The sequence below is a fragment of the Leuciscus leuciscus genome (genome assembly GCF_965113295.1).
Source record: "Leuciscus leuciscus genome assembly, chromosome: 9".
Classification (NCBI taxonomy): Eukaryota; Metazoa; Chordata; class Actinopteri; order Cypriniformes; family Leuciscidae; genus Leuciscus; species Leuciscus leuciscus.
The window spans coordinates 5,391,781-5,535,959 of NC_138733.1; the positions used below are offsets into that span (position 1 = coordinate 5,391,781).

The 144,179-nt window shown below is 37.8% G+C and overlaps 1 protein-coding gene and 2 long non-coding RNA genes across 3 annotated transcripts; 1 reads left to right on the forward strand and 2 right to left on the reverse strand.

Moving 5' to 3' along the window:
• The first annotated feature begins 3,766 nt into the window (after positions 1-3,766).
• On the forward strand, positions 3,767-109,619 carry LOC309505872 (uncharacterized protein). The gene is given in 36 exon segments (XM_082179335.1): positions 3,767-3,954; positions 4,282-4,378; positions 4,651-4,764; positions 5,573-5,686; positions 5,928-6,023; positions 6,211-7,938; positions 12,237-12,326; positions 28,196-28,369; positions 31,330-31,503; positions 33,100-33,273; positions 34,724-34,897; positions 39,112-39,288; positions 60,045-60,101; positions 60,371-60,460; positions 62,242-62,331; positions 62,526-62,691; positions 62,695-64,253; positions 64,941-65,030; positions 65,601-65,774; positions 66,289-66,462; positions 67,682-67,855; positions 74,251-74,353; positions 74,466-74,721; positions 75,492-75,582; positions 76,443-76,556; positions 78,058-78,171; positions 83,387-83,500; positions 84,258-84,371; positions 85,282-85,377; positions 85,568-87,295; positions 88,492-88,572; positions 94,423-94,596; positions 103,365-103,538; positions 104,591-104,764; positions 108,712-108,885; positions 109,368-109,619. Coding segments are annotated over 35 exon segments (9,153 nt in total). The 5' UTR covers positions 3,767-3,954; positions 4,282-4,328; the 3' UTR covers positions 109,375-109,619.
• Positions 78,180-83,379, reverse strand: LOC309506463. The gene is made up of 3 exons (XR_014208767.1): positions 82,462-83,379; positions 79,111-79,499; positions 78,180-78,668 (listed from the first exon to the last, which is right to left on the reverse strand). It is a non-coding gene; the product is annotated as an uncharacterized lncRNA (long non-coding RNA).
• Positions 95,640-103,354, reverse strand: LOC309506472. Its single transcript, XR_014208780.1, has 2 exons — positions 100,490-103,354; positions 95,640-96,632 (listed from the first exon to the last, which is right to left on the reverse strand). It is a non-coding gene; the product is annotated as an uncharacterized lncRNA (long non-coding RNA).
• Positions 109,620-144,179: the final 34,560 nt, after the last annotated feature.

Here is a 144,179-nt window from a genome sequence, read left to right on the forward strand (position 1 = left end):
AGAGACTGAAGATACAGTGACTTCATTTAATATGAGTTCATTAGTGACTTCATTAGTCATATTAAATTAAATTAAGACTGTTTAGATTTCAACGAAACCCCTTTTATTTCACAGCAGCAAATTACAGTTTCTCATTCATAGATTAACCATGTTATCTGTATAAACACACAGTATAAATTCAAAAAGTTTTGTTAGAGAGTAAATTCAAGCTCTCACATAATGGAAACTTGAGGTTTCACACATTGTGTTTTTAATAGGGCTGTCAAAATTAACACATTAACGCATGAATTTTGTTCAGTTTAATGCGTTACAAATATTTATAATTTTTTATTTATTTATTTATAATATTATAATTTATAATTTATCATGCTCTTATTCATGATAATGAACTTTGAACTTTTTTTTTTTGTAGCTTTAATAAGTATTCATCTATATTTAATTTCTAATTTATGCTGTGCAGACTTTTTGATAACTTCCAAAAACTATTCAATTTTGGTATATTTCCTACCTGTTAGACAGGTATGAAGGGTAGCGGTAAATATTACATTTATTATAATGGGTTTATGGGAGAATTGTTTTAAGTTCACTTACATTAAAAGTTGTTATTTTTAAAGCCTAATAGAATGTATAGCTTTCAAATATACTATAATGTTGATTGGCTATAAATAATGTTTAAATCGAAAAAAATTATAATCAAAGATGCTATTAAATAAATATTTTAAATATACTTTCTTTATGTTGATTCTACATTAATTTGGAGATTAACTGTGAAATTATTACATTATAAAATATAATGTTTTTAATCGTGATAGTTTTTAATGATAGCTGAATAAAGCTTGTTTCATGTGTTGTTGATTTGTATATTCATTCATTTATTGTGATGGTTACTTTTATTCATTCTTTTACTCGTGTATTCATGTTTCCTATTGTTGTCAGTCAATAAAATATAATTATTTCATTAATGTATGCATTCATTCATTGTTTGAATGAAAATTTAGATGTATTCACATCAGCTGTATTTGTCTTCTGTGTATTCATGCCTATCTATGTCATATGACAAAACATTACATTTAGCTTGTTTTACTCAAATATGTAATTTTCAGTAAAAAAAAAAGAGTAAAATAATTAAGTATTGGTCAGCATTTATCATTATTATTGTGTGTAAGTTTTCGGGTGGGCTAGCAATGCAATTCATTCTCTTTTGTGCAGACATTACAAACATTGCAAACGCTGGGGAAAACTGTAGGGTTTTGGAGTTACTGGTGTTATGAGGTGTTAGTGCACCTATCGCTCATATCATTTTTTTATTGCAGAACTTATAGTTACATACAAGATCAGGGAACGATACCATGGTTGTATCTTGAACAAAAAACAAAACCGAAAACATAAATATCATGGGTTTGTGTTTAACATAGCATAAGATTATATACACAGGGAAAAAAACAACACAATGACAAGGTTAAATATCTTTGAATAATTCATCATAACACATACATTTTTTTTTTTTTGTTATTTATACGCCTGAGGGATGAAACAAGAGTTAAATTCAACATGAAAAAGAGGAAAACATAAAGGAGATTTAAGCCACTTTTGAAAAAATAATTTTCTTGTAATTCACCAAAAGTTTTTTTTATTATTTATTAAATTATTATATTAAATTATATGTTTTAACCACTTGGTGAAATTGACAGACGTTCCCTTAGAACCGCCGTGGAAGCGCATCAAAGCATTCTAGAGTATAAATACGCAGCTATAATGCACGTAGGGGATTTTGAATTAATATTTCATTTCGTTATACAATGGCTACATACTGTTAAAACTAATCGTGGTGTTGATATCTTTGAAACACTGCCGACTCTATAGAACAGTGGCAAGAAAAACTATCTTTACCACGCTCCGAGAGCCCTCTAGGGGTCTGGAGCATTTCCGTTGTGTTGTGACTTGATTTCGTTGTGTTGTGGCTTGATTTCTTTGTGTTGTGAACTTATGTTTGCTTTTACTTTCGTTGTGTTGTGCACTACTGGGCCACCGTACAATGGGGACCAGAAATGGTTTGGTTACTTTAAAATATCTTCTTTTATGTTCAACAGAACAAAGAAACTCATACAGGTTTAGGGTGATTGAATGATGACAGAATTTTCAGTTTTGGGTGAACTATCCCTTTAATAAAGGCTTTCAGAAGTGAAGCGATGCATTTGTGTAAGAAAAATATCCATGTTTAAAACTTTATCGACTAAAATAACTAGCTTCCGACAGACAGCCGTACGCAAGTCGACAGCAGATCTACAGTGGAGGCTTATTCACGGGGCGATAGCTGACAGACATGAGGCACACTTGAATCCAGCAGTGGGTGGGGTTTTGTGGAAACCAAGAAGACAGAGCATTTATTTTTAAAATGTGGAAGATAACAAGGTCTTTTTAATTTTTTTGATTTGTTTAAAGATTTTGATGAGGAATTTTCAGATAAAATATTTATTGGAGGTGTTAAGTATAGGTATTTTATGAGAAGGATGACATGCTTATTAAAGGGATAGTTCACTTTGAAATTCATTTTTGGTATGTTTTAGCTTACCTCAAGGGCATCCAAGATGTAGGTGTCTTTTTTTCCGCAGTAGTTTCAATTTTGATATTTTTAGGTCAAACCGTTCTTGTCTGTCAGTCATATAATGCAGGTCTATGGTCACTATCTCAAAGAGCATGCACAGAGTCCAAATTAAAACAATTCCCCGTCGTCCAAATTAAACAATTCCCCATCGTAAGTACACATTGATGGCCTAAGACACGAAACGAGCGGTTTGTGTGAGAAAACGAACAGTATTTATATAGTTTTTAGCTCTTATACACAGCCACGTCCAAGTGATCTGAGGGCGCTCGCGCATCCTGGTGTGTGACGTGTACGCAGACTGGTGCATAGATATATATACACTAGATGTCGCTTTGTCTACGGCAGTTCATTGGAACGAATGTCTTTAAGGTGACATCTAGTGTATATATCTATGCACCAGTCTGCGTACACGTCAGATCAGATCACTCGGACATGTCTGCGTATAAGAGGTAAAAACGATATAAATACTGTTCGTTTTCTCACACAAACCGCTCGTTTCGTGTCTTAGGCCATCAATGTGTACTTACGATGGGGAATTGTTTAATTTGGACGACGGGGAATTGTTTTAATTTGGACTCTGTGCTTGTGTTTTGAGACCGTGACCATAGACCTGCATTATATGACTGACAGACAAGAACGGTTTGACCTAAAAATATCAAAATTGAAACTACTGCGGAAAAAAAGACACCTACATCTTGGATGCCCTTGAGGTAAGCTAAAACATACCAAAAATGAATTTCAAAGTGAACTATCCCTTTAAATTATTTGTCGGGAACAGCAAAATTAGCAATCTGGAAAACGAGAAAGAATAAAGTGAAACAACTTGGGACTACTGAGGTGGAAATGATGTTTAGAAAACTAGTGGGTAGAAGAATCAAGATTGAATTTGCGTACTACAAACTTGTGAAAAATTAAATGTTTTTTTTGTTGTTGTAATATTTGATGTTTTATAGATATCTTATGTGTGGTTTTTGAGGGTCAGATGGTTTTGAATATTTAATATTTTTTTATGTTTTTTATTTTATTATTTTTATTATATTATTATTGTGAATGTGTATGAGATATAAATGGTGACTAAATAAAAGTTGTTTAATCCTCTCTCTCTCTCTCTCTCTCTCTTACACACACACACACACACACACACACACACACAAATAGAAAGTGAAAGTAAGTTAGAGTTCCCGTCACCATTTTAAACAGTTACAATAGGAATACAATACGGAAAAACAGAGCATCAAAGTGTTAAATAAAAACGTTTGTCAAAGTTTATTCAGGAATTTCCACGTAGCTGTTATGTATGATGTTAAAGCTTGAGGATTTGAGATGTATCTTGTAAAAGTTTGACCGAGGTGAGTGTTCATGTTTGGTGACTTGCTCATATTAATATGAATCTCTGGAGGACATTTTAAGTGATTGTTTTTTTTATATCAAATCTTTAATAAAGGGGTTCTTTCACGTCAATGTTTTTTTTTCTTTCTATGTCCTTTTTTTCTATGTTTGGTGATATCTGTGATTTTTCAGGAGTTTAACAGCATGTGTGTAAACATGTATGACTGAGATTGAGTTAACGCAGTCACATGATCCTTTTTCTTCCACACTCCAGATATGTTCAGCTAAATTATGAAGGTTGTTTAATTTGATCATTTAATTTAGTGTGTGAATGTTTCTTCATTCAGAGTCAGTGGAGGAGATCAAACTCATCAGATTCTCCTGTATCTTCATCATGGCTGATTCACAAGGATCCAGAGATGGAGAGTTTTCTCCAGGGTGCAGGTACTTTCAACAAACACTGTTAAATATTATATTTCATCACAACAAAAAGATAACAGATTTTTTCTTTCCCCTATTAGAGCACAGGAATTGTTTACATACAAATATGTAGCCTATGTTTTTCTGTGTTTATGTTTATTTTAATACTTACAGTACATACTTATACTTAAGTGCTTTTTGATGAAATATGAATGTGTTTATATTAATATGGTTCCTCTCATGAAGAATGAACACAGTAATCTAAAGGATTAAACTGAATCTGTTCTCTGTTCCAGTTCAGTCCAGCAGAAGAGCTCAAACCCAGAGTCCAGCTGTGTGTCTATGAAGAGTAACCAGTCTATGGATCAGCCAATAAAGTTTAAGAGTGGAAACACACAGTCTGATCTCAGGTACTAAGAATAACAGTTCTATAAAAGATGTGCTTTTAATAATATTAGAATATACTGTAGGGAAAGTTTAGCTCAAAGGGTTAAAATTATTATTTAGTATTAAAGGATAATTAATTGATTCTTTTGGGAATATTTATAAATTCAACGAACCTTGAAGGAATCAAATTCAGATAATTAATCAATGTATTCATCCACCGAATCTCTCATACAAATATCTGTCAGTTCTATTAAATTATCACTGGTCCTTAAACAATAACTATTTAATATTGATCAGATTGATATTCTGGGCACGGTAGGAATCTGCCCAAACCAGTGACCTCTCTTTGTGAACATAAAGCCAACAAACATCATCATGTGAATACAAACAAAACTTTACTGAATACTCTAAGACACACTAACACTAAAAGGAAATACAACACATTAGTCTTTTAATGACAGATTATTCAAGTAATTTTACAGAGAAAAAAAACAAACAAACAAACAAAACATGAATCAAACCTAAAACCATTATCAAGAGTTACACCCACACATTTCATAGATTATAACAAGGGATTACATTTTTCTCTTTCGTCTACTTGATACATTGTGTATTTGCGGAGCATGGTGTTCAGATCCTGACACTTCTATCTAGTTTGGTTTCATATCTGTGTCTGGGTTCAGACATTCATGCTCCATGTTTTGTCTCTTGTTGTGAGCACACGGGCTGAGTGTTCATTCACTCGCCGTGTGCTCTTGTCTCGTGTGTTTTTGTCAAGTATTAAACATATAGACTAGGCGTTCTCATTGACCAATCTTTTCCCTGTTCCAGTTCAGTCCAGCAGAAGAGCTCAAACCCAGAGTCCAGCTGTCTGTCTATGAAAAGTAACCACTGTATGGATCTACGAGTAAAGTTTAAGAGTGGAAACACACGGCCTGATCTCAGGTATACTATTTCTATAAAAGTTATGCTTATAGGATTTGATTTTTATGAAATTGTTGTTAACATCAGTTTAATGAGTTCCAATCCTGCAAGTTTTAGTCTATTAATGATTACCATTGTGGTCTTGTGCAAAGCTCTATGTTGCTAATACATTCACACACTGTAAAAGCTGTTGGGATGTTAATGACACAATTACATCAATATCAGTGTGTCTGATTCTTTACCCTCTTCATTCTGATTTAAGGTCAGATCTTCTATTCACACCGGTTAAAAACAAATCTGTGAACAAGCCTTTGATTCAAACACAAGACTTTAATGAAAGCATGTATCCTGGTTTCAGGTAAAATATAGGACTTTTGTTGTTGTTGATTAATTTTAGATGCTGCAATGCACATCACACAAACACATGATTAGTGATTAAAACATTTCAGAAACCTAATGATCTGTGTCCCATAATACAGCTTTTTGTAATTTATGAATATTTACTTCTCTAAATTGTGTAATAATCTAGAATTTTAATCTTACAGCCGTGACTCTAAACCTGCTGAAGTCCTCAACACATTGAGATCAAATCTGAGAAAGAAGTTTGAGTGTTTGTATGAGGGAATATCAAAGCAGAGAAACCCAACACTCCTGAATGAGATCTACACAGAGCTCTACATCACAGAGAGTGGAAGTGGAGAGATCAATAATGAGCATGAGGTGAGACAGATTGAGACACAGTCAAGGAGAGCAGAAACAGAGGACACACCGATCAAATGCAGTGACATCTTTAGACCTTTACCTGGACAAGACAAACCCATCAGAACTGTGCTGACAAAGGGAGTCGCTGGCATTGGAAAAACAGTCTCTGTGCAGAAGTTCATCCTGGACTGGGCTGAAGGGAAAGAGAATCAGGACGTCCAGCTCATATTTCCACTTCCTTTCAGAGAGCTCAACTTGATGAAGGACAAAACAGATCTTCCAGATCTTCTTCATCTCCTTTTCCCTGAATCAAAAGAAATGGACATATCCAGTGATGAGTATAAAGTGTTGTTCATCTTTGATGGTCTGGATGAGTGTCGTCTGTCTCTGGATTTTCAGAGCGATGTGAGGTTGTGTGATGTGACTGAATCAGCCTCAGTGGACGAGCTGCTGATGAACCTCATTGTGGGGAATCTGCTTCCTTATGCTCTAATCTGGATCACCTCCAGACCAGCAGCAGCGGATCTCGTCCCCTCTGAGTGTGTCCATCGAGTGACAGAGGTGCGAGGCTTCAGTGACACACAGAAGGAGGAATACTTCAGGAAGAAAATCAGAGATCAGAGTCTGGCTAATACAATCATCAAACACCTGAAGTCATCAAGTAGTCTATTTATTATGTGCCACATCCCAGTGTTCTGCTGGATCTCACCCACTGTTCTAGAGGAGATGTTGAGTGAAGCAGAGAGAGGAGAGATTCCCAAGACTCTCACTCAAATGTACACACACTTCCTGCTCATTCAGACCAACATCAAACATGAGAAGGACTATGAGAAGAAAGTGAAAGATGAAGACATGATTGTCAAACTGGGGAAACTGGCTTATCAGCAGCTTGTGAAAGGCAACCTGATCTTCTATGAGGAAGACCTGATCGAGTGTGGCATTGATGAGACCGAAGCATCGGTTTACTCAGGATTGTGCACTCAGATCTTCAGAGAGGAGTTGGGCTTGTCTCAGGGGAAAGTCTTCAGCTTTGTTCATCTGAGCATTCAGGAACATCTAGCAGCTCTATATGTGCATCTCTCCTTTATCAACAATAACATCAATGTGTTTGACCAGATTACCAAACCAACTAATGAAGACACAGTTTCACTATCAGATCTCCATCAGAGAGCTGTGGATGAGGCTTTAGACAGCAGAAATGGGCATCTGGACCTTTTCCTTCGTTTCCTTCTGGGTCTGTCAGTGAAGTCTAATCAGAGTCTCTTACAAGAACTAAAGACACAGACAGTAAACAGCTCTCACAACAAGAAGAGAACAGTTGACTATATTAAAGGAAAGATCAGTGAGAATCTCTCTCCAGATAAATACATCAATCTGTTTCACTGTCTGAATGAACTGGGTGATCTTTCTCTAGTGAACGAAGCTAAACCTCATATGGATACATATGGAGGATTACGTGATGTGAAACTCTCCTCGTCTCAGTGGTCAGCTTTAGTGTTTGTGTTGTTGTCCTCAGAGGAGACACTGCAGAAGTTTAACCTGAACGACTTCATTGGAGCAGAAAATGGTTGGTAAGTAACACTGAGTACAATCATTACAGTCTAAAACATTATGAACAAAGAGAAACAAAGACTTTACATGTTTTTGAATCACAGGGCAAAGATCGATTTTGCTGGGATATTGTACATAATGTGCGGGTGCTTCTCAAATGGAGGCTGTGTCCTATTAAGGCTGCAAATCTCAGCTGCCACGTCATCAAGCGCCTCTGAAGGCCGTCTCAGTTTGAAGGCAGCTTTGGTTTTATGTCCTTAATTCAGCTCACTTTGAAGGATGCATCAAGTGTATCCTTCGTGTCCTTCAATCTCCCACAATCCTTTGCACACATTCCAATTCACAAAATAGAACTGATGGAAAACAAGATGGCACTGAGATTATCTGAGTGCATTATGAAATGTAAGACAAACATAATTTTTTTGGAGATCAGAATCAGAATCAGAATCAGAAAGAGCTTTATTGCCAAGTATGCTTGCGCATACGAGGAATTTGTCTTGGTGACAGTAGCTTCCAGTACACATACAATACAAAGTGACAAGACAAGTGACAAGTAACAGGTATAAATAAATAAAAATAAAAAAAATAAAAAAAATAAAAAAAAATTTTTTTTTTAAAAAAATAGAAAAAATAAAATAAAAAGATTATAAATTATAAATATATATAAAGTTATAAGGTGCTATAATGAAATGTCTGAGGGAAGTATTGCACATGTTTGTTCCACAGTAGGGGAACATTTAAGTGTTCATGAGGTAGATGGCCTGGGGAAAGAAACTTTTCCTGTGTCTGGTTGTTTTTGTGCTCGGTGCTCTGTAGCGTCGACCAGACGGTAACAGTTCAAACAGAGAGTGTGCTGGGTGTGACGGGTCCAGAGTGATTTTGCGAGCCCTTTTACTCACTCTGGATGAGTGCAGTACTTTGAGTGTGGGAAGGGTAGTGCCAGTGATTCGCTCAGCAGTCCGAACTATCCGCTGTAGTCTACGGAGGTCGGTTTTGGTAGCAGAGCCGAACCAGACGGTGATGGAAGTGCAGAGGATGGACTGGATGACAGCTGAGTAGAACTGTACGAGCAGCTCCTGTGGCAGGTTGAATTTCCTCAGCTGACGCAGGAAGTACAGTCTCTGTTGGGCTTTCTTCACAATAGAGTCTATGTGAGTGTCCCACTTCAGATCCTGAGAGATGGTGGTGCCCAGGAACCTGAATGACTCTACTGCAGTCACAGTGCTGTCCATGATGGTGAGTGAAGGGAGTGCAGGGGGGTTTCTCCTGAAGTCCACGATCATCTCCACTGTTTTGAGCGTGTTCAGCTCCAGGTTGTTATAACTGCACCAAAGAGCCAGCTGCTCCACCTCCTGTCTGTACGCAGACTCGTCACCGTTCCGGATGAGTCCGATAACAGTAGTGTCGTCTGCAAACTTCAGGAGCTTGACAGAGGTGTCTTTAGAGGTGCAGTCATTTGTGTACAGGGAGAAGAGCAGTGGTGAGAGAACACATCCCTGTGGAGCACCGGTGCTGATGGTGCGGCTGTCGGACGTGATTTTGCCCATTCTGACTAGCTGTTGTCTGTCTGTCAGAAAGCTGGTGATCCATTGACAGACGGAGCTAGGGACAGAGAGCTGGGTCAGTTTGGTCTGGAGCAGTGATGGGACGATGGTGTTGAAGGCAGAACTAAAGTCCACGAACAGAATCCTTGCATAGGTCCCTGGTTTGTCCAGATGTTGTAGGGTGTAATGCAGTCCCATATTGACCACATCATCCACAGACCGGTTTGCTCTGTAGGCAAACTGCAGGGGGTCCAGCAAGGGTCCAGTGATGTCCTTCAGATATGCTAACACCAGTCTTTCGAATGACTTCATGGCCACAGATGTTAAGGCAACAGGTCTGTAGTCATTGAGTCCTGTGATCTTTGGTTTCTTCGGGATTGGGATGATGGTGGAGCGTTTAAAGCAGAAAGGGACTTTGCACTGCTCCAGTGATCTGTTGAAGATCAGTGAGAAGATAGAGGCCAGCTGGTCAGCGCAGGTTTTCAGACAGGCTGGTGAAACACCGTCTGGGCCTGGTGCTTTCCTTCTCTTCTGTTTCCTGAAGATCTGACGCACATTATCCTCACTGATCTGAAGTGCAGGGAGGGAGGGGAGGGGGATGGCTGGAGGTGTTGATGGCTGTGTAGAGAGATGGTCAGGGCGGGTATGGGGTGTCTGATCGGGGGTCTCAAATCTACAGTAAAAGACATTCAGCTCGTTCGCAAGATGCTTGTTGCTGTCGATGCTGGGGGATGGTGTCTTGTAGTTGGTAATGTCTTTCAGGCCTTTCCACACTGATGCAGGGTCGTTGGAGGAAAACTGGTTTTCCAGCTTTTTGGCATAGCTCTTCTTAGCCACTTCAATCTCCTTTGTCAATGTGTTCCTGGCCTGATTATACAAGATCCTATCCCCACTCCTGTAGGCATCTTCTTTGACCTGACGAAGCTGTCTGAGTTTTGGTGTGAACCATGGTTTATCATTGTTGAATGATAAGTAAGTCCTGGTAGGGATGCATAAATCCTCACAGAAACTGATGTATGATGTTACAGTCTCTGTGAGCTCGTCCAGATCGCTGGCAGCAGCTTCAAAAACACTCCAGTCAGTGCATTCAAAACAGGCTTGTAAGACCTGCTCTGTGTCGTTGGTCCATCTCTTTACAGTCCTTATTACTGGCTTAGCAGTTTTAAGTTTTTGCCTGTAAGTTGGTAGAAGATGAACCAGGCAGTGATCGGAAAGTCCTAGAGCTGCTCTGGCGACGGAGCGATATGCATCCTTTGTTGTGGTGTAGCAATGGTCCAAAATATTATTGTCTCTGGTGGGGCATGTAATGTGCTGTTTGAATTTAGGCAGCTCACGTGTGAGTTTTGCCTGATTAAAGTCTCCGAGAATGATAAGAACAGAGTCCGGGTGTTGTTGTTCTGTTTCTGTGATCAGATCAGCCAGCTGTTGCAGCGCCGTACTCACGTGTGCTTGCGGTGGAATGTAAACACTGATGAGAACGAGCGAGGAAAACTCCCGCGGCGAGTAGAACGGCTTACAGTTAAGGAAAAGCACTTCCACATCAGGACAGCACATCTTCCTTAACACAGTTACATCAGTACACCACCTTCTGTTGATGTAAAAGCATGTCCCACCACCGCGCGTTTTACCCGTTGACTCCATATCGATGAAGATGAAGGTATACATGTTATCTTTTGTTTTGGTGTAAATTAATCACTTAAAGGGATAGTTCACCCAAAAATGAAAATGCTGTCCTCATTTACTCACCCTCATGTTGTTCCAAACCTGTATGACTTTCTTTCTTCTGCTGAACACAAAAGAAGATATTTTGAAGAAATTCGGTAACCAAACGACTGATGGACCCCATTGACTTCCATAGTAGGAAAAAAAAAATACTATGGAAGTCAATGGGGACCAGCAACTGTTTAATTACCAACCTTCTTTAAAATATCTTCTTTTGTGTTCAGCAGAAGAAAGAAAGTCATACAGGTTTGGAACAACTTGAGGAAGAGTAAATGATGACAGCATTTTCATTTTTTGGGTGAACTATCCCTTTAACACTAAACTTCCAATAATGTAAGACACTGGGAGACACTGCATTGCATTAATAAAAAAGCCAGTTAATATACAATTTTTTAATACAAAATATTTTTCCAAAATGAATTTTAAATAGTATTTCAGTGCCGTGGAGGGCAGGAACATGTGTGACGTAGCCATGCACACTTACTAGACTGTCTCATTCAAGTGTTTAATGCTGAGGACTCGAGCCTACAAACCTCAGAAGGACTGGAGAAGACACAACCTCACTAGGATGCAGCCTTCCGTTTGAGGAGCACCCAATATCAATATATGGGAGACACAGAACTTCCGGGAGAGGTGGGATGTCTGATTGTGGGAGTGAATCTGCAAAATTATTGTTCTGTGAGTCACTCCTGCAATTGCGATGGTTGGAGACATGGCTAGGAGACATAGTGATAACCACAGCAAATGACGGGACAAAAAATTCTGATATGTCAAAATAGACCTGTGTGTTTTACTGTAAATGCAGACTAATAGACATGCCACAGCACCATTGACAAGAAAAAGAAAAACATATCTGTGTTGTCTGAATATGTTTAGTATATTCTACAGTTAGATACACATTTTTTTTAAATGTCATTTTTAAAGGAGTGTTTATTTAATTCAAAAAAATATTTGAAGGGTATTTAGGAAAGTTTTTAATGTATTATTTACTTATTAATTATGATTATTATTTTTTAGCATTAATAGTTAACATATTTTTTATTTTCAAATAGTAACACATCTATCAACCTGAAAGCACAAAATACAGCAGATGAAGTTCTTCAGAAGCTGCTGCCTGTGGTTACAGAAAGTAGATCAGCTTGGTAAGTAACACTGAGAACAATCATCACTTTTAAAACATTATCAAGCATAGCGTTAGTTCTGGCAGGTCACGTTAGTCAAGCTCGCATCAGCTGACCCTCAGCTGATCCACATCTACCTATAGGAATATGATGCCTATCACTGTATACATATATAAGCTCCTTCAGTATTATCAGCAGCTATCGCGTTTCTCAGGAGCTAATTACCCTCCTCCATCCCCAGCTCCTCCTCTCGCCCTGTCAGGATTTGGCATTCTGATATAGTAAATTCTCAAATTATGTTGTACTTTAAAATCTTGAATTAAATATATTTGCAAACATTCATGTTGGTTCTGTTCTGTTTACCCTAAGGGGGGTTATTGCTGCTCTCCATGCTCTTATCCATGCTAGGCTGCATGGATGCGCAGGGAGTTCTCGGCCAGAATCAGTGGCGGAGCCAGAGGGGGGTGAAAAAATTATTATATATTTTTTTAAATCAGCATCAGCAACTGCCAGTAGCAAATAAAATGTTGGGGTGGCAACCGGGGTGGCTAATCGCATGTCCAAAATTTTATTTGCTACTGGCAGTTGCTGATGCTGATTTAAAAAAATTATAATTACGTTCGTCGGCAGCGCGCACAGTTTTCAAACGGACGAGCAGAGGACGAGAGATGGTTGCAAGATAAGTTTTTAAGGTTTAGCATCAGGGTTGTTTGCTCCGAATACATTAATACACGCATTTACAGTAACATTACCATGCCGTGTGTACATTACAGTAGGCTATACAAATGTCTCTCATTTACTCTCTCCCTGCCATTGACGAGTTTACGGTAGGGCGCTATTACGCATCTCCTAAATGAGTAGGCTAACGTTACCACCAGATCAAAACGCAGGCAAAGAAGAACAGAAACAAGCGATATCATAATGCGATCACTACAGGACTGTGAAGCTTAGGGTGTTGATGGACTCGATCTACTGTGTTTTGATCATCATTCTGAATCTGATCTAGATGTAGTCTTTGATAAAAATGCGATATTCTCAGCTTTTTGCTCATGTTGCTTTTTATGAAACTTGCTAACATTCAAGTGTTGATAAAAAAAGATGTTGTGTTATATGTTGTATATTGTTGTATGATATGTTCAGATATTCATACAACAAAATATTCTGGGGTGCCATGAAATTGTGAAAATTACCAAAAACGCTGCCCAACTCTCTCAATTATTCGATTTACCCATGTCTCACTTCTTTAGATTTCTCCAAATTAAACACTTTGTCCAGAAAAGTATAACCTCCTTTCCAGATTTTCCAGCGAGCAATACAGTTGACTATATCCTTTCACTATCCCCATCACACAAAGGTTTAATCTCAAATCTCTATAATAGTATAGGCAATGTCTCCCCGCATTCTTTGCAGGAGGTCAGGAGACTTTGGGAGCATGATCTTGGGGAGGAATTTACAGATGATCATTGGAAGGCTGTACTTGAATCAGTTTATAAATCTTCTCCGTGTGCCAGACATAATGTGATACAACTTAAAATAGTTCTAAGAGCACACTTGACCAAGACAAAGCTGGTGAAAATCTTCCCTGATACAGACCCTACGTGCCCTCGCTGTAAAGGCCAACCAGCGGATTATATACACATGTTCTGGTCCTGCCCTAAACTTTATACATTCTGGGCCAACATCTTTAGCGCTTACTCTAAGATACTTCAAAAAAAACATTACCCCCAACCCAGTATGTGCCCTATTTGGATTTACCTCTGAAAATCGCCCCCAAACATGCCCCATTACAGCATTCACTTCTCTGATTGCCAGACGTCTCATTCTGCTCTCCTGGAAGGAGCAAACACCCCCCAGCTTCACTAGATGGGTTAAGGATGTAATGCATTTCCTGAAGCTGGAGAAGATCAGATAATGGTGACTGACATTTTTTTAAAAAAAAATTTTTATGCTGGCGAGAAAGAGTTAAGATAAAAATGTTGGTAATTGGATGATGATTAGAATATGAATATGATTGGAATCATTTTTTCAATTTGTCATATTTTTGAACAGGGTCAATTAAACATGAAAAGATAGGGAGAGATATCAGAGTTCTTTTTAAAGAAGCACAAACAGGCAGATCAGGTGCAAACAGACCCCAGCCCTTGCATCACCACTGGCTAGTCAGAGTCAGTGTGGTCAGACTTCAGGACCAGGAACAGGTCAGAGCATCTACCAGACACAGGCAGTCAATCACATACCCAATTCAGGAATTTAAGTTGAGATGATTTTGTCAGATTAAAAGGATAGTTCACCCAAAAATGAACACACAAAAAAATTATGAATTAAATAATTATAATTAGAAAGAATTATTATAAGTTATTATAAAGAAAGAATTATGTTGTATTAAATCTTCCTAGGATAAGATTTTATATTGATGGGCACTAAAATTGTTAAAATTTTTCAAGTACATGTCTGCTTGATGCCTACTATATCTAATTAAATTTTTTTTAACAAATTTAAAATGTGAGTTTTTTTGGTAAATAAACGCAGCAGTTCATGCTACTGTATCTTATCTCCTTGGTGCTTCAGCTTTGTCTTCTGCAAATATTTTGGATGTTCATACAAATATAATAGTATAGGCAATACTGATTATGTTTCGTTAAGTTTACATACAAATAATGTTTCATTAAGTTTTGTTTACGCACAAACTGAAAACAGCACAGACTGAAAGATTGAGTCTATGGATTTATGGATTGAGATCATTTCATTAATAGGGATGGGAATTGAAAACCGGTTCCACTCGAGAACCGGTTCTAAGTTTTATGAACCATCGATATTGTATGCCTTCGACGTTAACGATTCCTCTTATCGATGCTCCTGCTATATTTTCCTGCATTTCCTGCAAAGCGATTTTTTTTGTCCCGCCTAAGTCTTATTTGATCGGTGAGTAATGTAGATGAACTGCTGCTCTTGTGACAGGGCGCATATTTAACTGAAAGAACGAGCAGAGAGAGAGAGAGAGAGAGAGAGAGAGAGAGAGAGAGAGAGAGAGAGAGAGAGAGAGAGCCCCGGTCACGCGCGCGCACTCTCTCTCTTCGGAGCCAGGTGAAAGTGTAAACAAGACTTCACCGTCTCCAAACTAAGCGCTGTCTTGCTCTCTCTCCCTCGCACATATTAATCAAAATAAATCGACATGATGGTAAAAGGTCGGAAGACCAAAAATCTACCTTCGGGTACAAATAAAGTAACTTGAACCTGAACTTGAACTTGAAGACCAAAGTTTCATGTGTAGCATTCAGAGATTTTTATTTTTTTCCTGAATTACCGCTGGGTGTGAATTGTGCTAAAATACGTTGCCTTATCTTCTCTGAAATGCATTCCACACATTCAGCTGCCATAAAATCACACTCTAAATAAACGAAAAAACCTATCCAGTGATGTAATGTTTTCTGTGTTGACACAAACCTTGTCGGATGTCCATATCCTAACTGCTGGGATAATCACACAACCGTATGACACGTCCAATTCGCGAACTAATGACTCCTTTGAACCGATTAATTTTAATGAATAGTTAAAACAACTGATCTTTCCAACACTGAATTCACGAGACGTCTGAATCGATGTATAACTAATCGGTAACACTTTACAATAAGGTTCCATTTATTACATAAATTACATAAAACGTACAGTTTGCTTACTGTAAGTGTAAGCTTTAAAACAAATAAAAAAATGTTTTTTTTTTGCCGAAAAAGTATATGAATACTTTTTTCCACACAGTGCTATCAGGAATCGATAAGAGAATCGTTAAAGAATCGGATCGATAAGCAGAATCGTCAGTGGCATTGGTATTGATAAAATCTTATCAATTCCCATCCCTATTCATTAAAATAAATACAGTATCTGTTAAAATTAGGAAATCAATATTTTCAATCCAGCCCTATTTATCATGTCTCTGCTCTGGTTAAATTATACATTTCTATTCTAATACATTTCATATGGTTACAAGCATATATATACGGTTTGAGCAGTTGAGCATCACCTCTCTCTCTTATCAGAGGTCACGGTTGCACACAGGCAGCACAACAGCTGCACCTTTTCTCTCTGTGTTATTCAGAAAGTACATGCTGAACAGTACATGGAAAAAGTATACGCTGCATAAGTGTAAGCATCATAACATCAAATGTAATAAATTCAGGTGTAATTATGCGGTTGTCCTGCAGGTGACTGCTTGAGTCTGTCTCCAACACAAACAAGCAGATTACGATTACTGCAGAACACTCAAGATTTACAACCATTACACACATATATGTATCTTATTCATATATCTTTATTTTACTATCTGTATACTGTTGTCGTCTCTGTGTAGTGGAAGCTTCTGAATGAATGAATGAATGAATGAGGCATTTATATAGCGCTTTCATATGTACTGTACACCCAAAGCGCTTTACAATCATGTTGGGGTCTCTCCTCATCCATCACCAGTGTGCAGCATCCACTTGGATGATGCGATGGCAGCCACTGTACACTGGCGCCAGTGCGCTCACCACTGTGATAGAGCCAATTCAATGGATGGGGATTATTAGGAGGCCATGATTTGCAAGGGCCAATTAATGTAATTTGGCCAGGACACCGGGGTTATACCCTTACTCTTTACGAGAAGTGCCATGGGATTTTTAATGACCACAGAGAGTCAGGACCTCAGTTTAATGTCTCATCTGAAGGACAGTGCTTTTTGACAGTATAGTGTCCCCGTCACTACACTGGGGCATTAGGACCCACACAGACCACAGGGTGAGCGCCCCCTGCTGGCCTCACTAACACCTCTTCCAGCAGCAACCCAGTTTTCCCAGGAGGTCTCCCATCCAGGTACTGACCAGGATCAACCCTGCTTAGATTCAGTGGGCAACTAGTCTTGGGCTACAGGGTGATATGCTGCTGGCTTCTGTCACCGAAACAAATTCCTTGTCTGTGTAAACATACTTGGCAATAAAGCTCTTTCTGATTAAGATTATTTCAGAGCACTCAAGATCTACAACCATTTTAAATGCTACTTAAAGGTGCATTGTGTAATATTTAGGAGGATCTGTTGACAGAAATGCAATATAGTATACATAACTATTGTTTTCAGTGGTGTATAAAGACCTTACATAATGAACCGTTATGTTTTTATTACCTTAGAATGAGCCACTTCTATCTACATACACCACGCGTACCCTTACACTGAAATGGCCATTTTGCTATGTTTTTCTTCATGCAAAGAAGCTAGCTAACGTCAGTGAATAAAACACTGACACAATGATGAACAAGTAACAATAATATTCGCAATAACATATCGTTTTACAGAATAATTAGGAATCAGAAAAAAGGTCCGCACACGAATACAGGCCAAAAAAGTTCACAGGATTTTATTGTCCAGAGGCCACAAATAAAGTGAAAAAGTGAAAAAAAGTGCAAGGTGCACACAACGTTTTCGGGTTCAACCCTTCATCAGTGCCATGTGTTACCAAGCATACACCTGCGGTAATTTACATATTTATTACCGTAATCCATGTAACATACCGGAATCTGATTTTATCCCATATAAAAATATTTACATAAATAGTCTACATAATTATACATACATATCACAACAATCCTTTATTCAAAACTTTACTATATATATTAAATCTGACCATAAATATTCTCATTCCCATAACTGAATATCACAAAAAATGATTATCATCATACCTTCCCGTCACACGATTAGACATTGAAATGCATAATGAAACAACATTTATAGAAAACAATTGAGAGTATATTACCATACGCGACTGTGGCACATGTTCTATAATTACAAAATTTTATTCCAAGATCGAATGGGTCTCGAATTCCGAGTCTTAATTTGTCTATTTGTCTTGCCTACTTATTGTTTGTGACATGGACAAGAATAGATAAATCACATTGGTAGAAGCGCATGTAACAAATTGTTTAATCTTATATGTACGGTTCGTTATGCTACTATGAAAGGAAAAACCCCTTCTACGGATGTGTCTACATGCCACGCACTTAAGACAGGAAAAGAAACCAGTGTCCTTGTTTATACGTCCATCAGGACTAGCCTTTATGAAGGTGTCGGATTTGACCAAATAGTCTCTAATGTTTCTCGCTCTAATAATGTGAAAAAAGAGGCTGATCTACAAAAAGACTCTCGCCCACTGGATCACACTTATGTATATACCAATGTTTTTTAATCACATTCTTGATCGCTTGACTGTGTGCAGAATAAGTAGTGGTACAAACTACAGAATGGGACTTCTTTTGTTTGCCCAATATATAGGACGATTCTCGTACTTTCTCCAGACATTTTTTTGGATAACCCCTAAGAATAAAATGCTTAAACATTATCACCAATTGTTGTTCAAAATCTGATTCTACACTGCATATACACTTCAGTCGAAGGAATTGGGTATAGGGCAGGGGCGGTTTCTTCATTAGGGCGATTGGGCGACGCACCACCAAAGTGTGAAAGGGAATTTTAAGATATAAAAGATTGGATGATGCATAATTTTCTTTTATTAAATCCAGACAAGACAGAGGTAATACTTATCGGTTCAAAAAACCACCCACAAAACCTCGCACAATACAACTTTAACATCATAGGATGTCCTGTTACTTTATCCTCTACAGTAAAAGACCTGGGTGTTATACTCGATTGCAACCTGTCTTTTGAAAATCATATTTCATATGTTACAAAAACAGCCTTTTTCCACCTTAGAAACATTGCTAAGCTACGTAATATGCTATCAGTTTCTGATGCAGAAAAGTTAGTTCATGCATTCATGACCTCGAGACTGGATTACTGTAACGCTTTATTAGCTGGTTGTCCTGCATCCTCAATAAACAAGCTACAGTTAGTCCAAAATGCCGCCGCTGGAGTTCTTACTAGATCAAGAAAATATGATCATATAACACCGATTTTATCATCACTGCATTGGTTACCTATAAAGTTCCGTATTTATTACAAGGTATTGCTACTGACTTATAAAGCCCTAAACGGCTTAGCTCCAGTCTATTTAACGGATCTTCTATCGCCCTATAATCCATCGTGCTCTTTAAGATCACTAAATTCAAGGCTTTTGGTCATACCTAGGATATCCAGAACCACCAAAGGAGGGAAAGCATTTTCACATTTGGCTCCAAAACTCTGGAATAGTCTTCCTGATACTGTTCGTTGCTCAGATTCGCTCTCCCAGTTTAAAACTAGATTAAAGTCGCATCTCTTCAGCCAGGCATTTATATAATATTTTTAATCTTACAGTTCAAACTACAATCCGGCCTCTAGCTCATAAATGCCAGAGGAGAACTGGCCCCCGACTGAGCCTGGGTTCTCCCAAGGTTTTTTTTCTCCATTGGGTCACCTGATGGAGTTTTAGGACACCATTAGGTCACTTGATGGAGTTTTTCGGTTCCTTGCCACTGTTGCCTTTGGCTTGCTCAGTTGGGGATATTTTGGGGATATTTAATTTAATTTAATTTTATCAATCAATGAATTCCACTAGAAACAAACCTTGTTGTATTATTTTAATTTAATACTGTGAAGCTGCTTTGATACAATCTGTATTGTGAAAAGCGCTATACAAATATACTTGACTTGACTTGACTTTTTCAATCACATTCACAATCTCATTCAACCACAGAGTTACGCTAGCCGTCACTCTCTGCCTCTGGATATAGTCCAATCAGCGTCATGTCACGTTCTGTGGAGTTCCGCCTCTTTTTGGGCAATTTCACTCTGGCTGAGAATCGCCCATAGACTTACATTCAAAGATGTTTTTTTTCTTTTCGAACTGCAGGCACTGCAATGCATTCTCTATGGGTTCCGGGAGGGCTCGCACTAACGTGCTTACGTCATCATACGTATCCTTAACTTGTGCAGCGATTGGTGGGAACAAACATACACTATTAAAAATCTTTAAGATTAAGTGACAAATAATATTTGAAAACCATTTAAAAAAAAAAAAAAAAAAAAAAATTAAACACTACTTTAATATCTTTATCAAATGTGATTAAAAAATAAAAATAAAAAAGAGAGCGAGAGAGACTGTTGGGAAATCGCGCGAGTTGAGGCCAGTTGAACTTGAACAACGTCATGGCGAACGCAGTTAATTCTATCGTGTCATTAAATTTTTGATCACTTTGCTACTTTGAAAGAGAGAAGAGCAACATTTCAGTATAAGTAAGCAGTGTATTAAGCGAGTAATGTGATGTAAGCAGTGTAATAATAGTGAGTAGTGTAAATAGTGAGTAATGTGCAGGGTTCGTACGGGTGCTTGAAATCCTTGAAAGTGTTTTAATTTTGATGTGTTTAAGGTTTGAAAAGTGCTTAAATTTTGGATAAAATGCTTGAAAATGTAACTAATGTAACTATATTTCTTTCACAACAAATATTTATCTGACGGAATAGTTTGTTTATTAAATGGAGAAATAAAATGTAGCCCTTCAGATTCAGAGCGATTTGCGCTACTCTGGCCAGAGCAAGTAGCGTAAATAGTGAGTTATGTGATTTCAGTTGTTTCTTATTAAATTGAAATTGGAGTAAACGTTTTTGGAAATTCACATCCTGGCTGGGCTTTGTTTGAATTGATTTTGACTTGCTGCTGAATTGCTAACACACAGACAAGGAGATTTATTGTAAGAGTCACTTTATTTTTCATTAATATTAAAGTAGTGAAGTTGCCTTTACATGCTTAAGCTGTTAATTTATCCATTGCATGGGTGGACCTAAGGCCGGGTTCACACCGGACGCAGAAGCGGCGCGGAACGGAGGCCGCTTCCTTTCGGCGCCCATGTTAACCTATGGTGTCGTTCACATCAGACGCGGAGCGCCGCGGCCGGCCCGCGCCATGAAGCGCCAGTTTCGGCGTCTGGTCTATTTTTTGCGCGACCGCGAGTGATCCGCGTCCATTCCGGCAGGAAGTCACACCAAGAAACACGAGACATCCGCTCAATTGTAAAAATAAAAGCAATTTTCAAATTAAAATACCGCGAGTGACAAATGCGATCATATTTGTTTATCTAAACAGACTAGAAAGATGAAAACAAACAAAGAAAAAAACTGTCTACCATATTCTCTCTCTGGCTGCGTGTGTGTCTCGACAACGGATGAATAAAAGAAGTGTACAAACTTCTTGGTTACAGAAACATGGTGTATTCATTTTATGAGGTTAATTACTTACCCATGATGTAAAAAATAGCTCTGAATAAACAACAACTGAGCAGAAGCGCTTGTCGACCGCCGCGGAGAATACGCGTCTGGTGTGAACAGGCAGGCGCCGGACCGCGCGTGATTTTCCATTCCGCGCCGCTTCGGCGTCCGGTGTGAACCAGGCATTATCCTTATCAATCATCCAAACATTTGCCCCCCCTGAGAGATTTTGCTGGAGCCGTCACTGGAATAGGGTAGCCCTTTTTTTACATAAGATGGATGAGTGCTTGCTGCATGGAGACTACTATTTTTATCCGTTGGTTTGGAATATAAAGAGGTCGATAACGTACCGGATTCAAATATAACCCTAGTATCAAGGAAAACGACAGAATGGGAATCAATTTCCACACTGAACTTAAAGGGATACTTCAGGGTTTAGCATTAAGCTTTGTGTCAGTAGAAAACCTGTAGTATTTTCGAATTACCATGCTTTCCTCCCTCATATCCCCCTGAGACGAGAGATTTATGTATTTTTTGTCTGAAAAAAAATCCTCCGATGACGCAAAAATAAATTTTTTGGCCAGAGGCTAAAAACTACAGCCAGTAGAAGGAGCTGTTCTGCATGTTTTCAACCTGCCCATAGAGGATGCGAATGCGATCTCACTCACAGAATGTACAAATAGTGTAAGCCATCTTTTATTTGGAAGCTAAGCTAACGGGTTCTTATTCTGTGGAGAAAGCTGAGTAGTAGGGGTTACTATACATCCTCTTTTTCCCGGACATGTCCGGCCATCGAGATCGTCCAAAATGTCCGGGATTCAGCTTTTGCTTTCTGCAGTCGCCATTCATTGTTTACATGCACACCTTTTGTTTCAATCGAACTGAATTCATTCTGATTGGTGAATCTGAATGTAGTGTTTACATCAACGCTAAACAAGTGATCGGTTGCTGTGCGTTTTACCATTGCTAAGAAAATTCCCGCTCCTCCGTGAGAGATACGAGACTGGTGCGTCTCACAGGTGTGCTCATCAGTAATCACGCCACCGGCATCGCGCCGTTCTCCCGCGGCCCTCAGCCTCGTCCTGCTCGCCACAGTAAACATAATGAATGGCGATTGTAGAACGCAAAAGCCGAATCCTGGACATTTTGGGCGATCGCAAAATCCCGGGCAGACTCGTCACGGAGACTCACTAGTAGCCTAGCCTTGTTGTTTAACTGCGCTCTCTTACCGGTAGGCGTGGCTTGGGAGTGGCCTCCTAGGGCAGCGAAGCAAGTGCATTCTGGGAGTTGTTGTCTTTCATCCACATGAGCCAAAAATACATTTTCTGGCTTTTCTCAGTCTAGAAGGCTCCAAATTCAAAAATAATTTCACATTTCTATGACATAATTGACACATTTTAAATACACATTCATCTTTCCAGAGGTGAAGTATCTCTTTAATAGAATCCACTATATTATTCAAATACTCAACAAATTCATCGAAAAGATGTCTGGAGCCCCAAAAGATACAAAATACATCATCCACATATCTCTTCCACATAACAATATTATGATGTAATATATGTATCTCTCAGATGTATCTCTCTTCTAAATATCCCATAAATAGGCAAGCATAATCCGGAGAAAATTTAGAACCCATGGCTGCACCCTGTTTTTGTAAATAGTATTTATCCTCAAAGAGGATTTTTTTTTTTTTTTTATAAAAGTAAAATGACAATGATAAATTCAAAAGGAGGGGGGTATCTCAGTTCTTTGATTTAAGAAATATTTAATCGGCAATAAACCTTTCCTATGAGGAATGTTAGTGTATAATGAGACCACATCCATAGTTGTTAGAAATAATTATTGGGTCAATAATGGGAATGAGAATATTTATGGTCAGATTTAAAAAATATATATATTGCAAAGTTTTGAATACAGGATTGTTGTGATATGTATGTATAATTATGTAGACTATTTATGTAAATATTTTTTTTTTACATAAAGGGGGGGGGACCGGGACTGGCGGATTAATGCGAGCAAAGAAAACAGGCTTAATTTTAGACACATGAAAGATGGGATGAATCCTCCTGTACACTGGAGGAAGATTGAGGCGGACTGTCACCGGACTAACGATTTTAGTGACAGAGAACGGGCCAATGAATTTAGGTGCAAGCTTATTAGAAACGGAGCGGAGAGGAATGTCCTTGGTAGAAAGCAACACTTTGGAACCGACGACGTATACGGGAGGCCTACGACGGTGGCGATCGAGTCTAGTCTAGTCTCACGGGCTCTAGTCCAAGTGCGGCGACACCTCTGGACGAAGGCGTGGGCGGAGGGGACCACGACTTCGGATTCCAGACTAGGAAAAATTGGTGGCTGGTACCCTACACTACACTCAAACGGTGATAGGCCCGTGGATGACACTGGCAACGTGTTGTGGGCGTACTCCACCATAGACAGTTGCTGACTCCAAGAGGAAGGATTCTTGGACACTAAACATTGCAACGTTCTCTCCAAATCCTGGTTGGCTCGCTCAGTTTGACCATTGCTCTGGGGATGGAACCCAGAGGACAGACTGACAGTCGCACCCAGGAATTTGCAAAATTCTAGCCAAAATTTGGACACAAATTGGGGTCCTCTGTCAGAAACCACGTCTGTCGGGAGGCCATGTAGCCGAAACACGTGGTTAACGACAATCAACGCTGTCTCCTTGGCTGAGGGTAATTTGGGCAAGGGAATGAAATGGGCTGTCTTCGAGAACCGGTCCACCACGGTCAAAACTACCGTGTGACCCTGGGAGGGTGGGAGGGCGGTGATAAAATCTAGAGCGATATGGGACCAGGGTCTCGAAGGCACCGGCAGCGGTTGAAGTAACCCATCTGGAGGTCGATTAGAAGTCTTACCCGTGGCGCAAACTGAGCAAGCCAAGACAAAACTGTGAACGTCACGAGCCATGAGAGGCCACCAGAATCATTGCTTGACAAAAAATTTAGTGCGATTAACTCCTGGATGGCAAGCCACATTGGAACAAAGTCCCCACTGAATAACGCTGGACCGTAAACCCTCAGGCACAAATAAACGATTCGGTGGACAACGGGTCGGAGGCGTTACCCCTTCTAAGGCCTTCTTGACCTTCGATTCGATCTCCCATGTGAGTGTAGAGATGAATAGAGTCTCTGGTAAAATGCACTCGGGAGTAGACGGGCGTTCGGAACGGTCAAAAATACGCGATAAAGAGTCGGGTTTGATGTTTTTGGAACCCGGGCGGTACAAGAGAGTAAAATCAAAACGACCGAAAAAAAGAGCCCACCGAGCCTGCCTGGAGTTTAGTCTTTTAGCAGTCCGAATGTATTCCAAGTTCTTGTGATCGGTCCAGATGATAAAAGGTACCCCCGACCCTTCTAACCAGTCTCTCCGCCACTCCTCCAATGCTAACTTGACCGCCAACAACTCTCCGTTGCCAATGTCATAATTGCGCTCGGCAGGGGATAAACGATGAGACAAAAAGCAAGGATGCATCTTGTCGTCTGAAGGAGAACGCTGGGATAGCACTGCACCTACCCCCACCTCTGACGCATCGACCTCCACCACGAACTGACGTGATGGATCAGGGGTTATCAGGATGGGGGCTGAAACAAAGCAACCCTTCAGTTTGGCAAACGCAGCCTCGGCTGTGTCTGACCACCTGAACGTCGTTCTGGGGGAGGTCAAGGCGGTCAGAGGTTGGCTGAAATTGCGAATGAAACGCCGGTAGAAATTGGCGAACCCCAGAAACCTCAGTAGGGCCTTACGGGAATCTGGACTTGGCCAATCCACCACAGCCTTGATCTTCTCAGGATCCATGCGCATTCCCTCATCCGAGATGATGTAGCCTAGAAAAGGAACAGACTGTGCATGAAAAGCGCATTTCTCCGCCTTGACAAATATGTTTGGACTTGTGAACCGTGACAGTTACATGGATTATGGTAAATTACCGCAGGTGTATGCTTGGTAACACACTTTTTCACTTTATTTGTGGCCTCTGGACAATAAAATCCTGTATTCGTGGGCAGATCTTTTTTCTTATTTTTGAGTTCCTTTTGTATATACGTATATACGTTCCATTTTGTATTATTATTCATTAGTTTGGGACTAATGTTTGGTGCTACGCCTTTCCATCCCCTTGACTGAATAATTAAGTAAACATAATTTCTTAATTTATCTTTGAAAAGAAAACTCATTGCTTAACTGGCAACTCTCTGCTGTCTCAGATGACAACATCTTTTCTTGTTGGCCGCCGTAACTTCTGTTGGTTGCAATTCGCAACCTCACAGCTAGATGCCGCTAAAATTTTCTGCACCTTTAGGAAACAAACTGTAATTTTAGGATGATAAATAAAATTGTTTCTACATTCTACTTAGGTGTATGATGCTTTTGGGAAATGTGGCCCTGTACGCACATGCCTATTGACTGAACTTGTAATACGCATGTGCACCCCATCGGCGTTCTCAATGGTTCGCGTTTTTGAAGTTTGCACAGAAAGAACATAAGAGTTTTCTGTTAAAACGGTGTCGTGTTAGCTGCCCCTAAGTTAATAACTAATGATCGTTGCGACGGAAGTGAATCAATCAAACTAACTTTAGCTGGACAATAACTTTATTCTAGAGCTGCTATAAAGCCAAAACACTTTACTTTAATTTCCTATTATCAATGTAAAGCTGCTTTGGAACAATCTACATTGTTAAAAGCGCTATATAAATGAAGATGACTTGACTTGACTGGACTTTTGATCTGAGAGAGTGAAGAGTGTTGTGACACTGCTATATTAAGGATAAGAGAAATCTGCATAATTATTTTACAAGAATGAAGGAATATAAAATACTGTAAAAAAAAGTATATGTATGATTCAATTAGTTTTAGGCCCTAATTGAAGTTCTCTGACTTTTGTATATGAGACCTTTATGTTTGGTGCAGAAACTTCCTGTAGAAAAAAAAAGAAAAAAAAAGAAGACTTTTATTTTGACAGCAGAGCATATTGGAACAGGAAGGCCTACTAGACTTGATAATGCGAAGTCAGGAATTAACACCACAGCATGCATGTTAGAAAAAACTGTTTGAACCAAACAGAACATTTGGTGAATTAAATGTTTTTGAGGACTGTTTACTAGTGATGGCAAAATGAGGCTTCCTGAACCATTGAGACCTTTCATCGCAGCCCATTGCTTCAGCCAAAGGTTCATTACTCGAAGCTTCATTCGGCATTGCTCACTAGTGACACCTAGCTACTGTGCAAAGAAATAGCAGACAAATTCATTCATTCTGAACCAGTGTGTGTGTGTGTGTGTGTGTGTGTGTGTGTGTGTGTATTTATTTATTTATTTTCTTCTCACTGTTAATGTCTGTAACCTTTCATTTGCAATAATAAAAAGACCTAAGCAGACATTTGTCCATTGCCTGGGTATAATATAAAATATGTATCTTTCGCTGTCTGAATTTACTTGTGCAGAGACAACTGTCACACACACAGTTAATTAATTATTCATAAATTGTTTGGATAGTGACAGTATGAACAACAAAAGTGACACTGTGTTGAGTGCAGTGCTTTTGGTGGAGGGAGTGTAATAAAGTAAACTGCAACAGAATAATCTGGGGTGGTAAAAATTGTTTCTGGGGGTTATTGTGCAGTGAACTGCTACTAGTTTTAGTGCAGTGTTTTGCTTATTGGACTGGGGATATAGAGGAGCAAACTGCAACACTGCAGTTTGGGGTGGGTGAAGGAAGGATTACAATAGATTTTTATTGAGAAACAGAATTATTTCAAGTGTGTTGGGGTTTAGACGATTCCTCTTCTCGGACAGAATCTCTCCAGCCTTGGAAAAGATCTTTTCACAAGTAACAGAGGATGCAGGGGAACATAAAAATGCCAGTGCCAGCTGGTATAAATGAGGACACTGATGCTTCTGTTGAGCCCAGACAGGGGAGGATTCCCTCTTTCTTGCTGGTCCATTACCAGGAAAAAGGAAGAGGTCACAAAAAGCTAACAAATCCAAAAGGGTAATCCAAATCAAAAAGCAGTCCAGTCCAGATCCAAAAATCCAAAGCAATCCAAATAATCTTATCTAATTAATATAACAAGACTATAATATAGCTACTATAATTAATAATAACAATATACTATAACTATTCTAACCTGATAATGTAATAATATACAGCCCTAAAACATATATGACACAATAACGACAATGACAATGATAGTTATCTAACTCTCTGACTCTCTGACACTACTACAACTCCTGACAACACTCACGAGGTGGCGCGAGTTTCGAACTGCCTTTTTCCAAAAGAGACACTCAGACCGAACCGATGACATATCCACACAAACCTTGGCCTCGTTTGTCATTAGTCACGTGATTTTCACGTTAACAACACAAGCCTCGAATCGCGGCTTCATCAGGCATGCCCATTTTTTCTCGACACAAGCTTCGACGCCTCGGTTCAAATGTCACATAACTACTGTTTACAGATTGGTGTTTTTAGTCTTTAAGTCGTTTATGGATTAATTGCCCATTGAGGTTCAAGAGAAGATGAAGATGACGTATTTCATCACATTTGATATGTTTGTTATGCCTGTTTTTGTTTTCTTTCAAGAATTGATAGTTTTCCTCTATTCATGCATGCTCTGTGAGTTGCCTGAACTTTTTAAGTAACTACTGGTTCATTAAAGTTGCAAACCAAGTTTGTTATAGTGTGTCATTGTTCTCTACAGGTTGAGTGATTGTGGTGTCACAGATGAAGGTTGTCCTGCTCTGGCTTCAGCTCTGAGATCAAACCCCTCACACCTGAGAGAACTGAATCTGAATTATAATAAACTAGGAGACACAGGAGTGAAGCTGCTATCTGGTGTCCTGGAGAATCCTCACTGTAAACTAGAGTTTTTGAGGTAAGATCATCTCTCTGATAGTCACATGATCGGGGCCTCAGAGAGACATATTTTAGATAGTTCATATTGAGACCAAATCAGAGTGTTTTGGAATGTAATTAACATATAATGTTTTTTTCATGAATGACATTCAACATTATCACAGTTAATGTGTTTGATAGCTGAAGCTTAAGCTGATTACTTTCATCTCCACTCTCATCACATCACATTTGTGGCAAAAGCTACATTAGTGCAGGGTTGCACTGGCCCACTTAGATTGACATTTGGTCCACCCAATCAAATGAGACACAAAATAATACAATTTATTGAACAATTATTTGAATTTGAAAGGTGTGCTTTAAGTTTATTAACATTTATAATTTATTGTCAAGGCATTTGATTTAGTTGATTATAGCTAATATGATGATGGTGAATGAGATGTTAAATGTTAGTTTAAATAATACCTTTGTTTCTATTAATGCATATTTGTTTTGTTTCAATCTACCTTTTATGATTATCAACCTACTGCAACTACTGTACTACTGCTTCTACTATTACTTCTGCCAATACCTCTGCAAACAGAAGTAAATGAAAACAGTAAAGCTCAATGAGTTGTACTCTTGCGTCCTTCAAATTTTAAATGCCATTTGAAGTTTGGGCAGAGCTGAAACAAAAATCTGGAAAACTTGACAGTTGCCGATGGCATAGTTCTGCTCCGCTGGGGGAAACTTTCTTGAAAAGAAGGCACATGGATGGAGCTTGAGTAGATTTCCCTGCTGCTGAGACAACACAGCCCCCACACCTGATGTGGAGGCATCTACCTTGACCATGAAGGGCAATTTGTTTCAGTGTGGGGGTGGTAGTGAAAGCTTCCTTGAGTTGATGGAATGCGGATGTGGCAGTGGGTGGATGTGTCAGGACAGAGACTTGGGCTTATTGCGGAGCAAGGTGGTGAGTGGTGGGAAAATCTTACTAAAATCTTCAATGAATTGATAGTAAAAGTTAACAAATCCAAATAATCTCTGTTGCACTCTCAAGGAAGATGGAAGTTGCCAATTTTGGACTGTTTTTACCTTCCCCTGGTCCATCTTTACTCCCAACGTGCCAATGGTGTAGCCTAGAAATCAGGAATAGATGATTGATGAAACTCACACATCTCTATATTTAAATAGAGATGGTTTTCTCTCAGCTGTTGGAGGACCTGCGCAATGTGGTCTGCCTTGTTCCAGGAATAGATCAGGATGTCATCGATGTACAGTAGTCAACATTTGAAGTGGATCAAAAAAGTTGTTCAATTTTGTCTTAAGACAAGAACGGGCACTGTTAAAAATTCATGTATAACCTTGATAAAAAGTTTTGATCCACTTCAAATGTTGACTACTGTAGATGATCACAAAGCAATCTAGATAATCCCGGAACACCTCATTCATGAATCCTTGGAAAATGGAAGGTGACTCAAATATAAAATAGTAGAACCAACCTTAGAGAAGAAATCAATATACTAAAGAAAACAGGTAGGATTTTTACAGAGACTTGAAGACAGACAGGGTAGGTGCCGTTCTAATCTCTAGAGGCAGATGCTCCAGAGTCGTGGCCCTGCCACCGCAAATGCACGCTCCCCTCTACGCTTGAGTCTAACGCGAGGGACAATCAGCAGAGCCTGGTCGTTGAATCTTAGGCTTCTGGAAGGAGGGTAGGAATGAACAAGTTCGTTTTTGTGTTCTTGTTAAGGGCACGATAGTCAATACAAGGCCTCAAGCCTCTGTACTTTTTTGCCATGAAGAAGAAACTGGAAGCGGCAGGGGATGTAGAATGGTTGATGTATGCCTCACACAGTGCCTTTTCTACATACTCCTCCATGGCATTCTGCCCAGGAATGGATAGCAGGTAAATCCTACCCTTTGGTAACTTGGCCCCAGGCAGCAGCTCAATAGTACAGTCCCATGGCTGATGAGGTGGTGATTTGCTAAACACATCCTGGAACACCCGGCATTCAGTTGGAATCTCCACCTTACAGTCTTGAACAGGGCTCTTGATGGTCGCCAGCACTGATGGAGAGTTGATCAATACAAGAGTAAGATTTTTTGGGTAGATGAAGACATGATTTAAAACATTCCATTCCCCAGGTAAGGATCTCTCCAGTATTTCAGTATATGTTTGGGTCATTCACTTGAGCCCCTTTCACACAGCGCTTTGAACCCGGCAAATTGCCGGCAAATTGCCAGAGCGCCTTCTGTGTGAACGCAAACTCGACCCGGGATTTATGCCGGGATCGATGCCGGGTCGGGACCTAGTAACATTGCCGTGTTCAGTCCCGGAACGCGCGCTGTGTGAACAAAAGCCGTAATAATGCCGTGTCGTAGTGATGACGCTGAAGCCGGGCTCGTTCTCCAGCTGTGAAACGGTACGTAATGCGCAAGTTTATGATCGAATCAGAGAAACAAATGCACAGGCGTGGTTTCTCGAGAGAGAGAGATCGCAGCTCATAAGCAAACTTAAGACGCTGCTGAGATTACAAGTCACATCGATGTCACGTGTCTTTACGGCATTTTTACGGGTTGTGTGTGAACGCACTCTCTGATTCCGGAAAATCACTGGCAGTGTGAATGACCAAAATCAAACGAACCCGGGTCAAATCCCGGGTCACTTTATCCGTGTATTTTCCGGAATCTCTGTGTGAAAGGGGCTTTGAAGACACAGGCGTCCCAGGATGATGTCGGCGATAGATCGTTCCAGCACCAATGTGAAGAGTGATGGTTCCTTTTCCCAGCGGCTTACCCATGATAGAGTGGTGAATGTTTGGGGCATCTTGAAAAGAAGGGAGCACTAAAATAGGAAGCCAAAGTGAGAAAGCACATTTGACATTTAGCAGCTGATCATGTGATGCACTGAATGTTCTAATCACACTGGTGTGATAATATGCATCAAAGGTTTAAAACGTATATGGGCTACTGAGTGAAGAGTGTCATTGTTCTCTACAGGTTGTGTGAGTGTGGTGTCACAGATGAAGGTTGCGCTGCTCTGGCTTCAGCTCTGAGATCAAACCCCTCACACCTGAGACAACTGAATCTGTCTGAGAATAAACTAGGAGACACAGGAGTGAAGCTGATCTCTGCTGTACTGGTGAATCATCACTGTAAACTGGAGATACTGGGGTAAGATCATACGTGACACTGAAACTGTGAAGTCACTGTGAATTTTGCAATTACTTTAAAACATCAAAATGGTATAAAATGCATGGAAACGAACTATTATTACATTAATTACAAGCAAAACTATTGAAACAACAATCAAATTTACCAATTTAATTAAATTTAATTACATTTTCATCAATTTAATATCATGTCTGTTCATATGATGTAAGAAAATTAATATTTTCCTGTTTGAAGCGTTAACTGTCTTTCTTCCTATTGCTGTGAATTCATGTGATTGATCTGCAAATGATTGAATACAGTGCTGCTCCTCATTAAGGTGATACTGCAGTACTGATAGTCACACTGAAATACACTTTTAATCACAATCAACATTTAACACTCTTTACTTTAAACACACTAAATCTCAGCACAGTGAGGAATAACACATTCATATAATTTTATTTTGTAAATTTTATTTTTCCTGCCTTGCCCTGCCCTGCCCTTTATATGTGATATAAAGTTTTAATTTGTTATCAGTTTTTAAATAATCTTTCTCTTTCACATAGAGACATAGGGCCCTATTTTAACGATCTGAAATGCAAGTGTCAAGCGCAAAGCGCAAAGCGCAAAGAGCAAGTAACTTTGTGGGCGGATCTCCGGCGCTGTTGCTATTTTCCCGGCGGGATAAATGCCTCTTGCGCCCGGCACAAATCTAAAAGGGGTTGGTCTGAAGTAGCTTCATTATTCATAGGTGTGGTTTGGGCGTAACATGAAATAAACCAATCAGAGCGACATCTCTCATTCCCTTTAAGAGGAGGCGCGCTTGTTCTAAAGCGGATTCCTATTATAACGGCGGATTTGCCAGGCGCGCGCCAGGAGCGGTTCACAGCCGAGGAGACTGACGTTCTCGTCAGGGACATGGGGATGGAGAAACCCACCCAAATTAACTTCGGTTAAACAGGCGTATGATAATTTGGGTAAATGTGTAAGTTAGATGTATGCTTTTATAATAAATTGTCTATCTATCTATCTATCTATCTATCTATCTATCTATCGTAATAATGTATGATTTGCAAAAATGAAAACTGCTGCTTCTGTGTAGATGAGAGAATCAAAGTGCACGTTGTGCACACGCTACATTGATTATGGCCAAGCATGCACCCTTAAAATAGCATATGAATAACATGCGCAACGCGCCACTGACTTTAAACAATTTTTTCCTGGTTAGTGGCGCAATTGTTTTCCAAACCTGCAAAATAGCATGAAGGAACGTTTGCGCCGGAACACGCCTCCTCTTTGCGCTGAACCGCCCCCGGGAGCGCAAGTGTATTTCTTAGTTAACAGACGTGCTTCTGTGGAGGGAAAAGTCCGCTTTGCGCGGGTGCAAAATAGGAATGATACATGCGTCGTTGTACAAAGTCAATTGCGCTGGGTGCAAGATAGGGCCCATAATCTCTTAGAATAACAGTCAAACTCACTGACATATTGAAACAATTGTTTAAAATAATGTTTAAAACAATCTACCATGGTGATTTGAGCTTTTGTTATTGGTTTCTCTTTGATAATAAAGTCTCTGTCGATCTGAGAGTGTGAAGACTGTGTCATTGTTCTCTACAGGTTGAGGGATTGTGGTGTCACAGATGAAGGTTGTGCTTCTCTGGCATCAACTCTGAGATCAAACCTCTCACACCTGAGAGAACTGGATCTCAATTGGAATAAAATAGGAGACCAAGGAGTGAAGCTGCTCTCTTCTGGACTGGAGAATCCTGAATGTAAACTGGAGAGTCTAGAGTAAGATCATACGTGACACATTCACATTCATTTATTCATAAAGTAACATCACGATGGAATAGGGCAATCAAACTATTATTACATTCTTTACAATAAAACAATTGGTAGTTGACAAGATTACAATTTGTTAATTTAGTTCACCTCTGTTTAAAAGTTAAAGTGTAACCGGGTGGTAAATACCCTTATAGTTTGTTTCTCTCCTTGCACTGTTAAACATTAAGCGTAGCTTCAGTTCGAGCAGGTCACGTTAGTCAGGCTCGCATCAGTGACTCTCAGCTGATACACGTCTACCTATAGGAATATGAGGCCTATCACTGTATACATATATAAGCTCCTTCAGTATTATCAGCAGCTATCACGTTTTGTACTGTGAGATTTTAGTATTTTAGTTAGTGCTGTCAATCGATTAAAAAAATTTACTTGATTAATCACAATTTGTTTCTGTGATTAATCGCGAAGAGGAGGTTTAATTGTATCACCAGCTCTGTAAATGTTATGTTTATCCAAAATTTGTTTTACTTTAATTTCTTTTTTAAACGTTGTAAGTCCCGGCGAGAATACATTTTTATATTTGAAACTAGTAAATTAATAAACTTAAAGTAATTAGAACCTCCTAATGTGTTCCTGGTGGGAAATCTAAATCTAAATAGTATTTATCAGTATTCAAGTGTTCAATCTCTCTTGAGTGGAGTTGATTGAGTGATTGATCTGTAAATGATTAAACACATGAGCTGCTCCTCGGTAAGGTGATACTATCAACATTTAACACTCTTTACTTTAAACACTTACAGCATTCTCAGCACAGTCAGGACTTTGATACATGAAGAACAAGATGAATTTATCCTTAATGACCATCACATCCATCTTTTTATTTTTATTTTTTACTTCAAATGAAATTGAAGAACTAACTGGTGTGATGTCATTTAGATCAAAATCAGGCCAACAAAAATTTTTCGGGAGTTTGAAACAGCTTGCCAAAGTGAATTTTCCGGAAAAGCTGCTGCTTTTAAACAATATATTGTATAAAGTGGTATATAAATAAACATGACTTTACTGGAGTGCTGAATTTCAGAGCTTGTTCAAACATATCCACATCGCTATGATCAGATACTTTCTTAACTGCTGTTTTCTCGCCAATATAATTTTTGTTATTGAGAGGAAAGCGTGCAGCACGTAATAACATATTCATCTAAATGTTGCTCTCATCAGTGTGGCGGTGTTGGAATATTCACTAACAGCACATCGCTGCTCTCGTATTTTGAACTTTTTTTTTTTTGAACGAAAAGAACTTAATTAACTTAATTATTAAAATAAAAGTGTTACCAAACTCACTTACATCGAACATGGTTATTGGTGCTTATGTTTTTGGTTTCTATTAATGAAGTCTCTGTTGATCTGATTCTGTGTGACTGATCTGAGAGAGTGAAGAGTGTGTAATTGTTTTCTACAGTTTGACTGAGTGTGGTGTCACAAATGAAGGTTGTGCTGCTCTGGCTTCAGCTCTGAGATCAAACCCCTCACACCTGAGACAACTGAATCTGTCTGACAATAAACTAGGAGACTCAGGAGTGAAGCTGTTCTCTGCTGGACTGGGGAATCCTCACTGTAAACTTGACGAACTGTGGTAAGATCATCTCTACCATAAAGACTCTAAAGGGGATCGCACACCAGAAGAGAAGCACAGCATCGTGCCGCGTCTAGGACAACTCGAGGTATCGCACACTGACTTGCACATTGTCAGTTTATGGCCAGCAATTTTGTTATGTTTAAGGACATTATGAAATTAAGATAATGTCTGTACTATAATATGATTGTACTCTACAATTAAATACTATTGTTGCTGAGTCTGCAGTCTGAACTCAATAGCTCAGGGCGTCCGTTAACTGAATTAATTGAGAGTTTCACCTGAAAATTAGATAAAATCAGCAATTTTCATCCAAGCAGCTGATTTCTGTAAATTAATGTAAAACTAAACGTATCTTGCAGCACAGGGGAAAGTCAGTATGTTCTTTTATGATGAAAACGTAATATAAAACGATGTAAATGGCTCTCTGTGTAGCGTGGGATCATGGGAGTTGTCATCTTCACTTCTACAGATGATGTTAAGCAATCCAATGGGACTCGGGCAGAAATCATGTTCATGGATGAGCTAATGTATTAAAAGTCCCATATTGTACACCTTTCTGGAGTTTTATTTTAGGTTTTGATGTCCTTAAGAATATATATTTGCGGTATAAGTACCAAAAATCATCTCAATATATTTTTACAGCTCCTTTCTCAGGAGCTCTGCTAAGAACAGGTCGATTTTGGCCTGTCTAATTAATATTCATGAGCCTCTCTTCTGATTGGCCTGTTGTTTTATGAGTGACGCACGGCCAGGCCAACCACAGGTAACAAGGGTCATGTATGCTGTAGCCCGCTGTGGCTTGGTGATGCTCACAGATAAGGTAAATAAAACACCTGTAATGATGGACATTACTGAGGGAAATGTTATCCGGCCTTATATGTTCGAGCCGGACGCAGTCCCCGAATCGGCGACAACAGGAGACAACCAACCACCACCTCAAACGCGCTTACAAAAGGATGTTTCAGAATGGTAATAAAGTTTTTTTTTAAAGTTTCGGCGTTATTGTAAGAGTATTATAATTACCATTACATCAATGCTGCACCATTACATCAATGCTGCAGATTTAACTTTAACGTTAATTTAAACGGTCTGTAAACAAACTCAGTTTCCAACAGATATTCTATCAAAGTTTGTGGCATTCATAGACTGTACAAAACAACACGCCAGCATCAACTTAGCAATACGTTAGTATTGCATATCCGTTTACAAACTACAATTTCAGATTATGCTGGCTCCATAATGTAACATAAAATGTATTAGAAGTTTACTTACGGGTTGCGAATTTGAGGTTGGACCCAACAATGTAGGGACTGCAGCATCTTTGAGTAGCTTCTTTGAAAAACCGGCATTGAACTGTGCCTGAGGAGCTGTATACACCTGGCCACTGGTTTTATGTGATTGGAAAGCTATCCGATCATGAAAAGACCAGGTGTAAATGCCCTTCGAAACACATGTGAAATGGATTTAAATCTGATCGCTCAAACCACTTCAGGAGGTGGTTTGGGCCGCATTCCAGACGAAACTGGACAAGTGTAAATGCATCCGGTTGTGAAACCACATATGTAAATTTTACTCGTCCCAAAAATAAATGTGTGAGATTGTGTTATAGGCTATATGACATGTTATAGCCAGTCACATGTTATGACAGCGCTACTGCAGAAAGTATCACCGCAGATGAGCAGCTGAGCATCTATTCGTCAAGCCAATGAGCAAAATATCGCAAATCAAAGTGAAAGTAAGTCGCAGACGCTTAACACACAATCATCTTCATTAAAAGTAAAGAAGCAAAATGATCTTACAAGTGCTGTTGCCGTGCACTCTCCTATTGTGGTCTTTGATTTTGAAATTAGCTGATGATCAATAAAATGCAGCTCATATCTGTTGCTTTCGGTGACGTGAACTCCATTAAATCTGCATATAGCGCGGGAATAGAAGATCGGATTTAAATCCGTTTTGCAAAAACACATTTATGTGACCATGTGTAAATGGAATCGTTTTGATAAATCAGATAAATCTGATCAGTAAAAACGCATTAAGTGACCAGGTGTAAACAGGCCTTGACGAAGCAGTCACCTGTGAAATGTGCAGAACAGACGGTTAAGGTCGAACAAAATATTGCTGTGGTATTTCGGAATAAATACCACATTCCGGGCGGCAGTGGCTCAGTGATTCATGTAGGTTGTCTACAAACCGGAAGGTTGGTGGTTCAATCCCCGGTTCCACCTAACCAAGTGTCGAGGTGTCCATGAGCAAGACACCTAACCCCAGCTGCTCCCGACGAGCTGGATGGCGCCTTGCATGGCTGACACCGCCGTCGGTGTGTGAATGTGAGGCTATGTAAAGCGCTTTGGTGACCATAGGTCTGTGAAAGCGCTATATAAATGCAGTCCATTTACCATTTACCATTTAAATGAAGATTAGCCACTGGTCTCTAAAAATAATGTTGTTTGGAAGCCTGTGCAATGATGTAGTTTTCTGACATCCATCGACTGAAGAGCGTTTTCTCTACATGTTTCCGTGTTGTTGTTGCTCAGCAATGGCATGGACGCGATGTTGTCTGGGGTTGGGCAAAAGGAGTGAGGGACGGTGTGCAGTGCTTGGGGTGGTGACTGAAGGCGGTGACTGAGTAGTTCTGACGCCGAAGTCACAACGGCTTGTGAAAAGGCACAGCTACTTTATGCAGGCTGTGTGCATTTGTCTGTGGATTGACTGTTTTGAAACTTATATGGTAGTTACATAGCCCTTAGACCTCTGTTATCACGAAAAAAGCCAGGAAATTTCGGTTTTGACAATATGGGACCTTTAAAGTTTTATTAATGTTACTGTGGTATGGAGTAGGGTGCAAACGAGAGCCGTGGGAGTGGAACGTGGCCGGTGGAGAAAATGCTAATGATATACACCTGCGCGACACACTGGTCTCGAGTCCCATAGAAGGACAACAGTGAAGGGCAAGAGAATAATATAATATTTAAAATTATATTTTTTATCAAAAAACCTTACTCACTGTGCCTTTAATTAACATAGAATGAACTCTCAACAAAATAACACGACCACCTCAGAATGCTGGTGTAACAGCACAATTAATCACTGGTGTGCAGACACCACTGTCATAATATAATGTGTAAATATAATTACAGAGAAAAATTCACATATTAGAGATTTATTAAATGAATGCTGAGTGAAAATAAACTAAATATAAATTCACACTATAATCACAGAATCTAAGGCCCCTTACGACCTCATACATTTAGTGAAGCTATGAATCTGATCAACAGAACTGCATGCTCTTCAGTGACCTTAAATATGCATTGAATTAGAAGGAGCATTTGAAACATGAGAAGACAGCGATAACTGAATCTTAATTGTGTTTTGGCAGGAAAGACATGATCAAGGGCTAGCTAGACTTGAGCTCCGCTCGCCACATTAATGCTCTGCTACTAATGAGTCTGGACGAAACCCTAAAGCCTTCCTTGAGCTCATTTGAAGTATCGCCTTGTAAATATATTGGCGCAAACCGTAACTTTGCAAAAGGAAATGCAATGTTTGTGCAATGTGTTGGAGCAAACCGACTACCAGATAAAGTAAGAAAATCATATATAACAGAAATCTCGAAAAGCAAACCCCAGAGCGCCACCAGCTAAATGCATGAACACAAGTCACAATTCCCTGAAAGAAACATTGAGAATTCGCATTCCTACTGTTGAAGGACTCTCTCCGCCTAAGAGTGGGAACATCAGGATGAATCAGTAGAGAAGAGTCAAATAATGCTTATAGATATCATTCAGCGTATAAAGATATCACTTATCTAATATCACTCTCTAAGAGTCACATGATCTGGTCATAAGACCATAAGCCTATACTTTATTGATGGAATAATGGAGGGAGTATAGTAAATGTATGTAGAAAAATGTATTTAGGGTCATATCGATGTGTTGTTAGGAGAGCTATAGATGTAATATCAATAATTCTTAATCACTAATATAAATCTGTACTAGAATTTGATGTCAGAGTTTCAGTATCTGAATATTGTGTTCAGGGAGCAAAAAGAATAATAATATGATTTCAGATGATTCTGAATTGATTCATCTTTATTTATTTTTTCTCATTGTCTCTCTCTCATCATCATTATACTGTTAGTTTAAATGTGATGATGAGAAAGTCCTTGTTGATCTGATCTGAGAGAGTGAAGAGTGTGTCATTGTTCTCTACAGGTTGTGGAGTTGTGGTGTCACAGATGAAGGTTGTGATGCTCTGGCTTCAGCTCTGAGATCAAACCCCTCACACCTGAGAGAACTGGATCTGAACTGGAATAAAATAGGAGACCAAGGAGTGAAGCTACTCTCTGATCTGAAGGATGATCCACATTATAAACTGGAGATACTGACGTGGTAAGATACTGATGGCATTTTTTTATTGTAAATTCAAATGGCTGTTTTACTCCCTAGAAAAAAAATTAAAGAAAATTGTACCTGATTCAGTAACACCATGTGTGTGTGTGAATATTTTCTCAGGGCTCTGCCCTGGAAGCTTTGTCTGTTGTGTCTTTGTTTAATGTTTCTATGTTTTTTTGGTGATTGAGGATATGGCTGTGTCTTTATTTATGTTGGCCATGTGCTTGCCTTGACTTGCCTCCAAGTTACCCCTAGTTTTGTCTTTGTCTAGTCCTTGATTCACTAATTGTGATCACCAGGTTCTCATGTGCTTTCCTCCATTTATATTGTGCTTCCTTGCTTCATGTCTTTGCTTGTTGTGTTATGTGTCATATACTATACATATACTGTGTCTGAAGTATTGCCTTCTTATCTGAGTGTTATTGTCCAGAGTTTGTTCTGTAGTTATTTTTATCCTTGCTTTGTTATTTTAGCCTTTTAATTGATTTGTTATTTAGCCTGTGCCTATACCTATTTACACCTTCTTTTGCTGTACTCCTGTTTTGCTAGAGCGATTTTATTTTCCTTTCCCTTAGAGCTATATGTTTAGTTTTTCAGCCACATAACTTTGGTGTTTGCCCTGCCTTGTACTTGTTTAATGTTTGAGTGGTTTTGTTTTTGTGTCTTGTTTCTCCCCTGTTGATTTGTGTGTCTCTGTGTGTTTGAGTTTTGTCCTGCCCAGCCTGAGACACTGACTGCTGGTTCCTGGGCTGCTCAATCCTGTGCCATAGGGCCAGATTTACTAACAGCTTGCGCCAGCGCAAACTCAATTTTGGCATTAAAAAACTACTTTCAGGATTTATTAAAGACACATAGTGAAAAATTAGTGCTGAATAGGCGTGGACACAGTTATTTTTGAAACTGACTTTATTGCAAATGCATTTGTAGGAGTTTCCCTTTCAGGCGCAAAATTTATGGGAGAAGAGTATTTAAATGAAACGCAAGGTGATTTACAAAGGTTTGCGTTCGTCAATGGGCTGGTGTTTGTGCTATTATTTACCGCCCCAAAAAAGCACGTCTTAAACCAGACGCTACCTGGTAGATTGCGTTGGGCATTATGGAAATTATCTGATTGCGTCTGTGTTCTTCAATTTGCGTGTCGTCAGTAGATCACGCGCAGAAATAACATTAATGTTATTTTCAGCTTTTACTCTTTAACTGTCTCTATGTGTGTGATAATCTGAGATTTGGGTTGTTTGTTATTAACTGATATTATATTTGCATTTAAGTGTAATGATCATTTCTGCTGTTTCTGTATCAGTCCGTTGTGTGAAAGTGACCTTTCATGTCATTTTGATTTTGTAAAGTGACTTTGAGCATCAGATAAAAGCTATATTATCATGTTTGAGAATGAATTAATATATTTTATCTAGTTAGTGCAAAGTTTTCTTATGAAAAGATGTGACAGACTTGATGTCTCATACTGCATCTGACTGTTTGTGTGTTTTTATTTTAGGACTTTTGATGACCTGATCTTCTCGTGATCATCTGATGGTGAATAAGGATCCACTACAGAGACTCACAGTCAACAGAATCAACAGAGACTGAAAATACAGTGACTTCACTCTTATAAATTAAGACTTAATTTAGATTTCAACAATACTTTGACAGACCTGATAAGGTGGCAGTAAAACACCTTTTATTTCAGAGCAGAAAAATACAGTTTCTCATTCATAGATTAACCATTTTATTTGTATAAATGCACAGTATAAATTCAAAAATGTTGGAGTTTTGTTACAGAGAAAATATAAAGCCTGAATATGTGTGTTTGCGTTGTACCAGCAGAGGGAGACAAAGACTAATAAAAGGTTAAAAGAAGAAAGTCATACACCTATGATGGCTTGAGAGTGAGTAACACTCTCAAGCCACCATAGGTGTATGACTTTCTTCTTTTAGTCACTATATCCGCACTTAGTACTGCACTGTGCATATTCACATCATTGTGCTTTAGATTTTGATTTACTGTATCCTATTATAATGAATGTGTCATTTTTAATTGCCAAATCTAAGAATAACTATCAGCACATCTTCGTGTAACACTACAGTAAAACTGTCACCATTAAATTTTGAGGAAATTTATTACAAAACTATACAGGAAACTGAAAGTGCAGCACCTTTAACTTGTACTGGCTGGATTGATAAACAATTAATAAAATTTCATTTTATATGTCTGGTTCATTCATGTTTATTTTTTACTTATTTTAAAACACTTTAAACTAACATTGTACATAAAATACATACAGGTTTAATTTTTTCAGTATCAGAATTATCCTTGATGATCATATCGGATCTGTGCGGAAATAAACGCACTGCATCTGTCCTGTTAAACACATTCCTTTATAATCCAGTCATAATATTTTTCACATCACATATTTAAATAATATTATTTAAATTTAGTTAATTTTGAACACACACATGCAAAAAAAAAATTATATAAGTTACATAATGCACCTTTAAATTATTATTATTTGCAGACTTTTTACAACTTTGTTATATCTTAGGTGGCACTGTGTGTTCGTATGAGTGATGGGGTTTGCAGAGCTGTGGAGCTGCTGCATGGATCTCAATACACAAACCTTCTAAGAGTAACTCAGCGTTCAGAATATTTCTGTCTGATGCTGCAGTGGCCCACATTCATCTGCAGTGTGTTGAGTTTAGTGCTCGTGACTTGAAATCTGAATTTAATATGAGCTGTTTAAGATGGTACAGATATACTGCTAGTATAGAATACTGCATTTGTTGCTAATTTCCATTATTACTTTCCCCTTATTTTCAGAAGGCCTCGTTTACACTGCAGGTCTTGATGCCCAATTTACCGTCCGTTTACATATTCTTTCAACTGTATCCGATGTGTTTACACTTGCCATACTATCTGAAACATCGTGCATGCTTAAAGGGTTAAATTATCTTGCACAGACATACGAACGCGAAATATTCTTGATGCTAGCTCTGTGATATAGGCCTATGCAAAGTTCGCCAAACATCACCATGATTTTGAGGCGGAGGAGGACGAAAAGGGCCATCATTGCAGCCTGCACATATGCTTTAGTTATTGTGTGCGAGAGAGATCTCAGGACTAGTGGGAGCATATTTTGTTTAAACATTGGCTTTAACGAGGAGCAGTGGGTCCTAAATTTTAGGATGAGTAAGCCAACCTTTGATATGTTGTGTCAACGTTTGTCCACATTCCTCTCCTACGACGATACAACGTTTCGATGGGCCATCCGTCCCTTTGCAGATGCGCATCGGGGTTGCTCTCACTGACAGTGTAAACAAGGCCTTAACTGCACTTTTCAGCACTTTTCATGTTAACACAAACAATGATAAAAGTGAGGAGTTAAGAGTCTCACATTGCTGTGTGTGTGTATGTGTGTGTGTGTTTGTGTGTGTGAGTATGTGTGTGTTTTGGGTTGGGGTGGGGTGGGGTGGGGTGGGGTGGGTAGGGAGGTGCGCCATTGGGTAAGTTGTGTCAAAAGGGAGGCCCACTATCTTAGACTTTGAAAATCCCTGGAGTAAGACATCAATCACGTCTGAGTTCTAGAGCATTTTACTACAAACACTTAAGGACTCAGAAAGGTCAAAGTCTGGCAAAAAAAGCTGCTTGTACCTTGTACAACATGATGGAATTCCTTCTATGATGCCCTGGCTCGAATCTGTGAAATAGACCTTAACACCATCTCCTCCAAATTAGGACTGACAGCGATAACAGAAAGGGAACACCAGTTTTTAAAGGAGTACTGTACTGCGATGAAGGATACATACATTTAATGTGATTATTCTTATCATTTCAAGCTATCAAAACCAGATTTGCTGATGTCCTGGGAAATAAAGAGGCAATACTTGCTACCGTAACTCTTCCAAAATTCAAACTTCGCTGGCTGCGGTCACAGGAGTTAAAGGATAAGGCTAAGGCAAGTTTGCATCTTCACATCACACAGATTCAGCCAAAGAGAACGATTTCTTTTCCTTTGAGGAGGTTGAGGAGAACACCTCCTCTTCAGCAGAAAACCAGGTGGCAGACTATATTAGATCTTCAGCACAAAACTTCAACTCTATGTGTGGATTTTCTCTCATCAAGAAAACTTCACTACGTTACAATGCTGCAACTCCATCTAGTGCTCCATCTGAGAGACTGTTCAGCCTGGGCAAGCTTGTCTTCTCTCCGAAGAGGAACAGACTGTCAGAAAAAAGATTCGAAAAGATTATCCTCCTATGTTACAACCACTGGTTTAGTCGTTAGATGAAATGAGTATTTTAGTATAAATTAATGTATTGTTCATTTTCACTGAGAACGAACAACATGTTAATCTACATAGAGAGTTGGTTAGTGCTCTGTTTATTGTGCAATAATATACAGGTACAGAGATTTGCACTACTTAATGGCCAAATCTTCCTTTGTTTCTTTTTACCCAAGTTTACATTTGTGTGTCTTAGTTTTGCACTTGATTGCAAAGTGTGTGAATAACTGAATATTATTTATTTTCAATATTTAATTTTTATTACTTTACTGAATATTTAAGAGTTGGATAGTGCTCTGTTTATTGTGCAGTTTTATACAGATACAGATAATTGCACAAATTAAAGGCCAGATTTTCCTTTGTTTCTTATTACCCAAGTTTATAGTTGTGTGTCTTAGTTTTGCACTTGAATGCAAAGTGTGTGAACATTATTTATTTTCAATATTTAATTTTGTTACTGTACTGAATATTTAAGAGTTGGATAGTTTTCTGTTTATTGTGCAGTAGGCCTAATATACAGTTACAGAGATTTGCACTACTTAATGGCCAGATTTTCCTTTGTTTCTTTTTACCCAAGTTTACATTTGTGTGTCTTAATTTTGCACTTGAATTTTATTTTCAATATTAATTTTTTATTTGTTTTTATTTCTATGCATATCATATGGCAGGCTGCAATCCATTGAGTTCAAATAAATACAACATTTTCTAAAATACTGTATATAGTGTTTTTATTCTTCAATCAGTTAATATAAGCATATTTGACGTTAAAGATGTTATAGAACGTAATATTATAAAAATAACATCACAGTTACTTTGCTGAGTAACTAATTACTTTTACAATGTGGTAACTGAGTTACTAACTCAATTGCTTTTTGGGAGAAGTAATTTGTAACTGTAACTAATTACTTTTTTTAAAGTAAGATGACCAACACTGCATATAAAATACAAATAGGACTACCAAATAGTCACAGTTTTTGGCTAGATGCAAGCAAATCACGTAACACATCCTATTGACCCTTATCATATTTCTGGGTTTTTCAGAAGTGGAAGTCGTCACCCCTCCTTGAACTGCCACCTTACCGTGGTGGAGGGGTTTGAGTACCCGAATGAACCTAGGAGCTATGTTGTCTGGGGCTATATGCCCCTGGTAGGGTCTCCCAAGGCAAACAGGTCCTAGGCGACGGGTCAGACTAAGAGCGGTTCAAAACCCCTTATGATGCCCAAAAAAAGGAGGACCGTGACGTCGCCCGGTATGGCGCAGCCGGGGCCCAGCTCGTATGCGAGCGCCTGGTGGTCGGGCCTCCCCCCATGGGGTCCGGCCGGGCTCAGCCCGAAGGAGTGACGTGGGGCCACCCTCCCGTGGACCCACCACCTGCAGGAGGGACCGTAAGGGGCCGGTGCTAAGTGGATCGGGCGGCAGTCGAAGGCGGGAGCCTAGACAATCCGATCCCTGGACGCGGAATCTAGCTCTAGGGACATGGAATGTCACCTCTCTGGCGGGGAAGGAGCCTGAGCTTGTGCGTGAGGTTCAGAGATTCCGACTAGAGATAGTTGGGATCACCTCTACGCACGGCTTGGGCTCTGGAACCACACTCCTCGAGAGAGGATGGACTCTTCACCACTCTGGAGTTGCCCATGGTGAGAGGCGGCGGGCTGGTGTGGGTTTGCTTATAGCCCCCCAGCTCAGCCGCCATGTGTTGGAGTTCACCCCGGTGAACGAGAGGGTCGCTTCCCTACGCCTTCGGGTCGGGGATAGGTCTCTCACTGTCGTTTGTGCTTACGGGCCGAACGGCAGTGCAGAGTACCCGGCCTTCTTGGAGCTTCTGGGAGGGGTGCTGGAAAGTGCTCCGACTGGGGACTCCATCGTTTTACTGGGGGACTTCAACGCCCACGTGGGCAGCGACAGTGACACCTGGAGGGGAGTGATTGGGAGGAACGGCCCCCCTGATCTGAACCCGAGTGGTGTTCTGTTATTGGACTTCTGTGCTAGTTACAGCTTGTCCATAACGAACACCATGTTCAAGCATAAGGGTGTCCATCAGTGCACATGGCACCAGGACACCCTAGGCCGGAGGTCGATGATCGACTTTGTGGTTGTTTCATCCGACCTCCGGCCGTATGTCTTGGACACTCGGGCGAAGAGAGGGGCGGAGCTGTCAACTGATCACCACCTGGTGGTGAGTTGGATCCGATGGCGGGGGAGGAAGCTGGACAGACTCGGCAGACCCAAACGTACTGTGAGGGTCTGTTGGGAACGTTTGGCCGAATCTCCTGTCAGAGAGATCTTCAACTCCCACCTCCGGCAGAGCTTCGACCAGATCCCGAGGGAGTCTGGAGATATTGAGTCCGAGTGGACCATGTTCTCCACCTCCATTGTCAACGCGGCCACTCGGAGCTGTGGCCGTAAGGTCTCCGGTGCCTGTCGAGGCGGCAATCCCCGAACCCGGTGGTGGACACCGGAAGTAAGGGATGCCGTCAAGCTGAAGAAGGAGTCCTATCGGGCCTGGTTGGCTTGTGGGACTCCTGAGGCAGCTGATGGGTACCGACGGGCCAAGCGGACTGCAGCCCGGGTGGTTCCGGAGGCAAAAACTCGGGCCTGGGAGGAGTTCGGTGAGGCCATGGAGAAGGACTATCGGTCGGCCTCGAAGAGATTCTGGCAAACCGTCCGGCGCCTCAGGAGGGGGAAGCAGTGCCCTACCAACGCTGTTTACAGTGGAGGTGGGCAGCTGTTGACCTCGACTGGGGATATCACCGGACGGTGGAAGGAATACTTCGAGGATCTCCTCAATCCCGCCGTCACGTCTTCCATTGAGGAAGCAGAGGCTGAGGGCTCGGAGGCGGACTCGTCCATCACCCAAGCTGAAGTCACAGAGGTAGTCAAGAAACTCCTCGGTGGCAAGGCACCGGGGGTGGATGAGATCCGCCCTGAGTACCTCAAGTCTCTGGATGTTGTGGGGCTGTCTTGGCTGACACGCCTCTGCAACATCGCGTGGCGGTTGGGGACAGTACCTTTGGACTGGCAGACCGGGGTGGTGGTCCCTCTTTTCAAGAAAGGGGATCGGAGGGTGTGCTCCAACTATAGGGGGATCACACTTCTCAGCCTCCCTGGGAAAGTCTATGCCAGGGTACTGGAGAGGAGAATCCGGCCGATGGTAGAACCTCGGATTCAGGAGGAACAGTGTGGTTTTCGTCCCGGTCGTGGAACACTGGACCAGCTCTATACCCTCTACAGGGTGCTGGAGGGCTCATGGGAGTTTGCCCAACCAATCTACATGTGCTTTGTGGATTTGGAGAAGGCATTCGACTGTGTCCCTCGCGGCGGCCTGTGGAGGGTGCTCCGGGAGTATGGGGTCCGGGGCCCTTTGCTAAGGGCTATCCGGTCCCTGTACGACCGGAGCAGGAGCTTGGTTCGTATTGCCAGCAGTAAGTCAGACTTGTTCCCGGTGCGTGTTGGACTCCGGCAGGGCTGCCCTTTGTCGCCGGTTCTGTTCATAATTTTTATGGACAGAATTTCTAGGCGCAGCCAGGGGCCGGAGGGGGTCGGGTTTGGGGACCACACGATTTCATCTCTGCTCTTTGCGGATGATATTGTCGTGTTGGCCTCATCAGACCAGGACCTCCAGCATGCACTGGGACGGTTTGCAGCCGAGTGTGAAGCGGCTGGGATGAAAATCAGCACCTCCAAGTCCGAGGCCATGGTTCTCAGTCGGAAAAGGGTGGCTTGCTCGCTTCAGGTTGGTGGAGAGTTCCTGCCTCAAGTGGAGGAGTTCAAGTATCTTGGGGTCTTGTTCACGAGTGAGGGAAGGATGGAACGGGAGATTGACAGGCGGATCGGTGCAGCTTCTGCAGTAATGCGGTCCCTGTACCGGTCTGTCGTGGTAAAGAAGGAGCTGAGCCGCAAGGCGAAGCTCTCGATTTACCAGTCAATCTACGTTCCTACTCTCACCTATGGTCATGAGCTGTGGGTCATGACCGAAAGGACAAGATCCCGGATACAAGCGGCCGAAATGAGCTTTCTCCGTAGGGTGGCTGGGCGATCCCTTAGAGATAGGGTGAGAAGCTCGGTCACTCGGGAGGAGCTCAGAGTAGAGCCGCTGCTCCTCCACATCGAGAGGGGTCAGTTGAGGTGGCTCGGGCATCTTTTCCGGATGCCTCCTGGACGCCTTCCCGGGAAGGTGTTCCGGGCATGTCCCACCGGGAGGAGACCCCGGGGAAGACCTAGGACACGCTGGAGAGACTATGTCTCCCGGCTGGCCTGGGAACGCCTCGGTGTCCCCCCGGAAGAGCTGGAGGAAGTGTCTAGGGAGAGGGAAGTCTGGGCATCCCTGCTTAGACTGCTGCCCCCGCGACCCGGCCCCGGATAAGCGGTAGAAGATGGATGGATGGATGGATGGAAGTCGTCATTGTTGGGTAAACTTCTATAGTGGTGAATGAGAGACTGCATTAAATAAATATTTTTGTGTTCCCATTTGCTCAAATAGAAAAAAGAAAAATGCCACAACAGTGTTTTCACAACTTTCAAAAAGAGGTAAAAAGTAGAGAGAGATTGATTACGGCAGTCAGAAGAGAGAAAGATGTCAACTTTATTGTCATGTGAGAGAAGCTCATTCTCGCTGTCTCACAAATCTTCCCCGTTACAATTGCATCTTCTGCACTAAACAATGATATTCTGATATTATATACTCTTACATGTATCGAACTCCACAGTTACTCTTGCACTTCAAAATTGAACATTTAAGTAAATTCTGTAAATTTTGTATTTTCAAATTATTTGTATTTTAATTAAATAAAGTTTTGTACTTTTTAAAAAATATTTTAAAATTAAGGAGACTGAAGAGCTAAAAACAACTGATAACAATACAAATACAATTTGAAAAATGAAAAGAACAAACAAAAGGTCAGCATTAATTTGTTTAGATCAAAGTTTGCATGTTTTTCATCATTATTATGATCTTTTATGTGTCACAGTGAAACAAAATCCTCTTTCAATCACAGTCACTGAACTTCAGAAACACAGCGACTTTACTTTAAAACACAAGCAGTGAGTTTATAAACTTACTCTGCACAAGAACACAAACAGATAGAGAATCTATATTGGTCTCACACACATACAGAAATATATACGCTGCACACATACATTCTTACTGTGCGTTTACACCGGACGCGAATTGCGCGTCAAATTCGCGTCTGCCGCGTCTAGTTTGACGCTTGACCACTTGTGTTAATTCGCGTGTCAAGAGCGAAATTGACGCGCGTCAGAGGCGAAAGTTTCGAAACCCGTTGGCGGCCATCTTTTTTAGATGTTTATCGAGCATTAGCATTAGCATTAATCGAGAGAGTCACCGCTCGTATATGCTCTGGAGAGCAGAAACAGCTGCGTAGGGGACATCGTCGCTGTACTCGGGTCCAGAAGACCCTCCGGAGGGTTTCAGGAGTTTAACAATTTGCTCCAGGAGCTAGGTTTGGTGGACCTAACGGTGAGGACGCTGACGAGGACAGCGTAGGCCGTATAAGGCCTCGGCCTCGAGTGGTCTATGTCTGTCGAACCCGCGCTCTACAGCCCGGCGTGAGGTTCACCCTCGCCCGCACCCACCTAATCTGTCATTTATTTTTGTTTTGATAATAAATGGAGCCAGCCTCCAAAAGTGAAACCTGTCCTGTGATTTTTTAAAAAGTTTTAATACACTAAATTGTGTTTGTTGTCTTTACATTAGAATAATGTTTCATATAATCTAGAATAGATATGGAATAAATAGCATTCAATACAAAATGAGTATCTCTCATATATTGAAATCGAGTTTTTATGTGAAAGATTTGCTTTGCACACCAAGCATTTTAGTCATATTACAAAATAATTTATCGAGGCCAAACATAAAATAACATTATAAACTGTCACTTCACCACTTGACAGCAGCAAGCAGGCTCCTGATTGGTTAACGCGGCACGAATTGACGCAGAAGTTCTGATTTTTCAACTCGGGCGGCAGATGCGAATTCGCGTCAAACGCGAGAATGCACAAAAAGCACTACATAAAACATTCGCGTGTAACGTGCTTAACGCGCTCTACGCCTCATTCGCGCCGCAGGAAATTTTTACGCGCATAACGCGTCTTTGCATTGACTTAACATTGAAATCACTCGTGCCTGACGCGCTATTCGCGTCCGGTGTGAACGCACCATAAGTGTGTCTAGTGCTGGTAATTACCTTTAAAGTTTGTTGCCCATAAATGAACTGTGAATTGTTGTGCGGCTCCTTCATTTGTTGATGAAATATTTCTCAATCCTTTAGAACTGCAGCACAAGAGCAACACCAGATATATCATGCAGACATTAGATTGGATTATCTTTATAAAGTCCTGTGGAATGAGCTTCTTTTGAGCTGCATTTACATGTTTACAGGTACAGCATCAGTGCAAACGGCCTCCCCAACTAACAGGGAACCTTCTTAGAAATTTAGCTAACATTCTAGAAAGGTTATTTTAAAGTTGTGAACAAACATTCTTCCAGTAACATTAATAGAATGTTTGTTCAGAGTTATCTGGTCTTTAATAATGTTCTCAAAACGTTAGTACAAACACATTATTTAAAAAGCATTCATGGAACCTTTTTTTTTTTTTCTGAAGCATTGTTGAATGTTACTACTAGTTTCAGAATTTTCAGAGAACATTCAAAAGTAACATTTCTATGATGTTTCCAAAACAATAAAATGGAATGTTCCCTTAACGTTCGTTTAACTAAAAAAGACTTATAAAATGTTTTGAATCATCCGGGAATTTCGTTTTCATAACTTAATGGGATAATTCTCTTTATTAAATTTTGAACATGAAATAAGAACAAACAAAGTTCCCCTTCACATACAAAAAAATAATAATATATTTATACAAAAACATAAACACCAAGAATCAACAAAAATAAACAACGACAAACAACATAGTAACAATGAAGAAGAAAAAAAAACACATTAACTAATAGCTGTGAGTGACAGTCCAAGGACTACTGCCCAGTCATTTGCTGCAAAAAACGTGGGACACTAAGTTTACTCAGGATTGTCTGGGAAGGTCAACTTCCCAACATATTCAAAAACGGGATCCCACGTCTTTGAAAATTTTGCCTGGGAGCCCCTTAACAAATGCCTAATTTTTTTCAGTTTGGCAAAGTAAAGGACATTCCTAATCCAGTGAATGTGCGATGGAGGTGTAGGAGACTTCAATTTCAAAAGTATCAAACGCCTTGCTAACAAACTAACAAAGGCTATGAACATCTTGGGCTCTGCAAACAACGACATTGTGACCGGAATTACCAACACTATCTCACGACCAATTCGTACGAATTCGTACGAATGATAAAAAGATGGCTAAATCGTACGAATTCGTACGACTTCACTCGTACGACCTCACTCGTACGAATTTGTACGATTTGTCTAAACCCACGTGATGGGTAGGTTTAGGGGCGGGGTCAGGGATAGGTCATTCGTATGAATTCATACGAATTGGGCAATTCGTAAAATATGTACGATTTTGCAAAAATCGTACGAATTCGTACGAGTGAGGTCGTATGAATTCGTACGAATTAGCCACCTCTTAGAATTTGTACGTTTTCCCGTGAGATCGGGTTGGAATTACCCCGAAAAGTGCAGTGACAGCATCAGGCACTATTCTCTTCCCTATGACCTCACTCAAAGAATCAAACATATTTTGCCAATAAGTTGTTGGGAGAGGACAAGACCACAACATATATATATGTTTTGCTGCTGCCTGGTGACAGCAGTCCCAAGTCGGGTCAATGTTGTTAAACATCTTAGAGAGCCTGGTCTTAATCAAATGAGTACGGTGTAAAATTTTACACTGGATCAATCCATGTTTGGCACAAATTGAAGAGTGGTGTACTTTGTCAAGAACATTCCCCCACATATCTTCAGTGAACGCAATCCCCAGATCTTCTTCCCATAGCGCTTTAATTGACGACCAATCTGAGTGGATCTGAGCGTAAATGAGTGAAATCATACCCTTCAAAGCAGGAGCTGGTTTTAAAAAAGTATCAAGGGGTGTGTCAGAGGGTATTGAAGGAAACTGAGGGAACCTATGAAAAACAAAATTACGGATCTGCAAGTACCTAAAAAAGTGTTGATTTGAGAGGGAGAATTTTTTTGGACAACTGTTCAAATGAGGCGAAAGTGTTGTCAATGTAGAGATCCTTAAATGTTTTAATACCCTTTCTGGACCAAACCTCAAATGCACGATCAATTAACGATGGAGGGAAGGAGTGATTAGCTGTTATTGGTGCCAAAATAGAATATGTTTGAAGACCAAAGCAACGTCTAAACTGATTCCAAATCTTCACAGTTGTCTTAATAATTACATTTTTGGTGTAACTTGTGATAGGTGATTTAACAGGCGAATGAGCCAAAGCTGAAAGTGAAACAGGCTTACAGGAAGATTGTTCCATTCCCAACCAAACTGATGACAATAACTGTGAACCAGAATGTAGCCAAAACTACATAACTGAATTATTTTAAGGTGAGCCGCCCAGTAATAAAACTTAAAGTTGGGTAAGGCCATTCCTCCTAGCTTCTTCGGGCTCTGCAAATACTGTTTGCGTAATCTTGGTGGCTTCCCGTTCCAAACAAAATCCGAAATAGTGGTGTCTAAATTACGAAAAAAGGTTTGCGGAAGGAAAATCGGCACACATTGAAACAAATATAAAAACCTGGGAAGGACATTCATTTTCATACTATTAATCCGAGCAGCTAGAGACAAGTTCAGCACTTACCAAGGATTAAAACTGCTTTGTACTTGGGACAGAAGGGTAGTGAAATTAGCGTGATACAGCTCCTTGAATTTAGCAGTAACCTGAATCCCAAGATATTTTAACTCGTGCTGAGCAACTTTAAACAGCAGAGTGTGAAGTGGGTATTCATGTGCTGCCTTATTAAGAGGAAGAAGCTCACTCTTACCTAAATTTAGCTTGTAACCAGATATGGATCCAAATGAATGAAGAACAGAGAGTGCAGCTGGGACTGACACAGAGAAGTCAGTAATGAATAAAAGAAGATCGTCAGCATATAGAGATACTTTCTGTTCTTGCCCACAACTCACAATGCCTTTAATGTGCGGGTCACCACGAAGCTCAATGGAAAGAGACTCAATTGCCACAGCGAATAAAAGAAGACTTAAAGGGCACCCTTGGCGCGTTGAACGATGAAGAGGAAAGTAAGAAGACTGATTATTATTTGTCCTAACTGAAGCTAAAGGCGACGAGGATAAAAGCTTCACCCAAGAAATGAAATTTTCCTTAAAGCCCAATTTCCCCAAAGTATAAAATAAGTATGCCCACTCCATGCGGTCGAAGGTCTTCTCCGCGTCTAACGATATAATTGCTTGAGGTATTAGTCAAAAGTCTTATTGACACATATTTAGTATGTGTTTTGTGGCCTTATTTCAGAAACTTTAGTTTTTAGTTTTTTCAATAACCATGCATAAACATTATTCTCTCAAAAATACAAACATGTACATGCATGTTGCTCACATATTATGGTAGCCCTGTTTGTGCTAAATAGAGTGTAATTATACCTTTGCCATTAATATGTTTGTAAGCAACTGAAAAAAGCACAAATGTCAGGGCATGTCAGAACATCTCAAGGACCCCAAAAATCCCTCAGACCCCAGAGGGTTAAGGCAGCCGAATTGCTCTATTCATCAAATGAAACCAAAACAACATTGCTTTTTACTATTTAAGCATTAACAACTGGTACAAAAAGAACGAGGTGCCATAAACAACTGTAGATTCAACTGTAGATTCAAAAGTCAATTTCCCTTGGAGCTAGTGGAGGACACATTTACATTTACATTTACATTTAGTCATTTAGCAGACGCCCTTATCCAAAGCGACTTACAAATTAGGACTAAATTCAGCGAGTCATCATAAAGAGGCAAAAGCAACAACAACGCAGGAAGTGCTCAAAATACGAAGTTCAGGTATTATTCAGAGTAGCATAAGCCTGATAAGTGATGTTTCAAAGGGAAAGGAAAATTTTTTTTTTTTTTTTTTTTTTTTCTATAAGGTTAAGTGCTCACGGAAGAGATTGGTTTTCAGCTGTTTTTTGAATGTTGTCAGGGATTCTGCATTCCGGATGAGGGTGGGGAGAGCGTTCCACCAGCATGGAACTGTAAATGAGAATGTTCTGGAAAGTGATTTTGTGGCTTTCTGTGATGGAACCACGAGACGTCGCTCGTTGACCGATCTTAGGTGTCTGGTAGGGATGTAGACTCGTAGGAGTGAGTGAAAGTAGGAGGGAGCTGAGCCTGTGATAGTTCTGTAAGCAAGCGTCAGTGCCTTGAACTTGATGCGAGCAGCTAGAGGTAGCCAGTGCAGAGAGATGAACAGAGGAGTGACGTGGGCCCTCTTGGGCTCGTTGAAGACAAGACGAGCTGCAGCATTCTGGATCATCTGTAGGGGTTTGGTCGCACATGCTGGGAGTCCAGCCAGAAGGGCATTGCAGTAGTCAAGCCTAGAGATGACCAGGGCCTGGACGATAAGTTGTGTTGCATGCTCAGTTAGGAAAGGCCTGATCTTCCTGATGTTGTGCAGTGCAAACCTGCATGATCGAGCTGTCTTTGAAATGTGATCTGTGAAGGTCAGCTGGTCATCAAACGTTACTCCAAGATTTCTGACCGATCTTGATGGGGTGATTAATGATGACTCTAGCTGGATGGTGAAGTCGTGCTGTAGAGATGGATTGGCAGGGAGGACGAGAAGCTCAGTCTTTGCCAGGTTGAGCTGCAGGTGATGTTCCTTCATCCATGTGGAGATGTCCGCCAGACAGCTTGAGACCCGTGCAGCTACTGTGGGATCATCTGGTTGAAAGGAGAGGAAGAGCTGTGTGTCATCAGCATAGCAGTGGTAGGAAAAACCGTGTGCCTGTATGATGTGTCCCAGTGATGTGGTGTAGATGGAGAAGAGGAGGGGACCAAGAACTGAACCCTGGGGAACCCCTGTGGTCAGCTGATGTGCTCTGGATACCTCGCCTCTCCATGCGACCTTGAAGGACCTACCTGTGAGATAGGACTCAAACCAGTGGAGTGAAGTTCCTGTGATGCCCAGTGATGAGAGGGTGGACAGAAGGATCTGATGATTCACCGTGTCGAAGGCAGCAGACAGATCCAGGAGAATGAGGACTGAAGATTTGGAAGCAGCTTTTGCGATCCGTAGGGCTTCTGTGACTGACAGTAATGCAGTCTCAGTTGAATGTCCTTTCTTGAAGCCAGATTGGTTGACATCCAGCTGGTTGTTTAGAGACAAGAAGGATGTTAGTTGGTTGAAGACAGCTCTTTCAAGTGTCTTCGCAATGAATGGTAGGAGAGAGATAGGTCTGTAATTCTCTACCAATGATGTGTTTAGCGTTGGTTTTTTGAGCAGTGGAGTAACCCGAGCCTGCTTGAATGCTGTAGGGAAGGTGCCAGTGTGGAGGGATGAGTTGATGATGTGTGTGAGTGATGGTAGAAGTGTGGGAGAGATGGCTTGTAGAAGGTGTGAGGGGATGGGGTCAAGCGTGCAGGTGGTAGGGTGACTGGAGAGGAGAAGTGTAGATACTTCTTCCTCGGTTAGCGGAGAAAAGGAGGACAGAGGGGTATTGGCTGTGGAAGGGGTCGGTCTGGGTTCCTGTGTGTGTGGAGCTGAGAACTGACTGCTGATAGCTGTTGTTTTGTTGGTGAAGAAGGTCGCAAAATCGTCAGCAGTTAAGGAGGAGGCGGGAGGTGGTGGAGGTGGACAGAGGAGAGAGTTGAATGTCTTGAAGAGTAATCGTGTGTTGGAGGAGCTGTTGATCTTGTTGTGGAAGTATGAAGATTTTGCAGCATGAACATCAACAGAAAAGGAGGAGAGGAGAGATTGATACATACTCAGGTCAGATGCGTCTTTTGATTTGTGCCATTTCCTCTCCGCTGCCCTGAGTTCGGTCCGGTGTTCCCGAAGAACCTCAGACAACCAGGGGTTAGAGGGAGTAGTGCGTGCTGGCCTGGAGGAGAGAGGGCAGATAATGTCTAGAGAAGAGATTAGAGTGGAGCATAAGGTGTCCGTTGCGGTATTCACATCCAGAGATGAGAATTGTGAGGGTGGGGGAAGAGAGGATGACACGGCAGAGGAGAGATGGGAGGGGGAAAGTGAGCGCAGGTTTCGTCTGAAAGTGACTGGTGGTGGGGGTGGGGGTGCAGGGGTAGAGAGTTGTAGACTGAAAGTAATGAGGAAATTATCTGAAACGTGGAGAGGTGTCACCAGGATGTTTTCTGTGGTGCAGTTGCGTGTGTAAACCAGGTCCAGTTGGTTGCCTGATTTGTGAGTAGCTGTGGTGATAAGTCGTTTGAGATCGAAGGAGTCTAGGAGAGAGGTGAAGTCTGTTGCATGTGGCTTTTCGAGATGAATGTTGAAGTCACCGAAGACTAGAAGTGGGGTGCCGTCCTCAGGGAAAGTGGACAGCAGCACATCCAGCTCATCTACAAAGTTACCCAGCTGACCTGGGGGGCGATAAATGACTACAATATGGATTTTAATGGGAGTTGTAAGTGTAATAGCATGATATTCAAATGAGTTGTTGTTGCATAGAGAAGAGAGCGTGGAGTATTTGCAATTGTTAGAAACGAGAAGCCCTGTACCCCCACCTCTCCCAGACTGGCGAGGGGAGTGGGAGAAGGAGAAATTGCTAGAGAGAGCAGCAGGGGTTGCTGAGTCTTCTGGACGAATCCAGGTCTCAGTCAGCCCCAAGATACTAAGAGTAGAATGAGATGCAAAGGCTGGAATGAAGTCAGCTTTATTGACTGCTGACTGACAATTCCATAGACCCACGGAAAGAGAGAGAGGAGTATGTGAGGATGTGAGGATGGGACGCAGATTGGCAATATTGCGCTGTCTATTGCGCGTGATGAAAGGACGTTGCCGAGAGATCACAGGAATGTATTGAAAGCACATGTTGATTAAGGTGAACAATAAGATAAGTAGAGGGAAGAAAAATGGAAGAGGAGATACGTAAGTGCCTTTCTGGTGTCCTTGCTCGGTGGAGTCGCGCAGGTAGAGTCGCTGGTCTTTTCCCGAGTCGGTCTTACCACGAGGAGGCTGAACACGAGAGCTGAACGCTTCCGCTGACGCTTCCGCGACAGCGCGCAAATTACACAGATATACGGATAATGCTTTCACCGCTTGAGTGAGTACAGCTGTTTCGGTCGGGCATTTAAGTGTAAATAACGCGAAAATGTGGCAATTCCAACCTGCTAGGAGCAAAGGCTTAAGTGCAAATGTAACAATAATTTTAATTTTCACTCGCGGCTGTTGTTAATTGTGCCAACGCGTCTCTCTAAAATACAGAATTATGTGAAGTTAAAAATACAAAGTAACAATAGGATCGAAGATAGGCTTACCTTGACTAAAAACAACAATGAAATAACAGGGTGAACAGAGTATTCTGGCAAAAACACTTGCGCGTTCTAGCTGTGCCTCTAGTATGCTTGTCGCTGGTCCTGCTGGAATGATCTGAAATGTCTCTATTTAAAGCTATTCTTACAGATGCTGTTTCGGTCGGGCAATTAAGTGTAAATAACGCGAAAATGTGGCAATTCCAACCTGCTAGGAGCAAAGGCTTAAGTGCAAATGTAACAATAATTGTAATTTTCACTCGCGGCTGTTGTTAATTGTGCCAACGCGTCTCTCTAAAATACAGAATTATGTGAAGTTAAAAATACAAAGTAACAATAGGATCGAAGATAGGCTTACCTTGACTAAAAACAACAATGAAATAACAGGGTGAACAGAGTATTCTGGCAAAAACACTTGCGCGTTCTAGCTGTGCCTCTAGTATGCTTGTCGCTGGTCCTGAAAATGTCAGGGACACGTCTACTCTTCACCATGCGCCATAGTGCCCCCCTCTAGAAAATATTTCTGTAAGCTGGATCTTTGTTTGCACATCTAACAAATCCACCAACAATGATTTACCAACAATTACCAACGATGCTTTCCACTTTAGCTAAGACTTGTTTTTGAGTGTCGGGTGATTCTGAACTCATAATTTACTTAAAGGGGTGGTTGATTATGATTTCACTTTTGTAACTTTAGTCAGTGTGTAATGTTGCTGTTTGAGCATAAACAACATCTGCAAAGTTACAACGCTCAAAGTTCAAAGCAAAGGGAGATATTTCCATTTAAAGAAATTGCTTTTTAAGGACTACAACAAACGGCTGGTAGGGACTACACGACATTCCTCCCGGGTTAGTGACATCACTAACCCTAAAATTTGCATAAACCCCGCCCCCGGGAATGCCCTTTACAGATTATCATGATAGAATATGCTAATCAATGACTAGAAGATAACTACACTTAAACTATCTAAAATCATCAACTAACCATTCAGAAATGCCCTGTTGCATTCTACATGTTGTCACTTCTTCTTGAGTCTCCATCATTGTCTGACTCCGGTTTGAACATAAAAAGCTCAAAGTTTTTTAAATTTTCAGTGCATGTCTGTGTGAGGTAAAAGAACAGAGCTCTTGATGCTCCGCCCACTGTGCCGGGAGCAGCAGCTCATTTGCATTAAAGGGACAGACACAAAAACGGTGCGTTATTGCTCACCATCAAAAAGTGACAACTTTAACATGCTATATGAAAATATCTGTAGGGTATTTTGAGCTAAAACTTCACATACAGACTCTGGGGACATCAGAGACTTATTTTACATCTTGTGAAAAGGGCATTATACCACCCCTTTAAAACTCCCTCATTAGGACTAATTGTTGTTTATAGACTCATTTTAAGGCCTTTGATTCATCATGTCACTCGATTCCAGTTACACAGTCACACGATTACAGCAAAGACTTTTTATGTCGAAACCTGTGACACATTGGGAAATGCAGAAATCTATAGCTGTAATCTTGATTATTATACAAGTAACTACACAGTCCTACACACTACACACACACACACACACACACACACACACACACACACACACACACACACACACACACACACACACACACACACACACACACACACACACACACACACACACACACACACACACACACATTAGTGAGGACATTGCATAGACTTCCATTGATTTTAAATCAGATTAATGATGTTTTCTATGGCCTAACCCGACCTCTGATCCCTAAACCTACCCATCACAGAAACATGTGCATACCCTGGTGAAAAATATGTATATTTATTGTATTACAAATATATTCCCTTTTCAATAGTATATTGCAGTTAGTACAGATGTGTACTAACTCTTTAAATATATAGAAAGTATATTAGCATCATGCTTTTACCTATTTTCACAATACAACTTTTAACACACTTTAAAATAAATGTAATTTAGTATATTTAAAAATATATATATTTTAGAAAAATATACTTAAAATGAAAGTTCTGTGTATTTCTTTAAAGTGTACTTATTTGAACATTACTTTTAAATATATTTTAGCTAAATTATTAACTGTATGCTCAAAATTGTCATTGAATGCACTGGAAAAGTAGATTATTTAATATCCTGAAGTTGTAGTATATTTAAAGTTCAATTTGAGTATTTTTTTTAAGTTTACTTCATGCATGGAATTTACTTCATTACTTTATTGGATGTATTGTTCAAATGTATGACTAATGCGTTAAAAGCCCATTTTTAAATGAATGCAGTGTACAATTGTCAACTCTAATTGTGATTTAAGTGTAAATATATTTAATACGTTTACACTGGGAGAGAAAAATCATGTTACAATCGGACACACAAATCTATATTAAACAAACACAAATTATTAAAAAAGCGGCATAAATTCAAGAATGATTCAAGAATTCAATGCACATTCATTCAACAACGTCAAATGGGGCTCTCATGAAAAGAGCATATCTCTTTGATTATATGTCTCTCTCTCTCTCTCTCTCTCTCTCTCTCTCTCTCTCTCTCTCTCTCTCTCTCTCTCATCACAAATAAAAAGTGAAAGTAAGTTAGAGTTCACCAGTCACCATTTTAAGCAGGCAAAATACGAATCCGATACTGAAAATACAGAGCACCAAAGTGTTTAATAGAAATGTTTATCAAAGTTTATGAAGGAATTTCCGTGTGTCTTTATGATGTTAAGGCTGGAGGATGATGTATCTTGTAAAAGTTTGATCAAGGTGAGTGTTTATGTGTGGTGACTTCCTCATATTAATATGAATCTCTGGAGGAAATTTAAGTGATTGTTTGTTTGATATGAAATCTTAAATAAAGGGTTTCTTTCACTTAAAGGTTTCTTTTGTGTTTGGTGATATCTGTGATTCTTCAGACGTTTAACAGCACATGTGTAAACGCAGTCACATGATCCTTTTTCTCCCACACTCAAGATATGTTCAGCTAAATGACGAAGGTTGTTTAATCAATTTAATAATTTAATTTTGTGTCTGAATGTTTTTTTCATTCACAGTCAGTATAGGAGATCAAACTCATCAGATTCACCTTCAGCTTTATCATGGCTGATTCACAAAGATCCAGAGATGGAGATTTTTCTACAGGATGCAGGTACAAATACTGTTAAATGTTGTATTACATCACAGAAAAGAGCCCCCCCCCCCCTCCCCACACACACACAAAAACAGAAGACATTGCAGCCTATTTTGTCTGTTTTTGTTTGTTTTAAATCTAACATGAAATATTTAATACAAATATCATAAAGTTTCATCAAAGTGCTTTTTGATGAAAGATGAATGTGTTTATATTAATAGGGTTCCTCTCATAAAGAATGAACACAGTAATCTAAAGGATTAAACTGAATCTGTTCTCTGTTACAGTTCAGTCCAGCAGAAGAGCTCAAACCCAGAGTCCAGCTGTGTGTCTATGAAGAGTAACTGCTCTATGCATCAGCCACAGCCTTATCTAAGGTATATTATTTCTATAAAATATATGCTTATAGTGTTTGATTTTTATGAAATTGTTATTAATATACAGCAGTGTAATAATCTGGATTTGAAACAAAAAGTTCTAAATTCAAATCCTGCAAGTTGCAGTCTATTAATGATTACCATTGCACCTTTGTGCAAACTCTATGTACTGTACAGGGCCGGCCCGAGGCATAAGCGAACTAAGCGGCTGCTTGGGGCCCCCTCGCCACCAGGGGGCCCCCAATCGATTTTTTTTTTTTTTTACATATTAATTAACTTAAACAAGTGACATAAATGAATGAAAGGATTAATAATTCAAGACAAGAAAATTCTGATTTCATGATCAATATACCTGCCTACAACTGCTGCTGTGTCTGCCAGTGTTTGAGTCATGCGCATAACCTCGCGTGCATAGACAATTTGTGCGCAAAGTCACGGTAATGTTAAGCCATGTCACAAAAATTTGATTTGATCAATGATTTATCCTTTAAATGTAATGATATTCAGAACAGAACAAGAATAAAAAAATCTATAAACTATAGAAATAACTATAAACAAGCCAAAACGAAATAATTTAAAGCGAAAGTGAAAGTAAGCGGCGTTGGGCTCACGTATCTCTCTCATTAGAATCAAAATGTTTCAACATTCGCGATGGATTTGGATGGTAAACTATTCTTTATCATAGGCTTTGTACTTCACTCACGTTCCAATATCGACGGAAAAAATCATCCTCTTCACACACGCAAAAATGTGCTTGGAAACATCACAGTGGAAGATTACAAAGCTGGAATATGTTGTGTGTGTGTGTGTGTGTGTGTGTGTGTGAGTCGCGGGCGCGATCGAACAGTGGAAAAACATACTCCGTCATGTTCATACAAGACATCATTCAAACTGCAAAATGTTGGAGGATATTTTACATTTACATTTATTCATTTAGCTGACGCTTTTATCCAAAGCGACTTACAATTGCTATATATGTCAGAGGTCGCACGCCTCTGGAGCAACTAGGGGTTAAGTGTCTTGCTCAGGGACACATTGGTGTCTCACAGTGGATTCGAACCCGGGTCTCTCACACCAAAGGCATGTATCTTATCCATTGCGCCGCCACCACCACCACCCATTTTGCAAATAATTGTTTTAATATGTTTTGTGACAGTTTGTTTTCAGAAGTTTCCAAGAGTTAGTAAAAGAGTAAAGAAAAAGTTACAACTTTTTTAAGTATCTATTTTTTATTAAGTATTTATTTTGTATTAATACATAACCTCATTGTATTGATTGATTGATTGATTGGTTGATTGAAAACTTTATTGAACAACAACAATCAACACGAAGTGTTCAAAAGGATAAAAACACAAAAAAGCCCAAAGGCTTGTTTCCATTGTGGTCCTTAAGATGGAAGATGAGTAACAGTACATGGACTAACAACATTGAGGACAATGAAGAAAGGGGGCATAAAAAAAAAAACAAATAAAATAAAACAGATAAAAACACAAATAAAAAGAACGAAACAAGGACTAAATTCCCAGATAGACAAGATATTAATTTATGATGTAACATTATAGCGTGACATTGTGTCAATAATCATCAAGCACAGGTGACTCTGCATGGTGGGAGGGGGCCCCCAAATCAAATTCTGCTTAGGGCCCCCAAAAGGCTCGGGCCGGCACTGGTACTGTATTGTTAATATATTCACACACTGTAAAAGCTGTTGGTATGTTACTCAGTTAATGACACAATTACATTGATATCAGTGCATCGAACCCTTTTCATTCTGATTTAAGGTCAAACCTTCCATCCAGACCAGTTAAAAACAAAACTGTGTACACGCCTGGACCACAAGACTTTAATAAAAGCATGCATCCTGATTTCAGGTAAAATATAGGACTTTTGTTGTTGTTTAATTTTAGGTGTTGCAATACACATCAGACATCACTCATGATTAATAATTGAAAGACGCTCAATGAAGTTCTGTGTCCCATAATACAGTAAACAAATAATCTATTTTGTAATGCATGGCTATTTACTTCTCTAACATTTGTAATAATCTGGTATTTTAATCTTACAGCCATGACTCTGAACTTCCTGAAGTCTTCAACACATTGAGATCAAATCTGAGAAAGAAGTTTGAGTGTTTGTATGAGGGAATATCAAAGCAGGGAAACCCAACACTCCTGAATGAGATCTACACAGAGCTCTACATCACAGAGAGTGAAAGTGGAGAGATCAATAATTAGCATGAGGTGAGACAGATTGAGACACAGTCCAGGAGAGCAGAAACAGAGGACACACCGATCAAATGCAGTGACATCTTTAGACCTTTACCTGGACAAGACAAACCCATCAGAACTGTGCTGACAAAGGGAGTCGCTGGCATTGGGAAAACAGTCTCTGTGCAGAAGTTCATCCTGGACTGGGCTGAAGGGAAAGAGAATCAGGACGTCCAGCTCATATTTCCACTTGCTTTCAGAGAGCTCAACTTGATGAAGGACAAAACACTCAGTCTTTCAGATCTTCTTTGTGTCTTTTTCCCTGAAACCAAAGAAATGGACATATCCAGTGATAAGTATAAAGTTTCATTCATCTTTGATGGTCTGGATGAGTGTCGTCTGTCTCTGGATTTTCAGAGCGATGTGAGGTTGTGTGATGCAACTGAATCAGCCTCAGTGGACGAGCTGCTGACAAACCTCATTGTGGGGAATCTGCTTCCCTCTGCTCTCATCTGGATCACCTCCAGACCAGCAGCAGCGGATCTCGTCCCCTCTGAGTGTGTCCATCGAGTGACAGAGGTGCGAGGGTTCAGTCTCCCACAGAAGGAGGAATACTTCAGGAAGAGAATCAGTGATCAGAGTCTGGCCCACAGGATCATCTCACACCTGAAGTCATCAAGTAGTCTATTTATTATGTGTCACATCCCAGTGTTTTGCTGGATCTCAGCCACTGTTCTAGAGGAGATGTTGAGTGAAGCAGAGAGAGGAGAGATTCCCAAGACTCTCACTCAAATGTACACACACTTCCTGCTCATTCAGACCAACATCAAACATGAGAAGGACTATGAGAACAAAGTGAAAGATGAAGACATGATTGTTAAACTGGGGAAACTGGCTTATCGGCAGCTTGTGAAAGGCAACCTGATCTTCTATGAGGAAGACCTGAGCGAGTGTGGCATTGATGAGACCGAAGCATCAGTTTACTCAGGATTGTGCACTCAGATCTTCAGAGAGGAGTTGGGCTTGTATCAGGGGAAAGTCTTCTGCTTTGTTCATCTGAGCATTCAGGAACATCTAGCAGCTCTATATGTGCATCTCTCCTTTATCAACAATAACATCAATGTGTTTGACCAGATTACCAAACCAACTAATGGAGACAAAGTGTCACTATCGGTTCTCCATCAGAGAGCTGTGGATGAGGCTTTAGACAGTAAAAATGGGCATCTGGACCTTTTCCTTCGTTTCCTTCTGGGTCTATCAGTGGAGTCTAATCAGTGTCTCTTACAAGAACTAAAGACACAGACAGCAAACAGCTCTCACAACAATGAGAAAACAGTTGACTATATTAAAGAGAAGATCAGTGAGAATTTTTCTCCAGATAAATACATCAATCTGTTTCACTGTCTGAATGAACTGGGTGATCTTTCACTAGTGAACGAAGCTCAACCTCATAAGATCTCTGGAGGATTGCGTAGTTTAAAACTCTCCTCATCTCAATGGTCAGCTTTAGTTTTTGTGTTATTGACCTCAAGGCAGGCAATGCATGAGTTTAAGCTAAACAGCTTAATTGGGGAAGAAAATTATCAGTAAGTAACACTGTGTACAATCATTACAGTCTAAAACATTATGAACAAAACAAGAGAAACAAGAAGCTCATAAATCTGTAATCCTGCATGTCACACAGGGTTTAGTAGTTCATATTTTACTTCTTTTTTTTTTTCTCACACACACAAACACTCCAAAAATATCACTCCTCCACACAGAAATAATGCACAAGGATGCAAACAGGGTGGGCGGGTTGTACCACTGATAGGTGACTGCTTTCAAAAGCTTATTTTTTATATATTTGTGCACATTATCTAGTTTTTAATTACAAAGTCAAAGGTTTCTATTCACAATGTGTTTTTGCAGCATTGAGCATTGTATACAATCACAGACATGTCTGTTGAGAGCTTGAAAGCAATGGCCAATCATAGGTGTTTTAATCATGGGGCAAATATTGATTTCTGGGATATTGTAGTGTTGTAGTGTAAATGCAGAATAATAGACCTGCCACAGCATCATTGACAAGAAAATTGTTGGCTGAATACATTTATAGCTTCTGTAGTTAGATACTTAAACACTTTCACATTACCTTTTTAAAGTAGCGTTTATTCAATTGAAACGTTTTTAAGGAAGGTATTTAATATAGTATTTGCTTATACTATTACCTGTAATTTTAATAATTTTAATTATTATTAGCATTAATAATTAACTTATTTATTTTGAAACAGTGATGCATCTGTCACCCTCAAAGCACAAAATACAGCAGATGAAGTTCTTCAGAAGCTGCTGCCTGTGGTTACAGCAACTAGATCAGCTGAGTAAGTAACACTGAGAACAATATTCACTGTTAAAACATACAAATTTTACTTAAAAATTATAAATGAATGGTTTAACAAAAAATATGAGTTTCAAGCTTCAACTTTTAAACCCTCCAACTATCTGACCTAATTTGTGATATACGTGACCGTTTTGACATGATTTATATGAGAAATTTATTTTAAAATATAAGCATTTAAAGCATTAAATGTATATAAACATTTATATTAAAAAAATTTAAGAAAAAAAAACATGGTATTCAATGTATTTCTTTATATCAGTTTTTATATAATCTTTCTCTCACACAGAGACATAATCTCTTAGAATAACAGTAAAATTCACTGACGTATTGTATTAATTGTTTAAAAAAGAGAAATTGCACAAAGTATGAACATACAATTAAGAAAAAATGCTTGAATTTGACTACAGGTGTATTATGATAATGTTTTGTGCTCTATGACACAGACCAAGATCCATCTAACACGGTGATTTAAGCTTATGTTATTGGTTTCTCTTTGATTATGAAGTCTCTGTTGATCTGAGAGAATGAAGAGTGTCATTGTTCTCTACAGCTTGACTAAGTGTGGTGTCACAGATGAAGGTTGTGCTGCTTTGGCTTCAGCTCTGAGATCAAATCCCTCACACCTGAGATATCTGTATCTGACTGAGAATAAACTAGATGACTCAGGAGTGAAGCTGCTCTCGGATGGACTGGAGGATCCTCACTGTAAATTGGAGAGACTGGGGTAAGATCATACGTTACTCTCACATAAAAATGAGTTACTGTGAATTTTTCAATTTCAATAATTCATAATGTAACATCAAAATGTAATAAAATTAATTCTGCAAGTAACCCTCAACCAAACCCTAATCCTACCCTAACCCCTGTTGTTAATTAATATTACTAAGTACTTAAATATATAACTATATTGTAACAATGACACGAAAAAATTAAGTGTAACCCAGTTTTTATATAATTGTTTTTCCACATAGAGACATAATCTCTTAGAATAACAGTAAACCCATTCACACATTGAATTAATTGTTCAAAAAAGAGATTTTGCACAAATTATGAACACACAATTAAGAAAGAAATTGCTTGAATTTGACTGCAGGTGTGTTATGTTAATGTTTTGTGCTCTGTGACACAGACCAAGATCCATTTTACATGGTGATTTTAGCTTATGTTATTGGTTTCTCTTTGATATTGAAGTGTCTGTTGATCTGAGAGAGTGAAGAGTGTGTCATTGTTTTCTGCAGGTTGGTTGATTGTGGTGTCACAGATGAAGGTTGTGCTGCTCTGGCTTCAGCTCTGAAATCAAATCCCTCACACCTTAGACAACTGGGTCTGTCATATAATAATCTAGGGGACTCGGGAGTGAAGCTGCTCTCTACTGTACTGGAGAATCCTCACTGTAAGCTGGAAAAACTGTGGTAAGATCATCTCGACCATAAAGACTCGGAGTGAATAAGGATTAATATGTAGATAGTGCATATACATATCCTTTGGCGTAAGCCCCATCCGGCGGTTCAGCGATAGATTCCTGCTTGAACCACCAGATCTTGCCAGTGTTAGAAGGCAGGGGTGAGGAGTCTAACCAAAAACGTACTCCTTTAATTAAGGAGTGTTAATCAAATCTGTTTTTCTCAAAATTCCGTTCCTGAAAATCATAGCGATCAGCCGACTTCTGATAACCATAACTATTGTTACCGACAAACGAAAAACAGATTTGGAGAGGGCTTGAAACTGGCTTTAAAATGGTATCAAAACCTGTAATAAGTAAAAATTTCACCATGTGATGGGTTTTCCCCAGATCGCATCACATATATTATTATCCCCCAAAAGGAAGCCAAACTAACAGTTAAATAACCTTAACAAACAACAAACCAGACAACAGACACAGTTGTTAATTGATTACGAATTGTGATTTGATGGTAATTTTGTTCCCTTTCAAGGGAACTCATGCTGTGCTGCATTATTATATTATCATATGTATACTATTCATTTTAAATAGGCCTATTATGGTATCACCTCGTATATTGGTGCAAACCATAACTTTGCAAAAGGAAATGCAATGTTTGTGCAATGTGTTGGAGCAAACCGACTACCAGATTAAGTAAGAAAATGGCATTAGCATAAATCATGGAAGGCAAACCGCAGACCACCACCAGTTAATGCATGAACAAAAGTCACTATTGAGAGTTGGAACACCCAAGAGTTGGAACATCGGGATTAATCAATAGAGAAGAGTCAAAGAATGCTTATAGATATGATTCAGCATCTGACTTAATTAGGCTGCGAGTGAACATGTATACAGCGCTTCACACTGAAACAATGAATGAAAGATTGGTGGAGAACTTTTAAAGTAGATGCTGCATTGTGAATGGCTGAGAATGAATGAATAACGAAATGACCTAAAAAAAAATTAGTCTTGTATTGTGTTCACGGGGCAAAAAGTAGAATAATATGATTTCAGAGGAAACTGACTTTATTTATCTTTAAATTGATGTTAAATCAAATGATGTTGATCAAAATTGAAATTTTTTCATTGTCTCTCTCACCTTATCATCACTGTTAGTTTGAATGTGATCATGAGAAAGTACTTATTGATCTGACCTGAAAGAGTGAAGAGTGTGTCATTGTTCTCTACAGGTTGAGGAAGTGTGGTATCACAGATGAAGGTTGTGCTGCTCTGGCTTCAGCTCTGAGATCAAACCCCTCACACCTGAGAAAACTGGATCTGTTACATAATAAACTCGGAGACTCAGGAGTGAAGCTACTCTCTGATCTAAAGGATGATCTACATTATAAACTGCAGACACTATGGTAAAAATAGGTTTTAACAATTTTCATCACCATATTTCCATTTAATGTTCAAATGGCTGTTTAAAGGTACACTATGTAAGAATTTTGTATCAAAATATCAAAAAAACACTTGCACATTGTTATATATTTCTTTCAATTGTGTATTTACATTATCCTAAATGTTTCCAAGTATTTGTAAATTTAGAGAAATTCACAATTTTAAATAGTGCCCGTCCCTTGTCACTTGTCGCCTGTCAATGACGTAATATACACGTTATCCCTGGTTTCCACTTGTACTACCATAGTAACCATGGCGACAGACGTGGACAACTGCGTTACGTCTAGCGGCACGCTCACGCTGTTGTTGTTTCGTTCAAACATTATGGACCATGGCAAGCAGACTTTGGGACAAAAGTAGAACTAAAACGAGGATCAATATCGACGTGGCGTTTTCGAGATGCCAAAAGAGCTCAGCGACAAACTTGGACTTGACATAGCTTCACGACTTGACAGAGACGCCGCTCTTGCATGTACTTTATTAGACAGTTGAGCAAATGTACATAAAATGAATCAATGTTATATAGCTCAACATGATGAAATGTTAGAATATGATCAGTATGTTTTTCTAATGTTGATCTAGTTTACTGCTAGTCTCATATAGCCAACAAACTAACACAGAATAACATTATAACTTTCAACACACTCAAGTGCAGTTTAGTATGATAGTGTAGCACTTAGACAGATTTGTCAATTAATTAGTGGAGAGAATTCCATTTCTATGGGTATGCATGTCTGTTTGTTGTAGCCTGTACTTTGCTGTGCAGGCACTATCTCCCTCCGGAGTGTCTTTGAAGTGTATCTGGTAAGCAAAAGGGTGATACTTCTCAGTGGGGAAACCATAAATCATGGATTCTGCCTGAGTGAGGGGTTGGGAAGATTAAGTAGAACAGTGGTGTGTTTGATCGGTCCAGTCGTTACAACATTGAAAAGTAACAACATTACAGTAATATATTACTTTTTGCTGCAACACAATAATATGACGAATTACAAATAATATTTTGGTAATATTATACCTGTTACAATCTCAGTTACGCATGTTACAACAACGCATTTTAACCTGGAATTAAGTGGTCTTAGATTTTTTAAAGGATTTACCAATGAGATATTCCAGCACCAGAGAACAAATTCCGCGGGTAAAAAATTATGTCTATTTCCTGTTGCTGGAATTCATTAGTTGAGATAACTGCAGAGATGGATTCTACATTTGTGAGATGGGCATACTCCCATTATTTTCAGTTAGTCAGAGAGAAGGACAAGAACGTAATAGTCAAATGCAATCTATGTGCGACACAGAGGGAACTTTCTACTTTGAGAAATAGCATGAATAATTTGATGTAACACCTGAACTAGATTTATTGGAGTCAATTGTTGCGGCAAATCGAGAATTTGCCGCAACAATTGACTCCAATGAAGTGCTACTGATCTCCCTGCCCAAGTTCAAGTTGCGCTGTATAAAAGAAACAGCCAGAAGAGACTCAGTCAAGTTCCTCGTCACGATGGAGTGCAATAAATCTTTCACTATAAATCTTACTCTCCGCCGTTTTTTCAGGGGTCATCTTCCCACACATCGCTATGGTGAATGGACTGCTCCTGGGTGTCTGAGACTGTGTCTCCAGTCTCGGGAGTCTTGTGCTCCCCCCGAAACGCAACCATCTTGGTGATGGACACTTTCATTGCCTTGTCCTGATGCGCTTCAACAGATATTTCAGTCAAGTGGCTAATGGATAGGCTAGTCCCCCACCATAGAAATATAAGTATGCTATAGGTCTAGGTCATAAGTGTCTTCATAATTCTGTTTATTTCACCAGCCTTGTTCGGCTGCATGCTACCTCTGTTGTATATCTGGCAGTAACAGCTTTCATGTTTAGCCTTTATTTTTTTATTTCAGGTGTCTTATATGTGTGTTTAATATAGCCAAGCTTAATTTTTTTTATTATTTTATTAAGATGGACTGAAATGACTGGGCTATATTTCATATGAGGCCTAATAGGCCCAAGTACTTTTATTTTATTACTTTTTTGTATTCTTGAAAAATGTGCTAGGTCCACAGAATCATTAGCTATAAGTCCAGCTATAAGTTATTTACATTTTCCAGCCTTTCTTTGGTAGATATATTTTTATATTTTATATATTTATTGTGCTCCTCTGTTTGGCCTGTGTTTTATTTATCAGCAATTGTATGTTTAACCTACGTGTTAATTTTTTAAGTTGGACTGAGATGACTGAGTTGTATTCCTTGAGGCCTAAACCACCAATAGCACTTGTTGAAGCTGTTTCCACTAAATGCATGCCAGATTTGTGCTGTGAACTTGAATTAAAGGAAAACAAAGGAATAGAAACAAAAAGAAAAAGAGGCTGTGCGTCTTGCCATGTCATTATCCTACTTCTGTGGTTATTTTGGTGAAAGTAACTCAAAAGTACGCAAAATTAGAGCAGCACATTACAATTCAGAAACAGTAATATTGTAATGTAACTAATTACTTTCAAATGACAGTAACTAATAACATCTAGTGTATTGGATTTTGAAAGTAACTTGCCCAACACTGTTTGTTATTAACTGATATTAAATTGTAATGGAGTGTAATGATAATTTCTGCTGGTTCTGTATCAGCTGTCCATTGTGTGCAGTTTTCTTAGGAAAAGATGTGACAGACGTAATGTCTCATACTGCATATGTGATTTTTTGTGTGTTTTATTTTAGGACTGACTACTATTAGATGACAGTCTTCTGATGATCATCTGATGGTGGATACGGATTCAATACAGAGACTCACAGTCAACAGAATCAACAGAGACTGAAGATACAGTGACTTTACTTTTATGAATTGAGACTTCATTTAGATTTCAACGATCCTCTGCCAGACCTGATGAGGCTTGCGTGAAACACCTTTTATTTCAGAGCAGAAAATTACAGTTTCTCATTCATAGATTAACTATTTTATTTGTATAAATGCACAGTATATAAATTCAAAAATGATGGAGTTTTGTTACAGAGAAAATATAGAGCCTGAATATGTTTGTGTGTGTTGTACCAGCAGAGGGCAAGAAAGATTAATGAAAGATTAATTTTTCATGATTATGAAAAAAAAAACTAAAACATGAAGCTCATACATTTTGGTTCTAAACACTCGAATCATGATAAAAGCAGCATTTTTCAGACACGCATCTCAGACCACTGACTGTTTCTATGGCAATCGGAGCTTCTAACGGCAGCTTTAGTGATACAATGACTTTACCAATCAGCAATTGGCTTTTTTACTTAGATAACTTACTTGGATAATCAAAGAGGTATTTTGTTAACATCAAAACTGCATCTAAGAAAAAAAATTGATAGCTCCAAGTTGTTTAAATAAATGTTCAGGGAAAATATTTTACATAGAGCAACTCAACTTTTTTAACCAATTTATTTTAAAAGTGCTATTCAAAGTCGTGAAATCCACAACATTCTAACCACCCTGATTATGTGGACTGCATAATGTATTTTTCTTTGAATAATGAGGTTTGTTTTTCCAAACTCTTTGGTAAATGTCTTCGGTATGAATAGAGCTTTGGAGAAATATGATAAACCTTCGGATTTATACAATAAGACACAAGCATAAACAGACAAACTTCAACTTTCTTTTTGTACTGTTGAGAATGGGGTGAAAGTTAAGAGAAGCACGATAAGATTCATTTTACAAAGTTTAAGGTATGTGTTGACCTCTTTAACAGGGATTTCCTCTAAGTTAACACTCTTAAGTTGAACTATCTCACATTTGCTAATATTAAGGTTGAGACCAGATATCTTAGAGAAATGATTTGCTTTGATAACCTCTGCAGCATTTTATAAAAATAGTGAAGTGTCATCAGCCAAATGACAAATGTTTAATTCATTCCCAAAAACTTTAATACCTTGAAAGAAGTTCAGTTTTCCATAAGGAGAAAGAAGCTGTGTGACGAGCAGAAACAGAAACGGTGAGATTGAGCACCTTGTCCTACGCCCCTAGACAGAAAAATCTCCTGGAGATCCATGAATCATTTTAACAGAGCTACTACAATCGGTTCACAGGGTTATAATTGCCTCTCTAAAAACATTTCCAGATTTAAAGTATTCGAATGTTGCAAACATGAATTTGTGTTCTACTGTATCAAATGCTGTTTTAAAATCATTAAGTATTAGGTTGTCATCATTGAGAAGGTGACTGTAATCAATCATATCAAGAATAAGACGAATACTGTTGCATATACAGTATGCCTCCCTTTCATGAAATCTGACTGAGAATGATCAATTAGGGAATCCAATTTTAGCTGCTGTCAAAAATGAAACTATTTTTCAAGTTATGGGTCTCCACCTGTCTAGAGATAATGTATCTGTCACAAACTGTCAATTTAGTTTTCATTTTCATGGACTTATAGTTTGCTTGTCATTATTTTCTTTTTCTGTATTTTTCTGTGTCTATTTTCACGTTTCCCGCCACTTGTTTGTTACCATGGATATTCATTTAATAATCACAACTGTTTGTATTTGAGGTCGTTATCATTGTATACTGAAGTTCCTGTGTTTCCTCAGTTCATGGTCGGTTATTTTTGTGTTACGCTCTGTGGATTATCTAACGTTGATTTATTATTAAATACCCTCGTTTCGGAACCTTTTGACGCTTCTTCATCTTTGGACTTCTATAGTTGTGACAGAATAACCGACCTCAAAATTAATTTTGCGAAGTCACTGCCGAAGCCAGCAGTGTCACACGTTTCCATCTACCCTCCATCTGCGCCCAGGAAAAGATAGTTTGCTATACTATAATTAAACAAATGGATGAAGTAATACTTAAAGCAATATCATATTTTTTAAATAAGACATGGGTGGAAGGACACAAGCTTATTAAGATTATCTTGCTGCAACATGAGGTGATGGTCGTGGATGAGTGGCACATCAATGGGCCTCAGGATCTTGTCACGGTATCTCTGTGCATTCAAAATGCCATCAATAAAATGCACCGGTGTCCATAACATACGCCTGCCCATACCATAACCCCACCGCCACCATGGGCCACTCGATCCACAACGTTGACATCAGCAAACCGCTCACCCCCACGACGCCATACACGCTGCCATCTGCCCTGTACAGTGAAAACCGGGATTCATCCGTGAAGAGAACACCTCTCCAAAGTGCCAGACGCCATCGAATGTGAGCATTTGCCCGTCGAGACCCAGATGAGGACGACGAGCATGCAGATGAGTGTCCCTGAGACGGTTTCTGACAGTTTGTGCAGAAATTCTTTGGTTATGCAAACCGATTGTTGCAGCAGCTGTCCGGGTGGCTGGCCTCAGACGATCTTGGAGGTGAAGATGCTGGATGTGGAGGTCCTGGGCTGGTGTGGTTACACGTGGTCTGCGGTTGTGAGGCCGGTTGGATGCACTGCCAAATTCTCTGAAACGCCTTTGGAGACGGCTTATGAACATTCAATTCACGGGCAACAGCTCTGGTGAACATTGCAGTCAGCATGCCAATTGCACGAGCCAGTGCAAAGACTTTAAAATCGGTGTAATATGCTAATTTATCCTGACTCCAGTCAGTATCCTAGCAGCAGAATTTTGTACACAAAAGGTGTACAAAAAGGTATTCGAAATTTAGAATTCAAAAAGGACAGAATGACAATATCTAGAGCTATACAATAGAATATATCAGAACAGTTTATTATGCATTTCTTCCAATTATACATAGATGGCTCAAGAAACCATCTATGCCGTACTGATCAGCATTCTATGTTCCAGAATTTAAAATAGGAAAATATGGGAGGTTGACAAATGGGACTTCAGTATACACTGCAGAAATGGTGACCATTCAGTTGGCACTTTGCTAAGAAGTGATGGCAAATATGGTTGTGATTTGTTACAAGCCTTCAAATATTACGAAGAGTTAGATATGATATCTTCATAGAAAAATTGAGTATAATGTATAGATTAAGACAGGCTGGAATAATAGTTAATTTTGTTTGGGTACCAGCACGTGTTGATATCAGGAAATAAAAGATCTGATAAAATGGCTAAAGATTCACTTAAACTGAACATCCCTATTACAGTTTAATTAAGTAGGATGAAGGAAAAAGTATAATTAAAGAACCTTGCAATCAGAAATGGCGAGGGAATTGGAATGAATGTAAAACAGGAACACATATTTATAATATACACAACAGCATGACACAAAGTAAAATGACACAAAAATGTAAGCAGAAGATCAGATACTTTTTAACAAGAATAAGGATGGGCCATACAAAACTTAATCATACACTTCATAAAATAGGAAAACACAGTACAGGATTATGTGAACTATGCCAAATGGAAACAATTGATCATGTGTTGTTATTCTGTTCTAGGTATGAACAGGAAAGAAATCAACTAAAAAGAGAACTACAGAACATAGGATGTAAAGAATTTACAACCAGGAACATATTAAACACGCACAAAAAAAAGGGTCTGGTAAAACTACAGGCAGTTTTAAAATTCATTAAGAATAGTAGTATATATAGAACAGATAGAAATAGAAATAGAAATAGAACAGAATATAGATATCATCATGTTGTACACCTAGACTGAAATCACTTCACACTCCAGCACAGAGGTGGCGCACCTAAAAAGCTGCGACCCGCCAATAATAAACACACACGTTCCACACTCCAGTCCAGTTGGTGGCGGTAAACTGGTTTGCCAACCGCCATTAAACCCTAAAGAAGAAGAAGAAGTAATAAACACACAGAAGAAGAAGAAGGTTTTGTGGCGCAGTGAAGTTTGTCTGGGAAGTTGCGCTGCAGTGTTTATCGCTGTGTGCGTCCACTCGAGAAAAGTGAGTTCAATATTATTCCTTACGTGTTTAAGATTGATTAGATATCTGTATATCTAGAAACAATCGAGTATTCTGGTCAGAAATCCGCTCGAGTGAAAATTATGAGTCATGGATAACACTCCCGTGTCAAAAGCAAATGTGCGAAACGTCTTAACGAAATGAGCGAGAGAGAACAGCAAATCAAACATATTCTCTCTCTCTCTCTCTCTCTCTCTCTCTCTCTCTCTCTCTCTCTCTCTCTCTCTCTCTCTCTCTCTCTCTCTCTCTCTCTCTCTCTCTCTCTCCAAATGGAAAGTGAAAGTAAGTTAGTTAACCTGTCGCAATTTTAATCAGATAAAAAATGAACACGAAACAGAAAAACAGATCATAAAAGTATTTTATAGAAACGTTTATGCAGGAATTTCAGTGTGTCTTTATGATGTTAAAGCTGAAGGATTTGAGAACCTGTATCTTGTAACAGTTTGATCATGGTGAGTGTTCATGTGTGGTGACTTCCTCATATTAATGTTAAACTCTGCAGGACATTTTAAGTGCTTGTTTGTTTGTTTGATATAAAATCTTTAATATAACGGGTTTCTTTCACTTAAATGTTTCTTTTGTGTTTGGTGATGTCTGCGATTCTTCAGAAGTTTAATAGCATGTGTGTAAACATGTATGACTGAGTTCGAGTTAACGCAGTCACATGATCCTTTTCCTCCCACATTCCAGATTATGTTCAGCTAAATTATGAAGGTTATGAAGGAAATTATTCATGTTTTTTTCATTCAGACTCAGTGGAGGAGATCAAACTCATCAGATTCTCCTGCAGCTTCATCATGGCTGATTCACAAGGATCCAGAGATGGAGCTTTTTCTACGGGATGCAGGTACTTTCAACAAACACTGTTAAATATTGTATTACAGAAAAAGATTTCCTTTTGCAGCATTGGCTATAACCGGCCACATGCTAGTCAGACAGTCCACCATGAGCAATTGAAAAATCTAATATATATATATATAGAGAGAGAGAGAGAGAGAACAGGTCAAAAGTTTGGAAACATTACGTTTTTTTTTATTTTTGAAAGAAGTCTCTAATGCTTATCAAGGCTGCGTTTATTTGATCAAAAATACAGAAAAGAAAAACAGTAATATTGTGAAATATTATTACAAATTAAAATAATTGTTTTCTATTTGAATATACTTTAAAAAATAATTTATTCCTGTGATGCAAAGCTGAATTTTCAGCATCATTACTCCAGTCTTCAGTGTCACATGTGACATCCAGTCTATCACATGATCCTTTACAAATTTCGGTGATTTTAACTTATTGCACCTTTTAAATGTAAGTTTAATCGTAAAATAATCATAAACGACAAAACAGGAGTGGCAGCGGCATATAAGCTTAATAAAAACAGAAACGTATAATGTCTCAGTCTCTTGGCATGCCCTGCTTCATACCACAAGAACATTAATAAAACTTCAATACATTACTTCATCTATGAACATGGTTTACTGTCGGCTTGCTCTCCACTGTTTAATCTGTGCCTTTGTTTTGTATATGGGATTTTTAGCAGCGAAACTTAAGTAATGTGCCTTTATACTAACATGAAATATTAAATAAAAATATCATAAAGTTTCCTCAAAGTGCTTTTTGATGAAAGATGAATGTTTATATTAATATGGTTCCTATCATACAGAATGAACACAGTAATCTAAAGGATTAAACTGAAATTGTTCTCTGTTACAGTTCAGTCCAGCAGAAGAGCTCAAACCCAGAGTCCAGCTGTGTGTCTATGAAGAGTAACTGCTCTATGGAACAGCCTCTATATTTTAAGAGTGGAGACAAACGGCATTATGTCAGGTACTCAGAATAACATTTCTATAAAAGATGTGCTTATAGTATTGGAAAGGAAAACACAATAAAGTGCAATAGTCTGTCATATCGGCTACATAAAATTATAACGAAAACATCATTATAATTGTGTGTTTGGGACATGGATTTTAATTGTGAGATTTGTTTTTTTTAACCAGTCTCTCAAAAATTATATAAAAATTTGGATTTAGATTTATCGGCCAATATATCGGTTATCGGCTTTCAAATATAAAGAGTTATCGGTATCGGCCATAATTTTCATATCGGTGCGTCTCTAAATTCAAGGAACCTTGAAGGAATCAATTTCGGATATTTAATCAATGTATTCGTCCACCGATACATATCTGTCAGTTCTATAAAATTATCACCGATTTGTCCATAACCCATAATAATTCAATATTGATCAGATTGATATTCTGGGCACGGTACTGGGTAGGGCTAGGCAATACAGCAAACAAATTATCGTGGGTTCAACTGGATAGGCTAACAAAAGTATTGTTGGTGATTTTCATTGATATAGCCTTTGGTGATGTTGAGGTTTCTTTAAATTTCTTTCTGACATACCTGGTTGGCCCAAAGGTTACACAATCCTGTTTAGGAAATATCCATAGTGGAATTTTTTACAGAAGAGATTTCAGTTTGTTCTTCCTGTATTGAAACTCTTGAAAAACTTTTTTACTATATTGTGAATTGACCTCAACATTTTTGGAGAATGTCTTTAATTGGCTTTAAATGAAAAATAATCATAGTTATCCCTTAGTTTTATAAAATATCCTGTTTTTTAAGAATATACTGAATCCCCAGTTTAGTGCTGTCCTGATTTACATCTTGGAGTCCATTCCATTTGAAATCTTGCTTTTTTTGGATATTAAGTGTGGTGTGACTAATGATATAGTTATGCTCTCTTTGTAAATTTTCAATACATTTTTTAAAAAGACAGTAAAGTCATTTTATGTTGTTAACATTTCTATTACCTTCCTATCTAGATGACAGCTGAACATAATGACTTATCACACAACTCTGACACTAATATTTATAATAAATATAGCTGGAAGCAGCGATGACGGGCCCAAGCCCCGGTGCCACTGCCAACTGTGCACAACAGGCAATGCATTTAAACTGTGTAAATGTAAATGGACTGTCAAAGTCATTTGAATACGTCACATTAACAGCAGCAGCTGATGCCACTATCACCATTAACCTAATTATTAAACAAATGAAATAGAACTAAAGGCGACAACTCCCATGATTCCTTTCTCATTCACTGTGTCGTTAAGTTATTCCTTTGTTTTAAATAAGCGATTTTTAAGCGGCGAAACTTACATAATGAGCCTTTAATACTAACTATATTAAAGAAAAATATCAAAGTTTAAGTTTCCTCAAAGTGCTTTTTGATGTAAGATGAATGTGTTTAGATTAATGTGTTCATTCTGTATCATAGGAGCCATTTTAATGTAAATAATTAAACTGAATCTGTTCTCTGTTACAGTTCAGTCCAGCAGAAGAGCTCAAACCCAGAGTCCAGCTGTGTGTCTATGAAGAGTAACTGCTCTATGGATCAGCCACTATATTTTAAGAGTGGAGACAAACGGCCCTGTATCAGGTAATCAGAATAACATTTCTATAAAAGATGTGCTTATAGTATTCGATTTTTTGTATTAGAACAATTTTTTTTTTTAAGAGGAGGTGCGGAGTACTGCTGGCCGATATGACAGTGTCAATAGATGGAGATTTTTCTATGTAGTTTTTCTGTTTGTAAATGTATCCATGCAGCGCAGGACTGCTTAAACACCATAGAGCAGCAAAGAAACACTGGATGAATGAGAATAAAGAGCGGGACATGTTTGAACTTAATTTGGTACTTGCCGGTCGGCTTTCTGTGGTGCACATCCAAAGCATACTCGTGCTGAATTCAGTTCGGTCAGACCGCTCAAATACACACATTTATGTGTAATTGTTTTTCAATTATCATTATATTAAATCCATTTATATGGTCTTAAAGTGACAACAGCCTCATATAAGCATGTCATTAATGATAATCAAGCAACCGAAAACACAAAGAAAATCATTCATTGACTTAACTGAAAAAGACAACAAAAACTATTTTTTTAAAGAGGAGGTGCGGAGTAGGGCTGGGCGATATGACGATGTCAATAGATGGAGATTTTTCGACATTCGACAGTTTTTCTGTTTGTAAATGTATCCATGCAGCGCAGGACTGCTTAAACACCATAGAGCAGCAAATAAACACTGGATGAATGAGAAGAAAAAGCAGGATGTGTTTGAGTTATTAAAAGCACAATAAACTGCGACAGACAACTGAATTCAGTACTGGCAGGAGGCTTTCTGTGGTGCACATCCAAAGTGCACACGTGCTGAATTCAGTTTGGCCAAACCGGTCAAATACACACATTTATGTGTCAAAATGAAATGATCCATGTATAAGGTCTTAAAGTGACAGCAGCCTCATACAAGCACGTCATTGTTAATCAAACAACAGAAAACAAAAATTAAAATAAAATAATTCAGCGACTTTGAAAACCTCTGTATTAGAATAAAGGGAAAGTTTAGCTGGACAGTTTAAAATGATTAATTAGTATTAATCGTAATTACTTAATTCATTTGGGAAAATGTAACAATTCAAGGAACCTTGAAGGAATCAATTTCGGATATTTAATCAATGTATTCGTCCACCGAATCTCTCATACAAATATGTCAGTTCTATTAAATTATCACTGTTTTGTCCATAAACCATAATTCAATATTGATAAGATTGATATTCTGGGCACGGTACTGGGTAGGGCTGGGCGATACAGCAAAAAAAAATGATTGTGGGTTTAACTGGATCGGCTAACAAAAGTATTGTTGGTGATTTTCATTGATATAGCCTTTGGTGATGTTGAGGTTTCTTTAAATTTCTTTCTGACATACCTGGTTTAGAGCTTTAATCGGGCCTTAAAAGTTAGGCCCGACAAGGCCCGAGCCCGACAGAATTCGGCCCGAGCCCGACAAGTACAATTTGATTGACAGCTTTTTAAAAGCCCGAACCCGTTTACAGCCCGACATTATTCAAATGTGCGCACGCACACAGCTCTTTTGCCTTTTGTCAAGAATGAGTCATTTCATTTATACATTTTTAACATAATTTATTCATGACAGGCCACTTGGAAGTTGGAAGGAACAAAGAAATAAAATAAGTCCTCTGTAACATAACATGGCCTAGCCTAGGCATACTTAGCCTATAAATAGGCCTACGTGCCTATAAAAATGAATCTTTCTTAACAAATTAAATCAAGATAAATTATAAACTATAGGTATTTGGCAATAACGAAATAAAACGAAAAGTTACATAAAATTGAGATTATGCCTAAAACAAACGAAAACGGGACTTGAGGCCGCCCATCCACAATCACAATACAAATATATTCTTAACGAATTAAATCAAGATAAATTCTAAAGATAGTTATTTGGCAATAACGAAATAAAACGAAAAGTTACATCAAATTGAGATTAGGCCTAAGACAAACGAAAACGGGACTTGCTTGAGGCCGCCTCTCTCCACAATCACCAATACAAATATAAAAAGGCCAACGCGCCAATAATGCGTCTTTATAGGAGTCTTTTTTAAACGAATTAAATTAAGATAAATTCTAAATTAAGATGGGTGTTTGGCAATAACGAAATTAAGATAAAGACGCAGGATTTGCTTTGCCACTTCTCTCCACAATCCAGCCTCAACACGACGGTGAACAGCAGCTGAAATGTAATAAAAGAATAATGCCAACATTAGCCTGTAGCCTATACTCTGCTGTTTACATTATGCATTTAAGACTCAATTAATATTTAGTTGTAATTTGAAAAACCTTTACTCACCAAGATAAGGCTACATGTTTTTGTGGAGGAAAATTATTGAATCCACCGTAGATGGCTTCAGCGCGGTCCTGCGCTCACTGATGGTGCGTCCAGCAGCACTGAACACCCTTTCACTGCTGCTGCTACTGGCTGGGATGCATAGTACTGATCTGGCTAATTTTGCAAGTTTTGGGTAGGATGGTTTGTTGGTCTTCCACCAGCCAAGAACATCCATTTCGTTTTCCATGACAGCAGCCGTTTCAATGTAGCGAGTGACCTCATCATCTTCCCAGTCAGCTTGCCTTACGTTTTCCCACTCCGCAAAAATCGCCCTTTTTGCCGGAGGACTGTCACTGGGTTCGACTCCGGAGAGCTCTGGGTCTCGAATCTCCACATCTGGTGCACCTGCAGCCATGGCTTGCAGAAGAGTGCGGACATGAGCATGTACGGCATTCCTGTCTGAGTGTGACAACATTCTCAGCTGATTGAATTTTGGCCAGAGGAATGTTGCGATCTTGTGGAGGTCCTGTATGATCACTTTACGCGCGAGCCAGTCTTCATGCCGTTTACGCACGACAGCTTGCTGTGGGGAGTCCAGGGCATTGGGCTGACAGTGGCGTTTCAGTTTCTCACTCCAGAGACACACACTATTAAGTGTTGGATACTTGTCTCCCTCAAGTTCCCGCTGTGCTTCATAGAATGGCTTCAGAAAGTGTATCAAAAAGTCCAGTGTGTCTGGTGCTATTTTCTCAATGCGCGCGCTCTCCCCTCGTGCCTCCAGCTTTTCATGGAGCTCATGATAAATGGCCTGTATAGATGTCAGTGTGAGGTACACCGTACTGAACCGAGTGTCTCCCATTTGCAGCAATGTTGTTGACAGTTGAGCAGCCAACCCCGACTGTTTAACGTACCTCACTAATGATTTAGCAGCAGAAATGGTATCTCCTATGTCCGGAGCACCGTCGGCTTTGGATAACTCGGCAATGTCGAGTCCATGGCGCAGTACCGTATTAATGAGATGGTCAATGCAGTCCAATCTCTGGTATGGCCGCAGAGCTAATTTAATGTTTGCCCCCTCATCGGTCACCCATACAATTTTGTTGAGAGAGGAAGCGTCAAGGCCAAACTTTGTCACCAGTAGTTTCAGTATCTCCCGTCTTATATTTTCTCCCGTCTTTGCCTCTTCCAAAGGGAACATTGTAGTTGTCAGGGTTTTATTCACCAGTTCCATATCCTCACTTATGAAATGGCATGTGATTGTCAAATATCTAATCTTCCGATAATCCTCTGTCCACATGTCCGTGGTCATTGCGACTGTGCCATCCTTTAACAAAGTCTTAAGTTTCTGTACTAAAGCTTCCCTCTTTTCTTCTGCCATGTCAGTGCACCTCTTCGCAATTGTCACATGGCGGGGAATAACAGAATTTACGGGAACCCTCCCATATGCAGCCCCGACATTAATTAGTTCTTGCGCCAGCTCTTCAAACCCCTTGCCATTTACGATATTAAAAGGCCTAATGTCTTTACAGCAAAAGCTGACACACTTCTCCGTCACCGTTTGTTTCACCTTTGCAGGGATGGGTTTTGATGCTGTAACAAACGATGTGATTGTAGGTTGATCGTGGGCACTGGCAGGTGTTGAACAGCTTCGATCAACATGCCTTATCAGCGACGAATTCCCTGTCGTTTTGCTGTCGTACTTTAACAGAATGTCGCATCTTTTGCATTTCACATATCCCACTGTCTCATTGTTCTCATTGTGCACAAGGTCAAAATTTTTCCACACCTCAGACTTTGCTTTTTTTGTCTGTGCAACCAAAACATAATCACCAGAGGCCAGCCTCCGTTTCACCTCCTCAGCATCCATTTTCGCGCTAATCGAAACGCATCACCTGACCGCTCATTTACCGCGCAACCCGGAGCGCAAGCCCGAGCCCGGCCCGAGCCCGTGTAAAATGAACGAAATTAAGACCGAACCCGACCGAACCCGTCGGGTCCCGACGGGTCCCGTCGGGTTCGGGCAAAGATCTTCAGTTCTAACCTGGTTGGCCCAAAGGTTACACAATCCTGTTTAGGAAATATCCATAGTGGAATTTTTACTGAAGAGATTTCAGTTTGTTCTTGTTGAAACTCTTGAAAAACTTTTTTACTATATTGTGAATTTACCTCAACATTTTTGGAGAATGTCTTTAATTGATTTTAAATGAAAAATAATCATAGTTATTCCTTAGTTTTATAAAAGATCCTGTTTTTGAAGAATATACTGAATCCCCAGTTTAGTGCTGTCCTGATTTACATCTTGGAGTCCATTCCATTTGAAATCTTGCTTTTTTTGGATATTAAGTGTGGTGTGACTAATGATATAGTTATGCTCTCTTTGTAAATTTTCGTTAAAAAAAAAGACAGTAAAGTCATTTTATGTTGTTAACATTTCTATAACATTTCTATTACCTTCCTTTCTAGATGACAGCTGAACATAAAGACTTATCACACAACTCTGACACTAATATTTATAATAAATATAGCTGGAAGCAGCGATGACGGGCCCAAGCCCCGGTGCCACTGCCAACTGTGCACAACAGGCAATGCATTTAAACTGTGTAAATGTAAATGGACTGTCAAAGTCATTTGAATACGTCACATTAACAGCAGCAGCTGATGCCACTATCACCGTTAACTTAATTATTAAACAAATGAAATAGAACTAAAGACGACAACTCCCATGATTCCTTTCTCATTCACTGTGTCGTTAAGTTACTCCTTCGTTTTAAATAAGCGATTTTTAAGCGGCGAAACTTACATAATGAGCCTTTAATACTAACTATATTAAAGAAAAATATCAAAGTTTAAGTTTCCTCAAAGTGCTTTTTGATGTAAGATGAATGTGTTTAGATTAATGTGTTCATTCTGTATCATAGGAGCCATTTTAATGTAAATAATTAAACTGAATCTGTTCTCTGTTACAGTTCAGTCCAGCAGAAGAGCTCAAACCCAGAGTCCAGCTGTGTGTCTATGAAGAGTAACTGCTCTATGGATCAGCCACTATATTTTAAGAGTGGAGACAAACGGCCCTGTATCAGGTAATCAGAATAACATTTCTATAAAAGATGTGCTTATAGTATTCGATTTTTTGTATTAGAACAATTTTTTTTTTTAAGAGGAGGTGCGGAGTACTGCTGGCCGATATGACAGTGTCAATAGATGAAGATTTTTCTATGTAGTTTTTCTGTTTGTAAATGTATCCATGCAGCGCAGGACTGCTTAAACACCATAGAGCAGCAAAGAAACACTGGATGAATGAGAATAAAGAGCGGGACATGTTTGAACTGAATTTGGTACTGGCAGGGGGCTTCCTGTGGTGCACATCCAAAGCATACTCGTGCTGAATTCAGTTCGGTCAGACCGCTCAAATACACACATTTATGCGTAATTTTTTTTTTTTCAATTAGCATTATATTAAATCCATTTATATGGTCTTGAAGTGACGACAGCCTCATATAAGCATGTCATTAATAATAATCAAGCAATGAATGAGTATTTTTGATTGCTTGTTAAACCTAATTATTAAACAAATGAAATAGAACTAAAGACAACTCCCATGATTCCTAACTCATTCACTGTGTCGTTAAGCTACACCTTTGTTTTGAATGAGTGATCTTTAGTGGCGAAACTTACATAATGAGCCTTTAATACTAATATAAAATATTAAAGACAAAAAAATCATAGTTTCCTCAGTGCTTTTTTATGCAAGATGAATATTAATATTAATATGGTTCCTATCATACAGAATGAACACAGTAATCTAAAGGATTAAACTGAAATTGTTCTCTGTTACAGTTCAGTCCAGCAGAAGAGCTCAAACCCAGAGTCCAGCTGTGTGTCTATGAAGAGTAACGGCTCTATGGATCAGCCACTATATTTTAAGAGTGGAGACAAACGGCATTATGTCAGGTACTCAGAATAACATTTCTATAAAAGATGTGCTTATAGTATTAGATTTTTGTATTAGAACATGTTTTTTTAAGAGGAGGTGCGGAGTAGGGCTGGGTGATTGAGAAACAGTGTAGAGATGAGAAATCAATCTACATATAAAATACTGGTCACAAATTAAGAAAAAAGCATATTGTGTTATATATTGTCTGAAAGCTAGAAGTTGTTTTCACTGGAATTTCAGCGGCTAAACTACAGGAAACTGACAAACACTGAAGTAAATGGTTATTATAACAACTATTGTCGCATTGGTCTAAACTAGCAGGTTACACACTTCTGACTACAATCAGTGATTCTGTCTACACACGCCTAGTCGTCAACAGTAAACGAATGATACGTACTATATCTGATGCACTCAATCTCGACACTTGCATTCTTTGCACTTGACACAAATTCATCCAATTTAGGGATGCATATTAGATTTCAATGAACGTATAATTTGATTACAATTATTCCCACATGTACCTGCTACATTGTAAGTTTGAGACACAGATGTTAAAGCAAAAGTTTTGCAGCACTCCCTGGTCTTTCCTAAGACAGAAGATTCCAGTAAAAAACATATACAAGTTTGTAGGTCTGTATGCTTTTTATTTTACTTGGTTCTAAAACAGTTCAGTCGAAGCATAGCAAGCGATACGATACATTAAAGATACATATAGCAGTTGTGACATGATTCAGCCCTATTACAATGCAGTGCGATCTGATTTTGGATTATTTTTATAAAGCAATTGTTATTAATATACAGCAGTGCATTTACACTCTGTAAAAGCTTTTGGTAAGTTACTCTGTTAATGACACAATTACATCAATATCAGTGTGTCTGATTTTTTATTTTTATTTTATTTTTTTACCCTCTTCATTCTGATTTAAGGTCAAATCTTCCATCCAGACCAGTTAAAAACAGAACTGTGTTCAAGCCTGTGATTCAACCACAAGACTTTAATGAAAGCATGTATCCTGTTTTCAGGTAAAATATAGGACTTTTGTTGTTTTTGTTTAATTTTAGGTGCTGCAATGCACATCACTCAAGACTAATAATTGAAAGAAACCCAATGATGTTCTGTGTCCCTTAATACAACAAACAAGTAATCCATTTTGTAATTTATGGCTTTTTACTTCAATAACATTTGTAATAATCTGGTATTTTAATCTTACAGCCATGACTCTGAACTTCCGGAAGTCTTCAACACGTTGATATCAAATCTGAGACGGAAGTTTGAGTGTTTGTATGAGGGAATATCAAAGCAGGGAAACCCAACACTCCTGAATGAGATCTACACAGAGCTCTACATCACAGAGAGTGAAAGTGGAGAGATCAATAATGAGCATGAGGTGAGACAGATAGAGACACAGTCCAGAAGAGCAGAAACGGAGGACACACCGATCAAATGCAGTGACATCTTTAGACCTTTACCTGGACAAGACAAACCCATCAGAACTGTGCTGACAAAGGGAGTCGCTGGCATTGGAAAAACAGTCTCTGTGCAGAAGTTCATCCTGGACTGGGCTGAAGGGAAAGAGAATCAGGACGTCCAGCTCATATTTCCACTTCCTTTCAGAGAGCTCAACTTGATGAAGGACAAAACACTCAGTCTTTCAGATCTTCTTCATGTCTTTTTCCCTGAAACAAAAGAAATGGACATATCCAGTAATAAGTATAAAGTTTCATTCATCTTTGATGGTCTGGATGAGTGTCGTCTGTCTCTGGATTTTCAGAGCGATGTGAGGTTGTGTGATGTGACTGAATCAGCCTCAGTGGACGTGCTGCTGACGAACCTCATTGTGGGGAATCTGCTTCCCTCTGCTCTCATCTGGATCACCTCCAGACCAGCAGCAGCGGATCTCGTCCCCTCTGAGTGTGTCCATCGAGTGACAGAGGTGCGAGGGTTCAGTCTCCCACAGAAGGAGGAATACTTCAGGAAGAGAATCAGTGATCAGAGTCTGGCCGACAGGATCATCACACACCTGAAGTCATCAAGGAGCCTCTTTATTATGTGCCACATCCCAGTGTTTTGCTGGATCTCAGCCACTGTTCTAGAGAAGATGTTGAGTGAAGCAGAGAGAGGAGAGATTCCCAAGACTCTCACTCAAATGTACACACACTTCCTGCTCATTCAGACCAACATCAAACATGAGAAGGACTATGAGAAGAAAGTGAAAGATGAAGACATGATTGTCAAACTGGGGAAACTGGCTTATCAGCAGCTTGTGAAAGGCAACCTGATCTTCTATGAGGAAGACCTGATCGAGTGTGGCATTGATGTGACCGAAGCATCGGTTTACTCAGGATTGTGCACTCAGATCTTCAGAGAGGAGTTGGGCTTGTCTCAGGGGAAAGTCTTCTGCTTTGTTCATCTGAGCATTCAGGAACATTTAGCAGCTCTATATGTGCATCTCTCCTTTATCAACAATAACATCAATGTGTTTGACCAGATTACCAAACCAACTAATGGAGACACAGTTTCACTATCTGATCTCCATCAGAGAGCTGTGGATGAGGCTTTAGACAGTAAAAATGGGCATCTGGACCTTTTCCTTCGTTTCCTTCTGGGTCTGTCAGTGGAGTCTAATCAGAGTCTCTTACAAGAACTAAAGACACAGACAGCAAACAGCTCTCACAACAATGAGAAAACAGTTGACTATATTAAAGAAAAGATCAGTGACAATCCCTCTCCAGATAAATACATCAATCTGTTTCACTGTCTGAATGAACTGGGTGATCTTTCACTAGTGAACGAAGCTCAACCTCATATGAGCCGTGGAGGATTACGTAATGTGAAACTATCCTCTTCCCAGTGGTCAGCTTTAGTTTTTGTGTTGTTGACGTCAGAGCAGACACTGCAGGAGTTTAAGCTGTACAACTTAATTGGAGCTGAAAATGAACAGTAAGTAATACTGAGTACAATCATTACAGTCTAAAACATTATGAACAAAGAGAAACTAAGAGATCAGAGTTTTTTAAATCACAGTGCAAAGATTGATTTCTGGGATATTGTACATAGTTTGCGGGTGCTTCTCAAACGGAATTAAGTCCTAGTAAGGCTGCAAATATCGGGTGCCACTTTTTCAAGCACCTGTGAAGGCTGTCTCAATTTGAAGGATCTTTGAAGGCAGCCTTCGTTTCGCATCCTTAATTCAGCTCCTTTTGAAGGATGCATCAAGTGTATCCTTCACTCTCCCACAATCCTTTGCACACCTTCCAATTCAGGAAAAAACTGATGGAAAGCGAGTCGGCACTGAGCTTATTTGAGTTCATTATGAAATATAAGACAAAAATATTGTTCTTGGAGATGAAGGTATATATGTTATCTTTTGTTTTGGTGTAAAAATCACTTAACACTAAACTGGCAATAATGTACGCTACTGGGAGACACACAGCTGTCATTCACTGTATTGCATTAATAAAAAGGGCAGTTAATATAAAGATTTTAAAACAATGTATTTTTCCAAAATTAAAATTTTAATAGTATTTTAGTGCCGTAATTCTGGGGGGTGGGAACATTTGTGACGGAGCCATGCGCACCTACTAGACTGTCTCACTCTAGTGTTTAATGCTGAGGATTAGAGCCTACACGCCTCAGAAGGAGTGGACCAGGAAATACACAACATTACTAGGATGCAGCCTTCTGTTTTGAGGAGCACCCAATATCAATATATGGGAGACACAGAACTTCCGGGAGAGTTGGGATGTCTGATTGTGGGAGTGAATCCGTTAAATTCTAGTTCTGCGAGTCACTCCTAAAATAGCGATAGTTGACAAAGTAATAACCATAATAACGCATGGGACAAAAAAAATCTGGTATGTCAAAATAGACCTGTGCACTAAGTGTTGTAGTGTAAATGCAGATTAATAGACATGCCACAACAACATTAACAATAAAAAGAATAAACAAATGTGTTGGCCAAATACGTTTAGTAGCTTCTACAGTTAGATACTACACTTTTTTGCCTACCCTTTATAAAGCAGTGTGTAATTTAACAAAATATATGAGGGTGTTTAGTAAGGTATGTAGTGTTTTTTTTCATGATATTATTATTATTATTATTAGCATTAATAATTAACTTTTTTTTTAAAAAATAGTGTCACTCTGAAAGCACAAAATACAGCAGATGAAGTTCTTCAGAAGCTGCTACCTGTGGTTACAGCAACTAGATCAGCTGAGTAAGTACAATCATCACTGTTAAAACATTACAATTCTAAATTAATGGTTTAAAAAAAATATATATATATATATATATATGAAGAGTTCAGATGCAAAAGCCTCTAAGTGCCATCTGACATTTTCTTCTAGAATAATCATTTCTATCAAGCTTGCATATTTAAATTCAGTAATTTCACTTAAATGGTAATGAAAATTACCTATTAATTGTCATTTCAGTGAAATTATTGAACTTAAATATATGAGCTTGATAAAAATGATCATTCTAGAAGAAAATTTCAGATGGCACTTAGAGGCTTTTGCATCTGAACTCTTCATATATACATACACTCCTGAACAAAATCTTAAGACCGGGGGAAGCATTGCAAGTTTTACGCATTTCGCGCTAGTGGATCATAACAGGGTTTGTGCTTCAAAATGCCAAAAGAAGAAACAGGAGCAAGAGACAAAAAATAGAGTAGGCAATTTATTGAAAACTGCATTTATACTCAAACAGGCTGTTCATCAGCTGATCAAAAGATTAAGACCATAGCCCAAAAATAAACCCACAACAGAACTAAAAGTGTCAAAAAAGGACTCAGTAGTGAGTAGCCCCACCGTTCTTGTTGATCACTTCAAACACTCGTTTCGGCATGCTTGATGCGACTGTTTCCTGGAGGCTGCTGGGAACGTTGCTCCATGTGGTGAAGATGGCTTCACGAAGGGCATCCACGGTCTGGAACTGACGTCCGTTTTTGTAAACTTCCCTTGCCATCCATCCCCAAATGTTCTCAATGGGATTTAGATCAGGGGAACACACAGGATGGTCCAAAAGAGCGACGTTATTCTCCTGGAAGAAGTCCTTCGTCAGGCGGGCATTGTGAATTGCAGCGTTGTCCTGTTGAAAGACCCAGTCATTACCGCACAGACAGGGGCCCTCAGTCAAGAGGGATGCCCGCTGCAACAGGTCCACATAGCCAGCTGCCATTTGACGCCCCTGCACAACCTGAAGCTCCATTTTTCCCACTGAAGGAAAAAGCACCCCAGATCATGATGGAGCCTCCTCCACTGTGCCACGTAGAAAACATCTCCGGTGGGATCTCCTTAATGCCAGTAACGTTGGAAGCCATCAGGACCGTCCAGGTTAAATTTTTTCTCGTCAGAGAATAACTTTCTTCCACCTTTCAATGTCCCATGTTTGGTGCACCCTTGCAAATTCCAAACGGGCAAGTTTGTGGCGTGGGAGGAGACATGTCCTTTGAAGACGTTTTTTGTTCTTGAAGCCCCTCTCTTGCAGATGACGTCTTATGGTTATTGGGCTGCAACCAGCATCAGTAAGGGCCTTAATTTGGGTCGAGGATCGACCTGTGTCTTCACGGACAACCCGTCGGATCCTGCGGCTCAGTGCAGGTGACATTTTTTGGGGTCTACCACTTGACTTTTTTTGTCCCATAACTCTCTTTTAAGAAATGTAAAATGACTGTCTTACTGTGTCCAACCTTGGCAGCGATGGCGCGTTGCGAGAGGCCTTGCTTGTGCAGCTCAACAATCCTGCCACGTTCAAAGAGAGAAAGCCTTTTTGCCTTTGCCATCAGGAGATCATGACAGTGTGACTTGCCTGAAGAAAGCCATATTTTTGTGCAGATTTGACCTTTTTATGGCTATGGTCTTAAACTTTTGATCAGCTGATGAACAGCCTGTTTGAGTTTAAATGCAGTTTTCAATAAATTGCCAACTCTTGCTTTTTGTCTCTTGCTCCTGTTTCTTCTTTTGGCATTTTGTAGCAGTACTTACAACCCGGTTATGATCCACCAGCGCGAAATGCGAATACTTGCAATGTTTCCCCCGGTCTTAAGATTTTGTTCAGGAGTGTATATATATATATATATATATATATATATATATATATATATATATAAATATAAATATATATATATATATATATAATCACACTTCAGCTTTTAAACCCTCCACCTTTCTGACCTAATTTGTGATTTAAACAACTACATTTACATTTGTGTAAGAAATTTATTTTCAAATATATACATTTATATTGTATGTATATAAACATTTATATTTAGACTTTTATATCTTTTTTTAATTTCTCTCTCGCTCTCTCTCTCTCTCTCTCTCTCTCTCTCTCTCTCTCTCTCTCTCTCTCTCTCTCTCTCTCTCTCTCTCTCTCTCTCTCTCTCTCTCTCTCTCTCTCTCTCTCTCTCTCTGTTATACCGTTATATCAGTTTTATATAATTGTTTTCTCTCACATAGAGACATAATCTCTTAGAATAACAGTAAAATTGATATATTGAATAAATCGTTTAAAAAAATGTTCCTAACAAAATTAGTAGGGCTGTAATCTCCCAGTCGATTATTTGGTCGATACGTTCTGGCTCGACCAAAATTCAGATTGGTCGATTTTTTGCCGCGTTCATTTCATCAGTTTTGCCGCGTTCATTTCATCAGTTTTGCCGCGTTCATTTCATCAGGTGGAAAGTACTAATTGCTAATGGGGGTGTTTTCAGAGCACCCCTGTTTCACAGGTAACAGTCTGTCTTCAGAACACCCCCCTTATTTTCACTTCTTTTGGATTAGCCCAACCCACTGGAGAAGAGAGACAGATTGAAGAAAGTAGGCTACTAGAAGGTTTGCTGAATATTATTTATTTAATTGTGAGAGCGTTTAATTCATAGTCAGTCAGTCCACTTCTACCATGTCAACAAAGACATCGGCAGTGTGGCAGCATTTTAAAAAAAGTTAATAGTCTGTTCGTGTCTCAGCCGCGAAGCTGAGCTCCACCGAGCGGCTGCACAGAGCGGCTGAAATGATAGTGTCTGTCAGTTATTATAATACATATGACAAAAACAATTGTCTAAATTTAGGGCTGCACGATGTGTCGTTTAAGCATCGATATCGCGATGTACGAATCCACGATAGTCACATCGCAGGATGTGCGATGTAGGCTGTCGTAGTTGATCCGTTATTAATTAACCGTACGGGCCAGCTGCTCCCCGGCCCTTGACGAATGTGATTCGCGGATTAATTGCACAGCTTAACCATCATAGAGTGAAAGTTTATCATTTGCATGTGTTTTTAAGTCCTGTCAGTTTAACAGGGCGCATATGAGAGAGAGAGAGAGAGAGAGAGAGAGAGAGAGAGAGAGAGAGAGAGAGAGAGAGAGAGAGAGAGAGAGAGAGAGAGAGAGAGAGAGAGAGAGAGAGAGAGAGAGAGCGCGCGCAAGCGCTCACCTTCACCGTCTTCAAACAACACGAGCGCTGTCTTGCTCTCTCTCTCCCTCGCGCATATTAATCAAAATCAATTGACACAATGGTGTCGAACAAAAAAACAAAACAAAAAAAAACTATCCAGTGATGAAATGTTTTCTGTGTTGTCAAATCTTGTGCGATATCCTAAACTGCCGAGATAATTACACAACGCGTGCCGTAGACTACACGTCCGATTCGCGAACGAATGATTCCTTTGAACTAGAGGTCGACCGATAGTGGATTTTACCGATAACGATAGCTAGGTTGGGCCATACTTGCCGATAACCGATTAATTAACCGATAGTTTTTAAAATTGATACTGGATAAAAACAAACATAACACTCCAAGTAAAACAGTGCTGAACTTTATTATAAAAATAATAAAACTGTATTGAACCATGAAAACATGCTAAATGAAATAAATATATAATATGAATAAATATTGAAGTCAATAAAAGACATTCATTCAAACTGAAACAAAAAGTAATACTCTAAATAACAAATAAAACCAGTTACATTCAAAATGTAACTATTAAACTGTTATTTTTCAAGCCAACTTAATGAATAAAAAAGTAACAATTTGATCGGTAGGCTATAATATTTGAGCAATACAATTGCACCTTGATCATTCATGTTAGTTTGATATACTGGTTAACAAATAAAAACCTTAATTTAAAAATGTATTAGTACATGTTAATTAACAAATAATGAACAATCCTTATACAGAAGTTATTAACCTTAGTTAATGTTACATATGGAATTGTATTATAAGTGTTATCATTTCATATAAATCCAAACAGTCATGCTTAAATATCTACAATGCCAGAGCATTGAAATGACATAAATATTAAATGTATAGTCTCACACTTTTGCTTCTATTTTATAAACACTTGATGATTATCTAATCAAAATAACAAAACGTATTGAAGTGATGACGAAAAAATAACCGAAATCTAATGCTTTTCTGATTTTTTTTTTATGTTTCTGTCGGCTGTATGAACATATCAGTTTGCTATCTTACGTCTCTAGCTTTAAATATGCAACTTCTCTGCATATTAAATGCATAAAAGTGACCAGCTGGATATAAACTAATGCAAATAGAGGTAACAATTGTGACATTAAACATTCGGGTCGGACTTACGTTTATTTTTGTCAGTGTTTTAACCACCGCTTGAGGTACTACTAATGTTAGCGTCCTCTCAGCCTCGAAGGCAAACAAACATACTGTTGTGCTGTTCTTTCTCTACTAATGCAGCATTTAGTCAACAAACTAATCACTTTATAATGATATGACAAAATGTACTGTATACATAGGCTACCTTTTAGCTGTCGGTGCTTTAAACGCGCATCTAATGTCAGCGCTCTCCACGCAGCGTGTGCTCTCAGTGCAGCACGCAGCATCACGTGTCGAAATAAACAACACGAGGCATCAGCGATAGTTTTTATTACACCTCTAGAGGCCGCTCTTGTACTGCATGATGCCAGCAGACCCTTCTCAGCTCTCTCTTACTGTGTAATGAATGACAGCGCACGCTTCTCAGCCGCTCCAGCAACGGACGCAACCAGGAAAAACTATCGGTATGTATTTTTGCTGATAACGATAGTTCCACCAATCAACTATCGGTGCCGATTAATCGGCAAAACCGATGAATCGGTCGACCTCTACTTTGAACCGAGACGTCTGAACTGGTGTATAAAAAATGTGTAACACTTTACAATAATGTTCTATTTATTAAACTATTTAACTACATTAGTTAACATTTACTATTACTAAACTGCACTTCTACAACATTGTTAATTTCAACATTTAGGCTATAGCCTTCATTGTTGAAATCAAAAGTTGTACAGTATTTGTTAACATAGTTACCAAACAATGAACAGCTGTGTTTTTATAAACTAAGATAAACAAAGATGAATAAATATAGTAACAAAAGTATTGCTCATGGTAAGTTCATGTTAGTTAATATGTTAACAATTCAAACCATATCCTAAAGTTACAAACAAATAATTTACTCTAATTTAAATAATACTCTGATGTTTAAATCATTTAAAATGAGAATGTAAGTGTGCTCACCCCATTTTTGTTTGTAAGAAAAAATTTGATTAGATTTCATATCGCAATATATATTGCAGAAAAATAAAATATCGCAATGTAATTTTTTCCCAATATCGTGCAGCCCTATCTAAATTATGTTGCATATTCTTCAATAGTTCTTGTGATGATATCACTAGTTGACAACATGGTACTATTTTCGGAAATCGTAGGCTATGATATTGCGCAGGTGCACGTGATGCAACGCTGTTAGAGCCGACAGACTCGTGTGTCAGACTCATTTCAGTGCAAAATAATTAGGTCAAAAACGATTTAATATACTGCAATAGCCTACTAGTTTTTTATGTTTATTTATAATTCTTTTAGGCGGACAACAAGGCTACCAAGTACTGCGCACAATTTAACGTTTTTTTTCCTAACGTAATTTTTTGTCGAAAATTCCAGGACTTCAGTCGACCAAGATTTTCTTTGGTTGATTACAGCCCTAAAAATTAGGAAACATTTTTTTTATTTTTTATTTTGATACGAGAGTGATCTGAGTTTCGTTGTTCTCTACAGGTTTTATAATTGTGGTGTCACAGATGAAGGTTGTGCTGCTCTGGCTTCAGCTCTGAGATCAAACCCCTCACACCTGAGAGAACTGGTTCTGTCTAAGAATAATATAGGAGACTCAGGAGTGAAGCAGCTCTCTGTTGTACTGGAGAATCCTCACTGTAAACTTGAGAAACTGTGGTAAGTTCATACGTGACTCTCTCATGAAACTGTCACTGCAAATAACATCAAAATGGAATAAAATGCAGGGAAATTACTATTATTGCATTAGTTACAAGCGAGGCTATTGAACCATGATCAAATTCATCAAATTGACATCACGTCTGTTCATATTAATTAAGAGATTAAATTTTTTTCCGTTTGAAGCGTTCATGTGATTGATCTGTAAATGATTGAAAACATGAGCCGCTTCTCATTAAGGTGATACTGCAGTATTGATAGCTCTTTACTTTAAACACACTTAATCTCAGCAGTCAGGATTAACACTGTCCATTCATTTTAATTGGAGAAAACTGGATAATATAGAAATATAGAGGTTTAAGATCTACATTGTGTCAATGCCACAGATTATGACGTGGTGAAACATTACAGCACGATTTTACGAGAACATACACTGCATAGTCTTTGTAATAATAGTTTACCAATACATAAAGGCTTTTTTTTTTTCTTCGCTGTTTTAGTTTGTGCTTTCATGTTTCAAGACAAGTAAAATTATTGCAACTTTTTTTTTAAATACTGGGGAAATATACTCTTGTTCCATGTAGTTACAGGGTTAGTGTAACATCTGCAGGCTGTAAATTAAAGTGGTGCTTGTTAACCTCTTGTTAGATGTAGTTATAGGGTAAGTACAATAAAAACTGATACACAATCTGATATCACTCAAAAACATTTTATTTGAAAAACAGCTTATTAGAAAACAGATTTACAACACTTATTTGTTTCTCTTGCTTGGCTTCTTCCTCCTTCCTCCTTGTTCCTTTTCTTTTTTCTTTCTTTCCACAGATAAATCTTAAGAAGGACTCTCGTCTCTTGTATCTTGCTATTCTTCATCATGTATTAACTCCTTTGCTTGAAACAAGCTAAATTATCTGCCAATGGGTTAAGAAAATTAATCTTAATTCAAACGTAAACAAGATTATTTTTCTTACCCCATTGGCAGATAGTTTTGCTTGTTTTAAGCAAAAACTCACTTAATTTTAGTAATTGCACCTTGATTTTAAGAATTTTTAGATATTTGGACTTGTAACAACAAAAATACTAAATAAGAAAAGTATTTTTTGCAGTGTAGAAAGATTAAAGACTCCAGCTTCAATATTTGATCACTGTTTATGATAAAACTAGGTTGCAGTGACATTCATTTCTTAATTTATGTCAGGATTGCAAACTAATCAATTTGTAATTTTTTTATATTTTGAATAGAATAAAAACATGTGCGGTTTATTTGTTTACATAGCTTCACTGAACAGTGCCCGTTAGAGTTTTTAGTCCAAAAGTGTGCTTATCTGGAGGAATATTGATTTATTCTCACATGTTTGCAAAATATTTTGTCATACAGAATATAATTTCTATTCATTTCCCACTGAATTATGCGATCTGAAGAGCTAAAACAGCGTAGACGGCACTGTCTGTTCTTTTCCTGGTTTGCGTCAGATATGATCTCAGCGCTCTGACTGTGTACAGCTTTCAATCATCTTACGTGGGTCAACATGACCATAATTCCTGCCCTTATGCATGCCGCTGTCCTGTACACTTTCTCGTTCCGAGCTCCGTGAAAAACAAACCTAAATAAACATTTCTACACGTGAAACAAGCTAATAAACAAATGACTACCATAGTATATTGTTTGTCTGATTTTCATACGATTTGTTCAGTTTTCATATCAATAATGGACGTTTAGATTTACAGTATGAATGCTAAGCAGGTGTAGCGATTAGCTGCAAATAAATGGCTATACAAAACACTTCAACATCATCATGTCTAAAATCCACAATAGATCGCAATCTGAAGTTAATACAAACACTCAATGGTGATTTAAAGGGAGTTTTGAGCGTAATATTAATCTTTTTGAAGCGTAATATTAATCTTAAAATTTTGTAGCTCTAATGCTCCTGTCACGCCAGGAGCTATTCTATTCCATAATTTAATTTGTTAAAAATTCACATAAGGTCCCAAGAATATGCTCTTATTATTTTTTTATTGTTTGTTTTCTAGAAAGACTTCAGATAATAGCAGGGTTCGTACGGTCATGAAAAACCTGGAAAAGTCATGGATTTTTAAAATGGCAATTTCCAGGCCTGGAAAAGTTTTGGAAAATGAATAAACTCATAAAGTTTTGGAAAAGTCATGGAAATTTGTTTTTCAAAATATCTGTGTACTTGAATTTGTTTAATTAATAAAATTGGGGAAACAAATTGCAATACTTTTTTCGTTTTACTGTGCGTTCACACCGGACGCGAATAGCGCGTCAAATTCGCGCCTGACGTGTCTAGAAATGTACGCGCGTCAGAGGCGAAATGACGCGTTTCCATTAACTAAAAGCGCTGAAACGGACATGAAAGGGGACCCATTTCTTTTGGCCCATCTAGTTTTAGTCGCTGTCCTCAGTGCCGCAGAAAAGCGCTGAAACGGACATGAAGGGGAACTCATTCAGCGCTTTTCTACGGCACTGAGGACAGCGACTAAGTAGCCACACCTGTGTGGCTCTTGTGTTGCTGTCATCAGCTCAGTGCTTCAAATTAAAATAAGCTGCTTTGCATTTTCATATAGCTTCGTATGTGCCTTTCCATTACAGATTTGAGCAAAACTTTTTTTTTCTTCTAAATATCGATAAATAACTATTGCAAAAGGATGGCGTTTCCATTAACCGACTAAAACTTTTTTTTTTTTTTTGCGATCAGTCATTCCAAAAATCATGGCAACGGAGGACGTTAGTAGGTTTATATCTCACCCACCGCCCTACAAATTATTATTATTAATGTCTTATCCAAGTATTAATGTCAGGGAAAGACCCTTATGCGAACGGCACATAGGCTATATGCTAAGTTTCTTCATGTTTCTCCCTTGATTGTGGCATTTCTTTGAGAGTAGGCTATCCCTGTGTTGTTTCTTTTATGAATTTAACCCCCTGAGGTCTACGGTATCGCCGGCGATACCAGCTCGCTTTTTTTTTATTAGTGTAAAAGAAACTCATAAATACTCTGTTGACTTTGATTTTCCATAGGAGTTTCATACATCAATCGATTCTGTTAAATGTGTATTATTTTTGTGTATACTCACAATAAAAACAAAGTGTTGTGCTTTTTGCCAAATAAAGAAAAATAAACACGAAGCGAGTTCTGCCTTCTCTCTGCCAGTGAAGTCCATTCTGAAACGCGTCTGAAAATTAACAATAACTCAGCGAATACTCAGTCAAACAGACATACAGACAGACAGGCATGAAGCTTGAATTCTCTTCTTTTAAATGAAGTCATTTATATAAAAAAACAAGTATTCTCATCTTGTGAAATCTGTATTAAAAGAGAGCGATTCCAGTCGAGCTCATCTCATCTCATTACGTTATAATCGGCCCCGCCCACGGAGAGCGCGCGCTATTCAAACGCAAATGGCTGAGGCAATCCTGTGAACGCCCACATCAGCTCGAGAAAACACACAAGTTTATTTAGATCATTACTTGTTTACACCGTCTTGCAGCGCTGTGAGGAATAATACTAATGGAAAATGTCCCTCAGAAGTGCGGGTATATCGAGGAGCGAGCTGAGGAATACAAGTAAGTTTTTTCCTTCTCACGTGAATTTCTTCACGTGGGTTTCTGTTTATGAATGAATAAACGGCAGAGATGCGCGCTGTTTACCACAGCTGGCAAAGACAGTTTAAATTTAAATCGCGTGTGTGAATGAATGATGATGTTTTAGCAAACTGTATTGCTATACTGAGATAAGTAAACATCGACTGAATGTTGAAATAAAATGTAGGCTATTTGTATAAGCAACGTATTAAACTGCAAATTAACAATATGCCCTAATATTTCATGAAAACAACGTTACAGTCAGACGAAATATGAAAGACAACATTTTGTTGACCAGATTTGGGTACAGTTTTTACTGTAGAATATACTGCCACATCAAATAAGCTTTTGTTTAGCCATTTCTATATATAAAATACTATTTTTGTCAAAAATAAAGACATCAACTAAGATGTTAGCTGTTCCAATGTTGGTTATATTCAAACTAATGAATACATAGATAAAATGTAGGGCCTATAATCATTTTTTTTTTACAAAGAAAGAGTACACTTGAAATATTGTTGAAATTGTAATTATTGTTGTAATTGTAACCATTTTAATAAAATAGCAAAACATATTTACAAGATAGATATAAGCAAAATCTTAAATGGTCAATATAAGTCTTCTTCTAAATATATCTTTTGTCTTTGCATTGTGGCTCAGTCAGTGTCACACCTGAGTGAATGGCTAATTATGCAGAGTGGGTGTATTCTAAGGTGTAAACCACTCCTCGTTCACGCCCCCTCGCATATTGGCTTTCCAAGCAAAACCTGTTTTACATCAATTTAAATCAATGTATGGTTTTATGTGAACGATAAAGCAAGACTATTTTCACATAATTTTGAAGAAAAAACTATAGGCGACGACATCCATAAGTCAAAAGTCTTATTGCCACATATTTAGTATGTGTTTTGTGGTCTTATTTCAAAATTTTTAATTTTTAGTTTTTTCGATAACCACGCATAAACATTATTCTCTCAAAAATGAAAACATGTACATACATGTGGCTCACATATTATTGTAGTCCTGTTTGTGCTATATAGAGTGAATTTACACCTTTGCCATTAATATGTTTATAAGCAACTGAAAAAAGCACAAATGTCAGAGCATGTCAGAACACCCCCAGGGCCCAAAAAAACGCTCAGACTCCAGAGGGTTAATAAGGAACCCTGGCTTTCATGTATTCTTTCTGTCCAAAAGGTCCGTGTTCTTTTGTGTCCACTCGTTTTTCCTTTAACCCCCAAATGAAAAACGAAAAATGAAGGGTTGTTGTAAGTAGGCTATTTTTAAAACGCAAAGTTGAACGCCAACATTTAAATTTGAACTGTAGGCTACACCAAATGCTGTGCGAAAAAGAAAAAAATATCGACAAATTTTCTGATTTTTGTTTATGACTTTTTGCCTCTTTGTTAAACATTTAAAATATATATGATTTTTTTCTTTAAAAAAATTTATTTGGTCTTTTATTTTCCGTGTTCACATTTATGAGGAAAAAACAATGTTACGTGACCGTTCTCCATTACGGTAATGAGTCCTCTGAGAGCGGCACTAAAAGACTTTAAAACTTACACAGAGACCTCAAACAGAAAGCACAAAGCCTTCCTAAACGAATTTCGTTTTGTATTAATTGTATCTTGATTTTAAAATGTTTCATTAACCAATTGCTTAATAGCCTAAATAAAAAGTAAATAGCAGAAAATAGATAATCACGACACAGAGGCGCCGGAGTGAACTGGATCATCCATGAACCGAAACTCAGCGTAAAAGGTAGCCTACTCGCCTCACAGACCTAAACAAAACTGAAATAGGCCTATATCTATTATCTACAGAAATATCTACTTTTAAACAGAACAATTCAAAACAAAATAAAACGATGTAGCCTAATCCGTATGAAATGTGCATTTCTCTCCGGCGTGTTCACTACTAAGAAGATCGCGAGTCAGTCAACTTCGTCTTTGCAGTCGACACAGAAAATACTTGTTTATTAATAAACAATTAAAATTGAGAGAGAGAGAGAATATAAGATTAGTTTACTAATTTTGAGGACTTCTAATGATCTGTTAACAATCTCGTTTTTTTTTATTATTTTTTTTATGGCGTTTATCGCATTTTGGAAAAGAGCTCTTCAAGCACATTTAGATTTTTCATCCGCTACTAACGTTACCCGCCCACAAGGAGTTTATTAACATGTATACACAGATGTTTTATGGAAAACTATGTCATGAATATTTACCTTTAAGTCATGGAAAAGTCTTGGAAAAGTCATGGAAATTTAATGGTAAAAATGTGTACGAACCCTGTAATAGGTGGATTAATGTATAGTGGGAAGAAAGTGGTGTAGATGTGCAAGCCATGCATTTCAGAATAAAGGCTAATAATGGCTGAATACAAACAAAAGAATAACGATAAAAGAATAATGAAGATTAGGTCTCCTACCGGCAGATGTGTGAAAAGTTCATTGAGTGAGAACAATAGAACATGAATGAGGCAGTTTGCCTCCCCGGACATTAGACAATAGACTGCAAAAGGGTGTTTACGGGGCAATCAAATATTTTATGAGCATCTCATATGCCTTCTCTAAAAACTCACTCTGACACAGTCTTACAAAATGTTTAAATGGGTGGTATAATTCCCTTTTCCTAAGATGTCAAATAAGTCTCTGAAGTCTCCATGTGTATGTGAAGTTTTAGTTCAAAATACCCCACAGATATTGTTATATAGCATGTTAAAATTGTCACTTTTTGAGGGTGAGTAAAAATGCAGTTTTTGTGTCTGTCCCTTTAAATGCAAATGAGCTGCTGCTCCCAGCACAGAGGGCGGAGCTACAACAGGTTGTGTCCTTTTATCTCACACAGACATGCCCTGAACATTTCAAAAACTTTTAGCCTTTTATGTTCAAACCAGATTCAGACAATGATGTAGAGATTCAAGATGAAGTGACAACATGTAGAATGCAACAGAAAATTTCTGAATGGTTAGTTGATGATTTTAGGTAGGTTATGTGTAGTTATCTTCTAGTCATTGATTTGCATATTCTGTCATGATAATCTATAAATCGCTTTCCCGGGGAGGGGTTTATGTAGATTTTAGGGTTAGTGATGTTAATGTTCAAACAGCAACATTACACACTAACTAAAGTTAGAAAAGTGAAATCATAATCAACCACCCCTTTAATAAAATACATAGTTTCAGAGCTAACATCCACATATTTGAAAGCATGAGCAGACTTGTGGCTTGCCCTTGTGTTTTTAAAGGGATACTCCACAGTTGTTTCATATTAAACTGTTATTCCCTTAACTAAGACAAATTGATACATACCTCTCTCATCTCAGTGCGTGCACTTAATCGCTCTGGCGCGCGGCGACACTTTGATAGCACTCAGCTTAGCCCAGTAAGGGCGCCCAGTGGGGCGGCAGTGGCTCAGTAGTTCATGTAGGTTGTCTACAAACCGAAAGGTTGGTGGTTCAATCCCCGGTTCTACCTGACCAAGTTTCGAGGTGTCCATGAGCAAGACACCTAACCCCAGCTGCTCCCGACGAGCTGGATGGCGCCTTGCATGGCTGACACCGCCGTCGGTGTGTGAATGGGTGAATGTGAGGCTATGTAAAGCGCTTTGGTGGCCATAGGTCTGTGAAAGTGCTATATAAATGCAGTCCATTTACCATTCCATTTACCAGTATATTCAATGGTATTTAACAGCAATGAATTTAGAAGTGACCAAACACATCAACGTTTTCCCTATTTAAAAACAGTTACACGAGTAGTTATAAGTAGGGTGACCCAAAATAAATAGCAGTATACTATACTATACTAGCAGTAAAAAGTCACGCCTGATCCTCTTCCTCTCACTTCTGTCAATAGTGGGAAGAGGATCAGGCGTGACTTTTTACTGCGCCGAGTCGAAGTATTCCCAAAAGTGCTATTCCACCATACATTATAGTTATCCCTTTTAACCCGCTTAGAAAAGCGCCACGTTTTATTTTGTGTCACCCTACTTGGTCGTATAACTACTCGTGTAACTGTTTTTAAATAAGGAAAACGTTGATGTGTTTGGTCACTTCTAAATTAATTGCTGTTAGATACCATTGAATATACTGGCCTAAGCTGAGTGCTATCAAAGTGTCACCGCGCGCCAGATTGATTAAGTGCACGCACTGACATGAGAGAGGTATGTATCAACTCTTCTTAGTTAAGGGAATAACATAGTTTAATATGAAAAAACGGTGGAGTATCCCTTTAAGTTTCTACAACACAGATAAATCATACATTTAAAAATATTTTCTGCATATTTTTTATTTTTGTTTTTATGTTTGAGCTTGTGTATATATCCATATTAGTAACAGTCAGTGATTCTGAGTCTTGAACTGTAAACTCTCAAGTGTTGGCTTTCTAAACATATGTTGGTTATGTCTCTATTCAGAATGACTTCTAAGCAGCAACCTTTTTTTGGGGGGGTATGTCTCATATGCCCCACTTGCCAAAATGCGCGGTGTGCAGTAAGGGGTTAAAAGAAAAACAGTACACTCAGAAATGTGCTCAGCATTTATTCATCTTTTCCCCCCATGCCATCCAAGATGTATACGACTTTCTTTCTTCAAATGAACATAAACAAAGGTTTTTAGAAACATAAATAATCTCTGCTAATGCAAGCTCATGGGTTCCTCAATGTTGAAGCATCAAACAGCACATACAGCAATAATGACGTTGATGCATACGACCCCAACATTTATGGGTATACTGTATTTTCTTTAAAAACATAATACAGAATAATAGAAGGAGACATGAGATTCCTTTTTAAGATTCATAAGTGGAAAGAATGAAGAGGAAGAACAAGAGTAGGATGAAGCCAAGCAAGAGAAACAATAAAAGGGACAGAACGTGCTACTTTCTGTTAGGACTTTAGTATTTAAAATGAAAAGTTGATTAAAAAAATGAATAAGAAGTGTTGTAAATGTTTTCAATTAAGCTGTTTTTCAAATAAAGGTTTCAGACTCAGTAATTTCAGTATTTTTTTCCTGCTTGAGTTTGACTGCAGGTGTGTTATGATTATGTCTTGTGCTCTGTGACAGACCAAGATCCATCTAACATGGTGATTTGAGCTTATGTTATTGGTTTCTCTTTAATAATTAAGTCTCTGTTGATCTGAGAATGTCATTGTTCTCTACAGGTTTTATAATTGTGGTGTCACAGATGAAGGTTGTGCTGCTCTGGCTTCAGCTCTGAGATCAAATCCCTCACACCTGAGAACACTGAATCTGTCTGAGAACAAACTAGGAGATTCAGGAGTGAAACTGCTCTCTGCTGTGCTGGAGAATCCTCACTGTAAACTGGAGGAACTGAGGTAAGATTATATGAGACTCACATGAAACTGAGTCACTGAATTTTATAATTTCATTTATTCATAAAGTAACAAAATGGAATACGGGATTCAAACAATTATTACATTTCTGGCTGTCACTAACGAATATTTTGGTAATCGAGTAACTGGATAATTTTTTTTGTGGTAATAAAAATTGACCAAAGCAAACAATAGCCTTTAAAACGACTTAAAATACATGTATAATAGCAATGTGGCAATTATATTTGGTTCAAATAAAGTATCAAAAGCAAGTAATCATATGGTTATATAGAACAATACAGTTAAAATACACAATATATATTGTATAAACAATCACATTATGGATTATAACAAAGGCCTTCAGAGGGTGCCAACAGCCTGGTGATTGTTGTTCCACTTTACAGCAGATCAAATCCCTATTTAATATAGGCCAAACGACATGAACATTTAAATGTTCACTTAATCTTTAATATTTGACAACTTCTTTATGACAGTAATGCTACAGCCACTGTAATTTTTCGAACAAGAATATTTGGACAGCAAACATGCAAACTCAAACTTGGATATTAAACTTTTATTTTTAAATTGCGATGAATTGCATATTTCTGAAGATAATGACATTCTCCTGTGTTGGCGTAGGTTTTTAAATGATTTACCTGATAAATTTGATGAATTTAGCAATTAGGGGTCATCAACTGAAATTGATTATCACAAGTTAAACTCTATGACAGGTGGTGCTCCAAGAGAGTCTGATAATTAGCATACATGACACATTACAGGTATTCAATTATAACATAAAAGAGTATAAAAACAATACACGAGACAAAAATCATAAAGAGAGAGAAACCTTTACAAAATGCAGGAAAGTTCTAGTTCTTCATTCATTTTGTTACTACTTGCACTAAATATGTCAAATGTTAATCATTCATACGTCTTTCTACATTACAAGATTAGATGATTGATTACTTGCAAGAGTATATGTGTCATGTATATGAGTCTGTTGATTCAATCGGTGTCTGATCTGAGAGAGTAAAGAGCGTCATTTTTCTTTACAGGTTGTGGAAGTGTGGTGTCACAGATGAAGGTTGTCCAGCTCTGGCTTCAGCTCTGAGATCAAACCCCTCACACCTGAGAAAACTGGATCTGTCATTTAATAATCTAGGAGGCTCAGGAGTGAAGCTGCTCTCTAGTGGACTGGAGAATCCTCACTGTAAACTGGAGGAACTAGGGTAAGATCATCTCTACCATAAAGACTCGGAGTGAATAAGGATTAATATGTATGTGGTGCGTACAAAATATAATTTGGAATAAGCCCCATCCGGCAGTTTAGCAAGAGATTCCTTCTTGACCCGGCAGCTTCTGCCAGCGATAGATAGCAAGGGTGAGGAGTCTACCCGAAAAGGAAAATTTAGATCTTGTATATTAATATCCCCCAAAAGAAAGTAAAACTAAGATTTAAATAAGCCAAACAAACCAGACAATGCAGGTTAAAGTGAAGAGTTCTTTTTTTTTTTTCTCATAAATATTTCAATGTAAATCAACTTACCTTGTAATGCTTGAGCAAAAAGACCACCCTTTCAAAAGCATAAGCATCGCCTCATAATGTGTAGCTGCAGCTGAAAAGGGGAAAGTGGTGTGTGGACTGTCACCATATCAGATACTACACCACATGATAATCGTGACCAAAATAGTTCATGATAATAATACATCGCCATATCAATGTAAATCTTGAATAAATAAAATAATGCTATCAGTCAAAATCATCTTTACTTTTTTTTTTTTTTGTAGAATCACACCATTGCATACCAAATATACAATTACACTTAATGGCAACCAGCTTGAAATAACTGTAACACTTAATCATAAGCATACAGTAACTAGATTTGGGTATCGTTTGAATTGTAACGAATCTGATTTCCATCCTGCTTATCGTTTCCGATTCTTATCAATTCCTAATTTCAATTTAAATAAGGTAAAAAAAAGAACTTCAAAATCATTCACATTTTGTCTTTTTGCAAAACATTTCATTGTAGCAGAAAATCATAAACAAAAATCAACAGGCTAAAGAACACTTATGCAAGGAAGGTTTGCCTGTGGTTTAAAAATATCATAGAAAACAATTAGCCTAACTAATATACATTTCAAGCATTAATAAAGTCAAGTAAACACTCAGTAGGGCTGGGCGATATATCGCATGACATTGATATGCGCCTCTCGTCAGTAAAGCCGGTTCCTTGATTAGTAGTAAATCGCCATCACCTGCCTTCAAATGGAGCGACATTTACAACACAGAGCCGTAGTTAACTGACAAGCTGAGCCATATCGCATTAATTATCGCGTAATGTGAATTATTTGTTAACACTTTACAATAAGGTTTGATTTGTTAAAATTAATGTATTGGGCTAACTAACATGAGCAATGCATTTATTACTGTATTCATTAATCTCTGTTGATGTTAGTTAAAAATACAGCTGTTAATTTTTGTTCATGTTACTTCAGTGCATTAGTTAACAAATAACCCTGTTAAGACATGCCCTGACATTTGTGCTTATTTCTGTTACTTGTAACATTTTCATGGCTAAAGTCTGATTACACTGTATTTTAGCATAAACTCTGCTACAATATGTCAGCAGCATGTATGTTAAAGTTTGTAATTTTGAGAAAACTACATTTATGCGTGGTTTGTAAAAAAAAAAAAAATTAAGTAACTGAAATAAGACTATAAAACCCATACTGATTATTAGTTTGTTAGACTTTTGATAACAATCACGTAGCCTAGAATATTTGCTTCAAAACGATGTGAAAATCATCCTTCCCACTCATTCACATAAAACAATGTATTGATTAAAATCTGCAAGACATGTTTTGTGTAAGAAAGCTGTATGCGAGGAGGAATCATCATGAATATTGATGAGTTTCACACCTGGGAAGACAAAGACCCTCCCATAATGGCCCTATCAGGTGGGACTGTGAGGGAACTTGAACAAAGAATGTGGAGAAATTAAAATAATGGCTTTTTGATTTTTAGGATTTATTTACAACACAACATAATACAAAGATACATTACGAAGGACAAAAAGGCAGATTATTGAGCACACACCTTTGTGCCATTCCTGAAACGGTTCCTGTTCTCCATACCTGTCATTTCCAAGGTGTTTGCTTTTTCATTTTTCCATGATCAGGTCCAGAGACTCGTATGAATGTTTAAGTCAGCAGGACTCATCAGTGGCATCTGGGCTCTGTCCAAAAACAACAAAACAACTATGAACATGCTAATAAATCACAATAACTGACCAAATAAGGCTTTAGCGCAGGGGTGGGGAACCTTTTTCCTATAAAGGGCCATTTACAATTTTTTAACATTCTTTAAGGGCCATTGTAATGAGCAGGGGCGTTTCTAGGTTTTAAAAACATCAGGGGCTGAGCCTGAAACATCAGGGGCTGGGGGTGGGTAACAAGATAACATGATTCGATACAGAGAATAATGTATATTTTAGGCCTATATGCAGGGGGCAGACTGGTTAAAAAATTCAGTCCTGGCACTGTAGCCACACCAGCCCATATTACCACACAGACACACACATTCAAATGTGAGGTAGTTAGTGGGGTTTCGGGGGCATGCTCCCCCGAGAAAATTTTGATTTCTCTGACCTACATATGTGCATTTTAAGGTGTTTGAAGGCCAACATTTTTTGATGACAATAGCTTTAAAAGCATGTCAGTGGGCAGTAGCATAAATTATTTGTCAAGATAACAGATTCTTAAACATGACAATGAGGATAAATGTTGAAATGAATGAGCCACACTACAAAATGGAAATGCAAAATGTTTCTGCTTATTGTTGACAATACACAACCACATATTCCAAACAGGAATGGCCTTAAATGAGAAATCTTTCAAGGATTATTTTGCATAGATGTAAACTTTTTAGCATTAAAGATTGGTTTCAGCAACTTGTTTCTTGAGCTAATCAATGTTTTTGGCACTATTAAATCAGTTCAATTAAATTTCAATTGTTCACTCATAAAGACAGTCACTTGTCACCATTACTGGCCTAATGATGCAAGTTGTGCAAACACAGACAAGTGGAGTGATACAAACTGTGAAAAGGCTGATGCTGGTGAAATATTCCAACACTTTCGAGGACCTTAGGCTACATATCAGAGTTAAATAGGAATACATTGTAGTAATGTTAATCAAGCAGACTAATTCACACGACTGCGCAGAAATATTTAAGCTCATTATACAAAGGAAATAATACAGATCTAGACAAATTGGGTTGCTTATAGTTAAAATATTTTTTTTTTAGTTGGCCACACATTCTACTTGCTGTCGGCCACTCATTCCACTTGCTGTCGGCCACTTTTAGTCGGCCACTCATTCCACTTTAATACGCAAATGACAAAACGAAAGTAAAAGCAGCAGCCCCTCGTGGACGACTACCACACACACGCAACACACACACACAGTCGTGTGATTTAGTCTATATATACACACACACACACACACACACACACACACACAAAGTCCATGTCTGGTCCTCCGCTGTCTTCGTTCCGATCCTTTTATGCGCCCCGAAGCTGATCAGTGAGAAACTTGAAACCGGTACGGCGCGCGCGCCCCCGAAGCTCATCCGTGAGAAACTTGAAACCGGTGCGGCGCGCAGGTGACTCATTAACACTCGCGCTACTGGCCTCGTCCTGCTCTCACGGCTTGTGGACTCGTGCTGCTTGCCACTTTGCCTATTTTGTGTTTTCTATCACAGGAAAAGTAATTGCAGAGATTTTTGTTTCTGAAGTTTTTTTTTTTTTTTTTTTTTTTTTGGAGGAATTGACTCGCGGGCCGCATCAAACTGTTTTGCGGGCCGGACGTTCCCCACCCCTGCTTTAGCGGGACAAAAACTTTATTTGGCAGCCGCCAAAAATGTTCAATGCAGGAAAAACCATGCACACACATGTTTGGTTTCTATGTTTTATGATGACTTTCCATAGAAATAATAATTTCATAATGTACAAACTGTATATTTCATCCCTTAATCCTAACTGATGTATTTTAACAATGTGAACTAATGAGTATTTGCATATTTCATATTGACAGTATTATTATTATTATTATTCTTTAAGTGGTTATGTTTAACTTTGGAGATATGCTTAATGTTTGTCATTGTTCTCTACAGGTTGATTAATTGTGGTGTCACAGATGAAGGTTGTGCTGCTCTGGCTTCAGCTCTGAGATCAAACCCCTCACACCTGAGAACACTGGATCTGAATGGGAATGAACTTGGAGATTCAGGAGTGAAGCTGCTCTCTGATCTGAAGGATGATCCACATTATAAACTGAATACTCTATGGTATCAATAGTTTTTAACAATTTTCATCATATTTTCACTTCAGTAACAACTTGTGTGTGAATATTTTGAGTCTTAAATTCAGCTTCACTTTCTGTAGGTCTCTGAGGTTTAAACTGTTAAATTCTGCTCATATTGTTATGACTGATTGTGAAAATAATATTAATGCAAATTTCAAGCTTTTATCCTTTTACTGTCTCTGTTTGTGATAATCTGAGACTTGGGTTGTTTATTAACTGATATTAAATTTGTAGTGGTGAGTAATAATCGTTTCTGCTGGTTATGTATCAGGTGTCCGTTTTGTGAAAGTGATCTTTCATGTTCATTTTGATTTTAAGTGACTTTGAACATCAGATATATTATCATGTTTGAGTATGAATTAATATAGCTTATCCAGTTAGTGCTATGTTTTCTTATGAAAAGATGTGACATACGTAATGTCTCATACTGCATACGTGACGGTTTGTGTGTTTTTTTTTTTTTAGGTATTAGATGACAGTCTGATCTTCTGATGATCATCTGATGGTGAATAAGGATCAGCCACAGAGACTCAGTCAACAGAATCAACAGAGACTGAAGATACAGTGACTTCACTGTTATAAATTAAGACTTCATTTAGATTTCAACAATACTTTGGCAGACCTGATGATGTGGCAGTAAAACACATTTTATTTCAGAGCAGAAAAATAGTTTTTTATTGATAGATTGACCCATTTTATTTGTATAAATGCACAGTATAAATTAAAAAAGGTTGGGAGTTTTGTTACAGAGGAAATATAGAGCCTGAATATGTGTGTTTGTATTGTACCAGCAGAGGGAGACAAAGACTAATGAAAGATTCATTTACTCACTCTCAAGCCATCCTAGGTGTATATGACTTTCTTCTTTTAGTCACTATAGCCGCACTTAGTACTGCACTGTGCATATTTACATCATTGTGCTTTAGATTTTGATTTACTGTATCCTATTATAATGAATTTGTGTCATTTTTAATTGCCAAATCTAAGAATAGCTATCAGCACATCTTCGTGTAACACTACAGTAAAACTGTCACCATTTAATTTTGAGGAAATTCATTACAAAACTATAAAGGAAACCGAAAGTGCTGCACCTTTAGCTTGTACTGTCTGGATTGATAAACATTGAATATAAGTTAATTTATGTATTCATGTTTATTTTTTACTTGTATGAAAAACATTTTAAATTAACATTGTACATAAAATACATACAGGTTTATTTTTTTCAGTATCAGATTTATCCGTGATGATTATATTGGATCTATGCTGAAATAAATTCACTGCATCTGTTCTGTTAAACACGTTCCCTTGTTATCCAGTCATAATATTTGTCTGCATTTTTAAAGTTAACTTTTGGTTCTCTAATCAGGATAAGACAAAAACACGTTTTGGAAGATGGATTGATTGTGTATTGATTTGTTATTTAAATGTAGTTAATTTTGAACAAAATTCTAGTATAGAATAAAGCATTAGTTGCTAATTTGCATCTAGAGAAAATGTGCTTTAAACCAGTCATCAGAGAGGCAGACTGGTTTAATCAGGTCTTTGAACACACACACACACACAGGTCAGTAATTATAGTGCTTTGGTGTTACTGTAACAGCAGGACGGCTGCTGAACTGCCTTGCCGTTTTGTTGCAATCACACAAACACAGATAAACTACAATCTATTTTACATAATAATTAGGATATGCATGATTCTCCATCCTGTTCTGTTGTGAAGCATCTAAATCAGGGTTTAGAGTAAGACATCAATCACGTCTGAGATGTAGAGCATTTTACTACAAACACAGACATTTACGGGACTCAGAGATGTGTGCGTGCAGAGATGGGTGGTATTTTAATTAAATGTATTTAAAATATGTATTTAATTACTTTTGAGTATTTTGTCATTTGTATTTCCATAACAAAAATAAATCAAATTTAATTTGTAATTAAATACTTTGAGGGACTGTATTTTACTAAATAAAATACTTATTCGAATATGTAATTTTATTCTTGCATATAATAGCTTTAATTATCAAGCTTAATAGAACCATGGACATATAAAATACAAATATGACTACCAAATAGCCTATCACAGTTTTTGGCTAGATGCAAGAAAATCACGTAACACATCCTATTGACTCTTCATATTTCTGGGTTTTTCAGAAGTGGAAGTCGTCATTGTTGGGTAAACTTCTATTGTGGTGAATGAGAGACTGCATTAAAAACATTTTTTTTTGTGTGTTCCCATTTGCTCAAATAGAAAAAAGAAAAATGCCACAACAGTGTTTTCACAACTTTCAAAAAGAGGTAAAAAGTAGAGAGAGATTGATTGCGGCAGACAGAAGAGAGAAAGATGTCAACTTTACTGTCATGTGGGAGAAGCTCATTCTCGCTGTCTCGCAAATCTTCCCCGTCACAAGCGCATCTTCTGCACTGAACAATGATATTCTGATATTCTATACCAGGGGTTTTCAACTGGTTCTGTGCCAGGGACCACCATTCTGACTAACAAGTAATCGGCGGCCCACTATTGTGTGTGTAGTGTGTGGATTCCTTTGTCAGATAGCACAGTCAGACGTCGAATTGAGGAAATGGCTTCTTTTTTATATATTTTTTTAATGAGTTTGTCATGTCATTTTGCTGTGTACTGAACCTATTCACGGCTCCATCAACATTTCATGCCAAATCGCTATATTTCCTTGTTTAAAATGTACTGCAAGATGCAGTTTCTTTCCCAATCGCGATAAGCGCCAAACCTATTTTTAGCCTAAACGTGATACATCCTCTCGACTAATCAGAATTCTCTCTCTCTCGCTCTCTCACCCTCAAATCACTCGCGCGTGTCACGCCAGACGCTCAATTTGCCTCATTCGTGCGACCGCGCCGCGCTAAACGCCTCATTCGCGCTGCAGGACCTCCAGATGCGCGTAAACGCGTCTTTACATTGACTTGACATGAAAATCACTTGCGCCAGACGCTCTATTCGCGTTTGGTGTGAACGCTACTCACTCACTCACTCACTCACTCACTCACACAAGGTCATGTTGTGATTTGTTTTATGTAAAGCGGACAATGGTTCTACTTTTTATGGGTTCGACACTTTACTGAATGCCAATGTATTTATTACTGACTTGCCTTTTTTTTAAGACAAACTTTTTTTTATGGAAAAAAAGTGATTTTAATAGTGAAATTACATAGGCTGGAATGCATGTCACGGACCACATGCAATGCCGCTGCGGACCACCAGGGGGCCGCGGACCACCGGTCGAAAACCCCTGTTCTATACCCTTACGTGTATCTAACTCCACAGTTACTCTTGCACTTCAAAATAGTACTTAAGTATATTCTGTAAATTTTGTATTTTCAAATTGCAAATTACTTGTATTTTAATTAAGTACATTTTTCACAGCATTATTTTGTATTTTATTTAAATACATTTGATGAGAAAGTATTTTAAGTATGTTTTTAAGTATAAGTACATAAGTAATTAATATCTAAAAACCTTTTGATGTATTTGTGACAATTTCTGTGTGTGTGTGTTACTGGACATGAGTCTAATGATCCAGAAAGAGGGAGTTTAACACCTCATCTGTGTCTGTGTGTAAAACTACACAACATAATTAACATGAAAAATACAAATATGAAAGATTAGAGGATAAACATTAAAGCACTGAATTCATTCGTCAGTATTCTGTAGAAAGATCAAAGACAAAACTGAACAAATTATGGCAAGAGTGAACTAATTGAAAGAATGAATGAAAGATTGAAAGTGTGAAGATAACAAATAAATAATGAACTAAAGGAAAAACGTAGCACACAAAAGAAAGAACAAACAAACAAGAAAAAACAGACAAAGGGCAGAAGAAAATGACAAATGAACAACAAGAAAAAGAATGAACCAAAGAACAATGAAAAAACAAACAACTAATTAAAGAAAAATAAGAACAAACAAATTAAAAAAAGATGAAAAAGAATGAGAGAAACAATTGATTTAACAAAAGAATGTAAGGAAGAGCAAAAATATAATCAATGAACAAGGATAAAACAAACAAAAAAAGAGCAGAATAAACTCAAAAATGAGCAAATAAAAACATCAGAAAAGCAAGAGAATGAACAAAAGTGTGAACAAATTGAAAAATAAACAAAAGATCTAAAATGTATAAAAAAATAAGAACAAAAGAAAACAAATAACAGATTGTGGAATAAACAAATATACATTATATATATATATATGGATGTAAAAATAAGAACAAACAAGAACAGAAGAAAATGATTTAATTAACAAAACAACAGAAAATAACAAAAGAATGAAACAAAATAAAGAACAAACAGAAAATAAAAAAATGACCAAACAAAAAAACAAATAAATGAAACTGAAAATTGATTTAAAGGTAAACTATGTAACTTTGGTTCTCCAGCTGTTAAAAAAAACAAAACTGCATGCATTTTGCAAAATAAATTAGTTTTGGTTTCGGCTCTGCGTTACTCTGTGAATGAATATGATTCTCCTACTGGTCATAAAACATTCACTAATAGACGCAAGTACGCAATTTCCCACGAAAATCATCGTCTCATATACACAACACTTATAAAACGCTTACAATAGTTAATCAGGATAAGACAAAAACATATTTTGAAAGAAGAATCAATGATTTATTTAGATTCTCTTCAATTTGGTTAATTTTGAACAAAAAATGTACATAGTGTACTTTAAAAAATATGAAAAGAATGGACAAACAGAGTGAACAAACTGAAAAATGAACTGCAATTGCTTTTTAAGGACTACAACAAACGGCTGGTAAGGGACTACACTACATTCGTCTCGGGTTAGTGACATCACCATCCCTAAAATTAACATAAACTCCGCCCCTGGAAACACAATTTATAGATTATCATGGCAATATGCGAATCAATTACTAGAAGATAACTACACATAAGCTACATAAGTTCATCAACTAACCATTCAGAAATGTCCTGTTGCTTTTACATGTTGTCACGTCTTCTTTAGTCTCTCCATCATTGTCTGACTCCGGTTTGAACATAAAAGATAAAAGGACACAAACTGTTGAAGCTCCGCCCCCTGTGCCGGGAGCAGCAGCTCATTTGCATTCAAAGGGACAGACACAAAAATGGTGCGTTTTTGCTCACCCTCAAAAAGTGACAATTTTAACATGCTACAGTACTGTGCAAAATTCTTAGGCATGTTAAACCCCCCCATTAATTGTAATAATCCAGTGAGAGTTGTGTATGCACAAGGAGTCTGACAACAGCCGGTATGATCTGATCTCACCATTATCGAGTCCGTCTGTGATTACATGAAGAAACAGAAAAAACTGAGACAGACTAAATCCAGAAGAACTGCGGGAACGTCTCCAAGATGCTTGAAGAAACCTTCCTGCAAAGCTTCCTGAAAAACTATGCGCAAGTGCACCTGGACTAAAGCCGTTTTAAACACAAAGGGTCGTTACACCATATATTGATTTGAATTAGTTAATAGAAGTTAAATCATAAATAAATTCAATTTGTGATTTCATTTTTGAAAGCATTCTCACTTTACAGCATTTTAACACGAGTGCCAGTGCTCTTCCCAGTCCTGTAGCTTTGCAGAATGGTTTCTTCAAGCATCTCGGAGACGTTCCCGCAGTTCTTCTGGATTTAGTTTGTCTCAGTTTTTTCTGTTTCTTCATGTAATCACAGACGGACTTGATGAGGGTGAGATCAGATCATCCTGGATGTTGTCAGATTCCTTGTGCATACACAAATCTCACTGGATTATTACAATTAATGGCAAAAAGAATGTTTGGAAATGTAAACTGATATTTCCTACTGACTCACTACAGCAAAATATGGGGGGGTATTAACATGCCTAAGACTTTTGCACAGTACTGTATATAAAAATATCATATCTGTGGGGTATTTTGAGCTAAAACTTCACATACACACTCCGGGGACATCAGAGACTTATTTTACATCTTGTGAAAAGGGCATTATACCACCCATTTAAGAATTTTTCATCATTATCATGATCTTTTATGTGTCACAATGAAACAAAATCCTCTTTCAATCACAGTCACTGAACTTCAGAAACACAGCGACTTTACTTTAAAACACAAGTAGTGAGTTTATAAACTTACTCTGCACAAGAACACAAACAGATAGAGAATCTATACTGGTCTCACACACATACAGAAATATATACGCTGCACACATACATTCTCAATGTGTTTAGTGCTGGTAATTACCTTTAAAGTTTGTTGCCCATAAATCAACTGTGAATTGTTGTGCAGGATTCCGGCTCCTTCATTTGTTGATGAAATATTTCTCAATCCTGTAGAACTGCAGCACAAGAGCAACACCAGATATATCATGCAGACATTAGATTGGATTATCTTTATAGAGGCCTGTGGAATGAGCTTCTTTTGAGCTGCATTTACATGTTTACAGGTACAGCGTCTCTCGCCTGCAGTGCAAACACAGTTTACAGTGTAAACTAACAGGGAACCTTCTTAGAACTTTAGCTAACATTCTGGAAAGGTTCTTTTTAAGTTGTGAACAAACATTCTTGCAGTAACATTTGTCATCTGATCTTTAATATTCTCAAAATAATGTTGCTACTTGTTTGAATTTATTTAACATTCCCATAATATTTGCCCATAATATAATATAATGAAATAGAATGTTCTCTTAATGACCGTATAACCAAAAAAGACTTCTTAAAACATTTATATATATTTTATTTTAATAACTTAATGGGAATGTAAGCTAAACTTTCTTAGAACATATTTTTGTTAGCTGTATCTTTGCATTTAGATTGTAGAACAGCACGACGTCTAACAAATCCACCATAATTTAAAAATTACCAACGATGCTTTACACTTCAGATCTAAAGGTTTTTTTTTTTTTGGTGATTCTTAACTTATAAAATACTCTATATAAAACTCCCTAATTAGGACTAATTGTTGTTTATAGACTAATTTTAAGGCCTTTGCATTCAGTCGCATGATTACAACAAAGACTTTTTTATAAAGAAACGTGTGACATCAGGAAATGCAGAAATCTATAGCTGTAATCTTCAGTCCTCATTCATGTACATACACACATACACACACACACACACACACACGCTTTTTAAGCTTCTCAACCAATATAGAAACATATTCCCTTTCATTTCAGCCTCAAAGTGTTTAGCGTAGTATTCCAGAAAGCAGGGTTAACTTAAACCTTGAACTCTCAGGTTAATCAATTGATTAACCTGAACCTTTCTTACTTGCGGTAATCGATAAAAAAATAAAAAGCAATTACATGCTGCAGTTTTTGGCCCCTTATAAAGGTGCATCTCATAAAAAGGTCCAGGTCATATTTCATCCTAAAAAAAGAAAAAGAAAGAAATGAGAAAGAAAAAAAGTTACAATATTTAGAAAATGCAAAAGGCTATAATGGTCCTAAAACAAGCTTCATTTATGCAAACTATGAATATTTTTCTTTACAGTTTTCATGAGATTCACCCATAAAAAAAGTATCATAACCTTCACCTGATTTTAAAGTGATTGATTGTGGTCAGTCTCTGCATTTTGTGCGCAAGTGTCTGTATGTAATGACTGCCAATGGTCATATTTTGTGTGTTGGCTACACTGTAAAAAAAATAATCGTAAAAAAAACGGTCAAATGACTGGCAGCTACGGCTGCCAAACAAAAACCGTAAAATTAAAGTAAAATATCTTAATTCCAATAAAGTGCAAAAACTATAATTTTACAGAATTTTTCATTAAAAGTTTTACAAAAAAACACTGTTATTTTACAGGTTTTTTCCTTGTTTGAATGAAGATATTTTACCTTAATTTTACGGTTTTTGTTTGGCAGCCGTAGCTGCCAGTCATTTGACCGTTTTTTTACGATTATTTTTTTACAGTGTAAAACTTTTATTTTATTGATTTTTCCAAGATTATAATGACCAAACACCTTTAATAAAGTTATGGCACTAAAAGTTCTACTGAGAAACACTGTTATTTTACAGGTATTTCCTAAATTATTACAATCAAACACCTTCAATAACGTTATGGCACTAAAAGTTCTACTGAGAAACACTGTTATTTAACAGATCTTTCCTAAATTATTACAATCAAACACCTTTAATAAAGTGACGGCACTAAAAGTTCTACTGAGAAACACTGTTATTTAACAGATCTTTCCTAAATTATAACGATCGCAACACATTCAATAAATTGTCAAGACGTGCTCAAGAATGTAAGAAAACAGTTTTATTTTAGAAGACAAAATAAGTCTGTAAAAAAACTATAAAACTGATTAAAATCATCTCAAACTTTAATTTGCAGCACTTGTGTTTACATATAATTGAATAGTATTTAAACAATGTAAACTTGTAATCTAAATAAAATAAAATTATTCAGACCCCTGGGGTCACATAGTTCTGATATTAAATATTATATGCTCTTTACATTCAGAATCCTTATTCCTTACTATACAAGTTTATTAATAAGTTAAATCAAAACATACAACAAAAGTGTACCAGAAGTGACAGATACAGCAAATGAACAGCAATCCAGCAAACGGCCAGTAATCAGCTTGGTGCATCTGGGAAGAAAAAAAAAGGACACACTATGATTCTCTCAAAATGATTTCAATTATTTTTGTTTCCTTTAAACAAGCTTAATACATTTTTATTTAAATTGTCTGTTTGTCTTCTGATTTGTCTGGTATCTAAAACTTATGTCCGATTGAAAAATGTGCATCACCAAAAGAAGGAACATGTAGATTCACAACAATGGACATTCTTTTCCAGAGGTATCACTGTAAGGTAAACGCCTAAAATGCCAATTTGTATTATAAAATAAAACCAACAATATTTGTATTAACTGGAGGTGTTTTCAGCCTGCTGTGATATGGGTAATGAGGGTCTTTCTCTCATCCTCCAGGGAATTAAATATATTATATGTGTTAAAAAAAAAAAAAAGGTATATTCTCATTGTGTGAGATTATTAAAGTACTTGAGATAGTTCACCCAAAAAATGAAAATTCTGTCATCATTTACTCACCATCATGTCTTTTCAAACCATGCATTAAAATGAGATATTTTTGAAGAATGTTGGCAACCAAAAAATGCATAAAGGTTTGGAACAACATGAGGGTGAGTAAATTATTTGAGAGAATTTTCTTGTTTGATGTCACTGACTCTGTAAAGAAAGACTACACGCCTGTGCACATTCGCATTCACACACGCATACCTATAGACTAAACACATAATGCATGCCTTTACCGTTTTCACAGATTCACATTTCAGTAGTTTAGACCGAGATGATTTTAGTTGGAAACTGAGTCGTGTAAACGGCCCCTTACTAAGCATAATATTAAAAACCCCAGGGCATATGGATGCTTACTTTTGATTGGAATTTGCCCACTGTCATGCAGATTTTAGCTCAAACCCTAATTAAACTGACCTGAACCAGCTAATCAAGATCCTCAGGATAACCAGAAACAGTTTGGAGCTACACTCTGCAGGACACTGGCCCTCCACTTACACAGGCACCAACAGAGAAACAATCCACTGCAGTATATAAAACAAAAAAAGTTATCTCTTTTTTTCTCCCTCGTGCCATCCCAGATGTATATCTGACTTTCTTTCCACAGAGATTTTTTGAAAAATTATCCATTATTGTAAGCCAATATAATGCAAGTGCATGCTCCAGAAACTACATGCAGCCTACAAACAGCTGCTGTGTTGTTCACACAGGAAGTTTTCTGCACTTATCATGTGAGCTTTACAATGCTCTTGGATTATTGTCAGGATGTGTGTTTGGACTTTTTCGACCTTCAGCATTTTGTTGTCTATTCACTTGCATTATTCGACACGCGAACACGAGACTTTTTCTAAAAGTCTAGTTTATTTTTTCTAAAATTTGTGTTCATCTGAAGAAAGAAAATCATATACCTTTTAATTTACGGTCCCTTATGCCGTCCGAAAGGTATACTGTATGATTTTCTTTCTTCAGATGAACACAAATTTTAGAAAAAATAAACTAGAATTTTAGAAAAAGTCTCGTGTTCGCGTGTCGAATAATGCAAGTGAATAGACAACAAAATGCTGAAGGTCGAAAAAGTCCAAACACACATCCTGACAATAATCCAAGAGCATTGTAAAGCTCACATGATAAGTGCAGAAAACTTCCTGTGTGAACAACACAGCAGCTGTTTGTAGGCTGCATGTAGTTTCTGGAGCATGCACTTGCATTATATTGGCTTACAATAATGGATAATTTTTCAAAAAATCTCTGTGGAAAGAAAGTCAGATATACATCTGGGATGGCACGAGGGAGAAAAAAAGAGATAACTTTTTTTGTTTTATATACTGCAGTGGATACTTACTACTGAATGATGGGCTTGTTTCTCTGTTGGTGCCTGTTCTGCTCCGTAAACATTGTTCCAATGCATGAACTAAAATATATATATAAAAAAAAAAGTTAAAAAGTGTGTTAATTATTACCTGTGTGTTAACAGACTATTGATCTGGGTGACATAGGACCATTTATTAATGTGTTCCTTAAGTGTTATATAAATCTGGGGAACCCTTACTAACATCAACCATAGTTTTGCTACCAAATGGTAATAATAAAGTATTGTAATCAATCCACCATAAAAACATGGTTTCTAAACTTTTACTATAATAAAAACCATGGTTAATTTAGCAAAGGACCCTGGGACATGTCCTAAAAAGAACAGCTCATCCAAGTCATACAGGTTTGAAAATACTTTCATTTTGAAAGGACATTTATGTTTGGGTCAGCTAGGCCTGTGAACTCAAGAAGATAGGTAAAATATTGTCTGGAGGGTTTGAACCAGTGTGCCTTTGAGCAGAGATTACATGTTCTGTCTCTATTTCACGTGTATTTTAATATAACAATACTCACCGCATCTGAAGATCATGTGGCTGTATCATATTTATTCCCAATATTCCTGGATCATGAGGGAAACACACACATACACAGCAATATTAGCTAACGTTATTTGTATTTACTTACTAACAGAGGCATTTGCGAAAGCTTGCAAAATTTTACTCACCAACTCCAAAATTATTTATGTTTAAAATATACATATACTTATTATGATGACTGATCGGTAACGTTAGGCCTATATCCCGCGATCAACATGATTCAAAAGCCTAGTTTGCATATTCTTCTAGAGTCAAATAGTGTGGTTCGAGTTCCTCTCTGTCTAAAGAGACAATGTTCTCAGTCATTGTAAAGCTCCTATGCTGAGTTTTTTTCTTTTCAAAAACTATAAGTTAGCTGGCTGACAATATTTACACATGCTAGCAACACATAACATTAGCCTAATACATTGAAACATGTACTAATATCGATATTGCTCTAATCGCGTTTAGATTCTCAATTTAACACACTATATTTTGATGTAGCAGAATTGTTTTTATAAAATAAAAAGTTATTTACCTTCCGCAGATTGCAATATGTCCGTTACACGTTGTTAATGCGTTGTCCATATTCCTTGTTTGTTCTTCATTAACATCCCGCAACTCGCTCAAAATAAAAATGTAGCAGTCCGATGTAAAAAATCCATGTTTTAAACAATATAAAAGCCACAGAACCGAATAGGCTAGTACTGAAGAGCCAGAGCAGCAGCACACACACCCACTCGCTCCAACAGACGGATATTCAATTCAAACTTGACCAGTAAAAGGCGCGCATAGTTGTCATTGGCCAGATTCCTGGATGACAGTCAGAATAACCAATCATGTTCAAAACAACTAGGAGAGACAGCCAATAGTGTGGTAACATTGCAATTACAAGAAAAGATGACATTTTTTAAAAGAAAAAATAGGAAAAAATATACACTTGATATTTATTTAGTTGTATTTGTAGGCTGGCTGTTATATTTATTCAATTGGTTAAATGGTGTTTTCATTGCAGTGCATGATTAAAAATTAAACTTACAATAACTTATATATAACAACATATATTTACCACTGCTCTGCTAAACAGCAGTTTAACAGAGCAAACAGATTATATATAAAACAGAACAAACACTGCATATGTATTCATATAAAATTCTGTATGTAGACCTATATGAAAAACTAATGGATTGGTATACTCTGCTGACATTAGTTGCATCCATGTGAGCCATAATGACCCTTTTGCACTTTAACAAATTATTGACCTTCCTTTCCTTTAGAAACACTCTTATGCCTAATAATGTCTTGCTTTTCACCTTGTGTGGCACTGTTACCATACACAACCTGTTGGTTTAGGGTTAATCCTCTGTCCAACGCAACACTTTGCTAACATTGGCATAATTCTATACAAGTTACAGCATATACCCCGGGTTTCACTAGCAAGGCTTAAGCCTGTAGTCCCAGACTAAAATGCACGTTTGAGCTGTTTTACCTGAAAGCAACTTGCACTGACTTATCTTAAAATATGTCAGTGCCATTGTTTTGTCTCAAGATGCACACCAGTAATGTGAAACCGGGGCTGGGTTAGAAATTAAGGGTTAAGGTTAACCCTAACAGTAACCCTAACCCTTGTCTACAGACTTTTATTTAACAGCATGGATACTCCGTTTAGCGTTGATACAGGACTAAGAACTTCTCACCGAGACAGTCAGTAATGTAATTTTGCAAAGAGTGTTTGTATGGACTGTCCCATAAGCTAGAGCTATTGGTGGATTCAAGTCATGTCATAAAGATCGTATTTACGAGTTGAACGCACAAAGATGAAAATATGAGTAGGAAGCTCAGAATTTTCTTTAACCCTGATCTTGAAGTGAGAAACATTGAGGAATACCACAATACGTCAGGCTTTTCTATTTACAATGAAGTAAGCTAATGCCTGCACAAAATATGAGCATTATAATATAATATGTAATGGCTTCATAAATTTATTTAAAACATAAAAAAATATATAAAACCTCATGAATACAAACTTCCCAGGAGGACCTAAACCCACCACATGTTCCATCATGAACCCTGTTGGCCTGCTGTCTGACCAGCAAGCTCAATTTAACAATGATTGTGCAGTTTGCTTGCATTAAATTTGTATCCAGAATTACAGAGTTAAAATGTAAAAATACACTTAAATGTAATAACATTTACTTTAAAATGACAAGGAAATATGTTAGATTGTTAGTATGGATATAAACCTTTAATATAATGAGCTACATATTTAATTACATAATTTTATTGTAAATTTACACAACTTTGTATGTAATTTAAAAAAAAAACAGAAAAATACTTTAAATAATACAGTAATTGTCCTGTGAAAAAAAATAAGAATTACAGTAATTTGTCATTAATGATATAATCCTTAAATTAACAGTCAATTAATTAATTTACATAATTTTATTGTAATTTTACAGAGTTTTGAATATAATTTAAAATAACAGAAAAATACTGTATAAATAATACAGTAATTGTCCTGTGAAAAAAAATAAGAATTACTGTAATTTGTCATTAATGATATAATCCTTAAATTAACAGTCAATTAATTAATTTACAGATATTGTTTGTAATTTTACAGAGTTTTGAATATAATTTAAAATAACAGAAAAATACTGTATAAATAATACAGTAATTGTCCTGTGAAAAAAATAAGAATCACTGTAATTTGTAATTAATGATATAATCCTTTAATTAACAGTCAATTAATTAATTTACAGATATTGTTTGTAATTTTACAGAGTTTTGAATATAATTTAAAATAACAGAAAAATACTCTAAAAAAATTAGAGTTATTCTCTGTAAAATTAGGATTTTTTTTTACAGTGTACTGTGCCTTCAAATACGGTATTTCTAACAATCAAAAAAGGTGAAAAACGAAAATTATATGAATGGATAAATATATATCACACTAGTGCTCTTAATTTATATAGCATTATAATTAGTATCCCATATTTTTTCCATCATCATGTCCCTTTAGGGGCTCTGTAGTCTCTCCACTTCACATTATCATTGCTTACATAACTTAGTGAATCACTAACAAAACCAGCATAAACATCATGAAGATAAATCAAGAGTTTCAAAATACCAAAAATGAGGCGAGATTTCAGTCAGGAAAGTTTGCGCTCCCTCTGGAACAGGTTCGTGTCTCTGCTGTTGTTTCATGTGTTTCAGGCTTTGAGCTTCAGTCCCTCATTGGTCCTCTCGCTCTTTCTTCTGCCTTTTTCCTCTCCTCCATCCCAACCTTGTTGTCCTCTCGATCTCCAGAGTTTTTCTGTTGTGGAGGCCTCAGTGGATTCTGCCGCTGCTGGTTTGAAGTTTTAAATCAATCATCGGCGACGCGTGTCTTTGAATTTCAAAGGAAACAGAAGGAAACCTGTCAGCTGCTATTATTATTAAAGGTTAAAATTAACAACTCATTCTCATACAATTAATATAATGCGTTTTTTATAATGATGTTATAAAATGTTTTGAACGTTCAGAGAACATTCAGAAACAACGTTTTCATAATCTAGTGGGAATGTTAGCGAAAAGTTGTTGGAACATATTTTTGTTAGCTGAGTATTTGGGTCATAAATAAAATAAATAAAAACTATTTTAATTTTTTGCATTCAGTGAGTTTTCACCAAAATAAACCACCAATAACCCTGACAACTCAGGTTCACTTCACATCACACAAGGCTCTATTGTGTGAATTTAAATCAACTTTTGGTCGCCCAGAGCACTTCTCCTCCCGCTTTTTTAACGCACGACAAGTCTCTGGGGTGTAATTAAAATTATTTTCAGGTTTTGGCTGCAGGGCAGATGCATCATACACGTGTTTGATGCGAACTGCTAAGAAATTAGCAACCATTCATTAGCATCCTGCTAATGAGAAACAAAGAGATGCAAGTTTTGCCTTAAATTTCTGTTTACTCAAACAAAACGCTGTGCGGACAGATGGTGCATAATGAATTAACAAAGACTCACGAGAAACAGATCATACAAGGAACTTCGTCCACCACCTGCGAACTGAGGACAACTTAACTAGACAAATGTGGAAAAACTGCACATTGTCAAGAAAACAACTAGCTCTGACTAAACTAACCCAAACACCAGATGCTTGTGTAACAAAACAATCCTTTTTAGTTTGAGTCATCAGTTTGCAATGCTGTCCGTAGTTGGTGCCGTTTTCTCTGAATAATGGGATGCATCATTTAAGTGGCCCCAGAGAAAGTGAATCACAGTCGAGCTTCTGAAGACAGATGATTCATGCAAACCTTTAGCTTTAAAGGGGAAGCATTTCAGCTTCTTCGTTTTGTGGACGGGGCTGTTATTTCTATCTTTAACACAAACGAAAACAGGCTGCTACTTCACATATTACCTTTACATGAACTCATGACAGTATTCAGTCTTTCTGCACACTGGGTTAAAAACAAAACAATTTGGGCTGTTTTTTCCCCCAAGGGCTGGGTAAATATAGGACAGAACACATGTTGGGCTAATTTTACCCAGCAAATTGGGTTGTATATTTAACCCAGCATAATGGGTTGATTTTATTATTGAATAGTTTCTGTAATACTAGCTTATTTTTTACTTCATACATGAATTAGTGCTTACAGATTAATTTAAATCCTACAAGGCATCAGCCGTTTACATCACGTGAAAAGACAGATACGACACTCATTTGACTCACATTGCGTTTCTGTATGTTGCGTTGTAAATTAAATGAACACAGTACAGTTTTATAGATCAAATAAAATGTACACCAGCCTGTATTTTACAGATGAAATGCACCAATTCGATGGCACGGAGAACAACTCTCTCCTAAAGAGGACGCAAAAAGGAACACAATAAACAACTCAACCGCTGGGTTACGTCTGACCCAGGAGCTGGGTAACACAGAAACTACCCAAACACTGAAAATAATAACCCCAAAAAATGATCCAAAAGGCTCAACCCAGCGTTTGGGTAAAAACAACAACAACAAAAAACAGGATTTTTTAGAGTGCAGGTTTAAGACATAAGACAACGATGACCTCATCACAGTTTACTTTTAAATATACAACCTGAATTCTGAGCTGCTATTTTAATCGTTTATTCCTGTGCATTATTGCTCTCACACAGTTCACTGCCATCCATTTTGTTCTGTCTTATTGTCGATAAAGTTGTTTGTCTCTCGGCTTTTTCATCTGACTTTCCCTCAACACATCAGTTTAGTCCATTTAGTCACTTCTGAAGCAGACGTGGAGGGGAAAGTCACAGCAAATTACTGTCCATCTTCAGTCCTGTAGGCAAGGATGATGTTTTTCTCCGCTGTAAAACCATTGGTGAGTCCAGGCAACACTTTCTGCACAGATGCAAATAGAGCCAATGACCCGTTGTAGAAGGTCTGCGCAGCGGCAGCAAATGAAAGGGCAACAATAACTAAAATTGTATTTCCTGATGCTTGTAGTAAAACCCCAGATGAATCAAATGTGCAGGCAAAATTTATAACGTTTATTTTTCAACTGATTCATTGAACAGTGTTCATAATTTGGTATTTAAATTGGTATTTAAATTGAACATTTCTAAGAATGTCAGATAATAGTATGCAAATTTTACATTCACAAACAAGTAAAGTCTTCTCTGTCTTTTTAAAAGAAATGGAAAATTACCTGAATGTGATTTCAGTCTCTACTACAAAGAAAGCTTTGAGAACTGTTACAATTTGTTCTGCTTTTGGGCTATTTTTAAATATCTTTTGATATATTGGCCATTTTCTTTTTTACTATTCTAATTGTTATTTGACATTTTGTATTGTCACTGTACACACTTGTTCATGTTCTCTGCAATTATGCAACAAAAACAATGTTGAGTAATAGCAGATTCAAATGAATTAGGCTGCAATGCTCTTTATCCTGACATTTATTTAATCTACATTTACCCATGACAAACTTGATCTAAACACAATAATTAAACCTCTATTAGCATTAAAATTAAGATGGAATAACTCCATTCGGAATGTTCAATTGGATTGTTGTTAAGCAACAGAAGAATTTCATAAAAGGTAACAATCTCTTATTCAAACTCGTTCAGGCCGAAGCAATAGTTTAAGTTTTGAATTAGTTTATTAACTAACATTGGTACAGTATTTATTAATCATTGTCAATATTAGTTAATAAAAATACAGCTGTTCATTGTTAGTTCATGTCAGCTCAGGTCCATTAAAGGGGTGGTATAATGCCCTTTTCACAAGATGTAAAATAAGTCTCTGATGTCCCCAGAGTGTGTATGTGAAGTTTTAGCTCAAAATACCCCACAGATATTTTTATATAGCATGTTAAAGTTGCCTTTTTGAGGGTGAGCAAAAACGCAAGTTTTTGTGTATGTTCCTTTAAATGCAAATGAGCTGCAGCTCCCGGCATAGGGGGTGGAGCTTCAAGAGCTTGTGTCCTTTTACCTCACACACACATGCACTGAAAATTTCAAAAACCTTTAGCCTTTTATGTTCAAACCGGAGTCAGACAATGATGGAGAGACTCAAGAAGAAGTGACAACATGTAGAAGCAACAGAACATGTCTGAATGGTTAGTTGATGAATTTATGTAGCTTATGTGTAGTTATCTTCTAGTCACTGATTAGCATATTCTGTCATGATAATCTATAAATCTTTATGGGGTTTATGTAAATCCTAGGGTTGGTGATGTCACTAACCCGGGAGGAATGTGGTGTAGTCTCTACCAGCCATTTGTTGTAGTCCTTAAAAAAATATTTCTTTAAAAGCAAATATCTCCCTTTGCTTTGAACTTTGAGCTTCGTAACTTTGCAGATGTTGTTTATGCTCAAACAGCAACATTACACACTAACTAAAGTTAGAAAAGTCAAATCATAATCAACCACCCCTTTAAATAAATAATGTTTTAACATAAAGTAACATGAACTAAGATGCTTTAGAAGTATTTTTCATTGTTTCATTGTTAGTCCTTATTGTAAAGTGTTACCAAAGTTTGTTAAAGTGATGTAAACATGCATCCTGAATAACTTCTGTAAGCTCTCGTGAGGTTTTTCCCCGGCTCGATCCAGGTTCAGTCGGTTCAACAGGATGCAGTGCATTGGCTGAGAGTTGATCTGCCTAATGCTGGATGACATTCAGGAGAGAGCAGCGGATAATACAAACACAGAGTCTCAGGTGAGACGCCGGTGTCACGGACACAACCTTTCACATCTTAAGAGCTCAGCTGAGGAGATGAGATTGCCAGACAACACTATCTCACTCTCCTCCTCTGTTTCTTTCATTCTCTCTCTGCTCTGGTTCACTTAATGACTCCCCGTGGCTCCTGCACACTGATTAAATTAATGAACGGCTCACTTATTTTCCTCTGTATGTGTCTTCATACATCGACACAACTCATGCCATTAGACTCAGAGGGTGAATTCAGTGAAACACTCGATACCAGAAAAGTCAAATAGAAATGGAAATTATATGAAACTCAGTGTTACTTTTGTTGTCGGGGGTCAAATTTATTGTAAATAAATGTGCCTTATTGATACACAAGCATCGCTAAAAGTACTGAAATATAATTCCCTATGTAATTCCCTATAAGCAGACTGATCCCAGCTAGAGCAAGTTCAATTTAACTTTCACTAATCGTTTTTAAAGGTTGTGAAAATGTTAGGACAAAACATTCTTAAAATATATAAAACTTTATGTTTGAAACATTGAGAGAACATTTAAAAATAACGTTCTCATTAAGGTTTTTTTTTAAAATGGCAAAATGGAATGTTCCTCTAACGTTCAAATAGTCAAGAAGAAACATTCTCAATACATAAAATAAAAACTGAACGTTTGGAAAGTTTAAAAAAACATTCAGAAGTAACATTTTCGAAACTTAATGTGAATGTTAGCATAACATTCTTACATACACATAAACATATTTTTGATAGCTGCTGCAATAATGTCTTTTTGCATTTGACCAAATGGAAAATAAAACATTCCAGCTTTCCAGCATGATTGGGCCATTTTAAAGTCAACATAGACATAATTTACAATCAATTGCATTAAAAAAAAAAAAAAAAAAAAAAGGGTCATGTTTTCAAGTGAAACAGAATATTCAAGATAAAAACTGAATCAACAAAATAAAATGTTGGATGTGAGGCAGTTGAAAAAGTCTGAAATAGAGCAAGTTATTAGATTTTGATGAAAAAACATGACAACAAACTCTTGAAAATAATATGCACCAGTGAATCATTCACAATAATGTGCATTAAGGAAGCAAATAGAGTCAGTTCTGATTTCATGTTGACTTCATTCATCATCTGAACCAGAATAACCCAATGCACTATTATTCAACGAACACTGTATTAAAGCTGGCAAGATCTCATAAACTTCTCTGTTCTTAGTGGCACATAATCAGGTTTCACAACACTGCTGAAAATCTACAAATAGAATCACACAGAGTTTTCTGTTTCCACCCAGCATAATTCACTCACGTCCAATTAGAGTGTGTAAATGATTGTCTTTGCTGAACCGGTGAGTCCTGAAGTCTCCTGAAGCTCTGAAGGACAGCTGGTGGGAGACTGGGAGCCGCTTCAACCCTCTGAATGCTTGTGCACAAAAATACTGTGCTTATAATATCCTGCAAACACACACACACACACACACACGCACACACACAGCCTAGAAAGTGGCATGCACTTCTTTTTGAGTGTTTTTGTAGAGCTCGTTCTCTATGCAGTTCTCTTACTGCCTGTAGCCTACATTCACTGTAAAGGTGGTAACCTACAATTGAAGAGTTCAGATGCAAAAGCCTCTAAGTGCCATCTTGAATTTTCTTCTAGAATGATCATTTTTATCATGCTTGTATATTCAAGTTCAGTAATTTCACTTAAATGGCAATGCAAATGACCTATTAATTGTCATTTATGTGAAATTACTGAACTTAAATATTTAAGCTTGATAAAAATGACCATTTTAGAAGAAATTTTCAGATGGCACTTAGAGGCTTTTGCATCTGAACTCTTCAATTGTAGATGTTTTGTACTTCAGTATAACTTGGCTGCCTATAGAATAGAAAGGTGATTTTTTTTTAAGAAATCTGTGCTTTTTTACAAAACAGAGGGAAAAGGCTGTCGTCTTCCCTTTTGCCAAATAGGAAGGAAAACTTCAACACGATCCAAGGCCACTCCCACCGGTCTGCTATGGATACGCTTACCAGAGTCAAACACCGTCTTGCTTTAGGAAATACCTCTTAGCAAACTTTTAGTCATAATGGTGTCAACTTGTGTTGTTCCCGGCTGCAAGAATTTAAAGAGTGAGTGTTTAGCGAGAGTGAGTTACTTTCGGTTTCCAGTGAGGATCCACAGCGTTGAAGGCAGTGTTGTAGATTAAGTTAGTTTTATATTTGACATTCTTGAAAATGGCCATTATATTCTGTGTTTTTATCACATACTCAAGCCAAAAGAACTTGGAAATTCATGAATAGGTTTTCTTTGCACGGCACAAAGCAGATTTGTTCCCCATAATTTTATTAGCTCTATAAATCAATTAAAAAAATGTAACCCTTTCTCATGACTAAAGTATTTTGAGAGTGTAGTGAGATCGACTGGATTATGTCATTCGCAGTGCATCAGTGTGGACAGATCTAAAGAGCTCTTTTGCCTCGTGTTTCTTGTTTTGACGCTCTGATTGGTGTAATTTTCTGTACAGCATCATGGGTAGTGTAGTTTCCCACCAGGAATTCCACTGTTTAAAAATAAGTTGAAATAATGCGGGCTGACGGCTTCAACAGATGAAAATACTACTGATTAACAACCTTGTAGCTCACAGTAGGTCTATAATAATTGTTACTACATTATTAGCTCTTTGTTTTACCCTATGCATGGGTTAATATATCTAGAGTAACTTAATTCCTCAACACATTTGTTAAATATGCCACACAACCACTGTGCTTACATGATACCTCCTTTAAGGTGCATTTACATTTAAAAGCATATAGTAATTTAGCTTACTAAATGAGAATAATCACAAGCAATTTTTCACATAACGATTTACTTAATTAACCATACTCTATACTCTATAAATACTCTATAAAATCATTAAAATACACAGCACACACAAACATTCATTTAAATTGTCCATTTTAAATGAAACTGAACTATATATTTTAAAAAAATTCTTACATCTTGTTTACCCTCTTGGATGTTTTTTTTCTTTTCTTCTTCTCATCTCAATTCAGTCTGGGATTGCTTTCAAAAAATACATGAGAATTTGGCCAGTATTGGTATTTAAACTAAAATTAAATGGTAAGGTTTTAGTTTTAGTTAACCATAATAACCCTGCTTGGTACCTTTTCACTGGATTTTGGAGCAGATCTTCGTGATTTCCTGCTCTTCGTCCTCAACGCTTCACTACCTGAAAGAGTCGTTCCACTTCCTAATTTTAACCAGAGCCATAAAGTCTCTCATAAGGGCACAGATAAACTTTCTCTTGGCCTTAAGCTGAGTGTGACGGGTAAATCCATCATGGCGTGGTCAATTAAGGCCTCATGTGTGCAGTCCACTGATAAGGTCAAGCATAATCGGACTCGGTGCGAACAGTGTTCACAGACATGTGATCATGTACCTTTAGGTGAAATAATTTTTAGGTCAAAGGCCTGTGAAAAGCATTTCAACACATTTACTGGTTCTTCATAACAAGCAGCTTGATGAAATGCCACATGTCCGGCGTTGTGACGTGAGGAAAAGACCGCAGGGGGAGCTTTGGAAATATCTGTTGATTTTTTTATAGCATCTTGAAGGCATGTGCTTGACAGGTAATGAGAAGGAGTTTGTTTCCCAGGCCAACGAGACGAGCTGTGGAGCGCCACTATTCAGATGCGGTTTATAAATCACACGAGAAGAGAATTTCTGTCCCTAAAGGGCAGAAAACTGGATGGGAATTGCCTGTCTGTCTTAAAAGCCTGTCCTAGTCCTGTCACAGCCTGTTATCTTAAATGAAGATTATCCATGCAAAGAGGTCTAAAACACATCCGTTTGACTGTGGTATCTAGATAAGTGAGATGTTAAAATCTCTTGGGTATCTAAAGGAGACACATATGAGATTATCTGAGACTTTTTCTCATGAGAAATATCTGAGAAGCTGGAGACCCATCTAAGACAAGTCAAGTCACCTTCATTTATATAGCGCTTTTAACTATATATATATTGTTTCAAAGCAGCTTTACAGTGAAAATAGGAAATTAAAGTAATAGAGATTGTTTTGGCTTTACAGCAGATCTAGAATAAAGTTATTGTCCAGCTAAAGTTAGTTTTAATTGATTCACTTCAGTTGCAAAGATCATTAGTACTTAACTTAGGGGCCGCGAACACGACACCGTTCTAACAGAAAACAGAAAACATTTAATGTGTTCTGGCCGTTCATTTGCACGACAACAGTGTTTGGTGGCTCGAGAACGCAAACTTTGAAATAGGTTCCAGGTGCAAGTTTAACATTTTTTTTAACAACTTTATCATCTCTGTGTAAGATAACAGGGAACGTTCTCAGAAGGTTCTAGCAAAGTTATTAACAAACGGTCCTCCAGTGACATTCGTTCAGTGTTCTCAAAACAATAGCACAAAAACGTCATTCACACATCGTTCGTGTAACGGGACATGTATTCATCCCAAACCGTCAAGGTACGGACGTCGCGGTTCAGTGCATATAGTCAGACGATGAATACAGTCAGTCACAGGCGATCTACACTCCAATCCAGAAGGGGGCGCACAGTAATGAAACGCTGTTTGCTAACCACCACAACAGGAGAAAGAGCAGAAGAAGAAGAGAAGACCTACGCACCAACCCAAAACAAGAGTTCAGATGAACGCAAGAGCTTGATAGTAGAATTTTGATTATTTTTGTGATGCGAACTTCATGGAAAGGAAGTGATATCCTGTCTGTTTTCTTTATTTTACAAAAGCACAATGTTTTGTTTTTATTGTGAGTGTATACAGAGAAAAATAGATCCTTTACAGTTTCAAATGATGTCTTTCTCTTATCTGTATGACCAGAAATGACGGTGTATTTTAAGTTGTTTCCGCTATTATAATGAGACAAAATAATTTGGCATTGTGCGATTTGTGTCGTGGAAGTCTCACTACAGTCCAGTGATGAAATATGTGTGTCCTGGAAATGGCAATCCTCAGGTGCCGCTTCACTCGCTGTTTCCTTGTGGAAAGGTAAAGTAGGCTCTTTCTCTCTTTCTTTCTTATAGCGTAATATTAAACTTTGTGCATCCGCCATTATCACCACATGTTAATGAACTATTACGCACAAAGAAACCTAATCTCTGCACAAGTTTTCATTCTATTTATTTTGTACTTTTATAACACAAGAGATGCTTTTCAGTTTTGTGGCTGATTAAAAGAAACCTAGCATTTAAATAAAAAGAAACCTAGCATTGGGGATTTGTTGCTTTTTCCTGTTGCCCCGAACTCATATCGAACCATGACTTCTGTGTACCGTACACCACTATTCATGGGACCCTTATTTCTAGTGTTTTAGTTGGATGTTCATATAACATTTTTTAAATGTTACTACTTGTTTCAGAATTTTCCGAGAACATTCAAAATTAACATTCCCATAATGTTGGGTAAACGTAATGTTCATTTAAAACATTTCAATAACTGGATGTTTTGAAAGTTAGAGAACATTCAGAAATAACGTTTTGATAATGGGAACGTCAGGAAAGCGTTCTTAGAACGTTTTGTTATCTGGTGACCTCTCTGCTGTAAAGTAGCAAACTATGAGATATTAAAGAGACTGTGATGTTTTTCCTCTACTGTTATAAAGTTAAAGTGCGGCAGAACTGTGCAAGCTGATATGGGAATGGAAAAAGGAGAATTACTGCGTAATTGAGTGACAGATATATTAATAAGACAGATCCCTTCTCCTGTCATTCTGCTGGGCTGTTTTAAAATGTAATCGCACACACGTCCTATAATCCATCATGTTGGGTTTGATTACGCCACAGGAACGACATTCAGTCTCTTTCTCACTCGACAAGGTTTATAATGTCATTTGAGACGCAAATATTGTGGGAAAGAGTCTCAGTTCATTTAAAAATAAAATCATTTACTCACCCTCATGTCGCTCCAAGATGACTCTGTATCTCCTGTGAATCAAGCAGCTCTTTTCCATACAAAAAATATTTATATTGACTCTAAACATGGCCAAAAACAACATAACAGTATCCATATGATGTGTGCACTACATTTAATGAGGGACAGACCCAAATTTAAGTTATAATTCATATGCCAATAGCTTTTTTCGTGTCAAGAGTTAAATGATGATGCACTATTTTTGAAGGTCATATAACTTTGGTTGAGGTGAATATAATACATTCGCATTAGGAAGTAAAATGGGTTATAAATGGGGTTTATGTTGACTACGATTTCACAGATTATATTTGCAGAAATTTTAAGACGACGTTTTGACATGAAAAGTCAAAATTCTGGCTTAAAAATCCATAATTATGTTACTAAAAAGTAAAAAATCTGACATAAAAAGTCAAAATTATTACAAATGACACAAGTCAAAATTATGATATGAAATGTCAAAATTCTGGCTCAAAAAGACATAATCATTACATAAAAAGTCAAAATTATTACAAACTAAGTCATAAACAGTCAATTATGAAATTTTTTTTTTTAAATGATGACAAAGTCAAAATCATGACATACCACATAATATTTATGAGATGAAAAGACAAAAATCAGATTTAGAAAGTCATAATTATGACATAAAAAATCTAAATTATGATATACACTCACCTAAAGGATTATTAGGAACACCATACTAATACTGTGTTTGACCCCCTTTCGCCTTCAGAACTGCCTTAATTCTACGTGGCATTGATTCAACAAGGTGCTGAAAGCATTCTTTAGAAATGTTGGCCCATATTGATAGGATAGCATCTTGCAGTTGATGGAGATTTGTGGGATGCACATCCAGGGCACGAAGCTCCCGTTCCACCACATCCCAAAGATGCTCTATTGGGTTGAGATCTGGTTACTGTGGGGGCCATTTTAGTACAGTGAACTCATTGTCATGTTCAAGAAACCAATTTGAAATGATTCGAGCTTTGTGACATGGTGCATTATCCCCATCAGAGGATGGGTACATGGTGGTCATAAAGGGATGGACATGGTCAGAAACAATGCTCAGGTAGGCCGTGGCATTTAAACGATGCCCAATTGGCACTAAGGGGCCTAAAGTGTGCCAAGAAAACATCCCCCACACCATTACACCACCACCACCAGCCTGCACAGTGGTAACAAGGCATGATGGATCCATGTTCTCATTCTGTTTACGCCAAATTCTGACTCTACCATCTGAATGTCTCAACAGAAATCGAGACTCATCAGACCAGGCAACATTTTTCCAGTCTTCAACTGTCCAATTTTGGTGAGCTTGTGCAAATTGTAGCCTCTTTTTCCTATTTGTAGTGGAGATGAGTGGTACCCGGTGGGGTCTTCTGCTGTTGTAGCCCATCCGCCTCAAGGTTGTGCGTGTTGTGGCTTCACAAATCCTTTGCTGCATACCTCGGTTGTAACGAGTGGTTATTTCTGTCAAAGTTGCTCTTCTATCAGCTTGAATCAGTCGGCCCATTCTCCTCTGACCTCTAGCATCAACAAGGCATTTTCGCCCACAGGACTGCCGCATACTGGATGTTTTTCCCTTTTCACGCCATTCTTTGTAAACCCTAGAAATGGTTGTGCGTGAAAATCCCAGTAACTGAGCAGATTGTGAAATACTCAGACCGGCCCGTCTGGCACCAACAACCATGCCACGCTCAAAATTGCTTAAATCACCTTTCTTTCCCATTCTGACAGTCAGTTTGGAGTTCAGGAGATTGTCTTGACCAGGACCACACCCCTAAATGCATTGAAGCAACTGCCATGTGATTGGTTGATTAGATAATTGCATTAATGAGAAATTGAACAGGTGTTCCTAATAATCCTTTAGGTGAGTGTATGTCATTTATGAGACAAAAAGTTGAAATTCTGACTTAAAACGACAACAATGTCATTTTTACTTGAAAAGTCAATTATGATATTAAAAAGTTGAAACTGAGTTGAAATTCTGGTGTAAAGGGTCAAAATTGACAACTAAGAAAACTAAATCAAAGTATGTGTTTAATATAAAAGCACAGAGAGGAATTGTGAAAAGTAGAGAAAAAGACATCCAAGGGTAGATGAAGGATAAATGTGTGGTCCCGGTGAAATCTCTGTAGGACTGTGATTGTTGAGGAGTGACTCTGACAGTCACACTGAGCTGCAGAAAGCGGCCGCCGTCCTCCAGAGGTTCAACAGCCCATAAAAAAGCTAAGAAATGAGCAGAGAGTCCTGGAGGAGCTGCTGTTTACTGATGCGCTCTCACATCTGATGCTGTCTGAGTTTCATCTCTCCTACACTAAACTGAGAGAGAAGAAGAAAATCCTTCTGTTCAGACCTGCCTGACCTTCCCACAACCCTCTGCTTCATGTGTTTAATTACAGTATTGACGTTACTCAAGCATCCTGCTCTAAAAAACACTATTATCAACGTGTGCTGCATTCTGAGACATTTTGATAATTGCATCTATTTTTAAGAAAATTATATTTAAAAATCTCTGTTCGACATTGTTTAACAGACAATGAGGACATCATTGGACTATATGCTAATAATTTGCTAATGACCGGCTCATCTATATTTTCATATTGAATTGTGATTGTTCTCTCTTTCTTATCTCTATGGTTATATATCAATAACCAATATTACATAAAATATAAATGAGTAATCCGTAATATGATTCTGTGGCGCTTTTAAAACATAAATTTGTTTGTTTGAGCAACATTGTGGGGTCAGTTTGTCTGACCAATGACAAACAGGGGCGGAGCATTTGAAATCCATTTGAAACAGTTATTATGTATTCTGTTATTTCGTTTATTGGTGCTAATGTAAAACTCATGCTTTGAAAATCACAATTGTGATATGAAATAGCAAAATTATGATTTTTTTAAGCTAGAATTTCGGCATGACATAAGTCAAAATTATTACAAATGAAGTTGAAATTGACATCATCAAAATCAAAACTATGACATAAAAAGACAAAATTATAACTTAAAAAGTCAACTATGACTGTAAAAAGTCAAAATTAGGACAAAAAGTTGAAATCATGATATACTACGTCATTTATGAGATGAAAAGTCAACATCATGACTAAAAACATCATATTTATGAGATGAAATGTCAAAATTGTGACATAAAATGTCACATTTAAGAAATGAAATGTTGAAATTATGACTTGAAAAAGTCAAACATGATATTAAAAATGTGAAATTACAACATACGTCGAAATTCTGGTGTAAAAGGCCATTATTATGACAAAAAGTTACAATTATGATAAAAAGTCTATGAGATAAAGTCAAAATTCAGACTTAAAGTCATCATTATGACATACAAAGTCAAAATTGTGACACTATGTCATATGAGATGAAAGTAAAAAATAAGACACATTAAGTCGAAATTATGACTTGAAAAGTCAATTATGATAATAAAAAGTTTAAATTGTGACACAAGTCGACATTCTGGCATAAAAGGTCAAGATGAAAAGTCAAAATTATGACATAAATAGAAATTATGATATGAAAAGTTGAGATGAAAAATCACAATTATGACATTAAAAGTTAAAATTATGCCATGAAAGGTTGAAATTCTGGCTTAAAAAGTCATTATGATGCTAAAAAGTCAAAATTAGGACAAAAAGTCGAAATCATGAAAATCAAAATTAGGACAAAAAGTTGAAATTATGACATGAAAAGTCGAAATTCTGGCTTAAGTCATTATGATACTACTAAAAAGTCAAAATGATGACAAGAAGTTGAAATTATTACAAACTAAAGTCAAAATGATGTTCTGTGTCATAAATGTGCTTTACAGAAATCACACTCTTTAATGAAGTGGCAACGCTGAGCTCTCTCACAAGCAAGACCTTCGTTTGCGTGACTCACTGATAATTGCTCTGAGAACAGGACCGTCAGCCTGCCAAACCAGTGCAAAAAAACCACTAACACATTCAGGCACGAAACTTTACCTGCCAGCAGATCTCAACCAGGCTGTTTGCCAACCACTCTCCCTCCGAGACTGCAAATATACAAGAACACATCAGTGAGTAAATCCAATCAACTCATCGCGCTCAACGCCCTTTCAAAAGCTCATTTGCTGCTAATGAGGATCCTGCGGCACAATGACTCGCTTGACACCAGAGATCGGATGTGTAAGCTATCAATTCCTGCCTCCTTCTTCAGTTCCATCCCAATCAATAACCACGTCCTCCGCAGCATTTTTAACAAGTGCCACATTATCAAACACTGCGGTGACTGTACGGAAACATGCACTATTGTTTTCCATTTAAAGTTCAAGACTATGAACAACATCTGGAAAAAAACCTGTAAAGCTCGATATATCAAATCTAAAATATTTAAATTGATCAATTATACCATATAATGTGTTTTTTTTGTTGAGTATCATATTTAATGCATCAGGCTCGTATGGCTGAATATGGAGGGGAAACAGCTCAATTTTATTCAGTGATTCAAACTGAGCAAAAATATGCTGCAGATGCTGATATTCAAATGGCCAAAAAGTAAGATGAAACTCTAATGCAAGTAATAAATCAATGAGATCTTTATAACAGTATAACAGATTCTTACATAAAATGCATTTAATCAGTCATCACTCTGTATCTGCCAATAATATATCTTAGCAAGATTATATGTAATGCTAAGTTTTATGATCAAATATCTGTAGTTTTAAAACATATAATGCAATGCAATACATTGATGATTGAGAGACGAACAAAATAAACCTTAATCAAAAGCCTAATGATCATATTTCATAATGATTTGTCTAATAAATGTTGTATGGATAATCAAGTAAACCTGAGTTGCTTCAGTGAGTGTTCATCTTGAAATATTACTAACGATATCAAAGTTATTCTTGCGTTTACTTTATATAAATATCACACAGCAGAAAGATACGTGGAGCATGAGCTGAAGGAGGATGTTTGTACAGTTATACTTAAAGACTTTTACTTGCTAAAGACAAGTCTAAACTATCAATCAGACGACAGAAGGCATGTAGCAGATTGTGTGAGACAGGTTCTTCAGCAACGTTTTGATCATGTTGATCGTTTAGAAATCTTCATATCAAAGGGTTAATAGGACTGAATCAACTCCAACAAAGGCATTTCTAATGTAAAAATCATGCTTTGTAAATCATAATTATGACATAAAAAGTCATAAATTATTACGAACAAAGTTGAATTTGGAAAAGTTGAAAGTATGACAAAAACACAAAATGATGACATACTACTGTACGTCATTTATGAGATGACAAGTCGATATGACATACGTTGTGGCGTGAAAGGTCATGATTATGGCAAAAAAGTCAAAATTATCTAAAAATGATCAAAAAGTCAAAAGGTTTATTTGTTCATCTCTCAATCGTCATTGTATTGCATTGCATTAAACTACAGAGATTTGATCATAAAACTAAGCATCAAATATCAGCAAAGGCCTTTCTGGATTAGATCATGTGGAAATAGTAAATGAACTGCAAATAAATCTGTGAATAGGCAGATCAGCATCTTTTTAAGTGTGTTTGTGATCTGCAGACTCGTGTCTTATGTCTGCTGTGCCCGTGACATTTCTCCACGCCTCTCTAATGGGGCGTCCTGCCGTTTGCCCCCAGGAGGGGCATCAGGTGTGTGTGCCGTAAGTGAAGGCTATCACGACGACACGCTTCCGCTGCTGAAGAAATTGGATCACTCATCCCTGTCTTATCGGTTCAGCCTTCCTCGTCCTCCCTCTCTTTACTGATGAATAACGGGCCGCTCCGATAACTCTTCAAACGTACAGTTCTGCTGTGTGTGGGATCTGAAAAGAGCATGTGATAGTAATGAGAAATGAACGAGATGTTAGCTGATCCCTCAGCTCCGAGGCTGTAAGTCATTCCTCCAAACAGAATGTATGTTCCTCAAACTCACATCAAGGTTTGTGCAAAATTCTGAATTAAAGAGTTCATACGTGTGAATACGGATTGAATTGGCCACAACACACAGTAAGTTTAACCTCATCCTTCCCTCGGGTCATGTTTTAAAAAATGTTTTGTTCATCAGAGGGGTCCAAGACCCTAGGACTTTTGTTGCACTTGAACCACGAATACACAAAAAAAAAATGTAAAAACATTTTTTTGTGGTTTTGTGGTTGAAATTTTTAAAAGTAACAAATCAATTTGACCCCAATAGGAATGAATGGAGTGCACGAAATTCTCCAGTACACATAGAAAATCCTAAAAATGCACACAATTCAAACTAAAAAAGCTTCTTAAACTTTAACTTAAACTTTTTTGGTAAAGCTTAAACTTTACCAAAAAATAATTTTATAATGTCTACATGTGTATCCAAATGCATAGAACTGACTTTAGGACCCAGCGGAACAGCTCATTTGCTCCAGATAGAGCTATAAGGCCATCTAGTGGCTAGAGTTATCAAATATCATGTTTTATATATATATATACTGTATATATATATATATATATATATATATATATATATATATATTACAAGTGGTCGCAAAGAAACCCAATGTAAGATATTTTGAGCTGAATTAAAAGGGTTATGCATGAAATTTTGAATTTAAGTTGAAAGAATGCGAGGAATGTGCTTAAATTACTAAATTGCTATTTATTTATTATTTGTTGATCAAATCTAGTAATTAAAAAAAATAATAATAATAAAAAAAAATCCTTAAAAAAATGCATTAAAAAATAGAAATAAAATATTATCAAAATGAAATAAAATAGGTTTTCTAGACAAGTATAATTTTAGGGCTTCGGGTCATTTTGACCCGCGAGGGAAGGATTTGTTACAGAACGCGAGGGAAGGATGAGGGTTAGGTTGAAATGAGAGAGGAATTTACTGAATTGCAGTTCAACAGGTAATGTATTCTGGGAAAATAACTATTCTTTTCAGACTGAAAAAATTGGTGATGGAACCATTTTCATTTCAAATTTTCACTAAAAACTTCCAAAAAAGGCATTCAAAGTCTGTCTTGACAAAATGCCCCTTTGTTGTTGTTAAAAAAAAATCCAGTTATTTGAGTTGGATGTTAATTCTATCTTCCTTTAAAACAAAAACATTCTCAATTAATTTCTGTCATTTTCTGATTTTCTAACAGCCTGTGATTCTCATTGTTATATCTGTCAGGTGATATTTTGTGCATAAAAAAGTGACATTACTAATGTAACATTTTTCAGAAGTGTGATAGTGCTCAGCTTTTTAATAAATGAAACAATGTAGCTTTTCCATTAACAGTTAATTTTTCTCAACAAGTAGCAGTGTAGCGAGACACAATGCCACATGTTGTTTTAGTCACATTGTCTTGCACACGAGTGAGCCGAGGAAACTCTCAAATACTCTCTCCTCCCTCCTTCTCTCTCTCTCTAAAGCATCAATGTGAGATCCGATTCATTTCAGCAAATCAAATCACTTCTCTCACTGAACCGATTCAAACCACTTCATTTGAGTTATCACTCAATAATGTTCCCAGAAGCCCCTGCGTGGCATTTCACATTGATTTGAACTCGCATTTTGAACTGATGATGTCAATTGTACGAGGACTGTCATTCTCATCTGTAATGTTTCCGACTAGCTGAGTTGAAAGCAGGCTCTGTTGCACATTCAGAGGGAAATTAAGAGATGCATTAAAAGGACTGTAGCTTCTTTACTCTTGTGTAATTATGAAGAGTTTGATGTATGATGAAAACAGCCACTGCATCTGAAGTTAGAGTTCGTTTCATTGAACCGTTATAATGTGATTAAGGCTGCAGCTCATAGAATACTGTGATTATAATGCTCATAATTACAGTGATCATAATCAGAGTAAGTGTGTCTAGTTCTGCAGTTTTAATCAGTCTACACTGTAAAAGGATTTTTCGAAGTTGTAAATAAAAGATTATTGGAGTACGTTTTACAAGAAAACAGTATTTCAGTCTTTCTTGCTAAAAAATTCAGTGTGTTATTTGCCATTTCCTTGTAATTGTTTGTGAAATTTACTAGCAATTGTTTCAAAGTAAATCCTTTTATATATAACGTTTGCAACCGTCTAGGGCCAGCCGTACCATAAATTAATGTGTGCTCAAAAATAATGTACAAAGAAATATAAATATATATATATATATATATATATTATTAACACAAATATAGTGAAAACCAGAAACAAAGGGATTAAATTCAGGAGTGTACAAGGCCAAAATAACAAACAAAAATAACTTGTTTTATTACCCTCTAAATTCCCTAAAATAAATAAAACACATTAAAAGAAGAAAAACAACGAAACTTAACCCAAAACAAACATATATGCAAAAGAAATGGCATCACACTGCCTACTCCCCTTAAACTGAGTATTTAATAATAATTTTTACACAATATAACTGAAGGCCAATGTAATTCAAAACAGCCTAAAGAGTTATAAATCAAATGAACAAAGGCAAGTTTTACAAAATGCACACAATCACAGAGGAAACCAAGACAGAGCAAAACAACAGACACTCAGAAACACAAACACACACTTCTAAAAGACATAAGACGCAACCTCCACGGTTCTCCTCGAATCGAACTGGTGTCTCTGTCATGGGAGGCGTGCGCTCTAACAGGGACACTAAAGACGGCAGGTTTACCTGCACCTGCATCTTTATTAGCCGGCCTACGTTACATATACAAGCATGTTGTAATGTATACTTTAATTGCATTTCTTCCATACTAAAGTGTGCTGCCGATGACGTGTTACACTCATGAACGTCTTTGAAAACATCCAGTGAACAGTTTTTGGTTATCGGACATTCTAACATTCTCTGTTAGTTATAGCCAGGAAAGTTTGCTTTACATAATAGAAAGTTCCCCTAACGTTGTCATTCGGGTCCCAGAAAAATAAACGGATTCCAAAAGGGAACCATGCGGGAACGTTAGGGGGAACACTCTGTGTTTGCTGGGAAGTTATCGCACTTCTGGATCTCAGAAAACTCTTGCTTACAGCTTTATACGACATGGACATTATGCATCATGCAAAATATCAGAACAGACACATTTTAGCCACATTCCTGAACTCTAAAACCACTGGGCAGCGTGCATTTGAAGCAGACAAACAAAGAAACAAAAAGCTGCAGCAACAAAGAGGTCCACTGCATTTTTCTTCACATCTTGATTGTAAGAGTTAATTTGAAAATCTTTATCTGAATATCATGTTTTCCAACATTTTTACCTCCATATAAAGGCTAATATCAACTACATCAGACCCGACCGCAAACCTGCAACACATGATGACCACTCTTACTCATTTCATTTATTATAATTAAAGATCCAGTAAGCAATGTTTTGCCCTGTAAAAAGAAACAAGTAGCACTTTTTTTTTTCAGATCAGAAGAGCTAAAAGGCTGCATTCTACATGAACGATTCCCCTTCACAGATGCATATTTGATCAGAGACTTCTGTAATAGAAAATGTTTGTTTTCTGTTTTTGTGTGATCCTGCATCCAAACCAACAGGTGTCAGTCTATAAGCATTGGAAACAAAATAAGACTTACCGTATGAGTACCATCTAACAAGGAAACGCTCTTCGGCTTATGTACGAGGTTCTCCCAAAGTTATGAACAAACGTTCATCCAGTAACGTTAATACGATGTTTGTTCAGAGTTAACTGGTCTTTAATAATGTTCTCAAAACGAGAGCACAAAATCTTCATGGAACATTTTATTTCTGAATCCTTTTAGTTGGACGTTCGTCTAACATTTTTAAATGTTTCAAATTGTTTCAGTTAACATTCAAATGTAACGATTTACAAAATGGAACATTCATGTAACCAAAATTTTTTTGAAAACTTAAAAAAAAAACTGGACATTCTAAACGTTTAGAGAACGTTTCCAGAACATATTTTTGTTAGTCGGGATATTATTCTCGAACAAGAGGATAAAAGTTCAAGGTCTGTCAGTGACATCACCTGCTGACAGGCATTAACTGTGACTTTCACCGACGTTGGTTTACACACCTGTTCTAGAATCTTCTCAGCTCTCATGTCTCTCGTTCTCTCTGAGAGCCTGAGGGCGAGTCAAACACGTTCTCTCAGCGTCTTGACAGAGTGCAAGTGAAAGACTTGCATTTGTATTCACAGTCATATAATGCTGTTGAACGATAAATAAGCTGTTGAACGAACTTGATTAAATTAAGGTAAACTTTTCCACAAAAATTAATTAAATTTTTCCAACAAAATCTAATTTGTTTGAAATGATTTGTTGTAATCTTGTTGTATGAACTTAAATTCATTTAGTCATTCCTGCTAGATAAAGTTTTGTAAGGTTGACTACATTTAATTTTTGCCCTGCCTAAAATCGCCAACATTATAATTTTAGCTAATTTGATTCTACAGTCATTTTCAATGATAGAATCTACTAGTGTTCAATTTAATTAAAACCACTTTTTACAGAGTAATATTGAATATTACTTATGCAGGTCTGCGAATGAGGTTTAATGCATATAGTGTATACTGAGTGCCCACAGCCCTAAACTAAACACAGTCGCCATGCACTCTTCTGCATAATGGTAACCACAAAATTCAAAAACATTACAGAAAGTCCTCTAAGTTTCTAACATAACTGAAAATTAAACACTAACATTAACTAACAACATCTTTCCATTTACAGAAAAACACATAAAATAACACTTTAATCCCTAAATTTACTCTCCTAATGCAGTCCCTTGCAAAGCATGCTGGGAACTACAGATCCACTGCCCGGTTAGTTGTCAACAAAAATGATTCATGTAGTTTTCACACAAATTAATTAAGTAAACTTCAGTTTTAAATATATTAGGTTGATTGAACACAATTAAATTAAGTTTTGACAAAATATTAAACAATCATGTTACTTTTGCTTATTTTAATTAATAAAATTTAACTGAAATTAATTAATTGAAAAGTCCACTGAAAAGTTCCGTATGGAACTTTTAGATTCAATTAACTTGTATTATTCAACCTTTCAGGGGATCAAATATATGACGCAACTAATTTAAGAACCATTTCTTTTCATTTGCTTTTCAAGGTTGTCCGTTCAGTAAGTGATGTGGTTTTCAGCACAGTTAAAACCTGATCTGAACCTGTTAAAAACACTTTCAGGAAGGTACAATAAAAAACTGATATATAGAAATATTCCTGTCAACACCTTTGATTCACACGTTAGTTTCCTGTCACTGTCTGTCACTGTTTCTGTCTGAAGATCAGTTTCTGCGCTTCACTGGCATG